General features: G+C 40.6%; 1 protein-coding gene across 1 annotated transcript; it reads right to left on the bottom strand.

Annotated features, from left to right (window-relative positions):
• Nucleotides 1-87,141: 87,141 nt before the first annotated feature.
• On the bottom strand, nucleotides 87,142-140,298 carry LOC124777503 (eukaryotic translation initiation factor 3 subunit D). The gene is made up of 10 exons (XM_047252946.1): nucleotides 140,072-140,298; nucleotides 139,923-139,968; nucleotides 139,418-139,640; nucleotides 138,200-138,382; nucleotides 135,004-135,284; nucleotides 131,938-132,068; nucleotides 120,840-121,052; nucleotides 118,695-118,837; nucleotides 116,280-116,548; nucleotides 87,142-87,279 (listed from the first exon to the last, which is right to left on the bottom strand). The coding sequence occupies exons 1-10, from the start codon at nucleotides 140,228-140,230 to the stop codon at nucleotides 87,251-87,253; spliced, it is 1,677 nt and encodes a 558-aa protein (XP_047108902.1). The 5' UTR covers nucleotides 140,231-140,298; the 3' UTR covers nucleotides 87,142-87,250.
• Between the last annotated feature and the right edge of the window lie 3,881 nt (nucleotides 140,299-144,179).

Genomic DNA, 144,179 nt, shown 5'->3' with positions numbered 1-144,179 from the left:
GACCGGCCTCATTTGAACTCTTCTGTTGGGAGAGTTAATTTGGAGTTGGAACGGCTGCTTGGGACGGGTGCGGGGGCTCGTATTGGTGTGGTTCCTGTTGATTATCTCAGTAGGTGGGACTATACCAGGCACGGCCTACATCTCAACAGGAAAGGGAAGGGGAAACTGGCTGGGGTAATAGCAGGAAATTTAAGGGGGGGAGGCACTGCCATGAATGGTAAAATACCAGTGGTTACAGGTGTTGGAGCAGCACCTTTTTTAGGATAGGTAAGACAGAAAGATGTCAAGTTCTACGAGAGGTCAGGATTGAAACAAATCTTCAGTTTAGGAAAGAAATTAAACAGCACAATTCTAGCACATTGGATCACCAATCACAGCTATCAATTATAAATTTTCACCAATCACCAGAAATTTTATCTCCACCAAGTTGTATCTCAGTCCTAGGTAATTGCATTGATGAATTAAAGTCACCCAACCCAACTGACATAATCTGCCTCTCTGAACACCATGTGACCACTGGTATAGGAACTAGGCCTAAGCACAATGAGAAACTCAGACAGGAGAGTACTGCAAATGTTAGAATAAGGAAAGGTTCTCAGAAAAGTATAATTAAAAATAATGTAAGTTTATTTCATCAAAATATTGGGAGTTTAAAGAATAAAGTAGATGAGCTTCTGGTTTGTTTAGAAGATTTAGAAGCTGAGAATGAAATAGATATACTATGCCTGTCTGAGCATCACATTGTTACTGATATGGATAAGGTAAATGTAAGTGGTTGTAAGCTCTCTGCACATGTAATGAGAGAAAATATGGAGAAAGGAGGAGTTGCCATATATGTCAAAAGTTATCATTGTGCAAAAAGTATAGAAACAAAAAAGTTTTGTGTAGAGAAACATATAGAAGCATGTGCCTGTGAGCTTAAATTAAATAAAGGCACATTTATAATTGTAACTGTATATAGGTCCCCATCAGGAAATTTTCATCTATTTCTGAAAAATTTGGACTCCTTGTTGTGCTATCTGTCAGAGAGGGGAAAGCAAATTATTATTTGTGGGGACTTCAATGTAGATTCTCTGAAAGAGGGTAATAGGAAAAATGACCTTGAAGTATTACTCGGTTCTTTCAATTTGACACCCGTTATTGATTTTCCTACTCGGGTGATAAAGGATAGCAGCTCACTGATAGATAACTTCTTTATAGACCAAGATAAGTTTAACCAGATAAATGCTCAGCCTGTTGAGAATGGTCTTTCTGATCATGGTGCACAGCTAGTTACAATATATGACATAGCTCCATTCAGCAATACTAAACAGTCCTCCAAAGCAGTACGTTCAGTCAACGATTTAACAATTGCGAATTTCAGGGAAAGCCTACAGCAGTTAGACTGGGATGAGGTGTACCGTGAACCTGATGCCAATTTAAAATATAATTTATTTCATGACATTTTTGTAAATGCATTTGAAAACTGCTTCCCCAAGAAAATAGTTAAATATACTCGTAAGAAACCTTGTAACAAACCATGGCTTACTAAGGGTATAAAAATATCTTGTAACCGGAAAAGGGAAATGTATCTGACAGCAAGAAGTAGTAGTGACCCAGAAACTATCAAAAATTATAAAAACTACTGTGTTATATTAAGAAAAGTTATTAAAAAATCCAGGAGTATGTGTATCATGTCTGAAATCAGCAACTCTGATAATAAAATTAAAACAATTTGGAATATTATTAAAAGAGAAACAGGTCAACCAAGAGCAGAGGAAGACAGTATTACCATCAAATTGAATGAAAACTTTACGAACAAAAAGCCAGAAGTTGAAAATATTTTTAATAATCATTTTCTAAATGTTGTGGATATAGTAGGATCCAGGTGTTCATTAGAAGATGCTAGGCTGTTAATGGAAGAGGCCATACCTATGCAATTTGATACAATTGAAATCTCACCCACTTCTCCCTCTGAAATTAGGAAAATAATAAACTTGCTTAAAAGCAAAAACTCACATGGAATTGATGGCATTTCCAGCAAAATACTAAAAGCTTGTTCTCAACAGATAACTAAGATTCTCAGCCACCTGTGTAATAGCTCTCTGGAACAGGGCATTTTCCCTGATAGACTGAAATATGCTATTGTTATACCTTTGCATAAAAAGGGGGATAGATCTGATGTCAACAATTACCGTCCAATCTCCCTTCTAACAGCTTTATCCAAAATTTTTGAGAAAGTAATGTATTCAAGAGTAGCTTCACATATCTGTAAAAATGAAGTACTAACAAAATGTCAGTTTGGTTTCCAGAAAGGTTTTTCAACAGAAAATGCCATATATGCTTTCACCAGTCAAATTTTGAATGATCTGAATAACCGAACACCACCCATTGGGATTTTTTGTGATCTCTCAAAGGCTTTTGATTGTATAAATCATGAAATTCTGCTAGACAAGCTCAAGTATTGTGGGACAGTGCACAAATGGTTTAATTCGTACCTAACTGGAAGAGTGCAGAAAGTTGAAATAAGTAGTTCTCGTAACATGCAAAGATCAGCACATTCCTCAAACTGGGGAACTATCAGGAATGGGGTTTCACAAGGGTCAGTCTTGGGTCCTTTGTTGTTCTTATTATATATTAATGACTTGCCATTCTATATTCATGAAGAGGCAAAGTTAGTTCTCTTCGCTGATGATACAAGTATAGTAATCACACCTGAGAAACAAGAATTAACTGATGAAATTGTCAATACTGTCTTTCAGAAAATTATTAAGTGGTTCCTTGTAAACGGACTCTCACTGAATTTTGATAAGACACAGTACATACAGTTCCGTACAGTGAATGGTATGACGCCATTAATAAATATAGACCTTAATCAGAAGCATATAGCTAAGGTAGAATATTCCAAATTTTTAGGTATGTCCATTGATGAGAGATTAAATTGGAAGAAACACATTGATGATCTGCTGAAAAGTTTGAGTTCAGCTACTTATGCAATAAGGGTCATTGCAAATTTTGGTGATAAACATCTTAGTAAATTAGCTTACTACGCCTATTTTCACTCATTGCTTTCATATGGCATCATATTTTGGGGTAATTCATCACTGAGGAATAAAGTATTTATTGCACAAAAGCGTGTAATCAGAATAATAGCTGGAGTCCACCCAAGATCATCCTGCAGACATTTATTTAAGGATCTAGGGATATTCACAGTAGCTTCTCAGTATATATACTCTCTTATGAAATTTGTTATTAACAACCAAACCCAATTCAAAAGTAATAGCAGTGTGCATAACTACAATACTAGGAGAAAGGACGATCTTCACTATTCAAGATTAAATCTAACTTTGGCACAGAAAGGGGTGAATTATACTGGCACTAAAGTCTTTGGTCACTTACCAAATAGTATCAAAAGACTGACAGATAACCAACAAGTATTTAAGAAGAAATTAAAAGAATTTCTGAATGACAACTCCTTCTACTCCATAGAGGAATTTTTAGATATAAATTAAGAAAAAAAAAGAAAAAAAAAATAAAATAAAATAAAAAATAAAGAAAAACAAAAAACACAAAAAAATAAAATTGTTATATTAACTTAAGTATGTTGTTAAATTAACCTAATTATGTCATGTATTGGAAAATTCGACTCATTCCACATCATTACGAAATATTGTATTCATGATCCATGGAACTAGTATTATTCTAATCTAATCTAACAATCTGTCTGTGGCAACTGATGATACACAATAAATGTCTTGAAGTTTAACAACACTTGAACGTTTTAGATATACTCTGAAGAGCAAAAGAAACTGGTACACCTGCCTAATATCATGTAGGACCCCCGTGAGCATGCAGAAGTGCCGCAACATGACATGGCATGGACTTGACTAATGTCTGAAGTAATGCTGGAGGGAACTGAGATCATGAATCCTGCAGGGCTGTCCATAAATCTGTAACAGTACAAGGGGGTGGAGATCCCTTCTGAACAGCACGTTGCAAGGCATTCCAGATATGCTCAATAATATTCATGTCTGGGGAGTTTGGTGGCCATCGGAAGTGCTTAAACTCGGAAAAGAGTTCCTGGAGCCACTCTGACGTGTGGGTTGTTGCTTTATCCTGCTCGAATTGCCGAAGTCTGTCGGAATGCACAATGGGCATGAATGGATGCAGGTGATCAGACAGGACACTTACAGGTGACGTGTAAAGCTTTGTGTTGTGCAGTGATCAGGAGTACACGAGTGGGCCTTTGGTTCCGAAAGCCCATACCAATGATGTTACACTGAATGGTTTGCACGCTGACTCTTGTTGATGGCCCAGCATTGAAATCTGCAGCAAATTGCAGAAGTGTTGCACTTCTGTCATGTTGAACGATTCTCTTCAGTCGTCGTTGGTCCAGCTCTTGGAGGATCTTTTTCTGGGTGCAGCGATGTCGGAGATTTGATGTTTTACCAGATTCCTGATATTCACAGTACACTTGTGAAATGGTCTTACGCGAAAAACCCCACTTCGTCGCTACCTTGGAGATGCTGTATCCCATTGCTCATGCATAGACTATAACACCACGTTGCAATTCACTTAAATCTTGATAACCTGCCATTGTAGCAGCAGTAACCGATCTAACAACTGCACCAGACACTGTCTTATATGGGCGTTGCCCACCGCTGCACTGTACTCTGGCTGCTTACATATCTCTGTATTTTAATATGCATGTCTATACCAGTTTCTTTGGCGGTTCAGTGTATATTCATGTCTAGTTAATTCCCGCATTGTCTCACCATATATATCTACTACAGTTACCTTATTGAAATGAAATGTCGTGTGGCTAGGGCCTCCCGTCGGGTAGACCGATCGCCTGGTGCAGGTCTTTTAAGTTGACGCCACTTCGGCGACCTGCGTGTCGATGGGGATGAAATGATGATGATTAGGACAACACAATACCCAGTCCCTGAGCAGAGAAAATCTCCGTCCCAGCCGGGAATCGAACCCGGGCCCTTAGGATTGACAGTCTGTCATGCTGACCACTCAGCTACTGGGGGCGGACTAGTTACCTTATTACCAAACATATATACGTCAATCAGGTATGAAATGTATCATAATTGTCCATCATTTTCTCTCTATATATTCCACCATACTATAAATATAATCCCACTTGTACCATGAAGATTGACCTTTATCTCTGATTCATCGTGCGTTTTCCACTTCTATCATCACGTCACAGACAAAGAACAGTGACAGACCTACATCAACACATAAAGATCAGCTTGGTGTCACATGAAAAGTTGGTGAATATCAGCACTCTTGGGTGGCTTCTCAGTAGCTCGGTAGGCTGTAATAATTCCAGATGCAACTGCTGCCGATGTGGAAGTACCGCTGAATAGCTGAACGACGCTAGGTCTGCTAAATCTGGAAGATCGCCAATGACCTGCTACTGCAGCTGTAGTAGCACAGACAAAAGTGTGCGTTCTTGTCCAGTGGTTTTGCTAGCATCGGACCAGAGGCATGTCGCGCTGCTGGAAAAAAAACGAATACTTTAACAGCAATAAGAATATTATTAGTAACAACAATGGCTGGGCAAATACTTACTTTCAAATCTTACAGTCCCATTCTTCTTATTCTATCTGGGGGCACCACCCAGTCTCTGCTGATGCTTCATGTGATCCTTTAGCTATGAAGTACAAACCTCGAATGAGCGGGCTCGGATAACTGGATTCTTATAATGAAAAGGGGAAGTGGAGAACGGTATCCATACTGGTCCAGATGTTCATCTTTTTTCTCTCTGTGTGCTGGTCCAGAGAGAAATGGGATGAGGAAGGGGGGAAGGGGCGTGAGTAGGATGTGTAACCTGTATGGTGAAACACGGCGATTCCGTGGAATAACAAGTTCTTCTTCTAACTACTCAAGCCGATGAGAATTTTTACGAATTTCGCTGAAAATGATGGAAATGTTGGTCAGAGCATCGCAAGTCAACAGCTGAAGAGATGTAAAGGGAAACATGTATTGGTGGTCCCTGAATTACTTTGAATGTTCAAGAAGAAAGGAAGTTTAATTTGGTTATGACAAATGAAGCAGTGATTCATTTCATTGAGAGGAGAATATTAGTTAACCACAGCAACGAAGTCAACAGCGAAAGATATTTGCACACTTAAATGACCTTTAGCGTATGGTTGAAGAAGAGTTTCAGCAATGACACAGAATAATTCCTTGCTTTGATTTCGAAACTAATGAAGTTGCCAGAAATATGGGGCTGCTGGGTGGAGTGGGGCACAGGGCAGCTCATGCCTGCCGAGAGACGTTGCTGTAATCTGTAACCATTTTATTTTATTTTCCTTTGTCTCAGGCAGTAAAGGTGCATGCCATCCCACTTGTGTTAAATTCCGTTCACTTGGCGGTTTAGTCATCTGCATTGGTGAGGACGCAGCCCTATTGCCTGTGGCCCAGTTGCGGCAGCCATGGTGAAGTGTGCTACTTCAGCAGCGAATTCTTAGATGATGGTCTCGTGCCAGCAGCTGGTGTCAAGTGGCACTCAAACCACGCCAACTCACTCCCCACGATGGTGGAAGGTGGATGTCCTCTGCAGCAACTGGGATGCAATTACCCTGCCTCTGAACAGTTGTCGACCATACTGCTGGAAGGCCTGGTATGACTCGCTGCTGGCTCGTTCTGAGTCCCTTGCAAACTCAGCGGATCAAACCGTGGACCCACCACAGGCTGGAACTGTGGTCCTCTTTTGGAACTGGAACTGTGGCCCTCTTTTGGAACTTCATGTGGCCGCCCATTTAGCACAGCACTGTCGTCCAAGAGAGCTGTGACACTAAAGACAATGGTATTACACGACTGCCCCCTATTTATACCCGGAAATGTTCATGTTTTGAAAAGTGCCTCTTCAAGTCATGTACTAACACACATTAGATTAGCATCAGTATATTGGTGCTGATGGCGGATTACAGCAAGAATCACTCACAATCCCGCTGAGCACGCCGTTTTGGTACCTCTTGCGCCCATGTCGGCCTGACATAATTTGCTACTTTATGTTGCACGAAGTTCTTATCAACAAGCCAGAGCCTGACTGACAGGAATGGCGGGAATCCACTTCCGCAAATGCACACCAAAACTACCCTATGCTGTGATACTGCTACATTATTTTCCCTCTGGGAAGACCCAGTTCCTGGGTCTACCTCTAATTGCCGTTATATATTCCTTAGTTATGTGGGTATCTCTTAAGCACAATCTAATCTTTTAAGTGTCTTCTACACGTGTTCATAATAACATATATTGTTTTCTGGTACTCCAGGTGTTTTGCAACGAGCATGAATCCTAATGTTCTTTGTTACTTTAGCACTAGGAACCAACTATCGAGAATTCTGGAGTTACATACTCCTCTCACGCCCTTTGTGTTCAGTCCACTGGGTTTTGGAACACTGATGGTTCCTTCTGTTTGCTGGCTTTCCACCTCATAAGAATGAAAGCGACACATAACAGGGCACGGCACTATGGCACTCGGTATGGTGTTGCTCAGGAGGACTGTTACCTGCTGCTATCCTCTGTCGTACATGACATGCTGCATCAGCTGCTCAACTGAGATGCACCCCTATTGCTCAGCATTGAATTGATCCACAGACTGTACTATGCCTGGCTCCAAAATCTGATTCACAAAAGTTATACATCGTTCAGGCAAAAATCCTAACATAATCTCTGGCCAGTACAATTGTGGCTGTTTGATTTTCAGTTGTGTGATCCCTGAAATTGGCGCTGGTAGATGAAAAGTTGGTCCTACTATCTTGCACACAGTCTCATCAATCAGTATTCAACTTCCTTCAAGTTCTATGTATGTCTTCCGTGAATCTGCCCTGCTCATAGCAGCTTGCTACTACCACCTGACTTTCGTAGGTGGAGTAAACCAAATGCAACCTGACTCGCTGTAGACTCAGCTTGGGTTTTTCTATATCTGTAAGGCAATTTCCTCCTACCTGGTTAGAAACAATTGCATTGCACATGCATTTGGATCGAAGTGTATCACTCTGGTTGAACACACAATTACCCTTCATCTTTAGTAATTTTGAAATTCTTCCTTTGAAATTTTTTCGTACCTGTCTCGTATCTGCTGAGATTATCAACATACCTTCAGTTCTCACTTCCACGAACTTCCTCAAAGCCCCCACTTGACTGTGTTCAGAGGATGGCATAGCACTGGAATTCCGCATTCTCCCTCACTACTGGAAATCAAACCAGAATACATACTCGTCCTTCGTCAGTCTTTACTTCCACTAATGCCCTGTGAAAGTAAAATGATAGGTTTTGCTTGCTAGGTTACATTACCAAACTTAACTGTGGTGGCAGTTCCTTCTGTTCTTTAGTTATCCCAGCAGGTATCAGCCTAGCGATAACAAATTAGTACTCAGCTGCTCGTGTAAGGCGTAATGCAAACCTTCCTGCAGGCTCATCACTACTCACTTTACATCCCACACACTGTTAGCTACTTCTTGCAAAAGTCTCGTCACCACAATCCTGGTATCCAGCACTTCCGAGCGTCTCTGTAAGGCTCCTAGATTTTGGTACACCTCGTCTTCCAATGTTTTAGCATACTCCACCTTCTTGGCCAGCTTATGAAGTAATTGCGTGTTGTTCAGGCTTCTTCTTCCAAACTCTCTGTATTGGGTGCAATACCTCCATTGCTTTACTCTCCTCTGCCAATTTCTTTATGGTCTCCACTGTGCTGTTCAGTTCCCTAACATCGCTTTTGTCTGCCATTCCGAACACTGTATGCAAAATTTTCCCAACTGCATTCAACCAACCCTCTTTCACCTTGCACATGGTATAGCTTCCACCATTTGTCCCGTATGTTCCTGTAGCATTCCATATGCCTCATGCAATTTACCATATTGCCCTACTACTTCCCCAAGTACTTCTTTGCTTTATGCACCCCATATAAGCTCATCAGATGTCTCCTCTAATCTCCTCATTCCATTTCACATCTCCCATGTGTTCAGTATTAGCCTTAATTCCTCCTGGTGACTCGTCATCACCACATTCTCCTGCCTCAAGTAGAGTACTTCTCTGTCCAAGTGCTGGACCTGCAAGGCTTCCACCCTGATGAGTATGACAAGATGTACAAAGCCAAGGCTCCCATTTTCGGTAACCTGAGGATAGGGATCGTCATCACTCTTCCTCTCTTTCAAAAGGCTGCTGCTCCTAGCAGGCTCTAATATACTCATAAAATCAAACAATATAACTAAATTACAACAAAACAGAATGGTCATTCGGTACTACTTCCTAGATCACAATGCATGTGGCCCAGTCATATCTTTATGTTTCTCCATTAGCTCTAACGTTTTCTTCTTCACACTCTGTGCTATGGCAAACTCGCCATTCCTCTCACTGCCTCCTCCTGCTTTTCCGAAGCTCTTTTATTTACCTTTTGCACTCGTTTCCATACCTCCCAAGCCATTCTCGTGAACTCACACAATGGTCTATGCTGGTGTAAGCTGTCACCAGCACACCAGTGGGCAAAGATGCAGCGCGAAGATGGATAGTTGGCGCTGGATCAAGTGCACCTATCACGAGAGAGGCCAGACACACTGACAACCAAACAAGCAACATGCAGCCAAAGCCCTCTCGACAGCATGTATTTAGGCCGCCGCCACTGACCGGAGGGCCCCACTGACTCATTCATTCCACTTTGGCGTGTGTCATCAATCACAGTGCGGGCTCAGTTCATGTCGCAGGCCACAACAGTACATAGTGACCAGGTGACTGACTGTAGCGGGACTGGCACCGAGAACTCAAGTTTGTAATAGCAAGATTACTGATATTGTGTGCAAGAGGACTGTTACTGATGAGCTGTACCACAACCCATGGACTCCATTCCAGTTAAGTAAATGTTCACTTAAATAAAGAACTGTATTAATCCACATGTGTATTTCTGTCGTAGAAAGAGGATACCAGGCACCCATAACAACATCCTCTCCCTTGCTTCCTTGGATTACAAGACTCTACAGATTCCCCATTTCTTCCCTTTCCTACCTTTATCAAGTCAAACGGAGATGGCATTTTCTTTTTGTGTACTGTCTTATATGGAGAAAACCCAGAATTCATATGAACTTTTCAATTTTAAGTGTAGATTACGTACCATAAACATTTGTTGCAGTCCTGATGATGTGAGTTTACATTGTAACCCAGCATCTTACCAATCGCTCTGTGCACATTTTCTGTCCTCCCATTCGCCTGCAGATGCAACGAACTCACATTCAGCTTCTTTACATTCAACAACCTTCAATAAATCTGACATAAAATTGGTATCCTATTCGGTAACTATCGTTAAGTATAAACCAGACTTCAGAATCCAGTTGTTCGCCAGCCGTTGTGCAATCATATCACGTGCTGATTTGGTATGGCTACCATTTCTACATACCTCGAAAAATGGTGTATTACCGTCAGAACGATTCTGTTACCCGCTGGTGTTGGACTGCACAGTCTCATGACGCCAATCCGCCGAAAAATGGGTTTGACGCTTCTGACAATCTCTGCAGTTTTATCTGTTTCCGACTCGAATCGGCCCTTTGTGTAAACCGTATATAACTCCTCTTTCAACTTTGATAGCACCACTACTCGTGGTTCTAACCTCGTTTCCCTGCACGGAAGACTGTTGTCGTTCTAAACTGCAGCATTTTCTGCCATACTGCAAGATCATTCACAGAATGGGCATATGATTAATAAAACGGTACAGCTCAAATTTCTAGGTGCTCAGATAGGTAGTAAACTGTAGTGGAAAGCCCACGTTCAGGATCTTGTTCAAAGACTTAATGCTGCCATTTTTACTATTCGAACGGTATCTGAAGTGCGTGATCGTTCGACACGAAAATTAGTCTACTTTGCTTTTTTCCATTATCTTATGTCGTATGCTATTATATTTTGGGGTAACTTTTCCCATTCTAAAAGGATATTTTTGGTTCCCACCTTCCTCCTGATGGATGATAATGCACGGCACCACCGAGCTGCCATCGTGGAGGAGTACCTTGAAACAAAAGATATCAGGTGAATGGAGTGGCCCGCCTGTTCTGCAGACCTAAACCCCATCTAGCACATTGGAAATGCTCTCGGTTGACGTATCGCTGCACGTCTTCAAACCCCTTCGACACTTCAGGAGCTCCGACAGGCACTGGTGCAAGAATGGGAGGCTGTATCTCAGCAGATGCTAGACCACCTGATCCAGAGTATGCCAACCCGTTCTGCAGCCTGTGGCGTGTGCATGGTGACCATATCCCACATTGGTGTAGGGGTACATGCGCAGGAAACAGTGGCGTTTTGTAGCTTGTGTTTCAGGACCGTTTTCTCAACTTATCACCGGTACAGTGGACTTACGGATCTGTGTTCTGTGTGTTCCCTTTGCGCCTATGCTATTAGCACCAGTTTGTGCAGTGCCACGTTGAGTGGCACCATCTTCTGCAATTAACCTTAATTTACGAGCATGAATGTATATTCCTTATTGTCATTTCTTTTTAACATTAGCTTATTCCCAAGAATAAGCAGCTTTCATACAGTTAATACTCAGGAGAAATCCAACCTGCATTTGGACTGGACTTCCTTAACTCTTGTGCAGAAAGGTGTGCAGTATACTGCTGCATCAATTTTCAGTAAGCTACCACTCGAATTCAAAAATCTTAGCAGTAATCCACGCGCTTTTAAATCGAAACTGAAGAGTTTCCTTGTGGGTCACTCCTATTCTGTTGAGGAGTTCCTTGAAAAATTAAGCTGATTCTTGCTGTATTGCTGATTGCATTTACTTAAACTTATGGATTGACTTATTCAGGTTCATGAACATTTTATTTTTACCTGTTATTACTTTTATTTTGTAATTTCATGTACTGACTCGTTCCATGACCTTGGAGATTTTCTCCTCAATTTGGTCCTACGGAACTCGACGAGTAAATAAAAAAAAATATTACCCAGGACTTGCCACTTTTCTATTCAGTGTGTCTGTATTACCAGGCTTTTTCCCTGTCTTATGTATAACTGCATAGTCGAACTCACTAAGTCCTGAAGTCCTCTTTGCGAATCTCTTAGAGGATCTGTTAGTCCCACTAACTGTTTCAAAGTGGCGTGGTCTGTTACAGCAAGAAATTTTTTCCTTTATAAAAAACATTTAAAATATACACATCAAAAAAAGTTTTGCATCACCCTGGTTCCCAGAACTCCTGAAGATAGACGTTGACTGTGGATGTTGTATCACAGACACAGTCCCTTTGACTGTTCAGAGATGTCACTAAACCCGCCCAAAGATGTAAACAGTCATTCATGAGCAGCGCCTATTAGACGGAGGGAGTCCGAGAGCCGATCAGTTCCAGTCATTCCAGCAGGAAGGAGGTACACAGCTGGTGTTTTCTGTAGTTCATTCATGTCTAGACGGTCAATACCGCGGTTCGATCGCGTCCGCATTGTTGCTTTGTGACAGGAAGGGCTCTCAGCAAGGGAAGTGTCCAGATGTCTCGGAGTGAACCAAAGCGATGTTGTTCAGACATGGAGGAGATACAGAGAGACAGGAACTGTCGATGAGATGCCTGGCTCAGGCCGCCCAAGGGCTACTACTACAGTGGATGACCGCTACCTACGGATTATGGCTCAGAGAAACCCTAACAGCAACGCTACCTTGTTGAATAATACTTTTAATGCAGCCACAGGACGTCGTGTTACGACTCAAACCGTGTGCAATAGGTTGGATGATGCAGAGCTTCACTTCCGACATCCATGACGAGGTCCACCTTTCCAACCACGACACCATGCAGCACGGTACAGATGGTCCCGACAACATGCCGAATGGATCACAAAGGATTGGAATTATGTTCTCTTCACCAATGAGTGTCGCATATGCCTTCAACCAGACAATCGTTGGAGACATGTCTGGAGGCAACCCGGTCAGGCTGAATGCCTTAGACACACTGTCCAGCAAGTGCAGAAAGGTGGCGGTTCTCTGCTGTTTTGGGGTGGCATTGTGTGGGGTCGACGTACGTCGCTGGTGGTCATGGAAGGCACTATAACAGCTGTACAATACGTGAATGCCATCCTTTGATCAATAGTGCACGGCTGCATATTCGTGAGGCATTCGTCTTCATGTATGACATTTCGCGCCACCATCGTGCACATCTTGTGAACGACTTCCTTCAGGATAACGACATCGCTCGACTACAATGGCCAGCATGTTCTCTAGATGTGAACCCTATCGAGCATGCCTGGGATAGATTGAAAAGGCTGTTCATGGACGACATGACTCACCAACCATTCTGAGGGATCTACGTCGATTCGCCATCGAGGAGTGGGACAATCTGGACCAACAGTGCCTTGATGAACTTGTGGATAGTATGCCACGACGAATATAGGCATGCATCAATGCAAGAGGACGTGGTACTGGGTATCAGAGGTACCAGTGTGTACAGCAATCTGGACCAACACCTCTGAAGGTCTCGCTGTAAGATGGTACAACAAGCAATGTGTGGTGTTCATGAGCAATAAAAAGGGTGGAAATGATTTTTATGTTGATCTCTATTCCAATTTTCTGTACAGGTTCCAGAACTCTTGAAAATGAGGTGATGCAAAACTTCTTTTGATGTGTGTATTTAGCCCCTTAAATTCCACTAAGCATTTCTCTCTCTGTTACTGAGTAATACCTTTCTGCTGCGTTCAGTGGTCTTGGTGCATATAGCACATGATGTTCCTTTCCATCAACTTCCTGGCCAAGAACACACCCTAGTGCCTGATTAGATGCACCAGATGGCAGTTTAAACTCCTTCCCAAAATCTTGGAAAACAAGAAGCAGATTCGAAGTCAACACTTCCTTTAATTTGCCAAATGCTTCCTGATACTCCCCCATTCACTCCAACTTCATTCCTTTTCTTAACAACCATATCAATGGCCATGCTATGTCAGCAAATCCCTTCACAAATTTTCCATAGATATTCGATATACCAAGAAAGGACTGAACTTCTTTAATTGTTTTTGGTTCTGGAACATCCACACTGCCTGTATCAACTTCAGATCAGTCTGCTTTCCATCCTTACTAATAATACAGCCTAAATATCTCATATCCTCTAACGCAAAATGACACTTCTCCAGGCACAAGGAAACTGTGTTGCTTATAACCTTTTAAGCACTTCCCTTGGACGCTGCCTATGCTGTTCCATGCTGCACAAAAATCCTATGATGTTATCTAGTGATACGAGACACTGCCATGGCTTCAAACCCCTCAACACACTGTCCAGCAATCTGTGAAAGGTTACCTCAGATCAGTCCGCTTTCCATCCTTTCTAATAATGCGGCCTAAATATCTCATATCTTCTAACGCAAAATGACACTTCTCCAGGCACAAGGAAACTGTGTTGCTTACAACCTCTTAAGCACTTCCCTTGGACGCTGCCTATGCTGTTCCATGCTACACAAAAATCCTATGTGTTATCTAGGGATATGAGACACTGCCATGGCTTCAAACCCCTCAACACACTGTCCAGCAATCTGTGAAAAGTTACAGGAGCTTTCTTTAGACCAAATGGTATCCTTCGATATTGGCAGTGGCCTTCAGGCACGGAAAATGCAGTTTTTGGACAATACTATGGAGCTGGTTCTAACTGATGATAACTGCTAATTAGATTCATCGTCAAAAAGTAATGACACTGACCCAAATCATTCATAGTTTGAGATATATATGGAACAGGGTACACATCCATTATTGTCTTCCTGTTGAGATAATGATAGTCACAGCAGAACCTGTATTTCCTTGTCCCAAACATAGACTTTTTTGGCACAACCACAACCATCCGCTAGTTGCTGGTTAGTAAAATCCTCCACTATTGGATGCAAATGTTTTGGTATACAATAAGGCTTACAGTAAATTGATGCATCGTTCCCTGCTGGTATTCCGTGATGAACCTCAAAGTTGCTGGCAATAGCCCTTTCAGAAAAACGCAAATCCTCAAATTCCCATAACAGTTCTTCCATCTGCTCCTTTTCCTCTCCTTTCAAAACCTCAATTTTCTTATGTAATGCAGTTCTATCAGCAGCTCATGGTTGTTCGCTATGGGCATCCCTCATGCACTAACCATCCTCATCTGGAACATCTAAATTCACCATCAACATCCCTTTCCTCAGAGTCACTTCCATGGCACTATAATTATCCACATTCATAGGTATTACTCGGCCACCATTCCCCTGCTGTGTGCATTCAATACTACATTTCATAAAACAGCCTAATGGACCACAGACATCATTTTCTTCTAATGATTTGACAATACACACCGTACTTATGGGTAGACTTGACTCCACATTCGCCCAAATGACTTCCCTGTGTTGCTACACACACAACCGTGCGAACTGAGAATTAATGCTAATGTATACATTCCAATTAATTTGTTCATTAGGCTGCATGCCCCTCATGACAGCTCAGCAATGACAGTGGTTTTCCCTAGCTGAAATAACATTCCACTAAGTTACACTGTTTGCTGACCAAGGTCAGGTTTGGCATGATGCTGAAACAAGAAATGTATCCTTGCGAGCACGTCATAGACTTGGCTCACAGGCGTTACAATGTCAATGCACTGATCAAATTGAACCTTCCCTATATGAAAATCCATGTGTACTGACCTCACAGTGCGCCCTCCCCGTCCTCTACTCCACATGACCTATAACTTCCTTTGACCTACAAGGCTCTTACTAGCCACAGACACATGCATCCCTATGTCCATCAAAAACTTCAATTTCTGCTTCCTAAAAATCCTACCACTGAACATTCCACCTCTGCACACGTAGTTGTAGCATTGTACCCTAGTTAAAAACACTGTCCACTTATCATGTATGCTATGTCTGTTTCCTCATACTGAATAGCCAGCTAAATAGCAGACTACAAATCCTTGACTTGCCTTCACACACTTTTCTGGAAACATTCATCAGCAAACCCCTCAAAAAGACATCCAGTGCCCTCTGCTTGGCCTCTTGTACCAGAACCTTATTTTCCTCATCACTTTGTCCCAATTCATAAGTGTGGTCGTTCATCTCTCTTATCCTGTCTGTGAATTTCTCCACTGTTTTCTCTTGCCACTTTACCATCGTACTCAATCTCTCCGGAAAGTACCATTCACTATTCTGTTTCTTATAGCTCTGCAACAACCCTTCCTTCAATTGGACGAACTCCGTTGCCTTTCACAAGGCCTCAGAACAACTGATATACATTTTAGTTTCTACTGCTAACTGCAACTCAGCCATGTGCAACAACTGATTATCACTCCAACCATTCATTACAGCCGACATCTCTATACTGTCTACGAAAGAATGCACATCCTCAGATGCTCTATCTGAAAATGGCACAATCAACTCTGTGGCAGCTGCATCTATCTCCTGATGTGCCACTTGAGGCAACAAAAACTGCTCACCACTGGCTGCTAACTGATTACTTAAATGTGTATTATCTGCTGTTAATCGAACTACCTCCTCCAATAGAATCTGCACCACATCATGTTCTGAGCCGGCCGAAGTGGCCGTGCGGTTAAAGGCGCTGCAGTCTGGAACCGCAAGACCGCTACGGTCGCAGGTTCGAATCCTGCCTCGGGCATGGATGTTTGTGATGTCCTTAGGTTAGTTAGGTTTAACTAGTTCTAAGTTCTAGGGGACTAATGACCTCAGCAGTTGAGTCCCATAGTGCTCAGAGCCATTTGAACCATTTGAACATCACGTTCTGACATGCCTTGCGCTTCTGACTGCCACTGTGCTGCTTTCACCCTTCAACATCACAAACTGCACAACCACAAAAGGAAAAACTCCTCTGTCTGGTTGCTCCATCACTTCTCACATTTACTATAGCAAACCACTCAGATACTATGCAGAACCAAACAACCTTAATTCCTACATCTTACCACTTAGACTCAAAATACTGATTCATATAATGGTCGAAACGACTACAAATATAATACTCTAGTGCCGCAAACTCAGTACGAGGCACAGAATGTCCCAACAAATTACACTGGCTGCATCCCACCGATATCAAAGAATCATGATGTGTACCCCCGTGAGACTATGAAACAACAACAGGTTCCTCATACTACAAATCTCACTAACATTCACAACAAAATAATACTTAAATGCTTCTTGGCACTATTTCTTAACAACCAATGTTCATCACTCACCATACCTTGTGACTATCATATCTGAATGACTCTTGCAAATTATGAAGGCAGTGGATCCGATGCATTGCGATCTCTGGCAGGCAAAGTATTCGTGGTCATATGTTGTTCAGAGCATTCGGCAACAGGGCAATCCTACAGTCAATCGGAGTGTATTGCGCCAAGTTTAAAAACTGCGCATTGTCACCCTACACAACATTAGTAATTTTGGTTCCTATTGGCACCAGATATCCACGGTTAAAATTCTTGACAATTTTTCCTCCAGCCTGTATAATACAGATAACCAAAGATACTTTCTCCCAGTGTGGATGCGCACCATGCCCGATCTCTTACAGGAATTAAGGGCTGCGAGTAAAGGGTTCATAGGTGTGTGTCATAAAGTCATTAGTGAATAACAGGCTGGGATTTGGATCGGAAAGGAAGCATCCTTGGATGACCAAGGCAGTTAAAGCAACCGCTTGTATGAAGTGGGAAATCCGTATTTTAGTCTTGGTTCAAATGGTTCTGAGCACTATGCGACTTAACTTCTCAGGTTATCAGTCGCCTAGAACTTAGAACTAATTAAACCTAACTAACCTAAGGACATCACACACATCCATGCCCGAGGCAGGATTCAATCCTGCGGCCGTAGCGGTCGCCCGGCTCCAGACTGCAGCGCATAGAACCACACGGCCACTCCGGGCGACTAGTCTTGGTCCAGCACAAATTTTCAACAGTTACAATTGATACATTTCATTTTCCACATTGGTCAACATCATTAAAACCTTTGATTAGTCAGGAATGACATTCAAGAGCAGTTTAAAGAAGCAAACTATAACATGAAACACGTAGAGGAATGTTCAGACCAGGAATATGAGAGAGTACCTAATCAAATATTAGATGTGTTAGGCTGAGTAGAAGCTATACAACACTGTAGTGAAATTGGTGAAGTAATTGGTGCCTCAAACGCTTCGACAATTTTGAAGAAATGTTTGCAAGAGCTGGTTGAAAAAATGTACAAGAAGTTAAATATACTAGCACTACCGCCACTTCTTTGGGCGATATTGCATATCACCACAAATAATTTCAAAAGTTGTGTGAAGAATTAAAATGGGATTCCAATATCAGAACCATCTTAAGATGTAGTGTCAGTTCAGTGGAGCCTATGGGAACAAATTTTGGAGTAGAAGTGAGCTCACTGAAGTGTACAATAACCGTAAACCTAAGCACGATAAATATTTAGCTTATAATGAATACTAGGAAGAAAAAATAAGCTTTGAATGCAGAGTGTGTCGAGGAAATTTGACTACTGGGGGAGATGCTATGATGGATATTAGTTTTACGTATTAGCTTATTATGGAAAGGCTAGATTGCTAATTGCCATATAGAGGAGATTTTGAGCTACAGACAGGCACAACAAGAAGACAGCTATAAAGGTGAACTTTCAGCCAGATGGCCTTCGTCTAACATAGAAAATACATACAGACACACACATTCATGCAAGCACAATTTACGCAAAATGATCACTCAGTTGTTATGTATGTGAGAGTTGTTTTTGTGTAAATGGGTGTCATGTTTTCTATGTTTGAAGAAAGCCTTTTGGCTGAAGCTTTTTTGTGCCTTTCTATGACTCAACATCACTTCTATACAGTGAGTTGTAACCTATCCTTTTCATAATATTGTCGTTATTCCATCCTGAATTTCGTATTGTTTTACACAGCTTGTTATGTCAGTTACGGTCTGTTGGAAAAGCAAAGTTTATTAGTTACAGACTGTGCTGTGTTAGGTGTTCTATATTAGCTATATGCACTGTATTTCCTAGGAAGAAGTGTACTATTAAACAGAAATGTGAAGACTTAAGATGTATCTATTCCCCCAACCTGCAAGGAGGCTGCACTAATTAATCAAGCGGACATCACTGGCCATTATGGAGGCAATGTCAGCCTGATGTACTGACGTGCATAATATTTTGTGAGTGATATAGAAATATTTTCTTTACATTTGTGTAGTTTCATTTATTTAACTGAGCCAACCCAGCCACCTTCTATGGGCAAATTTTTCATGTTAAGAGTTGGTAGTGGTGATGTTTCAGCTTATATCACAAAGTGAGTCACGCATTCAACTGTTGTGGATCAGCTGTTGCAATTTTCGAGCTAAACATTTTTTTAAATTTTTTTATTTGGCCTTTGAGTGTGTACTCAATTTAGTCATCGGCAACACATAGTGACAATGTACACATAATTGAATAAACAAATACAGAAATGCATATTTACAAGAACAAAAAGCTTAACTGTTACAGGTTTGTACATAATGTTTTAAAAACTGAATTGAATTGAATTGGAAAATAATTAAAAGTGCCTTGGCTTACAATTCACACCAATTCTGAAATATTTTCATCAGCAAGACATATTTATAATTTACGTACACCATTAAAACCTACAGATTGTGACCAGTACTCTTGATGAAGTTAACTATCACTTTATATAGACGAACGTCTTTAGTACACAAAAGCGAAGAAGCTGATTGAGGAAGATGGTAGCCCATACTCAGCAATGTCTTCAGAAAGACCAACCGTTCATGGTCAAATTTGGGGCACATAAATAAGATGTGGTTGACATCAGCTTCCAACTCAGGATCACACTCACATGCTGGTGAACTGTAAACGTTGATCCGATGTAGATGTTGTGGGATCGGTCCAGATGTGTCCTCATGAACCACGGCTGTGAAGGAATCTGAGGTTGTAGCACTGCGTAATAACCGCCTTTTGTCTGTTGAGAAACATTCCACATTTCCTGCCATTGTTGTCTTGCATGATCCTTGACTTCACGTAAGTAGTCTGTATAAGGAAGGTGCAGATCCAGGATGGTGCATAAGGTTGCCACTTGTTTGGCTAATGCATCAACTTCATCATTATAGAGGATACCAGAGTGGGAAGGTACCCACAACAAATGGATCATCTGGCCTGTGTGTGTGCTGCGAATATATTCAGATATCACATCCAAGATATAGCTGTTGGTTGTTTATCGTTGGATTAGTGCGGTAATAACCCCTGGAAATTGCCTTTGACTGTGTAACTCCAAATATCTTAGTCCATTCCAGCTTTTTTTTCCTCAAAAGAAACCAGTGATCATTGTGATTTCTGCATGTACTGGCAAATACAAGAAAAGTTTTAATCGAAATATGGAAAAATTTTCCGATGTGCCTAAAACTTCAAAGAGACTCAAACGATGTCATCCACCCATGATAACTTCTTGTTGCTTGCAAACTGAATGTACATCAACGCATTCTGTAAAGATACCACCTGACGATTATGGAATAAACTTCAAAATACTTGTGGTTCACTAATAGAAATGGTGACTGGCGCAGAAATTCTGTATTTTGGTTTGTATTTTAACAATAGTCACAGTTTCAAACACCAGTGCAGTATGGACGAGAATAATTGTAAAAAATTATTTGTTAAAAGTATTCATCACATGTACAGTAATTAAGTAACAATAATAACTTACAATACAATAAAATAATGTATTGGCATTTCGTTTTTACAGCATTCTCATTAACGCCTATTTCTGCAATGATTTCACTGACTTTCAATAAAGTAAGCTGGGTACCATCAACCGGGGCTACGTTGGCCCTTGCGAGGCTACTTTGGCCCACAATGAAAAAAAAAGTTTTTGATTTTCATTGTGTGCAAACACGTCAACAATTGCTCCTAGTACTTATACTACATCATAGGTGGCAGCACCGGCTACTTTTTGTGATGTCGCAAAAACTTCCCACAATGCCCATCAGAGTGCAGTGTCGTGATTTTCTGACTGCAACAAAGAAGTACGATTTTTGTTCTGTTCCTACTTTGTGTTCTAGACTGACCAGCACAAGCGAGAAAAATTTGGTAAGTAGACAGTTTATCCTCTAAGGTATTTACTCTTACGCTGAGAAGATAAGGTTGATTAATTCTTCGTACTTAATGGTTAATTTGGAAATGATGAAATTGTGAGCTACTTGGCACCATTTTTGGGGCTACTTTGTCCCGGGCCAAAGTAGCCCTAGGTAAATTAGCTTTAGGTTCTCAACTTGTCTTAGGTCTGTTTTTCAATGTTTTGTTTTTCTTTTTTTAAATTTCAGACTATAAATATGGTTCGTCTATATAAAAGGAAGATTGGGGCGAGAAATTACGGAAATTATATAAAAGAAGATCTTGAAAAGTGTTTGGAAGAAATTAGGTCAGGTCAAAAAAGTCAGAGAACTGCTGCAAATACGTATGGAATACCAAGAAGCACCTTAAAGAATAAACTGAAAGGGAAATTTAGTAATAAACATGGTCACCCAACAACATTCAGCCCTGAGGAATAGAAAATGTTTGTGGATCACATCAGTAAAATGGCTGAATTTGGCTTACCACTAGTTCAAACTGATCTTAGATTTGTTATTAAAAGCTATTTGGACAAAAAAGGCATTGTGACCAACTGCTTCAAAGACAATCTGCCTGATTACGAATTTATTAAATCCTTCCTTAGAAGGCATAAAGAATTGACCACACGATTTTGTAGCAATATCAAACATGTGAGAGCAGCAATTGACAAGACTGTCATTAATGAGTTTTTTGACCACCTTGAGGTTTCAGTTAAGGATGTCTCTCCAGAAAACATTTGGAATTATGATGAGACCAACCTTAGTGATAATCCTGGCACAGTCAAGGTAATTTGCAAGAAAGGGATTAAATATGTGGAGAAAATCATGAATAGCTCAAACACTTCAACGTCTGTTATGCTGTGTGGGAATGCTGTGGGAGAGCTGTTACCACCAAATGTTGTCTATCGAGTTGAGAATCTGTGGACAATATGGACTGAAAGTGGTCCAGTAGGATGCCATTACAATTGCACTAAGCATGGGTGGTTTGGTGGTGCAACATTTGAGGACTGGTTTAGGGTTCTTTTGCTAACAAGACTCAACAAACAGCAAGGCATGAAATCAGTGATTGGTGACAACTTGTCTACTCACATTAATCCAGAAATCCTACAACAGTGTGAGGAAAATAACATTAGATTTGTGTGTCTCCCTCCTAGCTCCACCCACCTCACACGCCCTCTGGATGTAGCATATTTTGCTCCAATGAAGAAAGCTTGGAGATATATTTTGAGATAGTGGAAGAACTCTCCAAGTGGAAAGAAACATGAAATGCTGCCAAAAGATGTGTTCCCACAACTTTTGAGGAAACTAATGTCAGAGATGGAACACAGTGGAAAGGTAAAAAATTTAATTTCTAGCTTCCATAAATGTGAAATACATCCCTTTGATAGAAATGCTGTTTTGAATTCTTTGCAAATGAATAAGAAGCAGTAGAGGGTGTGAGCAATACTTTCATACAGCATCTGATTCAGAAAAGGAATGAATGTAAGACACCAGTAGAAAAGAGGAGACGCAGGAAATTAAATGTTCCACCAGGAAAAAGTATCTGCCGACAAGACTGGAATGATTCACCCCTAACTTCAGGTACAATTGTCTCTGTTTCGAGTGACGACAGTTCTAATCTGAAGAAGAAGGGAAGACCAAGAAAAATAATAGAGGCCTTTGAACCTTCAGAGTCAGAGTCCGATAATTTCAGCATTCATGATTCATTACCAGAGTTGGAAATTTCTGAGGAAGAAATCTGTGAGCAGCAAGAATCTACACGTACGACTCACCCCATATTACCAAGAGAGGATTTGTTGACTATTGTGAAAGTGGGTGACTTTGTGACAGTTATTTATCATGAACAAGAATACCCTGGAGTGATCCTAAAAATAAACCATCTGGAAGGCCCTACAGTGGACTGCATGGAGAAAAGTAAGACATGCTGGAAGGGGCCCCACAAGAAAGACATAATGACACATCCATGGTCATCTGTTGAAAGAAAAATTCCCTCCCCCCCCCCCCCCCCCCCCTCCAAAACTGCTTTCCAAGAGGGGATTTTTTTCAAGTGCTTGAGTTAGACAGTTTATATCAGATATAGTGTAAAGCACCCCACAATTGTGTTTAAACATTAATTAATTTCGTAATGTGTAGCAACAATATTTGTTGTATGCATGTACAGGTAATGGATTTGTTCAGTTCAGAATTTCCTTGTAAACAAACAAAAATTCCTTGAAATATTGCTATGTTTTGTTGCTGTACTATCACAATTCCCTATGACCAGATGTACAATTGACCCAAAATGATGAAAAGGGTTATTAATTAGGAAAAAAATTTATTGGGACAAAGTAGCCCCACTTTGGTACAAAATTGGCCCACTTTTTGAAAACATAAAATCAGTTACCAAAAAGGACTGCAGAAGCCGTTAATGTGGTGTAATAGTTGAGTAAACATCTGTTAAATAAAACAAGTTTTCTGTGAAATTATTGTTACAGATTTATTCGAAATATTACAGAATTAAAATAGAAATTGCAAATAATTGGGCCAATGTAGCCCCCAGTTGACGGTATACAAGTTCTTACAACATTACCCATCTGCTCAAAAGATTTATATTTGCACAAACGAGGTAGATCGCAGATAAAATGCTGCTTGAACGTTTTAGGCCAATAAATCTCGCGTAATGCAGTTCTTCCCCAAATCTAGCTGCTGTAAAAGATTGTCACTGTTTATAAATAAGGTACTTTTCAGTAATTATAGTGTTCTTGGGAGAGATAATTTCACAAACTTCCGCAAGTAACTATATGGCTTAACAAAATAGTAATGTAGGGTGCAGGGGCACCGAACGAATTTATTCGTGATACTGCTTTACACTGTGAGCAAGACAATCGTACAGTACTTCCATACAGTTTTCGAACCCAGTACACCACACAAAACTGTTATTTACCCATTCTATTTAAATCAGTAGACTAGAGTTCTCTTTCAGATAGTATGTTGCAGTAAGGTGGGAAAAGTCGTGAGATAACTCCCGATACAGTGTTGGACCTCCTTTTGCACGTCATAGTGCATGGACTCAACAAGCTGTTGGAAGTCCTCAGTAGAAATATTGAGCCATGTTGCCGCCATAGCTGTCCATAACTACGAAAGTGTTGCTGGTGCAGGAGTTTGTGCACGAATTGACCTCTCGAATATGTCCCATAAATGTCCAATGGGATTCATGTCAGGCGAGCTGGGGGCCAAATCATTTGCTCAAACTGTCCAGAATCACCCTCAAATCAATCGTGAACAATTATGGCCCAGGGCACATTGGCATCTATAAAAATTCCGTCATTGTTTTGTATCGTCATATCCACGAATAGCTGCAAATTGTCTCCAAATAGCCGAACGTAACCATTTCCAGTCAATGATTTGATCAGTTGGGCAAGAGGACTCTTTTCATTACATGTAAACACCACCCACACCATTATGGAGCTACCACCAGCTTACACAGTGCCTTGGTAACAGTTTGAGTCCACGGCTTCATGGGGTCTGCACCACACACTAACCCTACTATCACCTCTTACCAATTGAAATTGGGACTCATCTGACCAGGCCACAGTTTTCCAGTCGTCTAGGGACCAACCAATATGGTCATGTGCCCAAGAGAGACACTGCAGGCGCTGTCATGCTGTTAGAAAAGCCACTCATGTCGTTCGTCTGCTGGCATAGCACATTAACGCCAAATTTTGCAGCACTGGCCTAATGGATACTTTTGTCGTATGTTCCATATTGATTTCTATGGTTATTTCACGCAGTGTTACTTGTCTGTTAGCACTGAAAACTCTAAGGAAATCCGTCTGCTGCCAGTCGTTAACACTTTCGCTGCGGCATCTGTGCATGCGCGCTACTCTACAGTGTGGCAGGGCAACGTGCGATTGCGGGCCGGTAACACACTGATACGGCAGGCACCGCTCGGAGCCGACGCTCCCAAGCACGCCTGAGCTACAGCCTAACGTCAAGATCTTGTAAGATCTGTAGGATCATGTTCTCTACTGACTTAATGATGACACCTTAGATGCATTACTTCAAATAAGCTTCGACTGTATTGTGGACGTGTTTTAAAGTCTGTCTGCTGACTGACACCTATAGGGGTCACAAGCGTCATTCAAATGTTCGTGATTTGTTGACAATGTAACAAAAAATTCAATTAAAACAAGCAACAAATCCACTGCATTCAGGAAAAATTTGGATTCCAGAACGCAAATTCTTAAGAAGAAAAAAAGGAAACTGGATTCATTTGAAATATTTACTTCAAATGCGCATTTTTAAGGTTGACTCTGATAGAGGTCGCCAATTTAGTAGCATGTTTGCTCCTGGTATGAGAGAATTAGCCGTCTACATTTATCATAGACCCCCAGGGGACGCCCGAATATGTAGAAATTTGTAAGCGAAACACACTCAACGTGGAGGCTTCTTTCGTGTCCCCCATCACTTCAATTGCGGTGCTATTAAAACAAATTCAGCACAACAAATTCTTTCATAAAAAACTGAAGTGGACGCTGTACAATGCAATAAGAAATAAGTCGACTTAACACAAAATAAAACCTCATTTTCTGAGTACTCGTGAAAGAAAGTTCTAATCTTTCACGTCATAAAAAGAAACCATGCAATGTCAAAAGAAATAAAAGAAGTTGTCTTTGATCCGAAATTCGCCGATATGTAAGACTCTAGAACTTACTGGTATACAAAAAAGTGATTTCTAAGGGACAGTATGGGTCTATCAAGAGGTCGTCCACAATTACAGCAGCATCCAACTTAATCGAAGGTGTCACTCAAACAATAGATAATAAAGAACATATATGTGGCATCTTTCTGGACTTACAAAAAGCATTTGACTGTTGATACGACCATATTGCTGGACAAACTGTGGAACTATAGCATTCGAGGCACAGCCCATAATCTGATGAGGTCCTACTTGACAAATAGGAAGCAGTTTGTGTCTATTAGCACTAAAGAGGGAGCATACAAATCAAACACCACTGACATAAATTTTGGGATTCCACAGGTGTCAATATTACGACCATTTCTTTTTATTATTTATGTTAATGATATTCAGTCCATGACAAACCATGCAACAGCTATCTTATATGTAGATGATACCACATTAATATGCTGCAATCCAAGCTATTCGCAGCTCGAAGTGGAATCCAATACTGCAGCAGGCTTAATGCTGCAGTATTTTAATGAAAACAAACTAAAATTAAACACAAATAAATCTGTCTATATTGAATTTGATCTTGGGAGGCAAAAAAACTCACGAAAACCAAATCTTAATGGGTGACGAATACATTAAAAAACAATACTTGACCAAATTTCTTGGCCTGACACTTGATGCGGAGTTAAACTGGTCTGATCATGTGAACGATATTTGCAAAAGGCTATGTACTACCATATATGTCCTAAGAAAACTGACACCTTTTTGTAACATCACCACTCTGAGGCAAATATATTTTGCACTATTTGAATCCCATCTAAGCTATGGGATAGAGGTATGGGGATCCAGCAGCAAAGGTAATATGAAAAGTGTACTTATCTTACAAAAGAAGGCACTTAGAATTATGGGAAAGAAATGTGCAAGGGAGTCCTGCAGAAAGTTGTTTCAAGAGTTTAAAATACCAACTGTTCATAACCTTTATGTGCTGAAGATAATCATTATGGCAGTAAACAGTAACAAAACACTTAATAAAGAAATACACAATCACAACACTAGAGGTAGAGAGAGACCCCACATTATCTCTCATAGAACAACACTTTATGGGAAAAGCCCTCATTATGCAGGCATAAAACTACTGAATTGCTTCCATCCTAATATCTCCAAATTGCCCATTACAAAACTGAAAACGAAATTAAAATTATGGCTCCTAAACAATCCTGTATATTCAATAGCTGAGTTTTTAGATTTAGTACACTCGTATGATGGAAGACATCTATCTAAAAATATATGTAATCTCAGATCTTAGACAGTGTCACAAACTGTAAATATTTGAATGTCAGATATGAATACTGTGTCACAAACTGTAGATTCCTTAATCTAAGTATGGCAATAACATTTTTTTTTATGTATAGTCCATATATGTAACTCTATTCTCTCAATTAAATTTAGAAAAAGTTGTGTAGATAAAAGTTCCAACCAATAATATGTAACCCTAGTAAGCAACGCTCTGACTTATCCAGAAGACTGGAACAAAAAAAAACCTTTTTTCTGTAATCAGTTGATGTTGGATCAAAATAAATAAAGCAGTTCCCAAGTTTGTCTGGGCAGGTTGTACACTGGTATGGTGTATCAGTGCGCTTGCCTCGTTCCGCGCTCTTCTTACATCGCTTCCTCATAACCTGCTGCTTCCTGCTTTTGCACAACGTGTGTTTGTTTGTGATGTTTCTTGCTCACATTTCGTGGACGTCCATTGGTGGAAGGAAACCCTTCATAATGTTCATTCTGTAATCGTACATCATTATATTTCCTGAGTATTTGTTGTACAGATAAAGAGAATTGAAAACTAGCATGTTCATGACATGAAAGAATAGTTTTTTTCGGCCAGCAGATAGTCTTTCGTTCACATAAATAATATAACCTCTGATATTGTTTATCAGTCCCAGACAAACACATTGTACCTAATAACAGGCAAAGGTTTCGTGACTACTTACTGGCGCGCATTCGTCACTTGCTCCATAACATTTAGATGTTCTGTGGAAATGTGGGAAACCTCTCGTCGATCCTTCCATTTTCCAATCATAACTCCATTAGAATACCGCACAATTGTCTATCCTCTCCCAAGTTTTGCCGATACAATGTCTTCGGGAGTATATTTCCTATTTAATTTCACAGTACCTGTGGAAAGTGTTTTTAGGTTCAACAGAGTTGTAGCTAAATGAAAACTGTTAAAAATAATTGTCCAAGTAAATGTGATGACCAACTTGCAGCTTTTCTTCCATCAAATGCAAAACGACCTTTTCAGCATTACCTTTTCCCCCATGTCTCCACTACTTCCCGTGTACACAGCGCACTTATTTATGAAACCGTCTGGATCGTTGAGCATGTACGTACGTACGTGTGTGTGTGTGTGTGTGTGTGTGTGTGTGTGTGTCCTCAGGATAATTTAGGTTAAGTAGCGTGTAAGCTTAGGGACTGATGACCTTAGCAGTTAGGTCCCATAAGATTTCACACACATTTGAAGAATTTTGATAAATATCTTCCCGGGTAATACACTTGAGACATTCTCATGTTAAAATAATCCAATAATATAGGTCATATCTTAAAATACTCCAATAATATAGGTCGTACCTTATATAAACGATCGTCTGGTTTCGGGTTCCTTGGAAGTGGATTTTTTGCAAAATGCAGAGAGCGTAATATGATCAAATACCGGCCTCTGCTTATACTCGTCGCTAATCCTCTATTCTCAAACAGCTGTTCTTTCTTCCAGTAGTCTTGTAATCACGGATATTTAACGTTACTCATATGTAACGAAACACCCAGGAAAACTTGTAATTCACCTATACTTTGTAACGTCCCCTTAGAAAAATTAATGAATGACTGTGCTGATAAACCCCTACGTTATATGATTTTCAAACAGCTGAGCAAAACTAAACGTACTCAGACATTCACTAAAGTGACACACAATATTTTTAGCGAAAAGCAATCTGACTTTCAGTAATCCCTACAAAAGAATGGCCCTGACTAACATTAACCTATACCTTTCATGAATTCTTACCTCACAAAAATTTCGTTACTCGAACTATTGCAATACAGCAAGCACCAATACTGCCAGCTAAATAAAAGATTCTAACTACTGAAGGCACTAACTACTGATAGGCATAGTTAGCAAACGAAAGATTTTGATTAGATTAGATTAGATTAATACTAGTTCCATGGGTCATGAATACGATATTTCGTAATGATGTGGAACGAGTCGAATTTTCCAATACATGACATAATTAGGTTAATTTAACAACATACTTAAGTTAATATAACAACTTTATTTTTTGTGTTTTTTTGTTTTTCTTTATTTTTTATTTTTATTTCTTTTTTATTTTTTAAATATTTTTGTTTTGTTTTTTTTTTTCTTTTTTTTCTTAATTTATATCTAAAAATTCCTCTATGGAGTAGAAGGAGTTGTCATTCAGAAATTCTTTTAATTTCTTCTTAAATACTTGTTGGTTATCTGTCAGACTTTTGATACTATTTGGTAAGTGACCAAAGACTTTAGTGCCAGTATAATTCACCCCTTTCTGTGCCAAAGTTAGATTTAATCTTGAATAGTGAAGATCGTCCTTTCTCCTAGTATTGTAGTTATGCACACTGCTACTACTTTTGAATTGGGTTTGGTTGTTAATAACAAATTTCATAAGAGAGTATATATACTGAGAAGCTACTGTGAATATCCCTAGATCCTTAAATAAATGTCTGCAGGATGATCTTGGATGGACTCCAGCTATTATTCTGATTACACGCTTTTGTGCAATAAATACTTTATTCCTCAGTGATGAATTACCCCAAAATATGATGCCATATGAAAGCAATGAGTGAAAATAGGCGTAGTAAGCTAATTTACTAAGATGTTTATCACCAAAATTTGCAATGACCCTTATTGCATAAGTAGCTGAACTCAAACTTTTCAGCAGATCATCAATGTGTTTCTTCCAATTTAATCTCTCATCAATGGACATACCTAAAAATTTGGAATATTCTACCTTAGCTATATGCTTCTGATTAAGGTCTATATTTATTAATGGCGCCATACCATTCACTGTACGGATCTGTATGTACTGTGTCTTATCAAAATTCAGTGAGAGTCCGTTTACAAGGAACCACTTAATAATTTTCTGAAAGACAGTATTGACAATTTCATCAGTTAATTCTTGTTTCTCAGGTGTGATTACTATACTTGTATCATCAGCGAAGAGAACTAACTTTGCCTCTTCATGAATATAGAATGGCAAGACATTAATATATAATAAGAACAACAAAGGACCCAAGACTGACCCTTGTGAAACCCCATTCTTGATAGTTCCCCAGTTTGAGGAATGTGCTGATCTTTGCATGTTACGAGAACTACTTATTTCAACTTTCTGCACTCTTCCAGTTAGGTACGAATTAAACCATTTGTGCACTGTCCCACAATACTTGAGCTTGTCTAGCAGAATTTCATGATTTACACAATCAAAAGCCTTTGAGAGATCACAAAAAATCCCAATGGGTGGTGTTCGGTTATTCAGATCATTCAAAATTTGACTGGTGAAAGCATATATGGCATTTTCTGTTGAAAAACCTTTCTGGAAACCAAACTGACATTTTGTTAGTACTTCATTTTTACAGATATGTGAAGCTACTCTTGAATACATTACTTTCTCAAAAATTTTGGATAAAGCTGTTAGAAGGGAGATTGGACGGTAATTGTTGACATCAGATCTATCCCCCTTTTTATGCAAAGGTATAACAATAGCATATTTCAGTCTATCAAGGAAAATGCCCTGATCCAGAGAGCTATTACACAGGTGGCTGAGAATCTTAGTTATCTGTTGAGAACAAGCTTTTAGTATTTTGCTGGAAATGCCATCAATTCCATGTGAGTTTTTGCTTTTAAGCAAGTTTATTATTTTCCTAATTTCAGAGGGAGAAGTGTATTTACCTTAATAGTGTTCAAAAGTCATTTTATATATATATATATATATATATATATATAAAAAAATCAGTTCATGACATCCAGTCTTACAAATTTACTGTCTGTCCAGATCATACGCTCTAAAAACTCCGCCATCTCACTCCCCACATCCACCACTGCTGATGGCTCACCTCCAACTGTGCAACGCTACGCGCTGTTAACATCCAGCTGCCCAACACTACAATAGCAAACAACAATTTTTGTTTTTTTTTTTTTTTTTTTTTTTGTGGTTTTAGGGCGCACAACTTCAACGGTCATTAGTGCCCAGACTACGTGAGGAATGCACCGCGAGTCACAAGTTTAAAACAGCAACAAAACGGAAAACACTATAAAAGACAGACTGACAGGCATACGATTAAAAAAGGAAAACAGCAGAATCAAATGTCCTTTGAGAGGGTTGTCAAATTGATAAAATGAAGAACGCGAGCAGCAGCTCGTGGGTCATCCGCTAAAATGGCTTCTACAGTACACGGCAGGCCAAGATCAAGACGCAGGGTGTTAAAATCTGGACAGACCGTTAAAATATGGCAGACTGTCAGCAATTGCCCACAGGGGCAGAATGGCGCCGGCGCAGCAGTCAGCAGATGGCGATGGCTGAACTGGCAGTGGCCAATTCGTAACCGGGCCAAAACGACCTCCTCCCGCCGAGAAGGGCGTGAGGAGGACGTCCAAGCCACGGGAAGAGGTTTCAGGGCCCGAAGTTTGTTGTCGGTAAGTGCAGCCCAATCGGCATGCCACTGCGATAAAATGCGCCGACAAATTACTCTGCTGCAATCTGACGAAGGGACACAACAAGATGCTGTCCGAGGCTGGAGGACCGCAGCATTGGCCGCGGCATCTGCAGCTTCGTTCCCAGGGATACCGACATGGCCAGGAACCCACATAAAGCTAACCGGAGAACCGACGTCCACCAGCTGCTGAAGAGAGTGTTGGATCCGGTGCACGAAAGGGTGAACCGGGTACGAATCACTGAGGCTCTGGATAGCACTCAGGGAATCGGAGCAGATGACATATGCAGAATGTCGGTGGCGGTAGATGTAAAGGACAGCCTGGTAGAGGGCAAAGAGCTCAGCTGTGAAGACCGAACAAAGGCCATGGAGCCGGTATTTGAAACTTTGTGCCCCGACAATAAAGGAACAACCAACCCCGTCATTGGTCTTAGAGCCATCTGTATAAATGAAGGTCATATTCATGAACTTCGAACGAAGTTCGATAAAACGGGAGTGGTAGACTGAACCGGGGGTAACCTCCTTCGGGAGGGAGCAGAGGTCAAGGTGGACGCGAACCTGAGCCTGGAGCCAAGGTGGCGTGTGGCTCTCGCCCACTCGAAAGGTTGCACGGAGTGAAAAATTAAGGTGTTGAAGGAGGTGACGAAAGCGAACTCCAGGGGGTAGCAGGGCAGAGACATACAACCCGTATTGACTGTCGAGAGTGTCATCAAAAAAGGAACGATAAGACGGGTGGTCGGGCATGGCCAGTAGCCGACAGGCATACCGACAAAGCAGTATATCACGCCGGTAGGTGAGTGGCAACTCACCAGCGTCAGCATGAAGACTCTCGACGGGACTAGTATAAAACGCTCCGATCGCAAGTCGTAAACCCCGATGTTGTATGGAGTTGAGACGGCGTAAGATGGATGGCCGTGCAGAGGAGTATACGAAGCTCCCATAATCCAGCTTGGAGCGGACGATCGACCGATATAGCAAACAACAATGCAAACCAGCCACGGACTGCACACAGCACAGCCAGTGATTTTCATACAGAGCGCTACATGGCGTTACCAATAAAAAACCTACACAGCCTACTTACATAGCCCCCACGCTCCCCACAAAAAATTTTACAAATTGTTCTGAGAAGTAGCCAATAATTATTTGATAAAATTTTTCATAATTGCAATAACAAAGATACCAAATGCACACAGTTATTGTTACAATTTTTGTCAAAAGCAAAGATTTTCTCACAGTCCATGAAGACAGTCCTGATCATTCATCACAGTAAAGTCTGAGCATGCAGTCTTGAAGAACTAGTGTTGTCCTTCCAAAGGAAAGACAGTGCTGACTCTTGACATGCAGACAGGTAATGGGCCACAACATAGCAAACCCACAGCAGAGTCAGTCGAAGTTTTGAAGAATATTGGTAGGTAGGTCATCACCGAGCAGACTCACTGTTGTCCTGGTAGAGATTACGGTAATGGTGGGCCACCAGAGGTGCAGACCCACTGCAGTCCTTGTAGAGACGACCAGCAGCCATCTGTTGCGACTGTGCAGGTGCACAATCACCATCGAAGACTCTTGCGGGCAATATAGCCATAAACCACCACTTCTGCACCCACAAAGTTTTTGGAATTGTGCTTAGAACCAGCAATGCTGTTAACCAGTCCCTTGCTGAATTATCAACACACGTGCAAACACTAAAACACTAACAGTCCCAACTTCTCATCTATTGTGCATATTCTATGACCAACAGAAACGTGTGCAGTGAAATGTAAATTATTGTCTATACAATTATAAATTTACAACATAAGAATAAAATTACAAAGGTACAAAATACATCATTAAAGAACATAACAATACAGATAATATTTCTAGTAATAGGGGCTTTACAAAAAATAGAAATAAACATATACATCAATGTTACAGGAATTATGACATAAGCAAATACATAAAAGGTTTGAATAACTCTCCAAACATCAAATCACACGTGAGCATTAGAACAAAACAGAATAAATAATGTCTAAACATCTCTACAAAGTAAATAACATATTATAAATGCAAATTATGTTTGAGGATAGCAGTATTCCTCATCATAGTGAATGGAGCTGAGTATTAGAAAAATTCTACAACATAAGTCTTATCAGATAAACACATAAAGACAGGAAGAACACAAATACACAAGGTACGTAGACACATAGTGGAATAACACAAAGGACAGGTCAGGGTTTGTTTTCAGTGTGACATTTGGTACTGCAGTCCAACTCAAAACTTCATTTCGTAGATGTTTCCTCGTATTTCATTTTTTTAAATACCTTGTGAATGCATTTCTTCCAATTCATCACAACTCACTCTCTTATATAGTCTACCCACTCTTAAGCTAACTTAAATCTACTGAGCTCAAATGCTAAACTAAGGGACGAGGCAATGCAGCACTACAGAACAATTATCACAAACAGCAATGACAAAAAATGCAAATTGGCACAGCAAGCAGCAGTATATCTAAATTAGCAAAGCAAATGCAACATTGCAACTAATATAAGGCAATGTGCAGCAAATAAGAAAAATAAATCAGTAGCAAAACTGGCTTAACAGAGTAATACAAAGTGAAATTCAGTAGCGCTATGCCTGGCAAACAGGCAGGTGGCACAGCTGGGCGCCCATGATGCATTACGTGAAGGCCACTTAACTTTCTTACCCAAATATTTACGACAACAGTGACAGTCTCATGTAAAAAAATTTCACAGGTTTAGAATTTGCGTTACAAATGTGTAGAAACAAATTCCTATAAATATATCGGTGCCCAAAAAATTTTCGCCGGCATTGTGATACATTCACGCATATAGACGCATTTAATAACTCTTAAACTACGATTCTTGGTTTCCAACATCGTTTTTCACAAATCAGAGTCGCTAAGCACTACTCATTATTCCTTACCTTATTACACATATAAACATTCGTCGTCACTTCTTCAATATTTCATCATAATAAATATGTAGCATAATCAAATTCCTCAAATAGCATCAGCTCATTCATCATAAACATACCTCAACAGCATAATATACATCGTCGTCGTAATAATAACATAATAACACCTCAGTCAAATCTCTAAAACGTCGTAGCTTTCTGCAATAATTTCAAAGCTTAAAAAAATTCTCTGCTCATTTCAATAATATCATCTACCTCAAACGTACTTTAAAAATCATGATCCCATACCAGATACATCATTCAAAGCTCTCATTGTATCACAATGGTTCTGAAAAATATATGAACAGTTCACAAAGCACAGACAAAATACAATTCCATAAGTGTGAAGTTATCCAACTGTGTAATTATGTAAACATCTGTCACCGATGTAGTAAAATAAATGTTTGTCTCTCTCAGTTAAATGATCAGATAGCTGTGTAATTTATGTGTTAGAGAAATATGGTACCGATGTGTGAAGTTGTATAAGAAAATGCCATATTAGCTAGGGCTCCTTGTGCTTGTCAGACACATGGTACACAAAGTAAGCGTGTACCCCCTGAGGATTAATGTAATTATAACCTCAGGTGTTACAGATTACAGCAATGGAATGAAATGTATCACGGAAAACCTTTTTATCATCGTAATTCAAAAATCTTTAAACATAAATGTTTTAAGTACAAAATCAATCACTCAAATACGTGTATTGTAGCGCTAAACTGTGCGTCTTGTTGTAAGATAATCTGTCATTACTTAAGGGTAAAAAATGTGCCAAGTGTAATTATCGTCGTCCGTAAGCAAAGTTCTGTGGAAGTCAATGTACTTACCTCGTAATAAACAAAGTGAATTGCTATGCGTATAGATATCGTAGTTGTTACGCTTATTGCCGTGCTGAAGTAAGTACTGTACTGTACCGTATTGTTGTGCTACAGAAAAGGCTGTGTCATTGTAGCTATACCACAAAATTACTACTAAAACATGTTTTCCTTTCCAGAAGAATTCAGAAAAACTGTGCAGATATAAAACAGATACACCGCAAAAGCAACAATGTAAATTGCGTCACATACTAGTAGCGTCGTGATATAGTCATACAGCTGTCAAACTAATCACTGTGTCGTCTGGTACCTCTCAGAAAGCACTTTAAATCCATAATGTATTTTCAAGTAAACCAAAATGTGGCAGTAAAATTTCATTAGCAGTACTGGTATATGTTCTAAGTATGTAAGCCTTATAGTCGTTACGTAATCGTGCAACTAACAAGCAAGAATGTACACACACAATAGCAGTGTCTCATCTGTTCACTATAACAATACATTCGTAATTACTGTCTAAATATGTTCCTTAGGTTCTAGACTGGATAGTTAATTTTGAAACATAGTTGCATGTTAACAGTTTCTATGTGTGACAAAGAGTACTAGTAACGTGAAGTGAAAAATTTTATAGCAAAGAATAAGTTAAAAAAGCAGATTATCTTTCAATAAACGGTTTGACATGTGAAATACGGTGTAAACCTTTACTCTTCCTAGTACGCAGAGTTTCAACTTCAACGCAGTTATCATGTGCTATACGTCGGATTCTGTAAGGTCCATTGTAAACTAGAAAGAATTTGTGACTCAAGTGTTTCTTCTTATGTGACAATGAATGAGCTTTAACGAGAACTTTCTGACCAATATACAGTTTCTTTGCATTTGCTTTACCATGCAGTTTTCATCTTTTGTCTGCAGAAGAATTTATATTTTTAATAGCCAAATCAATTATGTCTTTGTGTCGAAGTTTACGTGTATTCGGAAAAGGTACAAGCTTTCTGATTCTGTTCGGTGGTTCTTCATTCTTCAGTACAAGAATAGGTGGTAAAGCAGTGGAGTTATGAGGCATTTCACTCAGCACGTTTTGAAATAAGTGTAAATATCTGTCCTAATGCTGATGCTTTTTGTGACAAAGTCTGCAAAGCTTATTGATTTCTTTCATAATCCTTTCAGACGGGTTACAATGTGGTGAGTACAATGAAATAAAAACAGGTTTGATTTTATGATTCCGAAGCATGTGTGACCAAACAGCAGACCTGAATTGCGGTCCGTTATCTGAAATGATTTTAGCAACATGTCCAACTTCACGTAAGAAATTCTTAACAAAGGCGTTGGATATAGACCGTCCAGTGGCTTTACGTAACGGTGTAAAAAGAAACAAATTTTGAAGTAAGTTCAACAGCGACTAGAACGTACGAAAATCCATTCGATGTTCTGACAAGGGGTCCCAAGAGATCAATAGCAGCAAATTCTTTTAATTTAGAAGGAATGATAGGAAACAACGGAGCAGGATGTGAGATAGTAGATGGTTTAGCTTTTTGACAAAGTTTACGAATAGACAAGACTCTTCGAATTCTCTTTTCCATATTGTTAAAATAACAAGTCGTCCAAAGAATATGATAACATTTTCGTGGACCAAAATGTGCATAGCTGAAATGAGTGTACCAAATGAGCTTATTAACAAAATCGTCAGGAATGCAAAGTACCCATAACTTGTCATCAACAACGCAGCGTTTGAACAGTATGTTGTTTCTAACCAGATAATAATGCCGAATCTGTGTGTGTGTCTTTTCATGCCATTTGCCTTTCATGTCTTTCCAAATCGGATCTTCAGCTTGTTCATGAGCAATGTCCTTTAAAGATGTGGTAATGAAGTTTTTAAAGGCGACTTTCTGAATGTAAAGAATACTGAAACTTTTCTCGAGGTTGCCTTCTGTGTTACTTTTCTCAAGCCTAGCCGGTGCGCGTGAGAGTGCGTCCGCAACTATGTTCTCCTTGCCGGGAATATAGACTACTGTGAAGTGGAATTCTTGCAGAAACAATGCCCAACGTTTTAACCTGTCATGATTTAATTTTGAAGACATAAGAAATTGTAATGCACGATGATCACTGTATACTTTTACGTGCTTACCAGAAACAAAGAAACGGAATTTGTTAAATGCCCAAACGATAGCTAAAGCTTCTAATTTTTTTTTTTCAGATTTTGTTAGCACTCAGCTAGCAAAAGCAATGGTTTTCTGAACAGTAGTGTCATTTTCTATGGCTTCTTGAAATAAATGGGCACCAAGGCGGTGCTAAGGCAGAATTCTTGTGACAGATCTGGATGAGCTAGTACTGGCGCGTCAAGTAGCGCTTCTTTCAAAGAGTTGAATTCCAACTGTGCCTGTTCGTCCCAGTTCCAAATAGTATTTTTTTCCAGTGAGAGAACAAAGTTTCGATGTAACTAGAATTTGCATATTCAGAAAACGACGGCAAAAATTTACGAGACCTAGAAAACTGCGGACTTTTTTTTTGTTTTTTTTTTTTTTGGATGGAACTGGAATGGCTCTGATTGCTTCTAACTTTTCAGGATCCGGCTGAATGCCTTCAGAAGAAATAATATGTCCCAAAAACCTCACCTTTGACCTACCGAATTCAGACTTTTCCAAGTTAACTTTAATTCCAGATTCTGCAAAAATACGTAACAAACTGTTGAGGATGCGATTATGTTGTTCCCATGAAGCTTCTGCTATTAGAATATCGTCCACATATAAGGCGATGTGACGTTTTAAGAACTCAGGTAATTTGGAATTTAGCCCGCGAATGAATGCTGCCGAAGAAATGTTCAAACCAAAAGGAAGTTTCCGAAACTGATAACAAACGCTGGAACAAAGGAAAGCTGTGTATTTTCTACATTCTGGATGAAGTTCGATCTGATAAAAGCTGGATCTGAGATCAATGGAAGACAACACTTTTACACCATTAAAATTTTGAAGCAGTTCTTCCAACGTTTGCGGCCTGCCTGTTTCAGGAATGATGATAGTATTGATTCGTCTCGAATCTAAGACAAGCCTGATCGATCCATTTTTCTTCTCAACAACATGTAATGGATTGTTGTATGAGCTTACTGCAGGCTCAATAATGCCCTCGTCAAGCATAGATTGTATTTCTGTTCTAACATGGTCCCTATAATGTGCCGGAATTACGTAGGGTCGAACACAAAATTTAGTATGCTCACGAACACGAAACTGGTATTGAAATCCCTTGATTGTTTCTGTTTTGTGAGTAAAAACTGTGGAATGTGCTTGTAAAATCTCAAAAAGGTCCTGCCTATCAGTGCCATTACAATTCTCAATTGTTTGAATTTTATTCTGAATTAACTCATTAGTATCAAATACGCCATCGATATCATCCCTGTCAGCACTTGCAGAGTGATTGTTAGTGTCAAGTTCCGTCGAAAATTCCGAACTGTTGTCCAACATGAGGTAAAGCCGATTAATTTCCTCGTCATGGTTTGAGAGCCAATCTTCAAATTTCAAAGCTATTGACTTGCCCTTTTTCTCTAAACTTATTTCAGCATCATGAAAGTTTAAGATTGCTTTGTATTCATTCAAAAAGTCTACTCCCAATATAATTTCAATTGACAATAATGGAACGATAAGGAAGTTCACAGAGAAACTGTGGCTTTGACAAGACAATTCTAAGTTGGTTTGTTGGCGCACATCTACATTTTTTCCAACGATTGCACCTTGTAATTTAATCTTACATAACGGAAGTGCGGGGCAATCGTTCGATTTATTGCATTTGCTAAAGGCTCTTTCACTAATTACTGAAATGGGACTGCCAGAGTCAAGTACTGCCGTAAATTTTACGTCATTTACTGTAATGTGAATTACAGGATATGCAATGTTATGTTTTACGTCGCGTTCCTGGAGTAAGATGTCCCTAATGTCTTCCATTTTTACGTAATTACTAGCCATGGCAGCTACGTCGTCAGCTTCATAAGTACGTTTTGTGGCTGCGAGCGGTGTGAATCATTGCCTATTGTCTCTTTGTTGGCGCGTGTTATTATTGGGATTTGGGGATCTAACTTCTAAAAATTCACCTTGTCGAGAGGGCCCTGCCCTGTTTGAATCCAGCCAGTTCTGATGGAATTCAGGTCTGTCGTTTTGTCGGTAGTTTACATAGTTTGTTTGTCGGTCATGTGGTGGAGAATTTCTCCCGGAACCGTACTGCGCGGTGTACCATTGCGCCTGAAGTTATTCTGTCTCCCTTGATAATAATTATTTTGGTTCCCATATTGTTTGTTTCTCTCATTGTCTCTGTGATAGCCATTATCGCGGAGAGGCAATCTTTCCCTGTAATTATTACTACTCTGCCAACGGTTGTCATACGGATGGTGTCTGTTTTGGTCACGATTTACGTTGTAAGAATAGCCTTGTCGTGTCCAGTTATTATTTCATTCATCGTGGAATTGTAATGGATGTGACCTGTAATTGTTGTACTCCTGTTTTCGCGTTCCGCGATTGTCAGTGTCAAATTCCAGTTCTTGTAAGAGTCCCTGAAAACCTTCAATGTCGTCTTTGCAACGTCCTGCCAAAATAATATGTCGTAAATGTTCAGGCAATTTGATTAAGCAAATGCGGATGAGTTCTGAGGGGCTGCATGGGTTTGAAAGATACTGATTCTTTTGTAACATGTCTTCGAAATATTTGACAAGACTAGAAAATTCCGATTGTTCGAAATGTTTCATCATTATGATGCTATGTTTTACTCGGTCTTGTGTAGCTTGCGACCAATATACTGAGAGGAAGGCATGATAAAATTCTCCTTCACTGTGACAATCGTGAATCACCGATCGCATTCTTATAGCTGGTTCATTCTCTAAGTAGCCACACATAAATTCTAACCTGTGCTGCAATGACCAGTTGGGAGGAAAACAATGAGAGAATTGATGAAGCCATGCTTGTGGATGAATGTCGTTGCCAGAATTCTTAAATGTTTTGAATTTGTGTGTAGTAATGAACAAATTATAGTCAAAATCATCAGGTCGGCGAGTCGCATATCAGTCATTGTTAATTTCGTTTCGGCTGTTCAATCTCAAAATTCAGTGGACCTTGCCAATTTCTTTCATAATTTCCGAAATGCCCTGTGTTATTATTTTGTGACTTTTCCGTATTTCTAAGTCCCTCTTCCCGTGTTGGAGCGCGAGTCTCCTCTGAAATATGTAATTCTTGTATTACCTGTGTCAACTGATCTTGTACTTCCCGGATTTCTCTTTTGTACTGTGTATTGATCTGATTTTGATTTTGTTTGAATTTTCTAATTTGTTCATACTCTTCTGTGTTGGTGAAGGCTACGGGTCTTATGTCATTCATATCACCATCTACCTTTGTGGATAAGTTGGTGAACTGATCCGAAAGTTCGGATACTTTCTCCGATAGAGAACTCATTTCCTCAGTGTGTTTTTCTGAACCAAGTTTCAGAGTGTCCATTTGTGTTGAAATCGTATCTACTGTGTCCTTTAAGTTTTCATGAGTTTTTGCAAGTTGCATAACCGAATCGGTAGATGCAACTGAGCTAATTTTAGCTTGCTAGGTGTCGTGATTTTCATGACGCGAAAAAATATGTTGGAAATGCTCACAAATTTGTCTTTTTGACATTTCGATTCGATTTTAAGTAACTCAGCAGTTAAACCTTCACGTATTTGTTCAAGCATGGTGTCTAACTTTTGTTTGTCTCTGGTGTTGTTCCATTGTGTCTAACTGTTGCTTTTGTTTGTCTCTGGTGTTGTTCCATTGTGTCTAACTGTTGCTGTATTTCTCTCTGGTGTTGCTCCATTGTGTCTAACTTCTGAAGATTTTGTTCCATTGTGTCTAACTGTTGCTGTGTTTGTCTCTGATTTTGTTTCATTTGTTGCATTCATTGCAATAATAATGTATTAGTGTCTGGAATATGTTCCTCTATGCTTTTCGGCAGTGCATTTGCACCGGCAACATTCACATTTTGACGAGCAGAAAATGTGTCTTGACTTATTTGAGAAAACGGTGAGGACGCAAAACCTGAATCTAAAGATTGCAAGATTGTGTCCTGTCATTTCGAATTCCTGAGGCAAACTGTTGCCAACCGATCGATCGATAATGCTTCCCTGTTCACTAATTGTTTCACTGTCTACGCCATTATTTGCCGCCCGCTCCTTTTCCCTATGCACAGTTACCAAATTACTATGTTGACTATGTTGAACATTAGTTAATTCATTACACGGTGGTGCTGATACACTGCTATCGTCTTCTGTCATTTCTCTGTTTACTTTGGAGCCTAGTATTACGTTTTTCACACGCCGTAATTGTCACAATGTTTCACACGATAACACAGAAAAACACAATTGGAAGAGTAAAATAAGAAAACACATTAACATAGCACTGAAAATAATATCTAGTTAACTGCAAGCGCAGCTGCAAAATGCTTGGTGCAATTCTACATGCATGCCACAACTGTTTTACTGTACAACAATGAAAAACTACAACTACAAAGAAGATTCTCTCTACAATTAGGCGCTAGGAATAAACAATAGCTACACTAATTACACAAACTACAAGAAAAAATCAGATGATTCCAGTGAGGTATCCTTGGCGGGTCGACATATGTAACGTCCCCTTAGAAAAATTAATGAATGACTGTGCTGATAAACCCCTACGTTATATGATTTTCAAACAGCTGAGCAAAACTAAACGTACTCAGACATTCACTAAAGTGACACACAATATTTTTAGCGCAAAGCAATCTGACTTTCAGTAATCCCTACAAAAGAATGGCCCTGACTAACAATAACCTATACCTTTCATGAATTCTTACCTCATAAAAATCTTCGTTACTCGAACTACTGCAATACAGCGAGCGCCAATACTGCCAGCTAAATAAAAGATTCTAACTACTGAAGGCACTAACTACTGATAGGCATAGTTAGCAAATGAAAGATTTTGATAGAGAACAATGTATTTACCTTAATAGTGTTCAAAAGTCATAATATATATATCAGTTCATGACATCCAGTCTTACAAATTTACTGTCTCTGTCCAGATCATCCGCTCTCAAAACTCCGCCATCTCACTCCCCACATCCACCACTGCTGGCGGCTGACCTCCAACTGCGCAACGCTACACGCTCTTAACATCCAGCTGCCCAACACTACAAAAGCAAACAACAATGCAAACCACCCACAGACTGCACACAGCACCGCCAGTGATTTTCGTAGAGAGCGCTACGTGGCGTTACCAATAAAAAACCTAAACAGCATACTTACAACTTAGAGGTTTCCATTTACATATCCTAGACCGAGCTGTTCTACGCGCTACAGTTTGGTACTGCGCGACCGCTACTGTCGCAGGTTCGAATCCTGCCTCGGGCATGGATGTGTGTGATGTCCTTAGGATAGTTAGGTTTAAGTAGTTCTAAGTTCTAGGGAACTGATGACCAAAGAAGTTAAGTCCCATAGTGCTCAGAGCCATTTGAACCATTTTTTACAGATCCTAGATCCCTCTTTTGTATTTTCGCTCAGCAATATGGTAATTGCGTTATCGTTCATCAACTACAAGTTGCAATAATTCGTCTGTTACCAATAATCTGAAGAAATCCATAGGAGAATTGCCAGCAGGATGAATTTGCAAAGCTGCTTCTTTCGTAAATGGTGATACTTCATACTATGTGGTTCATTATGCCAGGACTCACCTGGATTATCTCCGTACGACAGGTCGGGCTCTTTTTCGTCGTCGATTTCCACACAATCGTCGTGATCCGTATCGTCAGATTCGGAACTGTCACGAAACAGATTCGAAAGCTGTGCTTCCACGCCATCATCATTCCACAATTCTTCTGCAGCCTCGAAAAGACGATCTCCGTGGTATGCCTCGTCCTCACTACGTAGAAAAACACTGTCGTCTAGTTAGATTAGTTTTTCGTTCCATAGATCCGTACTGAGGAGATCCTCGTGGATGTGGAACATGTCGCGTTCTTTTTTAAGCTGAAATAACAATACTAATAGTATGAGTATATACAATATATAATTTTTTTAAGCTGAAATAACAATACTAAATGTATGAGTATATACAATATATCATTTGTTTCTATTAAAAAATTCGTCAATCTTTTGGACTCTGAAAACTTCTGTTTGACTTGAAGAGTTACCCCAAAATATTATACCATATGACATTATGGAATGAAAGTAGGCAAAGTATGCAAGCTTTTTCATTTTTATGTCGCCTATGTCTGTTAACACTCGAATTGCAAATACAGATTTGTTAAGGCGTTTCTGCAGTTCTGTGGTGTGCTCCTCCCAACTGAGTTTATTATCAAGTTGTAATCCTAGGAATTTAAGACTGTCGAGCTCTTCTATCTGCTCTTCTTCATACTTTATGCATATGCTGCGTGGAAACCTCTTACAGGTTCTGAATTGAATACAGTGAGTCTTTTCGAAGTTTAATGTCAGTGAGTTGGCTTTACACCATGTATTAATATCCATGAAAATATCATTAGCAGATCTTTCTAGAACTACACTTGACGTCTAGTACACTAAGTAACTGTTCCTCTGTCAATTTAACACTTTTCCTGCTCCTATTCACATTGGAAGGTCCAGGTGTCGGTTCATTAGCCGCCATTACGACAATATACGTTCGATAACTGCCCACACAAAACAAAAGTTTACACGCTTTGATGCTAGCTTAGGCGCTGCAACTAGATTGAGTAATCCGCCAGTGAGCGTGGTCGCTTATAAGCGTCAGCAGCACTGGCTCATGGCTTCTCGTGACACTTAAAGTGTCAGCTGCAGCGCAAGTGTTAAGCTAAGTCTGTCGTCCACTGCATTGTCAGTGGTGAGAGGTGGTTGTTGTTGTTGTGGTCTTCAGTCCTGAGACTGGTTTGATGCAGCTCTCTATGCTACTCTATCCTGTGCAAGCCTCTTCATCTCGCAGTACCTACTGCAATCTACATCCTTTTGAATCTGTTTAGTGTATTCATCTCTTGGTCTCCCTCTACAATTTTTACCCTCCACGCTGCCCTCCAATACTAAATTGGTGATCCCTTGATGCCTCAAAACATGTCCTACCAACCGATCCCTTCTTCTGGTCAAGTTGTGCCACAAACTTCTCTTCTCCCCAATCCTATTCAATACTTCCTCATTAGTTATGTGATCTAATCATCTAATCTTCAGCATTCTTCTGTAGCACCACATTTCGAAAGCTTCTATTCTCTTCTTGTCCAAACTATTTATCGTCCATGTTTCACTTCCATACATGGCTACACTCTGTACAAATACTTTCAGAAATGACTTCCTGACACTTAAATCTATACTCGATGTTAACAAATTTCTCTTCTTCAGAAACGATTTCCTTGCCATTGCCAGTCTACATTTTATATCCTCTCTACTTCGACCATCATCAGTTATTTTGCTCCCCAAATGGCAAAACTTCTTTACTACTTTAACCGACTCATTTCCTAATCTAATACCCTCAACATCACCCGATTTAATTTGACTACATTCCATTATCCTCGTTTTGCTTTTGTTGATGTTCATCTTATAGCCTCTTTTAAGACACTGTCCATTCCGTTCAACTGCTCTTCCAAGTCCTTTGCTGTCTCTGACAGAATTACAATGTCATCGGCGAACCTCAAAGTTTTTATTTCTTCTCCATGGATTTTAATACCTACTCCGAAATTTTCTTTTGTTTCCTTTACTGCTTGCTCAATATACAGATTGAATAACATCGGGGAGAGGCTACAACCCTGTCTTACTCCCTTCCCAACCACTGCTTCCCTTTCATGTCCCTCGACTCTTATAACTGCCATCTGGTTTCTGTACAAATTGTAAAAAGCCTTTCGCTCCCTGTATTTTACCCCTGCCACCTTTATAGTTTGAAAGAGAGTATTCCAGTCAACATTGTCAAAAGCTTTCTCTAACAAATGCTAGAAACGTAGGTTTGCCTTTCCTTAATCTTTCTTCTAAGATAAGTCGTAAGGTCAGTATTGCCTCACGTGTTCCAGTGTTTCTACGGAATCCAAACTGATCTTCTCCGAGGTCGGCGTCTACTAGTTTTTCCATTCGTCTGTAAAGAATTCGTGTTAGTATTTTGCAGCTGTGGCTTATTACACTGTCAACACCTGCTTTCTTTGGGATAGGAATTATTATATTCTTCTTGAAGTCTGAGGGTATTTAGCCTGTTTCATACATCTTGCTCACCAGATAGTAGAGTTTTGTCAGGACTGGTTCTCCCAAGGCCGTCAGTAGTTCCAATGGAATGTTGTCTACTCCCAGGGCCTTGTTTTGACTCGTGTCTTTCAGAGCTCTGTCAAACTCTTCACGCATTATCGTATCTCCCATTTCATCTTCATCTGCATCCTCTTCCATTTCCATAATATTGTCCTCAAGTACATCGCCCATGTATAGACCCTCTATATACTCCTTCCACCTTTCTGCTTTCCCTTCTTTGCTTAGAACTGGGTTTCCATCTGAGCTCTTGATATTCACATAAGTCGTTCTCTTATCTCCAAAGGTCTCTTTAATTTTCCTGTAGGCAGTATCTATCTTACCCCTAGTGAGATAAGCCTCTACCTCCTTACATTTGTCCTCTAGCCATCCCTGCTTAGCCATTTTACACTTCCTGTCGATCTCATCTTTGAGACGTTTGTATTCATTTTTGCCTGCTTCATTTACTGCATTTTTATATTTTCTCCTTTCATCAATTAAATTCAATATTACTTCTATTACCCAAGGATTTCTACTAGTCCTCGTCTTTTTACCTACTTGATCCTCTGCTGCCTTCACTACTTCATCCCTCAAAGCAACTACCCATTCTTCTTCTACTGTATTTCTTTCCCCCATTCCTGTCAATTGTTCCCTTATGCTCTCCCTGAAACTCTGTACAATCTCTGGTTCTTTCAGTTTATCCAGGTCCCATCTCCTCAAATTCCCACCTTTTTGCAGTTTCTTCACTTTTAATCTACAGTTCATAACCAATAGATTGTGGTCAGAGTCCACATTTGCCCCTGGAAATGTCTTACAATTTAAAACCTGGTTCCTAAATCTCTGTCTTACCATTATATAATCTATCTGATACCTTTTAGTATCTCCAGGGTTCTTCTATGTATACAACCTTCTTTCATGGTTCTTAAACCAAGTGTTAGCTATGATTATGTTGTGCTCTGTGCAAAATCCTACCAGACGGCTTCCTCTTTCATTTCTTAGCCCCAATCCATATTCACCTACTATGTTTCCTTCTCTCCCTTTTCCTACACTCCAATTCCAGTCACCCATGACTATTAAATTTTCGTCACCCTTCACTACCTGAATAATTTCTTCTATTTCATCATACATTTCTTCAATTTCTTCGTCACCTGCAGAGCTAGTTGGCATATAAACTTGTGCTACTGTAGTAGGTGTGGGCTTCGTATCTATCTTGGCCACAATAATGCGTTCACTATGCTGTTTGTAGTAGCTTACCCGCATTCCTATTTTCCTATTCATTATTAAACCTACTCCTGCATTACCCCTATTTGATATTGTGTTTACAACCCTGTAGTCACCTGACCAGAAGTCTTGTTCCTCCTGCCACCGAACTTCACTAATTCCCACTATATCTAACTTTAACCTATCCATTTCCCTTTTTACATTTTCTAACCTTCCTTCCCGATTAAGGGATCTGACATTCCACGCACCGATCCGTAGAATGCCAGTTTGTTTCTCCTGATAACGACATCCTCTTGAGTAGTCCCCGCCCGGAGATCCGAATGGGGGACTATTTTACCTCCGGAATATTTTACCCAAGAGGACGCCATCATTTAATCATACAGTAAAGCTGCATGCCCTCAGGAAAAATTACGGCTGTAGTTTCCCCTTGCTTTTAGCCGTTCGCAGTACCAGCACAGCAAGGCCATTTTGGTTAGTGTTACAAGGCCAGATCAGTCAATCATCCAGACTGTTGCCCTTGCAACTACTGAAAAGGAACCACATGTTTGTCTGGCCTCTCAACAGATACCCCTCCGTTGTGGTTACACCTACGGTACGGCTATCTGTATCACCAACGGCAAGGTCCATGGTTCATGGGGGGGGGGGGGGGGGGGGGGGGGGGGGGGGGGGGGGGGGGGGGGGGTGTGAGAGGTAGTGAATGAAATTTTGTATTCTCAGCACACCATTGTCGCTGTGGATCTTGGAATACTGAATTCCCTGACAATTCCCAAAATGGAATGTCCCATACATCTAGCTCCAACTAGGATTCTACGTTTTTTTACATGCAGCCATAGTCACGTCAGAAACCTTTTTACATTATTACCTGAGTGCAAGTGACGGCTCTGCCAACGCACTGCCCTTCATACCTGGTGTATGTGATACTACTGCCATCTGTATATGTGGGGATCACTTTCCCATGACTTGTCACTTCAGTGTATTTTCAGACTCATCACAGAAGAATGTCTCTTGTGATGCTATCACAAGAGAGTTCCATCTGGAGACTTAAGACAAGAGGCTGCTTAAAGTATAATCCAACCTCAATGTTCTCTTGTGCAGCAGTGTTTGCTTGGGTTTAAGCAATCTTCTGTCTGATGTATTCCTTGGAGCTGTTGTTGGCATGAGGTCTTCCTTTACTCTTGGTCTGATGACACAAGATCGGCAGCTGCACCCCAATGCCACCAACAACACAACGAATATCTCAAACAGAATCCGCACGAAGCCAAACAGACGCAAATATCTCCAATACATAAGTAAAACATGAGATTGTAGCATTTCACAAATCATCATATAACACAAATCAATACCTGAAACAATACTATGAGTCTACACGTTAACTCATTCATATATGTAATAAGGAGGTGCAGAAATTTTAGAGTGATACATCCATGCGCTTTAGGATTTGAAGACTCAAAATTTTTGCACCCTTTTATCTGCTGCCCTCCGAGAGAATGAACCTAACTAATTTAACATTTATAAAACTACATAAACTATTACATTTATATACGTTTCTTTTTTTGTAACACTTCATTTGCTACATCCACAATCTATTTAAAGAATCAAATCAAAGAATCCTCTTCCTTTGTAGCCTTCACATAAAATTGTTCTTTTTTTTCATAACTATAATTAATGTTCAACTTAAAGTTTGTCATAAATCAAGCCCTGTAATTTCTTGCCTATTGAATTAATCAAGTTTATTGGATAAAACGATAATGACATCATCAAAAGGTCAGTTATTACAATTAACCATTAAGGAGATTGGCGGAACAAGGAGTTACTGCGTTGAACATCCAATGTGTTGCAAGAATCTGACAGCTATTTACTTTCTTAGACTGACAATTTGCCTGAAATAAACTTCAAGAAACCTTGTAGACATTATTCACTAACGATCAGTGGAAATACATCAGCTTGGTTGAAGAGTGTGATGAACTACTTTTCTTCTTCTCCTTTTACAAATACCAAGTAGTAATACTATATAAACATATTTGATATTCACCAAATAGACTACAAGTCATCTGGGTATATATGGAACCACACAAAACTTATGTAAACTATTCCTTGCCATAGAACAGATAGTCATTCAGAGAGAGAGAGAGAGAGAGAGAGAGAGAGAGAGAGAGAGAGAGAGAGAGAGAGAGAGCGTTCTTGTTACTCATTCCGAGCTGGAATGCCGCGAGGGAAGGACGTGCGCTCCAATGCGACGGGTGTGGTGGATCGCTGTCCGGTGGAGCTTGCTCCGTCGGGGCCCCATCCGGCCCCCCACTTACGACGACCACGCATTTGTCCACTGATACGATTTGCACTATGAAACGGACGAAGCCTGCTGCAACCGGCGACGTAATTGTGCTGCCGGTTTCCACCACCTGCACCTCCACCATCACCACCACAAACGCCGCCATCTGTCCGATCATTGCTACTCCCGGTCGCAGCTTTATTGATGCAGCCATTAATGAAGCTGCACCTAGGGCTAGATCTAGGGAATTATGCCCAGCATGGCTGCTGCGGCCGACGACAGCGGCGACAGGAGTTTGATGGATTATGACAACGACCATTGGCACCTGGTTGCTGACCATAGGAAGCGGCAGCTAGCCTCCTCCTCCGACTCGGAGGCCACCCAGCCTGCGGAACGTGGGCAAACAAAGAAGAAAAAGGCGCTAGTTGACACGGAGGATTTTCAAGTACCGCGTAAAACAGCACCTCGCCACCAACTCACTATGACTGCATTGGACGTGTCCGTCCGCAACGCGTTTGCAGCAATTGATGGCGCTGCAGACACCCCACCACCACCACCCCTCCCCCCCACCCTCAGCCACCCCCCCTGGCCCCTACTTGTCATCATTGAGTACAAGGAGCACTATAAAGGACTCCTTGACATCCTGAACTCTGTCACCACCTCCCCATACCATATAAAAACAAAAGGTGAGGAACTTCACCGCCAGTCTGTCCAGTCCCCAGAGGACCTCATTAAAATCCTCAACACCCTCCGCACCCTTAACATACGTTACAGCACCCACCCCACCAAGTCTCGCCACCTCCGGATCATCGTCAGAGGGCTTCCTATGAAGTACACTGATGGCGACCTGAGGGCGGCCCAAACTTCACTGAACATCACGCCCAAAGTCGTCTCTCGAATCATCTCCCCCCCGCACCCATTGACCCACCCCACTATTCTTCGTCTCTGCTCTGGACACGCCGGAGAACTGCCTCCTCCCCACCATCACCTCCATCGATTGCGTTAGTGTGATGATGGAGAAGCCCCGCTCCAGGAGGCTGACCCTGGTGTGCTATCGCTGTCAGGGCCTGGCATACTTTGCGGGTGACGGCACCCGTGAGGTGCGTGGTGTGAAGTGCGCTGGTGGTCATGCCTCCTCCGAGTGCTCCAAAGCCCGAGACGCCCCTCCCACCTGTACCCACTGTGGTGGGAACCATACGGGCAGCTACATGGGCTGCCCAAAAATCAAGCTGTTCAGGGCAAATCGGAAACGATTTTCGGGGCCCTCGGCGGCGGCCTGTCTGGGCGTCAGTTACTCTGGTGCCCTGGGGAGGAGAGTTGGCGCTGTGGACTTACCCCTACTACGCATCTCGCTCCCATCCCGCCCCTCTGGGCTCCTACCCATCCCCCTCCTCTCCATCCCTATCCCCCCCCCCCAACATAATTCCCTCTCCTCCCTTCCCAGCAAGTGTCAAGCTCTGCTTCCCCCTCCCCACAGTGGGCGTCATGCTCTGCTGCTCCTTCCCCATCCTGGCAGCAGGCATCAAGCTCTGCAGCCCCCTCTCCCACCCCAGTACAATCACAGCAACATCCTCTCCCCACCCCGTCCTCTATTCCCACCCCCTTTGGTGACCTCATCACTAATGTTGTCGAGGCTCTGACCTCGGCAATCACCACTGCCTTCAACTCCTTCGTCCAAACCATCCCCCTCCAACTTTCCTCTGCTCTCTCCCTATCCATGTCCCCCACCACCACCCCCGCTCCTACCAGTCATGGCTATTAGAAGTCATGGGTTGACAGTCATGATCTGGAACGCCAATGGTCTCCACAAACAACAGGGCGAATTCTGACAGTTCCTCCTTGATGACGGGGTCGACATTTGCCTTGTCGCTGAGACGCACCTCAAACCTGGTGTTTTTGTTCGTGTAGCAAACTACTACTGCTACAGGACTGACAGGCCCACTGCCTATGGTGGCACAGCAAGGTACGTGCATAGTTCCCTCTGCCACTACCCCATCCCCAACTCAACACCGTGGAAGCCACTGGCATTGTTGTCCACATGGTGAGGGGTCCCATCATGTTCGTGGCTCTTTACAGACCACCACAACGCCTTCTTGAAACACCAGACTATGAGGCATTGCTGTCACTCGGCAACGACGTCTTCGTTGGCGGTGACTTCAATGCCAAACATGCTGCCTGGAACAGCAGAGTAACCAACATATCTGGTCGTCGACTCCTCTGGGTCGCTGAGCGGCATCACGCCCACACCATCGGCCCATATGATCCCACCATATATCCTCCTGCAGGACACCCCCGAGATGTCTTAGACATCGCAGTGGTGAAAGGTCATCCCCACCCCATCACTGCAGCCATCCGCATCACTCTGGCCTCTGACCACTGGCCGGTCATCTGCTCCATCGATCTCAGACTTATGGTCGCGCTGACTGATGGCCTGAACATCCACGGTATTGACTGGCAGTCCTACCAGCAATGGGTCGAAGCAGCCCTACCCACCATCCCTGCTGCCGATCAAACGGATGCAGATCGCACCCTTATCCACCTCGCCACCACTGCCCTAGATGCTGCAGCTGCAGCAACCCCTCACCATCCACATCAACCCCCAGACCATCTGCGTCCACTCCCTCCCCACATGCGTGCTCTCATCACAGAGAGAAACCGGACCATCAGAGAATGGCAGCTCACTCGGAACTCGGCAACCAAGCGCCTAATCAATAGATTGCAGCGCCAAACCAAGGCTGCGGTGCAAGACCACCGCAATCAGGCATGGGAGAATAAAATCTCCACCATTGACCTGAGTGATCCGTCTGCTTGGCAGCTCACAAAAAGCCTTCTGAGACGAGGGCAATGAATCCCCCCCCTCTATGTCGGTAATGACCGTGTCCGAACCAGACACTAAGGCTAATGCCTTGGCTGACGTCTTCGCACACAACTTCACTCCGGTCAATGACCATATCCCCCTGGAAATGGCATGCCTCCCAAAACTCCTTGCTGTCCAGGACCCTGAGGATGAAATCACCCCCGTCAACAAAGAAGAGGTTGAACTGTTGAACTGCAACTGCGGTACCTCAAATCTAAGAAAGCTGGCAGCCCCAATAAGCTGACGAATGCCCTCCTCAAGCAGCTACCCCCCAGCTTCTATTCCCATCCTGATGGCCTCTTTCAACAACATCCTCACAACCACGCAATTTCCCACTGCCAGGAAACATGTCGAGGTGGTCTCCATCCCCAAGGCCGGGAAGGATCTTCGTTCCCCTGCCAGCTACCGCCCCATCAGCCTCTTGCCCACCATCTCCAAGGTGCTTGAGAGGCTGTACCTTAAACGACTGCTCATCCACACTGCTCGAGAACGAGTCCTCCCTGATGAGCAGTTTGGCTTTAGGTGGGGTCATGCAACCACTCACCAGCTCCTGCAGCTTGTAAAAGAGGCACTGGACGCCATAGAACATAGGGAATACTTCGGGGCCATACTCCTCGACATATCCATGGCGTTTGATTCGGTCTGGCATGAAGGGCTGCTCTACAAATTATTCTCACTTGGCTTATCAGTGTCCCATGTACGGCTATTAGCCACATACCTGGAAGGTCGCACCTTCCACATTAGGATCTCTAACGGGAAATCTACAAGATGACGTGTCAGGGCAGGAGTACCACAAGGTAGTGTGCTTGGACCGCTACTCCACTACTCTACTCCCTCTTCACGGCTGACCTGCCCTCTGCGCCGAGGGCACATTTAGCCCTCTACGCAGATGACACTGCACTCTTCTCCCATTCTCAGAGTGCAGCAGGTGTCCAACAGTGGCTCCAGGGGACAACAGATTCCCTAACCGAATGCACTAGGACCTGGTGTCTGACATTTAATCCCTCCAAAACCCAAGCCCTTATCATCTGCCGACGCCATATTCCCATTCGGCTCCTGCAGGTGTTAGTCCTTGGTACCCCATCTCCCTTGGACTCAAACTGCGAAGTACTTGGGCGTTACCCTGGACCAGTGCCTCACCCGGCGCCCCCACATCCATGACGTGCGTCGAAAGACGATAGGGCGGCTGTGCCTGCTCTACTTCCTCATCAATCCCACCTCTTCACTCCCTACACACCTTGCTATCAGATTGTACACCACCCTTGTTCATCCCATCCTTGAATACGCGGCAGTGGTGTGGGGCAATGCTGCCCCCACCCACCTCCGCCGACTCCAAACTGTCCAGAATCAGGCTCTCCAGTGTGCCCTCCGCCTCCCCTTCGACTTCCCTACCCAAGAACTCCACATCCTGGCTGAGGTGCCGCTCCTTCAATCCCACATCATCTCCACTACCCCTTCCTTTTACCAGCAAACCCACGACTCTCCCAATCCTTTAATCCTTTCCTGGGCACCCGTGTCCACCGTCTGGCCACCACTCGATGGTCTGACCTCTTCCGCCCCCATGATTCCCCATTCACTAGTCCCTTCATTTCATGCCAATTTTTCTTTCTCATATCATCGATCCATCTCCTCACCACGCCATGCCAATCAGCCCCCCCCCCCCCCCCCAATGTTGGCCTAGTCCTGACAGGCCCTTCCTCTTTTCACTTCTCCATCTGTCACTCTCTGACTTCTTTCTCTTCCCCCCCCCCCCCCCCCCCCCACTCCACCACCTCAAGATTGTCTGCCACTGCCATCACCGACACTGCCACGAAGATGAGGCCAGGATAATGGCATTTCGCTTTCATTTAACTCTTACTGTCCCTCCTCCTCCCCTTTAATCTGTCAGTTGGTTGTAATTACTGGCTAGCCAATGGGCCATTCATTTTCCTCACGCTCCTACTGTCCCTTCTACTGTCCTGTCAGCTTTCATTTTAAATATCACGCCATCCAGTCAATTGGGCTGTTCGTTTTCCTGCTTCTCCTGCTATCCCTCTGACTATTATTTCATCTTTAGGAAAAAAACACAGCAAAACATCACAAAGTCAAGTCACAACTATAACCACCATGTCATCTCCCCACCACCACACCATGCAAGAAGAAGAAGCGCCCCGGGGGCGCTAAGACTGCGCTCCCAACAAAGGGTCCAACCCTCTGTCATGTACGTCTGCGTGGCGAATTACTCAGTCTGGTTGCAGCGTCTAAGCTAGCATCAAAGCGTGTAAACTTTTGTTTTGTGTGGGCAGTTATCGAACGTATATTGTTTGTAATGGCGGCTAATGAACCATCACCTGGACCTTCCAATGTGAAAGGAGCAGGAAAAGTGTTAAATTGACAGAGGAACAGTTACTTAGTATACTAGACGACAGTGATTTTCTGCGTAGTGAGGACGAGGCATACCAAGGAGATTATCATTTAGAAGCTGTAGAAGAACTGCAGAGTGATGATAGCGTGGAAGCACAGCTTTCGAATCTGTTTCGTGACAGTTCCGAATCTGACGATACGGATCACGACGATTGTGTGGAAATCGACGACGAAAAAGAGCCCGACCTGTCATACGGAGATAATCCAAGTGAGTCCTGGCATAAAGAACCACATAGTATGAAATATCACCATTTATGAAAGAAGAAGCTTTGCAAATTCATCCTGCTGGCAATTCTCCTATGGGTTTCTTCAGATTATTGCTAACAGACGAATTATCGCAACTTGTAGTTGATGAACGATAATGCAGTTAACATATTGCTGAGCGAAAATACAAAAGAAGGATCTAGGATCCGTAAAAAATGGTTCAAATGGCTCTGAGCGCTATGGGACTTAACTTCTTTGGTCATCAGTCCCCTAGAACTTAGAACTACTTAAACCTAGCTATCCTAAGGACATCACACACATCCATGCCCGAGGCAGGATTTGAACCTGCGACAGTAGCGGTCGCGCAGTACCAAACTGTAGCGCGTAGAACAGCTCGGTCTAGGATATGTAAATGGAAACCTCTAAGTATAGGCGAATTACAAGTTTCCCTGGGTGTTTCGTTACATATGGGTAACGTTAAATATCCGTGATTACAAGACTACTGGAAGAAAGAACAGCTGTTTGAGAATAGAGGATTAGCGACGAGTATAAGCAGAGACCGGTATTTGATCATATTACGCTCTCTGCATTTTGCAAAAAATCCACTTCCAAGGAACCCGAAACCAGACGATCGTTTATGTAAGATACGACCTATATTGGATTACTTTAACATGAGAATGTCTCAAGTGTATTACCCGGGAAGATATTTATCAAAATTCTTCAAATGTGTGTGAAATCTTATGGGACCTAACTGCTAAGGTCATCAGTCCCTAAGCTTACACGCTACTTAACCTAATTTATCCTGAGGACACATGCGCACACACGCGCACACACACACACACGCGCACACACACACACACGCCCGAGGGAGGACTCGAATCTCCACCGGGACCAGCCCCACAGTCCATGACTGCAGCGCCTTAGACTGCTCGGCTAATCCCACATGGCTGAGAGATTTATCAATGGATGAATCAATGATTCTTTGGAGGGGAGATTGTCATTTAGACAATACATAGAAAAGCAAACGTAATAAATATGGCATTAAGATGTACATGCTCAACGATCCAGACGGTTTCATAAATAAGTGCGCTGTGTACACGGGAAGTAGTGGAGACATGGGGGGAAAAGGTAATGCTGAAAAGGTCGTTTTGCATTTGATGGAAGAAAAGCTGCAAGTTGGTCATCACATTTACTTGGACAATTATTATAACAGTTTTCATTTAGCTACACCTCTGTTGAACCTAAAAACACTTTCCACAGGTACTGTGAAATTAAATAGAAAATATACTCCCGAAGACATTGTATCGGCAAAACTTGGGAGAGGATAGACAATTGCGCGGTATTCTAATGGAGTTATGATTGGAAAATGGAAGGATCGACGAGAGGTTTCCCACATTTCCACAGAACATCTAAATGCTATGGAGCAAGTGACGAATGCGCGCCAGTAAATAGTCACGAAACCTTTGCCTGTTATTAGGTACAATGTGTTTATGTCTGGGACTGATAAACAATATCAGAGGTTATATTATTTATGTGAACGAAAGACTATCTGCTGGCCGAAAAAAACTATTCTTTCATGTCATTAACATGACAGTTTTCAATTCTCTTTATCTGTACAACAAATACTCAGGAAATATAATGATGATGTACGATTACAGAATGAACATTATGAAGGGTTTCCTTTCACCCATGGACGTCCACGAAATGTGAGCAAGAAACATCACAAACAAACACATCTTGTGCAAAAGCAGGAAGCAGCAGGTTATGAGGAAGCGATGTAAGAAGAGCGCGGAACAAGGCATGTGCACTGATACACCATACCAGTGTACAACCTGCCCAGACAAACTTGGGAACTGCTTTCTTTATTTTGATCCAACATCAACTGATTACAGAAAAAAGGTTTTTTTTTGTTCCAGTCTTCTGGATAAGTCAGAGCGTTGCTTACTAGGGTTACATATTATTGGTTGGAACTTTTATCTACACAACTTTTTCTAAATTTAATTGAGAGAATAGAGTTACATATATGGACTATACATAAAAAAAAATGTTATTGCCATACTTAGATTAAGGAATCTACAGTTTGTGACACAGTATTCATATCTGACATTCAAATATTTACAGTTTGTGACACGGCTAAGATCTGAGATTACATATATTTTTAGATAGATGTCTTCCATCATACGAGTGTACTAAATCTAAAAACTCAGCTATTGAATATACAGGATTGTTTAGGAGCCATAATTTTAATTTCGTTTTCAGTTTTGTAATGGGCAATTTGGAGATATTAGGATGGAAGCAATTCAGTAGTTTTATGCCTGCATAATGAAAGCTTTTCCCATAAAGTGTTGTTCTATGAGAGATGATGTGGGGTCTCTCTCTACCTCTAGTGTTGTGATTGTGTATTTCTTTATTAAGTGTTTTGTTACTGTTTACTGCCATAATGATTATCTTCAGCACATACAGGTTATGAACAGTTGGTATTTTAAACTCTTGAAACAACTTTCTGCAGGACTCCCTTGCACATTTCTTTCCCATAATTCTAAGTGCCTTCTTTTGTAAGATAAGTACACTTTTCATATTACCTTTGCTGCTGGATCCCCATACCTCTATCCCATAGCTTAGATGGGATTCAAATAGTGCAAAATATATTTGCCTCAGAGTGGTGATGTTACAAAACGGTGTCAGTTTTCTTAGGACATATATTGTCGTACATAGCCTTTTGCAAATATCGTTCACATGATCAGACCAGTTTAACTCCGCATCAAGTGTCAGGCCAAGAAATTTGGTCAAGTATTGTTTTTTAATGTATTCGTCACCCATTAAGATTTGGTTTTCGTGAGTTTTTTTGCCTCCCAAGATCAAATTCAATATAGACAGATTTATTTGTGTTTAATTTTAGTTTGTTTTCATTAAAATACTGCAGCACTAAGCCTGCTGCAGTATTGGATTCCACTTCGAGCTGCGAATAGCTTGGATTGCAGCATATTAATGTGGTATCATCTGCATATAAGATAGCTGTTGCATGGTTTGTCATGGACTGAATATCATTAACATAAATAATAAAAAGAAGTGGTCGTAATATTGACCCCTGTGGAATCCCAAAATTTATGTCAGTGGTGTTTGTGTCTATTAGCACTACAGAGGGAGCATACAAATCAAACTGCTTCCTATTTGTCAAGTAGGATCTCATCAGATTATGGGCTGTGCCTCGAATGCCATAGTTCCACAGTTTGTCCAGCAATATGGTCGTATCAACAGTCAAATGCTTTTTGTAAGTCCAGAAAGTTGCCACATACATGTTCTTTATTATCTATTGTTTGAGTGATACCTTCGATTAAGTTGGATGCTGCTGTAATTGTGGATGACCCCTTGACAGACCCATACTGTCCCTTAGAAATCACTTTTTTGCATACCAGTAAGTTCCAGAGTCTTACATATCGGGGAAATTCTGATCAAAGACAGCTTCTTTTATTTCTTTTGACATTGCGTGGTTTCTTTTTATGGCGTGAAAGATTAGAACTCTCTTTCATGAGTACTCAGAAAATGAGGTTTTATTTTGTGTTAAGTTGATTTATTTCTTATTGCATTGTACAGCGTTCACTTAAGTTTTTTACGAAAGAATTTGTTGTAATAGCACCGCAATTGAAGTGATGGGGGACACGAGGGAAGCCTCCACATAGGGTGTGTTTCGCCTCCAAATTTCTACACATTCGGGCTTCCCCTGGGGGTCTATGATAAATGTAGACGGCTAATTCTCTCATACCAGGAGCAAACATGCTACTAAATTGACGACCTCTATCAGAGTCAATCTTAAAAATGCGCATTTGAAGTAAATATTTCAAATGAATCCAGTTTCCTTTTTTTCTTCTTAAGAATTTGCGTTCTGGAATCCAAATTTTTCCTGAATGCAGTGAATTTGTTGCTTGTTTTAATTGGATTTTTTGTTGCATTGTCAACAAATCACGTTCATTTGAATGACGCTTGTGACCCCTATATTACTTTATTACTATACCTTTGTTGTCTACCAGTCATGGCTGGGCAGACTGCGTCACAAATACAATGTTTATCAACTGACATTTATACACCACCACATACAAAATTTATATTACAAATAAAAGAAAATATTTATGCAGTGCACAAAAACACATAGAACAGAGAAAATGAGGCAAAAAACTCATGAAAACCAAATATTAATGGGTGACGAATACATTAAAAAACAATACTCGACCAAATTTCTTGGCCTGACACTTGATGCGGAGTTAAACTGGTCTGATCATGTGAACGATATTTGCAAAAAGCTATGTACTACCATATATGTCCTAAGAAAACTGACACCTTTTTGTAACATCACCACTCTGAGACAAATATATTTTGCACTATTTGAATCCCATCTAAGCTATGGGATAGAGGTATGGGGATCCAGCAGTAAAGGTAATATGAAAAGTGTACTTATCTTACAAAAGAAGGCACTTAGAATTATGGGAAAGAAATGTGCCAGGGAGTTCTGCAGAAATTTGTTTAAAGAATTTAAAATACCATCTGTTCATAACCTGTATGTGCTGAAGATAATCATTATGGCACTGAACAGGTGTCAGACAGCAAACAGACTTTAAAATACGACCACAATACAGTCGAAGCTTATTTGAAGTAATGCATCTAAGGTGTCATCATTAAGTCAGTAGAGAACATGATCCTACAGATCTTACAAGGTCTTGACGTTAGCCTGTAGCTCAGGCGTGCTTAGGAGCGTTGGCTCTGAGCGGTGCCTGCCGTTTCAGAGTGTTACCAACCCGCACTCGCACGTTGCCCTGTCGCACTGGAGAGTAGCGCGCCTGCACAGATGCCACAGCGAAAGTGTTAACCAGGGCACATACACAACGATCTACCAACGACATACAATGGTATTAGAAATTAAGTGTAATACCCTCCCACTAAGCGTAAATGTGTATTAATGCTTGTCTTATATACTCCAAAAATGTCAAATATGCATAGTTCTTACAAAGATGCCTATGTCATCCCTACAAGTGTCCAATATGTCTTCTGAAGTTTGAAATAACATTTCATATGCTGTAAATTCTGAAGTCCATAAATCAACCATAACTTTCAGTCACTCTGGTATGAGCATATCCTCAATACTGTGCACTGCTTTTTCCTTCTGCACACTTTCATAAGCTAGCAAAGCTGCTTTAGGGTGAGGCATACTTTTGATAATGAATGGTGTATCATATAAAGGATGTAACTATTTTGTTATTTTATCACTTTTTAAGCTTTGTGACATTGTAACAATGCTATGTCTCCTACATTGAATTGTACTGGTGTTCCTAGTTTCCAGCTTTTTCTTTTCTCCCCTTCCTTCGTTAATAATTCCTTAATATTAGTTTCTATTTCCTGTTTTAACACTTTCCTTTGGCAATCAATCCATTTCAGTAACTGTTCTCCTTCCAATTTAGAGCCAATTACTTCAATAGGTGACATTTTCTTTGGGCACTAATGCCATAGTGTCACCTCACCTCTGATGGAGGGATACAGCATGTATTAAGCTGGATTTCCACAGGCATGAATTTCTTCCACGTCCATCCGCCACACTCCCAGGTTTGGAAGTGCTTCTTATGCAACTTTCAAAATGGTGGTAAGTAAAATTATTCATACGGGAGTTGTGTATGTTTTAGCTGGTGAGCTTATAGCTACATTAATGAAGAAGGAACGGACCCACACATGTTGGATATGGAAATGGGAAACTCGTAGGGATCGTTTAGGTTCTTCAAATACGCTAATAAGGTAGTTTTCCAAAGATGACGACATTCTGTTCAAAAATAATTTTTGAATGAGTAAAATAATTTTGCAAACGTTTTGAGCCATATTTCTGTCTCTGTACAAAAGTCTAATATAAGTAGGCCTATGCAAGACGCCATGGCAGCTTGCATTAAATTACAAGTTACACTGGCAATTGGAGTCATGGAAATATACATATCGTATTGGATTCCAAAGAGCACTATTTCTAAATTTCTATGTTTTCTACAGTACACTGAAGGTTTTTTCATAACAGTTCAACTTTGTTTTCTGACCTGGTCAAGGTCCTCACAGGTCACAAGTGCTATGAATATACATTTGTTTTACTAGTATGGTACTTAATTTCGTAACCATACACTGTACCACTATGCACAAGTCATTACTCAATGATAGTGCCAATATGAACACTTATGTCTACATAGGATTTTAATGAGTGTCAAGACTAGTTTTAAACCTCTAAAGCCACAAGTAAATTTCCATTTCACCTTTATATTTACAGTGCAAGACTAAATATCGCCATTATTATACTGAAACAAAAAATACCTGTGGCAAATTTTGTCCCTTAATCTTGGGATGGTGTAGTCAGAAATCACCAAAACTCAGCCATAGAACCTTTTTACTTGCGGGTAAAAATATTGACTGTGAGGCCGAACATTGACCATTTCTGCTAGGCAGGTGAGAGTCTCTTGAAAAAGAATCAGAGAGACAGTGGTGCCACCAACATGCTGTTACAGCATGGTGCCTATGCCTGTATCATCAGGTACATCAGTGGTGATCGAGAAGCAGGTATTGGGTGAGCTAATGTATGGTGCAAGTGAGGTTGTCAAAGGCTCGAAGCATCTGTCAGTCTATGGCACTTTCCTCACACCCGAGAGTCCTTGAGGGGAGTGTGTGCATGGGGACAGCAGGGGAGATGTCAATGGTAGAAGTTAATAATGCCAGGGTATCTCTGCAGCTCAAAGTAGTCCCTGGGTAGAGGGAGGTTATGAATAAAGTTGACACAGTCTGATGCTGGTCGAATACCTTGATCCAATATGGTACAACCAAGTAAAGTCACACTAGTACTACTTAACTAGGATTCATTGTGATTGATTTCGACACCATCACTATGAAACTGTCCTCGACTTCAGCCTGGTGCTGTTGATGTTCCTTAACAGTGGAAGGGAGGGGGGGGGGGGAAATCGGGAATTCATCCACATATGCACATGAAAATGGAAGGTTTTGAGGCCATATGGCATGAAACAGTACTCAAACACTCCTAAAGTGGTGAGTAGAGCAGTCTTAGGAGTATCATCTTGGAACACAGGTATTCGACGGTAGGCCTTGCGACAATCAAGTACGCTAAATGATTGTGCACCATTGAGTAGTTCAGCTAAGTCCGGAATATGAGGGACTGGTTAATTGTCAATGATCGTGTGGGAATTAAAGGCTGTAATCTGTGCAGTGAAGGAAAAAAACCCATCTTCTGTTTGAGGAAGGTTGATGGGGGAACACCAATTCCTGTCTGACTGATGAATGATGCCTGCAATTAACAGCTCATCAACAATTACCTTAGCATGGAGCAGTTTCTTTGGGTTGAGATGCTGATCCATGTCCCAAACAGAGGATCCCTCTTTACTATTTATCTTGTGACTAGCAGCAATAGTAATGCTTGTTACGAGGGCATCATTTGGGTCCACAGGAGGAGCAATACTCTGTTCACGAAGGGGGTTTGGACTGTACAGAAACACTGGGAGGCACAATGTCACTGACCTGAGACACTTGTGTAGAATGCAGCACCACAGGGTGTGGGGTGAGGAAGAAGGGGGCAGGGGAGTGAGGGAGTGGCTGTCTAAGCATCTTCTGCGCATGCTGAATGTGTCAGAGAGCTGACGTATCAGATGAGCCTGTGGAATCATTGTTGGCTGAGAGAGAGAGAGAGAGAGAGAGAGCACACGCACACACACAGATATATAAGCCATGCAGTTGTGAGTTTAGCTGTTAGGGAGCACCACTTGGAAAGAGAGCTAAGGAGGGAGCTGTTTAGGAGGGAAAAGGTAAAGGAAGGGCCAAATGAGCCTGGGATCAGAGCCAGAAGCATGGGGCAGTAAAGTTGCATCTTAAATGTTTGGGAAAAATCCAAAGCTTTTAAGAAAACCAATACCTAACATAGATTTGCAAATACCCACAACACAGTAGGTCCATGTAAAATTGAAACTAGGTACGAGATGCACTTGGATCTATAACTCCTGAACACTGATAATGGAGTTATTCGCAGTACATGAAGTCAGTCTGGTGGCACATGTGTGAGTAGGGGCCAAGGTGATAGGGATGACACTGTCCACCACATCGGTATCAATTGGATATTTAAGGCTCTAGGTGCTGTTCACTTCATACTGGCGACAGTGGCATGGATGTTGCATATGCTGAGTGTTGCTTGGTGTGGTGTGATGAGGCAGCACAGGCTAGTGGGCCTGAACTGCTCCACACGCAGTTTGGTAAAGTGCAGGGAGGTTGGCAATTCCATGCTGCATTGCCAAACGTAGTGTAAAACCATCACTGTGGATACCCAGGTTCAAGTGTAATCTGTGTTGCCTGAGTACCATCCTTGGAGTCTGAGTGGAGTCTGCTGTGCAGCCTGAAGAAACTTCAGCAATGGTCAGTGGGGCTCAGCTGCTCAGTATAGGTAGTGTGCGGAGGACGTGTGTCGTATTGAAGTTAAGCACGTTTTCACACGCCCTCTGTCTGGAGTGGGCAGTCATGATATCAGCTCTCTCTTCATTCCTGGTGCCCATACTGGTGACGAGACACTGATGCTGAACAATGCTGTAAGCTTGGACAGCAAAGGTTCTGTGGCACGAGATAGTTATTGCAGTTGTAATTCATATGAAAGTGACAACCATAAGGTCCACAGCACAATGTCTGGCATGAATTCTACATTGACCGGTGTACAAAGGTGCCACCAGAGCTGGGACAGGGCCCATAATCCCAAATTCTCTTCAGAGGGAGGGTGCAAAAAATGCTCTATGGTGGCTTTTGCAATACAGTACTTGTGGAGAGTGAATGGGTATAGAAATAAACCACAGATCAAGTCTGTATGTTTGTGCAGGTGGCTGATGAGAAAGACAAAGTGTGAGTCGTGGTCCATAATACTATGAGGGTTGAGAAGGTTGTCAGCCAGGGTGAACCAGGTGTGAGGGTTTTCTTTCAACAGACGAACTAATTTAGGAAACCTGCCTGTCAGCACCTGTTGTGTGGGAGAAAGCTGGTTGGAAAGCCTTGAGGATGCGTATGTGACAACCCACGATGAGTGGGAGAAAGCTGGTTGGAAAGCCTTGAGGATGCGTATGTGACAACCCACGATGAGTGGCAAAAGCTTCATTGAGCCATGAAGGGTGACACACGGTGCCATAACTCACAGTCACCATGGAGGGGAGGGGGGGGGGGAGTTGACCACACGGAGGACACAAGACATGATGTGATGGACGTGAGACTGCGGTTAATTGGCACAGCAGAGATCACCAATGTTGCTGCATGTGGCTGTGATGTATGTAAGAGCAATGTGTCTTCCAAGGCCCCCGTGAGATGGTGGGATATCACAATGCAGAAGGCATGGGAGTGCAGTCGTTCACCACAGATAAAACAGGTGAGGCTGTTTTAGTTGGTAATGGAAGTTGCATAGAATAAGTGATTGGAGGAAGTACAGTCTCTTGAGTATTACACTGAGTGAAATAATTCACGGATTTGTGGCCACTGAAAGTCGACAGCAAAGTATGATATGCACTGGTCCCACACTGAGCAGTTGGACCCAGTCCAAACCAAGTGTTAGCAGTGTCCGGTAAGCACAGAACACAATGCACTGGGTTCACACCATTATGAGCTCCAAGAGGTTAGAGCAGTGGCTGTCAAACTTTTTTACTCAAGAGCAGATACCAACATTGTGGTGTGGCATCTCAGGCCACATATGAACCGATTTTATTATTAACTGGTAACCTACATAAATTAGTATGCTATGACCCCTTCCCCCCTCTACCATACACTAGCCATAGTTAGCATGCAGTAAGATGGCTGGCAGCCCATAAGAACTTATAGTTAAGTCAGCACCATTCAGAACACCTCATGTTGACTGCTATCTTTTTCAAATTGCTGTCAACCTCCACAATCCCAAAGTTGCACAGTAATTGCCTGATGAAATAGTGCTATGTTGTCTGAGTGAGCAGATCATCAGATCGTTGATTAAAGTAACTGTACTCATATTTAAATGAATTATATAATACAAGACACGATCATAAATATTTCACATTCCTTGCTAAAGTTATGTACTGCATTTGACTATGACTAGAGTTCTAATGCGTATTCATGAATCAATGTTACTTCTGCTTGGAATTTTGACCACAACAGCTGAATGGTAAGAGTTACGCATGCCTGTAGGTTGACAGTACTAGAACACAAAAAAGCAAATGTTTTCCCTATGACATCCTCTAAATCTGCAATGGTCATGCTTCCTCTGTCCTCAAGCTGAGAACCCAACTTTACTTAGCTCATGGCCAAATTCACCAACATCAATTAAAATGAAGCAATTCTTGAACTATTACTGTCTCTAAGTGTTTTTGCTTGTTACTGAGCAGGAAAACTACACTCTTAAAAAACTCTTAACATCAACTTTCATTTTTGGATTCAGCTGTTAGTGGCTAGATGCTAATTATTATAAAATACGTCTGAGAACCATTGACCACATGTCTACATGATTCGGTTCACAGTTTGACGACCACGAGGTTAGAGAGCTCAGTTGTGTTGCACGACGAGATAAGTGTTCCTGTCCATTTCAACAGCAGCTTGTAGAGGGTAACATGTGAGCTCCATAGTGCAAAGGGGAAATGTGATGCGACAACATCAGATGTGACAAAATAAATGGCAGCAGGTCGATTGTTCATAAGGTGCAGCACGTCACAGTAAACAGTCACCGAAATAACAAGTGGAGGGATGAAATGAGTCCGAGGTCACCAATGTGTCACATTCTGTCCTTTAGACGTGTGACAAGGGAATCAGTCATAACCAGTAGTCCATTACTCTTAGACCATTTTTGCTCACTAGAGACAATAACATGATGAATAAGCACGTGAAACTGGCAAACAAGTGAAGCATAGAACATTGGTCAAACAGAATGTCAGTTCAAAGACAGAGGTAATGTTCCTGTGGTCAGTAGTCAATAAATACTCTTACAGTACTGACTGTTATGAAGCAAAATGAACCTTAGCAAGTACACACTTTCAGTACCAACACTTTTTATCCATTTCATCACTTCAAACAATGGTGTGTTACTATCTTACAAATAAGTGATTATGAAGAGTTACTGAATGCTAGAATGATATTTCAGTCACACTGTTTAAGAACATTTTCCAACTTTAGCAAGTACAAAAATATTTACTTATAAGGGAACCTCCCCATCACACCCTCCTCAGATTTAGTTATAAGTTGACACAGTGGATAGGCCTTGAAAAACTGAACGCAGATCAATCGAGAAAACAGGAAGAAGTTGTGTGGAACTATGAAAAAAATAAGCAAAATATACAAAATGAGTAATCCATGCGCAAGATAGGGAACATCAAGGAGAGTCTGAGCTCAGGAGCGCCGTGGTCCCGTGGTTAGCGTGAGCAGTTGCGGACTGAGAGGTCCTTGGTTCAAGTCTTCCCTCGAGTGAAAAGTTTACTTTCTTTATTTTTGCAAAGTTATGATCTATCCATTCGTTCACTGACGTCTCTGTTCACTATAATAAGTTTAGTGTCTGTTTTGCGACCACACCGCAAAACCGTGCGATTAGTAGACGAAAGGACGTGCCTCTCCAATGGAAACCGAAAACATTTGATCACAAGGTCATAGGTCAACCGATCCCTCCACAGGAAAACACGTCTGATATATTATATACGACATCGGTGACGGCATGTGCGTCACATGACAGGAATATATTGTCGACCCACCTAACTTGTACACTTGGCAAATGGGTAAAAAGATGCCTCTACCTTGCCCGATTTAGGTTTTCTTAAGGTTGTGATAATCACTCCCAAAAAAGTGATGAAAACATAAGAGTGTCACATAAACTGCAACAAACGAATGCAACAGTTTCACAGTCGCACAGTTTTCCCTGTGCTCTGTCAAAACATATTTTTTTAACGTTTTCAAATTTTTCTGTGTGTAGACCGTCAAATCCTGCATATCTCCAAGCAAATCTGAACATGTCATGGAATTTTGGAGAGCGAAGTTGATTGTGTGTGAGTGCCTGAATTTTGATAACTGTCTGAAAATAAAAAAATTAAACTTTTTACTCAAGGGAAGACTTGAACCAAGGACCTCTCATTCCGGAGCTGCTCACGATAACCACGGCGCACCTGAGCTCACATTGTCATTGATGTTGCATATCCTGCGCATGGACTACTCAGTTTGTATATTTTGCTTATTTTTTTCATAGTTCCACACAACTTCCTTTTTCCTCGATTGATCTGTGTTCAGTTTTTCAAGGCCTATCCACTGTGCCAACTTATAACTAAATCTGAGGGGGGTGCGATGGGGGGGGGGGGGGGGGTTCCCTTGTTAGTTTAAGAATAAGCCCATTATTTTGACAAAGCCAACTTTCCCTGTACCTAAATAAACTATTCTAGATCTGTGCTGATGAACGAACCACAGTAGAATGAGAGCAGTTGCACCTATCAGCAGTTGCTGAAGTCTTAGGCAATGGTGGGGGTTAGTGACATTGTGAAAGAAAGTAGGATCCCTTTCAACTTTCACGTAAGTTGGCATGACAGTGTACAACTAGGGTGTTTCCACGAGTGAGTGGACTTACACGAGTGGTGATGGGGGGGATGGCTGTGCCTCTATATTACACTATTTCCCATTCTTTCTATCCTAAATCTGTCTTCCATTGTGCTGTGCTGTGCTGTCCTATCCTATCCTAGTTTTAGTGGTAGACTGACACATGGATTGCCAATGTCTTATTATAGAGGTACTTACATAATTCCCTTGTAAATATATGGATACTCTGTACGGTATGTCAACCACTCTTCATCCTCATCTCAGTGAAGAACCCATTTGGGTGGAGATCCTGTGGTGGTGGATGGTATGGGATCCTGTCTTTGGGGCTCTATCATCTTTCTTTCTTCAATTCTAGCAAACCCATTCTTAATTTTCTTTTCTTAGTTCTCCGACAGGAGTAACTATTCTATTGTCCCTCTTTCCATATTTGTTGTCTCTTAAGTTGAAACCCTTCTCTCTTGCAGACCACTTAATGGAATTTACCACCTACTAACATAGGACAACAGGGAGGCAATAACACATACCACAAAAAAACACACATGCAATTAACTGACAGATGGTATGTTAGAGGGTTAAATGCATATTAGGCACGTCACATGAAAAGTGTGAAGTGGATGGGAAAGGAAACCACTCCCTAACTAGACGATGACATGCTAACAAAAAAGAAATGGTTTGTCAAGTCAATTGTTTGGCCACTGTAACTAAGACTACGGTTTATCACTGGTGAAAGTACACTAATGAATCGTTAACAGATGATGTGAGAAAATAATGAGAGAGAGTGAAGCTATCTCTGATGACACAACACTAGTGAATAAATGATTTTAGTAAGGGCAATAAAAATATTATAGTTATTATTAATATATTACACCTCAATATAAAATTAAAGGATTGATAAGCTACTAAGTAGATACGAGTATGTCTTATATAGCGAACATTCATCTAAAGAAATGAAGGGCAAAGTATGTTTCGAATAGGTACTCTTAATACTAGACTGTTGCTTTTGGTTCTGGTGTGAATCAAATAAGACCACTTTAATAATAATGAGCAACTATAATCTAGTAGCAATGAATAAATTCCCGATGGGCAGTTATTACCACAAAGTGATCTTGGGAAGGTAAATACTACTCTGAGAAGCATGCAGGAATGTTATTAGTAACAAGTGATTGAATGTAGGAGGAATAACGAGAGCAAAAGATCGTTTTTAGATAATTTAATATATACAAGCAACGGCATTGCAAGAAGCATACATAAAACGATATAAAAGGAAGAGACAGGAAACATGTCTGGAATAACTGGTTAAAGTTGATACATTACAGGGAAACTTCGTCACTAGGATATATGAAAATAAGTCAGATGCTGTGCATACTGTTAAAGATTTATGATTGGGGAACCAATCTGGTACTTATTGGAAAGCAGGATATGTTGACCCAGGGAAGGGACGGTCTACGCCTTTGTCAAGTGAGTCCATAGACGGTATGACCTGAACAGTTGTGTGTGGAGGGACTCAAAAAGGGATGTTCTCACCCTGGAAAGAAGAAAAGGTATGTACACAACATCTGACACTGGAGAAGGCACAAATACAGCTCGTGCCAAGGGAGGAAGCTGTACAGTGATTGTTGGTCACACAGTTGAAATGTTTTCCGAAGTGTTACAGGACACTAGATTTACCTGGGCACTAATGATTCTTTGCAACTACATTTACTCACTCATTTGATTTACCACGGAATTGGGATTAGAAATTTTGGAGTGTGTTTCAGATTACAATGTCAACATATAACACCTTGTGATAAGAATAATTTAAATATTTCTATCTGAATAAATTTAAGAAACTGTTACTGTTTTGATCAATGACTTCAAAGAAAAGTAAATTCAGTTACATTTCAGTAAGAGTAAGATTATGATGATATAGCCTGATCAAATAGTGCAAGTATTTATCATTTTCTTATCTACAAAAGAAGAAACAACGTACATATAAAGTGGTTGGAAGATAGTATAAAAGGAAATCCCACACAAAGAGAATAATAAAATGTGAAAGTAATTTACTAACTTATGGGGTGTAGGCATACACCAATATTTTAAACAAAGCGTGACAGTGAATGCACGTCTCCACCTGCTGTGGAGGCCCACTTCGCTTTTGGCGTCACTGCTTGACAGTGCTTGGAAGTCATGGAGAAAAGGACACTAATGATAATGTAAATGCCAGAACAAGTGAACGAATGAGAACTGTTATTCTCTCTTGGTCTTTCTCAAATGTCAAAGCCATATGGCAATAAACCTTATGATCTATGGTGAACTACCAATTTACGAGAGATCTGTATCACCAGTAGTTGTAAAAATGATTGTACAGTGGAAACAATGTGACTACAATAAAAAAGTAAACTGTTTACATTATTTAGCAGCATGGTGTGCCATTGGGCGAGGTATCTGTAGTTATCGCAAATCTATCTGATCTCCTGCCTGCCGGCCAGCTGCACACAGTTGTAGCTCCTGCAATGTTGGAACATGCAGAGACACTCATTCAAGGTAATAACATTTAAACACCTCGCAGCTCAAGTGGACGATCCTGTTGACATACTCATCCACCAGTTAGGGTACCCTAAGGTATGTGTCTGCCTGCTAGGTTCCACACTGCCTAGTGGAAGGCCCAGAGCCATCTGTGAAACAAAGGATGCACTCTGCATGAAGTAGTATGTGGCTGATGGGGAGGTTATTGGTGCAGCATGAAGTTGGCTCCGATATCTACCAGTAGATGGTACCGTCGGGCATAAGGGCCCTTTCAGTAAATCTGTGTAAGGCTGTCAAATGGAATCCTGAATAAAATCAACCTGCTTGCAGAAAAAAATGGTTTCCATTGCTTATTGAAAGCCCCCATAAGTGGAACACATTGCAACACAAAACCATCCACCTGTAACACTCCACTTAATACTCAAGGTTATTTGCATCTAGAACCAGCAGTGCCCCAGGTATGCGAGGAAGCCTGGGTTAGGATGAGGGTTCTTCTTTATGACCTTGAATATAACTCACCTAGTTGTATAATTTGATAGGCCCATAGGTATCAGTGACCTTCAGATATGATCATTTTCTTCACCAGAACCAGCACTGTATAACTACAACTGACAATGGAGCAAAATCAAGAAAAAAGATGACTACCCATTGCTGCCCATTTGATGACACCTCACATTACTTGAAAGGAACAAAGTTTTTATGGAAATGCAGACAACCTGACAGCAAAATCGAGACTGACCAGGAAATAACTGCCTTCATAACAACTGGCAGCCCATATATGTGCAGTTTTGCCATGATGGACAACTTGCCACACCTTACATGGACCATGCATCTCTGCTACCTGTGTAGCATTGTGTTTTTTTTCAGAAACAGCTGAAGAACATCTAAGCTGTGTGACAACTCTGCTGAAATGTGTTAAAATCACAGACTGAACCCAGAAACTGTCACTTTGGCACCTAAGAAACAAACGTCTTTGGACACCTAGTTAATAGCAATGAAGTTTGTCCTGATTCAGAGAAAATAAGAGCAGTCACAGATTTTCCAACTCCTTGGCACATTTGTGATATGAGAAGTTCTATCAAAATGTGCTCATACTACCAGCGATTCAGAAAAGATTTGTGTCCAAGACACATCTCTTGCAAGAACTAAAGTAGGGAGGTGCCAGATTTTTCTGGAACATGGTACAAGGATGATCCTTCCCTGACCGTGAGGTGGTGCTAACTTCTTTTCAAGTCTTAACAATTGTATGACGAGGATGCCAAGACAGAATTTCTCACCTACGGTAGTAATTATAAGATAAGTGCAGTTATAGCACAAACCCAGAAGGCATTGAAAAGGTGATGGCTTGTGCTTCTAGAGCACTCTCCAAGCCTGAGATGAACTACTCTACCACTGAAATGGTGCCTTACAGCTATCTGGACCATCAAATTCAGCTGTATTTATTTGCACACAATTCATTTTATGACAGACCAACATTCTCTATGCTGGCTAACTAGACTGAAGGATCCACTGAGTTGATTGGTGAGACGGGCACTGAATTTTCAGGAGTATGATGTCACAATGTATATACAAGGGCAATTCAAAAAGTAACAGCAAAATATCAGTATTAAATGCAATTAATACGTCGGGCATTTGAAATTCCCGGGAAGTGAAGATGCATGCTTTGAGAAAGTTCCTGCTTATGCTGACAGATGGCATGACAAGCTGAATAGGAAAGGCAGTTGAAATAAAATGGCCACATCCCTAGACATGCGCATTGCAGAATAACAGTGAGCAGTAATACAATTTTTGTGGTCTGAGGGCGTAAAACCTCAACAAATCCACAGAAGGATCTTGGACAGGTATGGAAATTGCTGCATTAGTGAGAAAAGAATGTACGAGTGGATAGAGGTCTTCAAAATTGGACTACGTAAGTCACAGCACAAACGTTACTGATAATGTGGGATGCATTAATGCCATGATTCATGAGAATCAACATATTTCTGTAGAAGTTTAAGCCAGGGAACTGAGAATCACTGTCAGATCTGCTCATATCATTATTAGTGAGGTTCTCAAGTGCCATTTTCGTGTGCACAGTGGGTGCCTAGGATGCTAACTGGCGAACACAACTTTCTGACATGTATCATCACAGGAAACGAAACCTGGTTGCATCACTATGAACCAGAAAGCGAAAGATAGTCTTCAGAATGGCGACAAATTTTCTCCAGCCAACAATAAATTCAAGCCTCAGTCCTCTGCCAAAAATGTCCTTTCTACTCTCTTCCAGAATATGAATGGGCTGATTTTGGAGCACAGTCGGCAAAGGGGTGAAACAATGAACAGTGCCCAGTATAGTGCCATGTTGGAGAATGACCTGAAGTCAATAATATTGAGCTGTTGCAGAGGACTTCTGTCTAGAGGCATTCTTCTCCATCATGACAATGTGCACCCCCACACCGTTGCTGCAACTCTTGCCATTATTCGGAAACAGATTTCAGGTCATACAGCATCCCCCTATACGCCTTAATCACATTACTTCGGATTAACCTGTTGCTGCGCTACTGAAGGATGCTCTCAGAGAAAAACACTTTGAAAGTTACATTCTGAATAACCCTCATAAAATTGGACACATACGCAAGGACCAACTGCTTTTCTAGAAACCCTTTGGTGGAACACAACAGCCTGGATGAAAATTTAGTCACTGCTGTGTTAAATGACTTTGCTGCTGATCAGAAGGAAGATCCAGCACTGCTGAAAGCCACAATGTTGAAAGTGGGGAAACCAACAAAAGAATTGCAATTAATAAATTAAACACTGCCTAAAATGAATGATTATCCAACAGGACGAAAATAGTTGCTCATCATCCTATGTCATCTACATGCAGCTATCCTGAAGTATTTATGATCCACCAACTTCTCGTCACCTGGGATTAAGAAAGACTTCACTCATAGGCAGGTATCAAAGGCCAGGTATCTATTGTTTAGAAGTTATGTGAACCACTCTAAGGAATGGCAGCTATGGAAGCACTTGCCACTGAGACATCTGATATTCAGATATCCATTTATTCTGCCTACAGCAGCACCATCCGACCGAAACGGAATCTCTCTCTTTGGGAGGTTTGCAAAGTCGACAAATAGCAATCTATGGATAACAGCCTGCTGGCTACCTCACTCACTATGCTGTCACCAAAGCAGTACAGACTGTTAAAGCTCTGGAAATTCTGAGGTTATTTGAAAACACCATTTTTTGAGCAGAGCACCCCGTATCATGATCACTGATTGCTGGAAACTTTCCAGTAGAGAGTAGTATCAGAGATAACTGCATGTTGTAACAGCACCTGCAGAATAACAACTGCCTACTACCCACAGATGAATGGCCTCACAGAACACTTTAATATGATGCTGGTAGATACGCTCTATCTACAGTGACATCCAGCAGAGTGGGATACAATACTGACTGCTGTTAAATCTGCATTAACACAGTGAAGCAAGACTCATTAAGGTGTCGTGCCATTTCTTCTGCTCCACAGCTGAGGCTGAAAAATCAGTGGATACACTGTTCCCATTTCAACCGGACGAGATGAAACATACCATCACCAGGACCAAAGAAGCAAGTCCGCCAACTTGCTTAAGTGCTTGGTATGAATACATTTTCAAATAATCACATGCCTCACTATTTACACCCAAGCGGCGATTTGACATTCCGCAAATTGGATAACTTTTCTGTGAAAAAATGGCTACTTGTTGGCCACATACTGACTTTTTCAAATCTTAATCAGCAAGAATAATATGATACACGTAAACCAACTATGTACCAATAAAATCTCTCATGGAATAGGATTTGCTACACACAAACGATTTCAGTTCATTTTTAAAACTTCCATTGTCTGCCATACCCATAATTCACAATGTGGCTCAAATATTTTTATGGCTGCATACTTACTCCTTTCTGTGGATGAAAACAATTAATTTTTGCATAGTGCATGTTGTTTTTGTTACTAGTGCTGTATTTATGACTGTTGGTATTCTCAAATTTTATTGGGAGAAAACAGGTTAAACCAAAGATCTGTGGATGGTTTAAAGTAACCTTTCAGTACACTCCCTCACTGATAGTAGAAGATAAGAAGTTCAGGAAGGTGAACATTTGTACCTTAAGATTGGCGAAATAATTTTAGTTTGTGCAGCAGTGTCAAAATCTTTCACTTCAATGAGTGGCACAGAAAACTGTTTTAACTTTCACTGACACTCTCCACTGGAAGCAAATGAAATTTTAAAACACTACCATTAATTCATTCTTATGACTCACAATGGGATCTTTTAATGGGAGTAATGCAACAGAAGATGTTACATCAAAACACTCATGTTAATATTCTCCTTGCCAGCAATTCTTCATGATGATAATCAATAATATATTTCTTAATTCCTGCCAACCAAATGTGGTGTAATGTAGTAAGTTTCCAAGATTAACAATTGTTGTTGTTGTGGTCTTCAGTCCAGAGACTGGTTTGATGCAGCTCTCCATGCTACTCTATCCTGTGCAAGCTGCTTCATCTCCCAGTACCTACTGCAATCTACATCCTTCTGAATCTGCTTAAAGTATTCATCTCTTGGTCTTCCTCTACGATTTTTATCCTCCACGCTGCCCTCCAATACTAAATTGGTGATCCCTTGATGCCTCAGAACATGTCCTACCAACCGATCCCGTCTGCTGGTCAAGTTGTGCCACAAACTTCTCTTCTCCCCAATCCTATTCAATACTTCATTAGTTATGTGATCTACCCACCTAATCTTCAGCATTCTTCTGTAGCACCACATTTCGAAAGCTTCGATTCTCTTCTTGTCCAAGCTATTTATCGTCCATGTTTCACTTCCATACATAGCTACACTCCATACAAATACTTTAGAAATGACTTCCTGACACTTAAATATGTACTCGATGTTAACAAATTTCTCTTCTTCAGAAACGCTTTCCTTGCCATTGCCAGTCTACATTTTATATCCTCTCTACTTTGACCATCATCAGTTATTTTGCTCCCCAAATAGCAAAACTACTTTAAGTGTCTCATTTCCTAATCTACACTCCTGGAAATTGAAATAAGAACACCGTGAATTCATTGTCCCAGGAAGGGGAAACTTTATTGACACATTCCTGGGGTCAGATACATCACATGATCACACTGACAGAATCACAGGCACATAGACACAGGCAACAGAGCATGCACAATGTCGGCACTAGTACAGTGTATATCCACCTTTCGCAGCAATGCAGGCTGCTATTCTCCCATGGAGACGATCGTAGAGATGCTGGATGTAGTCCTGTGGAACGGCTTGCCATGCCATTTCCACCTGGCGCCTCAGTTGGACCAGCGTTCGTGCTGGACGTGCAGACCGCGTGAGACGACGCTTCATCCAGTCCCAAACATGCTCAATGGGGGACAGATCCGGAGATCTTGCTGGCCAGGGTAGTTGACTTACACCTTCTAGAGCACGTTGGGTGGCACGGGATACATGCGGATGTGCATTGTCCTGTTGGAACAGCAAGTTCCCTTGCCGGTCAAGGAATGGTAGAACGATGGGTTTGATGACGGTTTGGATGTACCGTGCACTATTCAGTGTCCCCTCGACGATCACCAGTGGTGTACGGCCAGTGTAGGAGATCGCTCCCCACACCATGATGCCGGGTGTTGGCCCTGTGTGCCTCGGTCGTATGCAGTCCTGATTGTGGCGCTCACCTGCACGGCGCCAAACACGCATACGACCATCATTGGCACCAAGGCAGAAGCGACTCTCATCGCTGAAGACGACACGTCTCCATTCGTCCCTCCATTCACGCCTGTCGCGACACCACTGGAGGCGGGCTGCACGATGTTGGGGCGTGAGCGGAAGACGGCCTAACGGTGTGCGGGACCGTAGCCCAGCTTCATGGAGACGGTTGCGAATGGTCCTCGCCGATACCCCAGGAGCAACAGTGTCCCTAATTTGCTGGGAAGTGGCGGTGCGGTCCCCTACGGCACTGCGTAGGATCCTACGGTCTTGGCGTGCATCCGTGCGTCGCTGCGGTCCGGTCCCAGGTCGACGGGCACGTGCACCTTCCGCCGACCACTGGCGACAACATCGATGTACTGTGGAGACCTCACGCCCCACGTGTTGAGCAATTCGGCGGTACGTCCACCCGGCCTCCCGCATGCCCACTATACGCCCTCGCTCAAAGTCCGTCAACTGCACATACGGTTCACGTCCACGCTGTCGCGGCATGCTACCAGTGTTAAAGTCTGCGATGGAGCTCCGTATGCCACGGCAAACTGGCTGACACTGACGGCGGCGGTGCACAAATGCTGCGCAGCTAGCGCCATTCGACGGCCAACACCGCAGTTCCTGGTGTGTCCGCTGTGCCGTGCGTGTGATCATTGCTTGTACAGCCCTCTCGCAGTGTCCGGAGCAAGTATGGTGGGTCTGACACACCGGTGTCAATGTGTTCTTTTTTCCATTTCCAGGAGTGTAATTCCCTCAGCATCACCCGACTTAATTCGACTACATTCCATTATCCTCGTTTTGCTTTTGTTGATGTTCATCTTATATCCTCCTTTCAAGACACTGTCCATTCCATTCAACTGCTCTTCCAAGTCCTTTGCTGTCTCTGACAGAATTACAATGTCATCGGCGAACCTCAAAGTTTTTATTTCTTCTCCATGGATTTTAATACCTACTCCGAATTTTTCTTTTGTTTCCTTTACTGCTTGCTCAATATACAGAATGAACAACATCGGGGAGAGGCTACAAACCTGTCTTACTCTCTTCCCAACCACTGCTTCCCTTTCATGTCCCTCGACTCTTATAACCGCCATCTGGTTTCTGTACAGATTATAAATAGCGTTTCGCTCTCTGTATTTTACCCCTGCCACCTTTAGAATTTGAAAGAGAGTATTCCAGTCAACATTGTCAAAAGCTTTCTCTAAGTCTACAAATGCTAGAAATGTAGGTTTGCCTTTCCTTAATCTTTCTTCTAAGATAAGTCGTAAGGTCAGTATTGCCTCACGTGTTCCAGTGTTTCTACGGAATCCAAACTGATCTTCCCCGAGGTTGGTTTCCACTAGTTTTTCCATTTGTCTTTAAAGAATTCGTGTTAGTATTTTGCAGCTGTGACTTATTAAACTGATAGTTCGGTAATTTTCACATCTGTCAACACCTGCTTTTTTTGGGATTGGAATTATTATATTCTTCTTGAAGTCTGAGGGTATTTCGGCTGTTTCATACATCTTGCTCACCAGATGGTCGAGTTTCGTCAGGATTGGCTCTCCCAAGGCCGGCAGTAGTTCCAATGGAATGTTGTCTACTCCGGGGGCCTTGTTTCGACTCAGGTCTTTCAGTGCTCTGTCAAGCTCTTCACGCAGTATCGTATCTCCCATTCCATCTTCATCTACATCCTCTTCCATTTCCATAATATTGTCCTCAAGTACATCACCCTTGTATAGACCCTCTATATACTCCTTCCACCTTTCTGCTTTCCCTTCTTTGCTTAGAACTGGGTTTCCATCTGAGCTCTTGATATTCATATAAGTCGTTCTCTTATCTCCAAAGGTCTCTTTAATTTTCCTGTAGGCAGTATCTATCTTACCCCTAGTGAGATAAGCCTCTACATCCTTACATTTGTCCTCTAGCCATCCCTGCTTAGCCATTTTGCACTTCCTGTCGATCTCATTTTTGAGACGTTTGTATTCCTTTTTGCCTGCTTCATTTACATTTTCTCCTTTCATCAATTAAATTCAATATTTCTTCTGTTACCCAAGGATTACTATTAGCCCTCGTCTTTTTACCTACTTGATCCTCTGCTGCCTTCACTACTTCATCCCTCAAAGCAACCCATTCTTCTTCTACTGTATTTCCTTCCCCCATTCCTGTCAATTGTTCCCTTATGCTCTCCCTGAAACTCTGTACAACCTCTGGTTCTTTCAGTTTATCCAGGTCCCATCTCCTTAAATTCCCACCTTTTATCAGTTTCTTCAGTTTTAAGCTACAGGTCATAACCAATAGATTGTGGTCAGAGTCCACATCTGCCCCTGGAAATGTCTTACAATTTAAAACCTGGTACCTAAATCTCTGTCTTACCATTATATAATCTATCTGATACCTTTTAGTATCTCCAGGGTTCTTCCATGTATACTACCTTCTTTCATGATTCATATACCAAGTGTTAGCTATGATTATGTTGTGCTCAGTGCAAAATTCTACCAGGCGGCTTCCTCTTTCATTTCTTAGCCCCAATCCATATTCACCGTCTATGTTTCCTTCTCTCCCTTTTCCTACACTCGAATTCCAGTCACCAATGACTATTACATTTTCGTCTCCCTTCACTATCTGAATAATTTCTTTTATTTCATCATACATTTCTTCAATTTCTTCATCATCTGCAGAGCTAGTTGGCATATAAACTTATACTACTGTAGTAGGTGTGGGTTTCGTATCTATCTTGGCCACAATAATGCATTCACTATGCTGTTTGTAGTAGCTTACCCGCATTCCTATTCATTATTAAGCCTACTCCTGCATTACCCCTATTTGATTTTGTGTTTATAACCCTGTAGTCACCTGACCAGAAGTCTTGTTCCTCCTGCCACCGAACTTCACTAATTCCCACTATATCTAACTTCAACCTATCCATTTCCCTTTTTAAATTTTCTAACCTACCTGCCCGATTAAGGGCTCTGACATTCCACGCTCCGATCCGTAGAACGCCAGTTTTGTTTCTCCTGATAACGACAGCCTCTTGAGTAGTCCCCGCCCGGAGATTAACAATTATAAATGGAATATTTAGCCTACCAGAAGTTTCAGGAAAGTACAGTGGAAATGGTCTCTGGGGGGTTTAGTTCAGACAATAATTCCAACAACATTCTGAAGAAAATACACCAGAAAGGGTGAATCATGTTAGAGGAAAAAGGTGTGCAAACATGAAAACCTTTATATACCAGAATTTTTAAAAAGAGAAGTACATTTACCAAAGCATTAAGAGAAAATAACGGTACTAAGAATATCATGAAATTCTATAGTTGTGTGGCAGTAGAGACCAGATTGTGAAGTGAAAAAAACAACTATACATTACTTTAGAAGTGGTGGTGTTTTCAGTGCAGAGACTGGTTTGATGAAGCTCTCCATGCTACTCTATCCTGTGCCAGCTTCTTCATTTCCAACTAACTACTGCACCTTACATCCTTCTGAATCTGCTTAGTGTATTCAGCACTTGGTCTCCTACGATTTTTACCTTCCACGCTACCCTCCAATACTAAATTGGTGAACCCTTCATGCCACAGAACATAACCTATCAACCAATACCTTCTTCTAGTCAAGTTGTGCCACAAATTCCTCTTCTCCCCAATTCTGTTCAATACCTGCTCATTAGTTAAACGATCCACCCAGCTAATTTTCAACATTCTTCTGTAGCACCACATTTCAAAAGCTTCTATTCTCTTTTTGTCTAAACTATTTACTATCCACGTATCACATCCATACATGGCTACACTCCATGCAAATACTTTCATAAAAGACTTCGTGACACTTAAATCTATACTCTATGTTCACAAATTTCTCTTCTTCAGAAACACTTTTTCTTGCCATTGTCAGTCTACATTTTATATCCTCCCTACTTAAACCATCATTAGTTGTTTTGCTCCCCAAATAGCAAAACTCATCTACTACTTTAAGTGTCTCATTTCCTAATCTAATTCCCTCAGCATCACCGGATTTAGTTGGACTACATTCCATTATCCTCATTCTGCTTTTGTTGATGTTCATCTTATAGCCTCCTTTCAAGATACTGTCCATTCCATTCAACTGCTCTTCCAGGTACTTTGCTATCTCTGACAGAATTACAATGTCATCGGCAAACCTCAAAGTTTTTCTTTGTTCTCCATAGATTTTAGTTACTACTCCGAATTTCTCTTTTGTTTCCTTTACTGCTTGCTCAATATATAGTTTGAATAACATTAGTGATAGGCTACAACCCTGTCTCACTCCCTTCCCAACCATTGCTTCCCTTTCATGCCCCCTCAACTCTCATAACCGCCTTCTGGTATCTATACAAACTGTAAATAGCCTTTCGCTCCCTTCAAAATTTGAAAGAGTATGCCAATCAACATTTTCGAAAGCCTTCCCTAAGTCTACAAATGCTAGAAACATAGGTTTACCTTTCCTTAATCTATCTTTTAAGATAAGTCATAGGGTCAGTATTGCCTCACGTGTTCCAACATTTCTACAGAATCCAAACTGATCTTCCCCAAAGTTGGCTTCCACCAGTTTTTCCATTCGTCTGTAAAGAATTCGCGTTACTATTTTGCAGCTGTGACTTATTAAACTGATAGTTCAGTAATTTTCACACCTGTCAATACTTGCTTTCTTTGGGATTGGAGTTTTATTCTTCTTGAAGTCTGAGGGCATTTCAACTGTCTCATACACCTTGCTCATCAGACGGTAGAGTTTTGTCAGGGCTGGCTCTCCCAAGGCTATCAGTAGTTCTAATAGAATGTTGTCTACTCCTGCAGCCTTGTTTTGACTTAGATCTTCCAGTTCTATGTCAAATTCTTCACGCAGTATCATATCTCCCATTTCCTGATGCAGCCCTGGAGAATGGCATATTGTATCACAGCCGTCCACAACACGAGCACGAAGAGTCTCTACATTTGGTACCGGGATTGTGTAGACGAGAGCTTTCAAATGCCCCCATAAATGAAAGTCAAGAGGGTTGAGGTCAGTAGAACGTGGAGGCCATGGAATTGGTCTGCCTCTACCAATCCATCGTTCACCGAATCTGTTGTTGAGAAGCGTACAAACACTTTGACTGAAATCATGCATGAACCACATGTTGTGTCGTACTTGTAAAGGCGCATGTTCTAGCAGCACAGGTAGAGTATCCCGTATGAAACCATGATAATTTGCTCCATTGAGCATAGGTGGATGAAACTAAAATGAGCTCCAACATGGAAATTAAGTGTTTCCGGATACATGTCCACATAACATCTTTTCTTTATTTGTCTGTGAGGAATGTTTCCTGAAAGTTTGGCCGTACCTTTTTGTAACACCGTGTATACTCCTTCCACTTTTCTGCTTTCCCTTCTTTGCTTAGAACCGGTTTTCCATCTGAGCTCCATACAAGTGGTTCTCTTTTCTCCAAAGGTCTCTCTGATTTTTGTGTAGGCAGATCTATCTCATCCCCAGTGATATATGCCTCTACATCCTTACATTTGTCCTCTAGCCATTCCAGCTTAGTCATTTTGCACTTCTTGTCGATCTCATTTTTGAGACGTTTGTATTCCTTTTTGCCTGCCTCATTTACTGCATTTTCTCCTTTCTTCAATTAATTCAATATCTCTTCTCTACTAGCCCTCATCTTTTTACCTACTTTATCCTCTGCTGCCTTCACTATTTCATCTCTCAAATCCATCCATTCTCCTACTCTATTTCTTTCTCCAGTTCTTGTCAATCATTCCCTAATGCTCTCTCTACATCTGGTTCTTCCAGTTTATCCAGGTCCCATCTTCTTAAATGCCCACCTTTTTTGCAGTTTCTTCAGTTTTAATCGACAGTTCATAACCAATAGACTGTGGTCGAAATCCACATCCACCCCTGGAAATGTCTTACAATTTAAAACCTGGTTCCTAAATCTCTGCCTTACCATTATATAATCTATCTGAAACCTTCCAGTGTCTCCAGGCCTCTTCCACATATATAACCACCTTTCATGATTCTTAACCCAAGTGTTAGCTATGATTAAGATTTGCTCTGTGCAAAATTCTACCACGCAGCTTCCTCTTTCATTCATTCATTACACCCATCCCATATTCACCTACAACTATTCCTTCTCTTCCTTTTCCTACTATCGAATTCCAGTCCCCTCCCCCCCCCCCCCCCCCCCCCATGACTATTAAATTTTTGTCTCCCTTCACCATCTGAATAATTCCTTTTATTTCATTATACATGTCTTCAATCTCGTCGTCGTCTGCGGAGCTACTTGGCATATCAACGTGTACTACTGTGGTACGTGTGGCTTCATGTGTCTGGGCTAGAATAATGTCTTCACTATCCTGTTCGTAAGAGCTTACCTGTGCTATTTTTTTTATTCATTACTAAACCTACTCCTGCATTACCCCTAATTGATTTTGTATTTATAACCCTGTATTAACCTGAGAAGAAGTCTTGTTCCTCCTGCCACCGAACTTCACTAATTCTCACTATATCTAGCTTCAACCTATCATTTCCCTTTTTAAATTTTCTAACCTACCTGCCCGATTAAGGGACCTGACATTAAACGCTCCGATCCGTATAACACCAGTTTTGCTTCTCCTGATGACGTCGTCTTCCTGAGTAGTCCCTACCTAGAGATCCTAATGGAGGACTATTTTACTTCCAGAATATTTTACCCAAGAGGACACCATCATTTAACCATGCACTACAGCTGCATGCCCTCAGGAAAAATTAAGGCTGTAGTTTCCCTTGCTTTCAGCTGTTCGCAGTACCAGAACAGCAAGGCCATTTTGGTTTATGTTACAAGGCCAGATCAGTCAATCATCCAGGCTGTTGCCCCTGCAACTACTGAAAAGGCTCCTGCCCCTCATCAGGAACCACACGTTTGTCTGGTTTCTCAACAGATACTCTACCGTTGTGGTTGCACCTATGATACAGCTATCTGTACTGGTGAGATGCACAAGTCTCCCCACCAAAGGCAAGGTCCATGGTGCATGGTTCATGGTTCATGCAGGTGGGGGGGGGGGGGGGCGGTTATAAACGTTATCACCCAACAATTCTGCCTTAGTTTCCTTAATAAGTGATCTTTAGAATCAACAGAAAGTTTAGTCTCACTTTATTGAATCCTTTTTACTAAATATGTCCCACTGAATTAAAGTTTAAAGTCTGTGAGCTTATAAAGAAGCAATAGCTTTCTATTGTTAACAGTACATTTAGGGTCATACTGCATTAAAAATCGAGCAATGGTTCCAGTCTTCCACATATAAAGAGGTATTCTGCGTAACCCTTCACAGCTGATAACCGAGAACATCATATTGTTCAAAATCTTCATTTCTGCAAATAGTCTTCACGGGTGTGCCACCGCACGACGTTGTGCAAATCCCACAATACTTCTTTGGAGCAACTGTCCGACATCATCAGGTGGTTGAAGCTCACTGGTGGCTAGGTGTGACTGACAAGATCCGCATGTCAACGCCGCTGTATATAGAGCATGCGTGTGGAGATTGCGCAGGCGCGGAAACCACGCATGCGCAAAAATTTGCAGATACATGGCGCCAGACTCAATCGCCCTCTGCCAGGAGACACAGAGCGGCCGTTCTGCGCATGCACTGACACTGTGTTTACTAACATGCTGCCAAAGTTACGACGGGTCTATTGTCGAAAGCTCTTTGCTTTCTCGTCGTGATTTAACAGCGGCCACTGCAGGGTTCCAGTCTGTACTCAGTTGAAATCCCGCATCCCTGTTGATAAGGTTATCAGCTGTACGGATATGTATTGCCCCCTTGATGACGCAATCCCAGAAAGAGGATGCTGGGGATAAAACTTCCGTCTTTTCATAAATCATGTGATGTCCTGTGTTCAGTGTTCTGCAATTGCCGACTTCTCCGGTTGGCATAGGCGTGTATGACGCTGATGTTCATCGCAACATTCTTGTACTGTGCGACATGTCTGACAAGGCGCAGAGGCACCCCACTCTTATGGATCTTGGGTAGCCATAGAGTCTAGGAGGAACTACAGCATGTTGACGTAAAATTAAAAAGTGATCCAACGGGTAGGATCCAGAGGAAGACTTTGGAACTCATCAGGAAGAGCTCGATCCCAGCACAAGTCGCTAAGGGTTTACATCAACAAGCTGTAGTTCCTCCTAGACTCTATGGCCTACCCAAGATCCCTAAGAATGGGGTGCCTCTGCACCCTATCGTGAGCAACACTGAAGCACCTACTTATTTTGTTGCCAAATATCTGACATCACTGTTGGGACCTCTCTTAGGCAAGTGCGATCATCGTATTTGTTACTCTGAGGATTTCATAGGTCACTTGAAAACTCTTAGACTGGAATCATTGGATCTCTTAGTAAGTTTCGATGTTTTGTCTTTATTTACAAAGGTGCCCTTGCAGGACTCTTTAGAGCTCATTACTAACAAGTTTGAGGAGGACATAGTGGCACTATTTAAACATGTGCATACTTCAACATACTTCTTATTTTAAGACCTATATTTTGAGCAAGTGGACGGTGTCGCCATGGGGAGCCCTCTTTCTCCTGTGGTGGCCAATTATTTTATGGAGGACTTTGAAGATAAAGCACTACAGTCAGCCACTCTCAAACCCTGTTGTTTTCTGCGGTATGTTGACGATATGTTTGTGGTGTGGCCACATGGACTGGATACTCTACCTACGTTTCTTCAACATTTAAATTTACTCCATCTGAATATTAACTTCACTATGAAAGTGGAAAAAGATGGCACTCTACCTTTTCTTGATGTTTTAGTACGAAGGAAAGCAGATTGCACCTTGGGACACAGCATATACCGCAAGCCAAAGCATACAGATCTATATTTGCAGGCCACAAGCTGCCATCATCCAGCACAATGCGGTAGTGCATTACGTACGCTAGTTCATAGAGCGCGTGTGGTATCAGACTCAAAGCCTGCCGAGTGAGAAGCAACATTTGAAGACAGTCTTTCGTCAAAACAGTTATTCTGGGAGAAAAATAAGTAATGCATTTAGGCTCAAGTGAGTTCAATCTATGGAGCACAATGAAGATACGAAGACACCCACCGCCTTGGCCTTCTTGCCGTACTTTGGTGCCATGTTGTCAAGAATCGGAAGAGTCCTCGAAAGATATGACATCAAGTGCGTTTTCCGACCATCTGCAAAACTGAGGAACCTGTTAGGTTCTGTTAAGGATGATCTCGGTCTGAGGAAACGTGGTGTGTACAAGATTCCTTGTCAGTGTGGGGCGGCATATATAGGTCAGACATGTTGCACAGTACAAGAATGTTGCAATGAACATCAGCGTCATACACGCCTACGCCAACCAGAGAAGTCGGCAATTGCAGAACACTGAACACAGGACATCACATGATTTATGAAAAGACAGAAGTTTTATCCCCAGCATCCTCTTTCTGGGATTGTGTCATTAAAGGGGCAATACATATCCGTACAGCAGATAACCTTATCAACAGGGATGCGGGACTTCAACTGAGTACAGCCTGGAACCCTGCAGTGGCCGCTGTTAAATCACGACGAGAAAGCAAAGAGCTTTCGATAATAGACCCGTCATAACTTTGGCAGCATGTTAGTAAACACAGGTCAGTGCATGCGCAGAACGGCCGCTCTGCGTCTCCTGGCAGAGGGCGTTTGAATCTGGTGCCATCTATCTGCAAATTTTTGTGCATGTGTGGTTTCCGCGCCTGCGCAAACTCCACGCGCGTGCTCTATATACAGCGGCGTCGACATGCGGATCTTGTCAGTCACACCTAGCCACCAGCGAGGTTCAACCACCTGATGATGTCTGACAGTTGCTCCGAAGAAGTATTGTGGGATTTGCACAACGTCATCCGGTGGCACACCTGTGAAGACTATTTGCAACATATCCGCTGGGAAAGCCTGAAGAGTCACATCTTCATTTTTATTTGGAAGAGCAGTTTTTCTGGATAATCTGTAATTTCTAGTCTGCACTGACTTCCCCTCCCTGTTTTTTCCATGTCAACATTTTCTGAAGACTTGATCCATCTACTAAAGAATGTTGCCCCAGACCAGTGATGACATCAGAAGTGAATCGATGAGAACCTCCTTCCTCATACTGAGTTGCCACAAGTTTTCTGAAGTGAAATATCTCTGATTTCCAGACAAGTTTTATCATTTTTCCCTGACAAATTTTAAGATCTCAAAAATATGTAAGTATTTCTGTATTTCTCCCTCATGTGAGCAAAAGCCTTAGGTAATAACATCAACATCTTTTGTGATTAACTGTTTTTAGATGGAGAAAGCAATTCAAATGGTTTGTGTGTTTCATTAAGACCACTATTTTATTTTAATAAAATAGAACATCTCTTGACAAAAATACACTTTTCCTTGGTGTTGCAAGACAGTTTTAAAATACCTTCACTGTTTTCAGAAATAACCTCAGAAAACAGTAGGCCTCACACTCTAAGTGTAGAATGCAGGGAAGAGTTGTGTAAACATACACTATAGATGACCAGCAATATGTTGATTCCACTATGATCATTATTGTCAGTTATTACCCACTTGATATCTATTATTTTACAGGTACTGAGTGATTTTTGTTTGGGAAACATATGAGCACATAGTGTACAAACTGCCAGCCAACTGCCACAATTTTCTTCATATTATCGTCCATATTTTCTAATATATGAACTACTTTCGAAGTGCCAAAATGTACTACAATAAATAAAATCTGCACTGTACAATGCATTTGTGGTGAGACAGTCGCAATTCCTTAAAATCCATTCCCCTTGGCCCTTTGACCTGCCAAGGAGCACCACAGTCCTGAGTCCATGGATAAACCACAAAAATCCGCCTCATTATGCCACACACACACACACACACACACACACACACACACACACACACACAGACAGACACACAGCCTGCGGGCAGATTGGTGAGACTAGATTCAATTGGTAGGGCCCGCATGTTAGTGGTAAACGACGGGCTTCACATCAGAAGGCCCCATCCGTTATAGATACCCAGAGAAATGGCCTGCGGTTTTGGCCTGTCGCGGAAATCCACTCATGTGTCACTGACACCATGTTGAAGAAATGAGACTGCAGTGAGCAACCCATCCAACAGGTAACATGTGATAATAGTCTGAGAATCAAGCGATGAGTTGCAGACAGGCACGTAGAGAAGACAATCACACTCTCAGAACTAAATTTTCGGCTATAGCTTTTGTCAGAAAACAAGAGCACACACACATTCATTCACACAATCACTCAGACAACTCATGGACATGACTGCCACCTCCAGCCGCTGTGTCAACAATCCGAGAATCAGGTCCAAACAAACTACATCTCATGCCTGCCTGTCTCTCGACAGCAGCTGCTAGGCTAGCAACAAATAGCGGTGCAGCACTGACTGCAAGCTGAGGGGAGCTGTAGGAAGGGGTGCAGCAGTAGGAATGAGGGAGTAGGGAAGCGGCGCACGTACTCAACTGCGCCCAGCAAGTGATGATGCATGATATCTAGGTAAACAAATCACTTCTTCTACTGTGACAAAGAAAGATTTTTCCAGTTTTTTTTTTTTCCCTTCCAAGTTTCCCTGACACATTCGAAATTCCCTGATTTCCCTGAGTTCCAGGACTTGGGGCAACCCTGTCATACTAATAGAGTTTGTATTCAACAGCAAGCACTAGAACTATGAGTGTAATGGGTAGGCCCATCTGTCTTCCAGTTCTGCATAGCCAGACAGCAAGCACTATTTTGGGACACTTCCGCATGTATCTGTTTGCTTGAAAACTGGAAAATGGACATAATTCACAAAAATTTTAAACATTGTTTTTATGAATATTTTCATGAAATTAAATTAATACTGCAAAAATGTTTATACAAACTTTGAACAAATAGAAAATATAATACTGTACTGCTCAACTACCACATTTTTATGTACGAATTTTGTATTAGTAGAACATTGTTTGTTTGAAAGAGAACAAACTATTAAGAATTTTTGTTTCAGATAAGAATGGCCAACTAAAGGAATAGTTATTTATAAAGTCTTTATTGTATTCAATATCTAGTCATAATCAAGCAGCACACTGAAATAAGGTGCTTCAGTTTGTTGGAAGTTTCAATGAAAGCCAATTTTCATTCATGGGCCACTCACAATTTGTTCAATATCTGCAACAAATAAAAAAAAAGAAAGAAATTAAAGTTTTTAAAGGTGAGGAATTGACTGGAAAAATTCTTTTCATTTTTTAACAACTATAGCATAAATAGCACTATCTCAGACACACGACAAAATAACATACGTCTTTATTTCCAGCTCTAGTTGGTCTGGAGATTATTGATTTTATATTTTTGATTTACTAGACTGGTATCAAGCACATGCTTACTGTCAGTGGTCCTATAGAATATAATAATATATATTACACACCATGGGAAATATGGTTGGGAGTTACTATGTGTTTATTATTTTGTGTTAGACTGTTTCACAAGATACTATAATTTTATTTTTGAGTCTTCATGAGGTTTTTGTAAATTTTCTATTAATTTTATTCGGTTTCTGGAACTTTCTCCTATTAATATAAATGAGGTTAATAGTGCTTTATAAGACCAGTGGTATATTTTGTTGTTCAAGATACTGATCCCTGTGTAACGTTTTCTTCTGTTTACGTAATGCATGCAATTTCATTGTTCATTTACAAAGTAGTGTGTGTAGAATACTACTAAGATCATTCACCATGGGAGTAAAACTTTCTAGTTCATCAAGAATATCTAGATATTTGCCTGTATCAGCTATGCGTAGAGTTGACTTGCACTCTGTTACATAGTTTTGTGATTTTGCTCTTTCAAACATGAATTCAATGCTGATGGCTTCTTTTCAATGCTGTTCACATGTTCTCAAACTCTTCTTTTAAAATTTCTCCATTAGACTAATGTACAATTTTTCGTTCTTTACATTTTAATTTATACAGTAACAAAATATGTCACTGGTCTTTTAAAGCATGATAGCCTCATTTATCAGAACAGGACAATGTGCTAGAAAATTCATTAAATTAATAGAACATGTGTAGAAACTTTTACGAAGGCTTAAAAATAAAATTCACGTAAGTACTAAACAAGTCTAACATTAAATATACACATACTTACTGTCTCCCACAGCATATACTGTATAACATGTATAATATATTTTATTCTGTAACAACAAAAATAATCAATTTTTGACAACATAATGTAATTGGATAGATAAAAAAGCTACTCACCGGGATCAGCACGAGAACAAGACTGGTTGCAAGGGAAGGAAGAGGGGTGATGGGGAAGAAACTAGAGAGCTCTCCAGTTCTTTTCCCTTCACCCCTTCTGCCGGAAGGGGCCACTGCTTCCAAAGTTTGCATAAGTAAAAATTTTTTTATATGCATGTTCTCCTGCTGGCACTTGGTGAGTAGATTTTTAATCTATCCACTTACATCATACTATATTCTATATATCTTTTATACAACCACTGACAAAGAGCATATTTCTTGATACTCCGTCACATTACAAAATATAAAAAGCTAGCAGCCTTCTCTTTATAGACAAATAAGAAGTGTCATTTATCAACTACATAAATGCTGCAAGACACCTTCAATAATAAACATTTATAGACTGTACACACTTCCAAATAAATGCAACTTCTGACATTACTTTGGTTGTGTAAAGTACCTGGTTCAAAGTACCACTTTAGACTAAGTTTTTTTGTAGCCCGAGAACTATGTATGTTCTCAAGGAAATAATTTACAATCCAATACATCTCTCACAAGGCAGCCCAGTATCTGAACCAACCAAGTCAACCACACAAAACAAACAAACAGGCCACCTGGTTGGTAACTGCTTGCATTTTATGTTGCACAAGGAAAGCCTATTTCTTTGTACACCACAGGACGGGCTGTGCTCAAAGGTTTTTTTAGCAACAGCTTGGTTAGACAGTGACATACTCAAATCTGATAGATAAATAAAAACAAAGTCCCATAACTGCTACTGCATCCTCCACCTCTCTTAACATGATTATTACTGAATGTTCTCCTGAAATAATGAGCATGTGAAAGAACCATAACTTACATATCTCTCTTATTGATTTCACACAAAACAAGTACATAATCCAAGCCTTTGACAAAAGAGCACATAGTTATACAGATACAATGATTAATATTATGAAATATTTTCATGATTTATCAGTTACATTTGTTTCCTGCAGGTCTGATCAACTTTTATTACCAGCAAGTATACGCGGACAAGAAGGAAGTTCCCAGATTTCCCGGTTAAAAATGCACTTTTTCCACATGAAAAAACACTTCCTCCAAGGTGAGAAATACATTTTTCCATAAGTTACAGTATACTTTCCCTTGGAGCAACAAAAATATCAATCCTTTGAATGGTAAAGGTTTTACACACCAGTGTGGAACTTCAGAGAACAAATAACCCACCAAAAAGATTTTGTTGAAAAGATCTGTGATGTGCAGGAACATCTACACTATGTATTTTTATATTACAGTAAGCTGCAAATTTTTGTATTTATGGTACGAAAGTATAGATTCGAAACAGCACGTTACTTTACAAAGCATTGAAATCAAGATTAAAATGCACTTTTGTAAGCCAGTTGTAGCTCATGTCATGTATCTCACCAAGCCAATGACAGCAGATATTCAAAGTATAGGACATATGACGTAGTCAGCCAATAACATCACAGTTAAATCGTGTGAACACACAAGTACGAAAAGAATGGATTAAATTAATGTATGTACTGCAGCTACAAGAAAAGTTAAGCTTTCACATATAATATTGGTCTTTAAGATTAATAAAGCTACAAGAAAAGCTAAGCTTTCACATAATTGTGTGTGCCAGTAAAATTTTAAATAATGACATTAATCTCAAGTCTTTCTGGGCTCGACATTCTAAGTGGCTAGTCCTCAATGTGTTAAGTTGTGAAAGAGTCAAAAGCTCTGCGATTTAAGAAATTCATTGCAGATTCATCCATGCAACATAATTCATCTTGCGTAAAAGGAAATTTACTTTTAAACTAACGCTTTTGAGAGAACCATTCACAATTTTTTCCCACAACCTGTTAAAAATAGCTTCGTTTCAGTATTTGCCAGAGAGCACCAGAAAAAGAGGCATTACTGCACGTGGGCAGGTACAATGACGTAGGAAGCCCATTTATTTGGACATATATAGTATTAAGGAATGTTACATGACATCATAAAAGAACTAGGATACTCCAAGAGCGTTGGAATTTCGTACACCATACTAAAATTCATAATTGAGCTTAAAGCATGCACTCTGATTTCAGTGCGGTTTTCGGGATGCAAATTTTCTTGGAGTACCAATACTGTATTATCTCACGTTTGGTTCTTTACTATGGCGTAATGCCATACATGCCAGAAAATGAAAAGGTGCACTTTAAATTCAGTGAACAGTTGAAACTAGGCAATAGTGCGGAATGAAACACTTCACTTCTAAGGAATTTATTGTCTCTGGGGAAAAGATTAATGAAAGCCACATTTATTTACCAAACCAACAAAAATAACTTCACTGTTCTGCAAGATGATCAACTGCGAAAAACACAGAAATAAAATAATATCAGAAAACAAACTAATAACATATGTTAGCCTTCCATATTATGTAAATGTATTTTAATTGACTTGATAGCACCAAACCACAGAAATCCATTTTGTTTCCATTTGATGTGAGAAGTGTAAATGAAGAGGAAACAGCAAAATCACTAAATGGGAACACGGCTTATGTGGACACTAAGCCCCTCCCCACTACAACCAAGACTGCTACGCACATGCTCCAACCTTGAGTGTGCCAGAAAAATTTTACCAGGTAGCATCCGACTGCTTACTGCTACTGCTGATACAGCTAACAGCCACTCTTCAAGAAGCCGGAAGCAGGAGAAGGTACTGACCACACGCAACTCCAATTCGCATGCTCCTGAGCCCACAGGCAACTGCTCAAACAAAGTTAAAGTAAACAGTTGTGACATCACGCTCGTCAGCAGCAGTTTATTGTTATGAAGTATTCCATACTCTTCGCCCTAAAGTCTTTGACACATTTTGCTGTTTATCAGTTCTTACCAGTCAAAATTAAAAAATTTAACTAAGCCTAAAATAATGAAAAATTCCCAGAATTATAAAAAATTCATCGGTTTTCTCCTGGCTGAAAAAATTCCCGGGTTTTTCCCAGAGCGTATAAACCCTGATTAAGCAAAAGCTCCCTGAACACAAATGGTAATACAGGGAGGGCTTTCGCAACACACTGCTGAGAAGGTTTAGAGAACTTAAATTTGTGACAGACTACAGAACAATTCTAGTGACACCAACATGTTTCTCATGCAAGGACCGTGAAGACAAGACGAGAAATTGGGGCTTGTACAGAATCATACAAACATTTGCTTTCCCCTCCCTCCGTTTGTGAGTGGAAGATGAAAGGAAGTGACTAACAGTTGTGTAAAGTGTCCTCCACTATCCACCGTATAGTGGCTTGTGAATGATGTATGTAAATGCAGATGTAGATAATCACAGGAGCTAAAAAACATCCACACAAGAACAACTGTTAAGAGATCATTAAAAATTATTACTGCGTATCACAAAAATGGCCACTGTAATGAAAGTTAACCACACAGGAATACAAGCTTACTACACAGAAAGTTTCACACCTAATAACCATAATTTTAAGTCACTTCCACTTACTAAACAACATTCGAAATAGTTCAATTGTAGAGGTGTACCTACACTAACACACTCTACTTTATAATGAAAAGGCTTGGAGATCTACTCTAAACAATGTTAACAAGTAAGTTTAGAATCATGACACGGATAGAAAATTTCTAAGCACCTCTCACACATATTCCAGTAGAAAGTTCGATAATCACAAGTTATCCATATAGTGCAGACTGAAATCAAGGCGGTGTCTAAACATTTCAAATGTAATCAGTCAACTCTGACACATGGAGTTTCTTTCCTTTACAAATGAATGGGAAGCACCCCCTTCAGTGTCTGCAGTTTCAGTATCAACTACATATTTAATCATTTGTTAAATATTATTTGCCAATTTTACTAAAAACATTGTTGTTTTGTTGTGGTCTTCAGTCTTGAGACTGGTTTGATGCAGCTCTCAATTGCTACCCTATCCTGTGCAAGTTTCTTCATCTCCCAGTACCTACTGCAACCTACATCCTTCTGAATCTGCTTGGTGTATTCATCTCTTGGTCTCCCTCTACGATTTTTACCCTCCACGCTGCCCTGCAATCCTAAATTTGTGATCCCTTGATGCCTCAGAACATGTCCTACCAACCGGTCCCTTCTTCTCGTCAAGTTGCGCACCAACTCCTCTTCTCCCCAATTCTATTCAATACCTCCTCATTAGTTATGTGATCTACCCATCTAATCTTCAGCATTCTTCTGTAGCACCACATTTCGAAAGCTTCTATTCTCTTCTTGTACAAACTATTTATCGTCCACGTTTCACTTCCATACATGGCTACACTCCAAACAAATATTTTCAGAAACGACTTCCTCACATTTAAATCTATACTCGATGTTAACAAATTTATCTTCTTCAGAAACGCTTTCCTTGCCATTGCCAGTCTACATTTTATATCCTCTCTACTTCGACCATCATCAGTTATTTTGCTCCCCAAATGGCAAAACTCCTTTACTACTTTAACTGACTCATTTCCTAATCTAATACCCTCAACATCACCCGACTTAATTCGACTACATTCCATTATCCTCGTTTTGCTTTTGTTGATGTTCATCTTATATCCTCCTTTCAAGACAATGTCCATTCCGTTCAACTGCTCTTCCAAGCCCTTCGCTGTCTCTGACAGAATTACAATGTCATCGGCGAACCTCAAAGTTTTTATTTCTTCTCCATGGCTTTTAATACCTACTCCGAATTTTTCTTTTGTTTCCTTTACTACTTGCTCAATATACAGATTGAATAACATGGGGGAGAGGCTACAATCCTGTCTCACTCCCTTCCCAACCACTGCTTCCCTTTCATGTCCCTCGACTCTTATAACTGCCATCTGGTTTCTGTATAAATTGTAAATAGCCTTTCGCTCCCTGTATTTTACCCCTGCCACCTTTAGAATTTGGAAGAGAGTATTCCAGTCAACATTGTCAAAAGCTTTCTCTAAGTCCACAAATGCTAGAAACGTAGGTTTGCCTTTCCTTAAACTTTCTTCTAAGATAAGTCGTAAGGTCAGTATTGCCTCACGTGTTCCAATATTTCTACAGAATCCAAACTGATCTTCCCCAAGGTCGGCTTCTACCAGTTTTTCCATTCGTCTGTAAAGAATTCGCGTTAGTATTTTGCAGCCGTGGCTTATTAAACTGATAGTTCGGTAATTTTCACATCTGTCAACACCTGGTTTCTTTGGGATTGGAATTATTATATTCTTCTTGAAGTCTGAGGGTACTTCGCCTGCCTCATACATCTTCCTCACCAGAGTCAAACTCTTCACGCAGTATCGCACCTCCCATTTCATCTTCATCTACATTCTCTTCCATTTCTATAATATTGTCCTCAAGTACATCACCCTTGTGTAGACCCTCTATATACACCTTCCATCTTTCTGCTTTCCCTTCTTTGCTTAGAACTGAGTTTCCATCTGAGCTCTTGATATTCATACAAGTGGTTCTCTTTTCTCCAAAGGTCTCTTTAATTTTCCTGTAGGCTGTATCTATCTTACCCCTAGTGAGATAAGCCTCTACATCCTTACATTTGTCCTCTAGCCATCCCTGCTTAGCAATTTTGCACTTCCTGTCAATCTCATTTTTCAGACGTTTGTATTCCTTTTTGCCTGCTTCATTTACTGCATTTTTATATTTTCTCCTTTCATCAATTAAATTCAATATTTCTTCTGTTACCCAAGGATTTCTACTAGACCTCGTCTTTTTACTTACTTGATCCTCTGCTACCTTCACTACTTCATCCCTCAGAGCTACCCATTCTTCTTCTACTGTACTTCTTTCCCCCACTGCTATCAATTGTTCCCTTATGATCTCCCTGAAACTCTGTACAACATCTGGTTTAGTCAGCTTATCCAGGTCCCATCTCCTTAAATTCCCATCTTTTTGCAGTTTCTTCAATTTTAATCTGCAGTTCATAACCAATAGATTGTGGTCAGAGTCCACATCTGCCCCTGGAAATGTCTTACAATTTAAAACCTGGTTCCTAAATCTCTGTCTTACCATTATATAATCTATCTGATACCTTTTAGTATCTCCGGGATTCTTCCATGTATACAACCTTCTTTTATGATTCTTGAACCAAGTGTTAGCTATGATTAAGTTATGCTCTGTGCAAAATCCTACCAGACGGCTTCCTCTTTCATTTCTTAGCCCCAATCCATATTCACCTACTATGTTTCCTTCTCTCCCTTTTCCTACACTCGAATTCCAGTCGCCCATGACTATTAAATTTTCGTCTCCCTTCACTATCTGAATAATTTCTTTTATCTCATCATACATTTAATCAATTTCTTCATCTGCAGAGCTAGTTGGCATATAAACTTTTACTGCTGTAGTAGGTGTGGGCTTAGTGTCTATCTTGGCCACAATAATGCGTTCACTGTGTTGTTTGTAGCAGCTTACCCACACGCCTATTTTTTTGGTTCATTATTATACCTACTCCTGCATTACCTTTATTTGATTTTGTATTTATAACCCTGTATTCACCTGACCAGAAGTCTTGTTCCTCCTGCCACCGAACTTCACTAATTCCCACTATATCTAACTTCAACCTATCCATTTCCCTTTTTAAATTTTCTAACCGACCTGCTCGAATAAGGGATCTGACATTCCACGCTCCGATCCGTAGAACGCCAGTTTTCTTTCTCCTGATAACGACGTCCTCTTGAGTAGTCCCCGCCCGGAGATCCGAATGGGGGACTATTTTACCTCCGGAATATTTTAGCCAAGAGGACACCATCATCATTTAACCATACAATAAAGCTGCATGCCCTCGGGAAAAATTACGGCTGTAGGTTCCCCTTGCTTTCAGCCGTTCGCAGTACCAGCACAGCAAGGCTGTTTTGGTTATTGTTACAAGGCCAGATCAGTCAATCATCCAGACTGTTTCCCCTGCAACTACTGAAAAGGCTGCTGCCCCTCTTCAGGAACCATACGTTTGTCTGGCCTCTCAACAGATACCCCTCCATTGTGGTTACACCTACGGTACGGCTATCTGTATCGCTGAGGCACACAAGCCTCCTCACCAACGGCAAGGTCCATGGTTCATGGGGGTGGACTAAAAACATAATAAAACTTAAATTTTTAAGATTACAAATCCAACACTAAATGGTACCCCAATCCTCTCTCCTCTCTGCAGCAATAATGCAATGAGGGCAGCTAATACCCTCTGCTTCTACTATTTGTCTGACAGGTCTAAAATCAGCTTTTTCTGGTTTCTTTCACAGACGTAGGATCAGTCAGTTTTCAGCCAAGAATGAAAGAGCTTTGATAATGAGTGAGGGTGAAAAAATTTATGCTAACAATGTCATAATAAAATTGCTCATGATGTCATAATATAAAATTGCATGCGATAAACTACTTCACAAATGCAAGAACTATGACAAGAGTCCTCTATAACTGAGTGAGGCAGAAAATAAAAAAGATGGCTTGTACGGTTTGTATGTGATCCCGGGCACTGGGGAGGCGACTTCAAGCAATCAAGTACAAAATTTAAGTTCACTGTTTATTGCCACACCATGGTTTTGGGCCAATGAAAATCAGTGTCACGAAAGCTGCTATTAATCAACAATGAGAAAATGTCAGACATTTATTGTAAGCAAAAATTACGAACTTTATCGTGTAATAGTTCAGTCTGTCTGAAGATCACAATTCACCAGCACACAATTTATACAGATAACGAATGAATGAAAATCTTGATGAAGGTTAATGTGGATGTTATTTAAGGAAGTGTGATTTATCATATGTTCTGTAATACATTCCATTCATCTGAGTGAAAGAAAGACATCTTGAAAAAATTACAGTTTACAATTCTGATGGCATCTGGTGATTCAGCCTGAATTAATTATAAAAGATTAAAAGTTGACATCAACATAAAGTTCTTTCGTAAACCATACTAAAACATATAATTCAGCTTTAACTGCACATTCATATGTCCAGATTCACAATGAAGTACGCCCTAACCTGACATTACACTTTCCAGTGTGGTTTCCATGATGCCTATTTTCTCAGAGTACCAGTACTGTACTATCTCATGTTTGGTTCTTCATTATAGCAAAATGTCATCTGTGCTAAAAGATGAAAACGTGCACTTGAAATTCAGTGAACAGTTGGAACTACCCTATACTGTGGAATGAAATATTTCGTTTCAAATAAATTCACTGCTTCAGTGGAAAACATTAATAAAAGCAAAATTTCTCTAGCAAACCAACAGATGTAACTTCATTGGTTGTCTGCCAAAAACGTAGAAACGGAATAAAATCAGAAAACAAACTAATAACATATTTCAGCCTTTCATAATTATGTGATTGTATTTTAATTCACTTTATAGTTCCCAGCCACAAAAATCCGTTTTGTTTTCGTTCGATGTGGCGGCTGTGCACAAAGAGGAAACAGCAAAACCACTAAACGTAAACATGGGTTGCATGGAGACTACCCATGTCCCCTGTACAAGTCAGAGTGCTATGCGTATGTGAGGATCTGGCAGCTTGGGTGCATCAGAAAAAAATTTCTAGTTAGTATCTAGCTTCAAGCAGCCAGAGTAGCGGGAGAACTGAACAGCGCTTGCGCATGAGCCCACTGGCATCTACATCTACATCTGCATTTATACTCTGCAAGCCACCAAATGGTGTGTGGCAGAGGGCACTTTATGTGCCACTGTCATTATCTCTCTTTCCTGTTCCAGTCGTGTTTGGTTCGCGGGAAAAACGACTGCCGGAAAGCCTCCGTGCGCGCTCGAATCTCTCTACTTTCACATTCGTGATCTCCTCGGGAGATATAAGTAGGGGGAAGCAATATATTCAATACCTCATCCAGAAATGCACCCTCTCGAAACCTGGACAGCAAGCTAAACCGCGATGCAGAGCACCTTTCTTGAAGAGTCTGCCAATTGAGTTTGCTAAACATCTCCGTAACTCTATCACGCCGGTCTTCTTTGGATCTGCTCTATCTCCTCTGTCAACCTGACTTGGTACGGATCCCACACTGATAAGCAATACTCAAGTATAGGTCGAACGAGTGTTTTGTAAGCCACCTCCTTTGTTGATGGACTACATTTTCTAAGGACTCTTCCAATGAATCTCAACCTGGTACCCGCCTTACCAACAATTAATTTTATATGATCATTCCACTTCAAATCGTTCCGCATGCATACTCCCAGATATTTTACAGAAGTAACTGCTACCAGTGTGTTCCGCTATCATATAATCATACAATACTATCTTAAGGGTCAGTTGCCACGCCCTGCACCAAGTGCCTATCTGCTGCAGCTCTTCCTACATTTCGCTGCAATTTTCTAATGCTGCAACTTCTCTGTATACTAAAGCAAAATCCGCGAAAAGCCGCATAGAACTTCCGACACTATCTACTAGGTCATTTATATATATTGTGAAAAGCAATGGTCCCATAACACTCCCCTGTGGCACGCCAGAAGTTACTTTAACGTTTGTAGACGTCTCTCCATTGAGAACAACATGCTGTGTTCTGTTTGCTAAAAACTCTTCAATCCAGCCACACAGCTGGTCTGATATTCCATAGGCTCTTACTTTGTTTATCAGGCGACAGTGTGGAACTGTATCAAACGCCTTCCGGAAGTCAAGGAAAATGGCATCTACCTGGGAGCCTGCATCTAATATTTTCTGGGTCTCATAAACAAATAAAGTGATTTGGGTCTCTCATGATCACTGTTTCCGGAATCCATGTTGATTCCTACAGAGTAGATTCTGGGTTTCCAGAAAATGACATGACATGCAAGCAAAAAACATGTTCTAAAATTCTACAACAGATCGATGTCAGAGATAGTTTTGCGCATCTGCTTGACAACCCTTCTTGAAAACTGGGACTACCTGTGCTCTTTTCCAATCATTTGGAACCTTCTGTTCCTCTAGAGACTTGCGGTACACGGCTGTTATAAGGGGGGCCTGTGTAGAATCTAATTGGTATCTCGTCAGGTCCAGTGAACTTTCCTCTGTTGAATGATTCCAGTTGCTTTTCTATTCCTTGGACACTTATTTCGATGTCAGCCATTTTTTCGTTTGTGCGAGGATTTAGAGAAGGAACTGCAGTGCGGTCTTCCTCTGTGAAACAGCTTTGGAGAAAGGTGTTTAGTATCTCAGCTTTACACGTGTCATCCTGTGTTTCAATGTCATCAACCCAGAGTGTCTGTATATGCTGTTTTGCGCCACTTACTGATTTAACATAACACCAGAACATCCTAGGATTTTCTGTCAAGTCGGTACATAGAATTTTACTTTTTAATTCACTGAACACTTCACGCATAGCCCTCCTTATGCTAACTTTGACATCGTTTAGCTTCTATTTGTCTGAGGGGTTTTGGCTGCATTTAAACTTGCAGTGAAGCTCTCTGCTTTTGCAGTAGTTTCCTAACTTTGTTCTTGAATCACGGCGGGTTTTTCCCGTTCCTCACAGTTTTACTCGGCACGTACCTGACAAACGCATTTTATGAGTGCCTTTAACTTTTTCCATAAACACTCAACATTGTCAGTGTCAGAACAGAAATTTTCGATTTGATCTGTTAGGTAGTCTGAAATCTGCCTCCTATTACTCTTGCTGAACAGATAAACCTTCCTCCCTTTTTTTATATTCCTATTAACTTCCATATTCAGGAATGCTGCAACGGCCTTATGATCACTGATTCCCTGTTCTGCACTTACAGAATCGAAAAGTTCTGGTCTGTTTGTAATCAGTAGGTCCAAGACGTTATCTCCACGAGTCGGTTCTCTGTTTAATTGCTTGAAGTAATTTTCGGATAGTGCACTCAGTATAATGTCACTCGATGCTCTGTCCCTACCACCCGTCCTAAACATCTGAGTGTCCGAGTCTATATCTGGTAAATTGAAATCTCCACCTAAGACTATAACATGCTGAGGAAATTTATGTGTAATGTGTTCCAGATTTTCTCTCAGTTGTTCTGCCATGAAAGCTGCCGAGTCAGGAGGTCGGTAAAAGGAGCCAATTATTAACCTAGCTCGGTTGTTGAGTATAACGTCCACCCATAATAATTTACAGTAGCTATCCACTTCTATTTCACTACAGGATAAACTACTACCAACAGCGACAAACATGCCACCCCGATTGCATGCAATCTATCCTTTCTAAACACCGTCTGTGCCTTTGTAAAAATTTTGGCAGAATTTATCTCTGCCTTCAGCCAGCTTTCCGTACCTGTAACGATTTCAGCTTCGGTGCTTTTTATCAGCGCTTGAAGTTCCGGTACTTTACCAATGCAGCTTCGACAATTTACAATTACAATACGATTGCTGCTTGGTCACTGCATGTCCTGACTTTGCCCCGCACCGTTTGAGGCTGTTGCCCTTTCTGTACTTGCCCGAGGCCATCTATCCTAAAAAACCGCCTAGTCCACACCACACAGCCCCTGCTACCCGTGTAGCCGACTGCTGGGTGTAGTGGACTCCTGACCCATCCAACGGAACCCGAAACCCCACCAGCCTATGGCGCAAGTCGAGGGATCTGCAGCCCATACGGTCACAGAACTGTCTCAGCCTCTGATTCAGACCCTCCACTCGGCTCTGTACCAAAGGTCTGTAGTCAGTCCTGTAGACGATGCTGCAGATGGCAAGCTCTGCTTTCATCCCGCTAGCAAGACTGGCAGTCTTCACAAAATCAGATAGCTGCCGGAAGCCAGAGACGATTTCCTCCCATCCATAGCGACACACACATTGGTGCCTACATGAGCAATCACCTGCAGATGGGTGCACCCTGTACCCTTCATGGCATCCAGAAGGACCCTTTCCACATCTGGAATGACACCCTCCCCCCCGGTATGCACATGGAGTGCACATTGGTTTTCTTCCCCTGCCTTGCAGCTATATCCCTAAGGGGCCCCATTACGCACCTGACGTTGGCGCTCACAACTACCAGTAAGCCCACCCTCTGCGACCGCCCGGATCTTGCATACTGAGGGGCAACCTCTGGAACAGGACAAGCAGCCATATCCAGCCGAAGATCAGTATCAGCCGGAGACAGAGTGTGAAACCGGTTCATCAGACAAACTGGAGAGCCCTTTCGTTCAGCCTTCCGGAATGTCTTTTGCCCCCTGCCACACCTCGAGACGACCTCCAACTCTACCACGGGTGAGGGGTCAGCCTCAATAAGGGCAGTGTCCCGGGCAGCCACAGCCTTAGTCCGATCGGGGGATACATGGGACGAGCTGGCCGTCACCAACAAACCCCTGTCCGGACCCCCACAGTGATGCCCATTGGCAACAGCCTCAAGCTGTGTGACCGAAGCCAACAATGCCCGAAGCTGGGAGCAAAGGGATGCCAACTCAGCCTGCATCCGAACACAGCAGTTGCAGTCCCTATCCATGCTAAATACTGTTGTGCAAAGAACTTCTGAACTAATCTACAGAGAGCACAAATAATTCTATACAAAATTTAAATGGTTATTAAAATACAAGATTGCCTAGTAAATGCAGTAATGCTGCTACTTGCACACTGCTCGGCGGCAGAAGGAGACTACGCGATTTTACACTATTCAGGTACTAAAACACGATGCTACAACTTTCAAATACTATAATACACCTGGAATTTATGAATTAAACAACGCAAGTACCCAAAAACATGCAAAGAAATTAAGAATTAAACTATGTAACAAATAAGTGAGCTAACAGTATACAACTTGCTGCTGGCAGCCGCTTATCCAACAGTGGCATGGAGCAACTGTTCAAATAAACCTAATGTAAACAGTTGTGACGTCACACTCATTGGAAGCAGTTTGCTGTTATGAAGTATTGTACAGTCTTCGTCCTAAGGTCTTCAACACATTTTGCTATTTGTAGATGTGTGTGTGTGCATGGTATTTTGTTGCTGTAAATGGTGCACTTACTTTGCAATTAAGGTTTTGTTTTGGTATTTTTCTCTCGTTTATGTTTTATTGCTGAATTATTATTTTGCAGTGGCAAGGTGCAGTAATATTCTTTGTTAGGCTATCAATTCTTACCAGTCAAAATTACAAAAATTTAACTGAAAATTGAAACATGAAAAATTCCCTGTATTCCAAATTCCTGGATTTTTTCCAGTTTTCTCCCAGATGAAAAAGTTCCTGGGTTTTTTCAAGATTTCCCGGGGCATATACATCCCGTATAATGATGGTTAATTCTCACAACTACTCTATTAGCAGCCTAAAGGCAGCCACTTCAAATGGGAACTGCGAACATTTGTGACAAGGCAATGAGTCAACCGAATCATCGGGAAAAAAAGCTGGTTTATGATACACAGCATTAGTGACAGTACATGTGTCATACAATAGGAATCTCTTTCTGATGCACCTAATTTGTACGACTGGTAGTGAGAGAGTTTTGCCTCCTTGCCTGATATAGGTGTTCGTATGAAAGTGCATGATTACTCCCAAGGAAATGATGAAAACATAGTAGTTTCTCACGTAAGCTGCAACAAATGAACGCAACAGTTTCACATTCATACAGTTTCACTGCACTCTATCAAAACATATGTTTTTAATGTTTTGGAGTTGGATTCATTTTGGAAGTCATGACTCAAATTTCTTTGGGTAACAACCACAAAAGTTCACACCCATTTATTTTCATTTCTGTGATATGTCTATGTGGTATCTTGCCTGCTCTCACTATTCATCACATTTACTTGTGACAGTAACATACTTTTACCCCATGACTCATATTCTATAACCAATGTATAGTATAACAACTGCCAAGACTACAGAACAAAAGCAAACATCTCATAACGTCATGGGAAAAAAAAAAAAAAGCATGAGCGAGTTACGAACATGGCTCTCCCGCTTTGCAGTTCAACAACTTTACCACTTCCTCATGACACCGTTGCTGTTTTGGGCTGCTCTTTATTGTCCTTGGACTGTTCACTGTTTCTATTTTGCTTTTTTCACAGTTCAGTACACGTTCTTCCTATTTTCATGCTTATCTGTATTCACTTTTTGACAGGCTATCCACAGGGCCATCTTACCACAAAATCTGATTTTTTTTTTTTTTGGGGGGGGGGGGGGGGGTGATGTGGAGTTTCCCTTATAAATAAAACATTGTGTAAAATTTTGAAGACTTCTTCACAGAGGTAAAAATGTATTGTGAAAACTGTGTACAGTTTATTTCAGCTCATCCATTGCAGTGAATGCCACATAGACACAACATTGAAATTTTATTTAAAACTGAGAGCAGAACGACATCTCATTTCATTTCCAAGTTACTGGGTTTTATATCCAAAGGATGGTTGCATGCAACATGCTACTCACGTCCCTGTACATTGCAAATCATGTTGTCATAACAATCGTCACATCTATTAAACGATTCAAGATATTGAAGTGAGGCTTTTACAAATGATAGCACATAATGAGCATGCCATGTTATATGAAAAATACTCTAAAATGCTTTATTCACTGAGCAAGCAGCGTGTGTATACACATCAACAGCAACTGGGGAACAGTGCAGTAGGATGAGTATGAACATCCACAGCACCAGACTTTAACAAAACAGTCACCTACGAGACTCTGCCTACGTTAATATGAATCAGAGATGAGCGTGTTGTCCATTACACCAGCCACACACTGCAACTGATCACTCTGTAACATGTAAGAACAGCTGTGACTACTGCCGCGATTGACACATGAACTAAAATGAATATCAGTGATGTGTTGGTAAAAAAATGATGAAGAAAACTGCTGGGGAGTGAACTCAGGATGAAATTGTGCATTTAATTAGTTTATATGAGGACAGTTAGTTGGTTGGTTGATTGAGGGAGGACCAAATAGCGAGGTCATTCGTCCCATGATTAAGTTGGCAGAAACCGAGGGAGGAACACAAACATCACAGTCCAATCAAAGGGAAAGAGAAAACAGGCAAACAAAAGAGTAAAAGGAATGTTGGGATAGAAGGAAGAGGAAAGAACAGGCACGCCAGAAATTCTAGGCATGTTTGGAGCACCAGCCCTGCCATTGACCCTCCCAAGTCCCCACACCACATCATGCCATCACGACAACAAGGCAACAATAAGGGAAGAAGACACCAGGAAAGGGGAAGGCATAATCCGTATCACTTCAGGCAGGGGGGGTTACCTTCATAGTCACTGATGTTATTGAATTTAGCATATGTTAAAATTCAGGAGTAAGAAAAAACATTTTTTGTTTTCTCCAAAACAATTCCTGCCCCAAGATACAGGCCTCCAAAGACACTGCGAACACCATTTTGAAGATGGAAATTTTGGAACATTTTTTAAAATGCTATATCTCTGTAACAGTTCTAGATATTCTGTTAGTTTTTTTTATCTGAAAGATAATGCTATATCTCTGTAACAGTTCTAGATATTCTGTTAGTTTTTTTTATCTGAAAGATAATTGCTTTACGATTACAATGGTATCTCTGAACATATCTGTCGAAGTTCTTTTACTGTCGCCTTTTGAATTCTTTTATTATTTACAGAAAAATTTGTTTTCAAAACTGCCAATCCAGAAACAGGATGTTTTTTCTGTTCATCAGTAAAGGAGAGCTTCCACTTTTAAGTTGAACAGGCTTTATTTTTAAAAAATCATTTTTTTATATATTTCTAGGGTAATGTATGTCTTCACGGAAGTTGTTTCTCACTAATATCTTTGTTACAATGTTTATTTCTATTGTCTTTGTTGCAGTTACTTTTCACTTTCACTGTTGCAGATATTTCTTACACTGTTTTAGTTTCTTTTCAGTTTCTTTGTTGTGGTTCTTCATTGCAAGTTTCTGTATTATAGTTGTTCAGTACTAGTTTGTTTACTGAAAAGGCTTCTAAGAAATCAGACCATCCAATGAGCTCTGTGTGTTCGTGAGGAATTCGCCAGTTGACACAGTTGCAGTGTGTTCTGTGAAAAGGACTGTTTGAAATGTCTTCTGACTGGGCCACAGGAGAGTGAAGTGTGCTGACTATTCGCATATCCATAAAAGAGTGATATACAAGACAAACAAAAGAGACTTTTCAGGTCGGGAATAAATGTTCGCATTTGAAGACCGTTTCAAAATGACGATGTTCCCAGTGATGATGACAGTGTTCTAAATGTTTCAACAGAAAAACAACAATGATAGTATCTGAACAAGGTGAAGCCTTGCAAGGTGCAGATTTTGCATAAATAGAGGAAGAATTAAATACCCTGAATCAGTCAACTACAGAGGTAGGTGTTAGTCCTCTTAAGAAACTGTGGTCAGTGAAGTCATGTCATAAGTTCTATGCATCAAGAAAGCTCAGAGAAATTACTAAAGCTATGCATGAACACACTACAGTACAGCTGACCACACTCTTCAAAGTAGAAATTCCATCTTCAGAAGAAAATAAACCAAAGCACTCTTGCACCTCTCACCAGGAATGTTTCACAAATATCAGTTCAGCTGTTGAATACTGTGCATCATACATTGAAAAAGAGCAAGTTTTAACTATTATTCCACAGACATTTTCAAAGAAAACAATTTTGAACCACGTTTCACCAGTAACAAAGTACATGGTAGACAAATCAAGAAATGAGAGGTCTGAAAAAGGGGCCTTTGGAAGACCAGATCACTATTATGGTCATCCTGTAGAAGCAGCTCAAGTTCAAATAGTGCAGTCGTTTAATCTGGAAGGTAAATGGGACTGTTCTCACCAGTGTGCCTACAAAGAAGACATTATAACTGTAACAGTTTAAAGTCAAAAAGTTGTGAAAGTGAAGAGGTAAGTGACTCGCAGAATTAAAGAAACTTTTGCAATTTATAAGAGCAACTATACAACTTCACATATTGGAAGATCAAAATATTATGCACTATGACTAAGTAGGTAGTTCCACACCCACCTAGAGATGTTTGTTTACGTGTGTACTGCGCGAAGCTTGAAGTTGGTGTGGTAACTTTGAAGAACTTACTGGAGCACATGACACCTTGGTTGGGCGTGTGAAGTCATTAGTAGTCTGACATAAAGCAAGAGACTTGTTTGTTTCAAGAATGTGGTGACTGCCTTGGAAAGGGAGGACTGTCTTTACAGACACTTGGCCTGGAAGATGTAGCAGATGACTGCAGAAATTACATATGCAACATGGGAAGAGAATAAACTAATTAAGAAAACTGTTGCCTTCGACAGTTTCATTGATGAACTTTGTAAATGGTCAGTGAAAGCGGTGATACATCAGCATCTGAAAAAAACTGCAACAACAACACATTGCAGAAGTTAAAGGGTGTGTGCAAGCTGAAGAACTATGTTTACTGCTCCACTGCAATTTTGCTGAGAACTGGTCTGTAATTCTACCACAAGAAGTACAAGGGTATAATTCGAGTAATGACCAGGTTTCAATTTTTACAGGAGTACATTTTCAAAACAAGACCACAAGTGCTGCAGTTATATGTGATATCACAGGACGTTACTTAGCACATGCTTTGCTAGCAATGCACACAATTCTTCAACTGCAAACAGGGGCAGAGAAAATCTGTCACTATTTCTGTTGGTGCTCCTAGTCATTTTAAAAATCTTTACCAGCTGTTTGAATTAAGTCACTCGTGCCAACTAACTGGGTATAAAGTGCTACTGGTCACGGGAAGGGGTCTTGTGATGGCTTAGGCAGCCTGCTGAAGCACCATGCTACAAAACAATCTTTCCAGACCAAATACAGCTGCGATTCTGAATGCTAACAGATAAGCCCAAATGGAGGATGTCATTGTAATCAAAAAGCAATTATGTTTCAAATAAAAAAAAAAAAAAAGACAAATTATCCAGAAATAATTTTAAAATTTTTTCCAAAATTCGCATCTTCAAAATGGTATGTGTAGTGGTATCTTTGAAGTGCTCTATCTCCCACCAGAAATTTTTTAGGAGAAAACAAAAATGTGTCCCTTACTTAGTCCTTCATTTTAACATATGCTAAATTCAATAACATCCGAGACTATGAAGGTAAGATTTTTTCCTAGCCTGGCTGAATTGTATGGACTATGCTGGAAACAAAATGGTGCAAACGAGCAGACAAAATGTAGAGAAAAAGGGGGAAGAGGCCAGCAGGTGTAGAGGCAAGTCCAAGGCCTCCATAACAAAGGGAGATTCAAGGACTTAAACCTGGGAGGACACAACAGGTTTGTGAAAATAACCGAGGATAGACATATTACCATGTAATGGTCATCCACTAACACCTGGGAATTTGGAAGGTGTGAGGGTGTTTTTAGTGCGAAGGGCCACTAGTTGGGGCAGTCCAGCAAAACCGCCGGAATCACTGTGAGTAGGTGTCACGCAACTACAAAGGGGGGGGGGGGGGGGGGGGGGGAGACTTTGCTCATTGCAGAATCAACTTAGTAGGGTTGAAAAGATACCAGGAAAGTTAGATTCCCACCAGGAGAGGCAAACGGAAGCAAGCTATGAGATTGTAGTATTCTTGATTGCATAAAGCTTGTTAGACATGGGGGTACAAAGGGGAATAAATGTGCTAAGAACGTCCATATAGATCAACATGCAAATTCCACTGGAAGCCCTCTAAGGGCCAACTCACTTCCAATATGAAGCATGAAACCCATGAAGGGTCAGTGAGTATCAGCAAAATGAGATTCCTGGAGAATGATACAAGCTGCCAAGTAAAAGCAAATAAAGGATTGCAAGTCTGGGAAGTGACAGTGTTACACATTGCATTTACAGAGTGACATCCATAAATAAGAGGTCACAGGTTGCAAGGGGGAGATGGTACCTCTGGGGACACCTTGGCCTGGGACTTGCCGTATTTACTCAAATCTAAGCCGCACTCGAATCTAAGCCGCACCTGAAAAATGAGACTCGAAATCAAGGAAAAAAAAATTTTCCCTAATCTAAACCGCACCTGAAATTTGAGACTCTAAATTCAAGGGGAGAGAGAAGTTTTAGGCCGCACCTCCAAATTGAAACAAAGTTGGTCCATTGTAATATGAGACACAATTTAGGTCGAATGAATGACGATACAGCTACAGCAATTTGGTTCGAGTCATAGGCTTAGCAGTTAAGCTTTACCAGGTAGCCATTGCTATGCGTCCGGCACTCCGTCCGTATTTATACGGGTACCCTTCCTTTTTCACGTGCTTCGTCTGGTTTGAATTGATACCGTATTTACTCGAATCTAAGCCGCACCTGAAAAATGAGACTCGAAATAAAGGAAAAAAAAAAATTCCCGAATCTAAGCCGCACCTGAAATTTGCGACTCGAAATTCAAGGGGAGAGAAAAGTTTTAGGCCGCACCTCCAAATCGAAACAAAGTTGGTCCATTGTAATATGAGACACAATTTACGTCGAATGAATGACGATACAGCGACAGTAGTTTGGTTCGAGTCTTAAGCTTAGCATTTAAGCTTTACCAGGTAGCCATTGCTATGCATCAGGCGCTCCGTCCGTATTTATGTGAGTACCATTCCTTTTTCACGTGCTCTGTCTGGTTTGAATCGATTGCTTATTTTGCTTTGATCTGATAAGTGCCGTTTTCTTTGTTATAGGTGTTCACGTCATCCTAAGCTGAAAATGCATTACTGTACTGTCATGCATTGTTTGTCGCATTCTGACAGTGCGTGTTTACGGCCTGTCGCCGCTCGCGGCACGGCTTGCTTTTGTGCGCGCTACCGCCGCTTACAATTAAAAAAGAGAGGGGAATCGTCTCATTAGCAAAACAATGGCAAGAGACTGCTATTTGTTGTTACTTACACTGCTGCTTTCTTTGATAATGATCAACAAGAACCAAATAATAGACTGCATATTTCAGAACATGTTCTGAACGAGAGTTCGGCGAAAATTTTTCTCCGTTTGAAAATCTTTGCAGCCGCTTCTGTAGTACATCAAATTCTGCACAGAAATTAGAGTCATCTTAGATTTAAAAATCTGGTCAGTTGCCATATATTCATTTCTGACTATCACATTAGGCATAAGAATAATATGAATATAAACATGACACGATACGTATATTCTTCCGCGTTTGCTGTTGTCTCACTCTAGTTTCGTAGTTTATTAGGCAGGATTTAAATGAGATAGCAGCAAACGCGAAAGAATACATGGCAAAATGTTTATATTCGATTATTCTTATGGTGAAGAGAATACTGCATGTGATTCACATTTCATCAGGTTCCTATTAGCAACCAACTCTTCTCACTGGTAGGAAAAAATTCAGAACGTAGAGTTGGCCATATTGACAAACATCCCAAACAGTCTTGCCAGTCGGATTTTCGTAGTACATTGAAATTCTGCTACATTCGAAGATGAACAATATGGAATTTGTATTTACTTCGTTGGATAATGTATGAAAATGCAGTGGTCGAAACTCGGGGTGGAGAAAAAAAAGCTCGTCTTCCACCTTTTTTTTTTAAAAATTTATTTACTGACGCAGAGGTTTTGGCGAAAGTATTTATCTTTGTGCCTACAAAGCATACCTGTGTAGCGCTACATATATTCGACAGCAGAAGTTATAGTTGTAGCGGCACCTACCAACATTTTTCAGAAATTCCGCTTGCTTTGCACTCGATTCTAAGCCGCAGGCGGTTTTTTGGATTACAAAAATCGGAAAAAAAGTGCGGCTTAGATTCGAGTAAATACGGTAGCTTATTTTCTTTGATCTGATAAGTGCCACACTCTGTTATAGGTGTTTATGTCACTAAGCTGAAAATGCATTACTGTACTGTGTCATGCAGTGTTTGATGCATTCTGATAATGAGTGTTTACAGCCTGTCGCCGCTCGCGGCATGACTATTTTGTGCGTGCTGCCGCCGTTTACAATTAAAAAAAAAAAAGAGGAATTGTCTCATTAGCGAAACAATGGTAAGAGACTGCTGTTTGTTGTTACTTGCACTGCTGCTTTATTTGACAATGACCAACAAGAACCGAATAATAGACTGCGTATGATAGAAAATGTTCTGAACGAGAGTTTAGCGAAAATTTTTCTCCGTTCGAAAATTTTTGCAGACGCCTCTTTAGTACATTACATTCTGCTAAGAAATTAGAGTCATTTTAGATTTAAAAATTTAGTCAATTGCCATGCTTCATTTCTGACTGTATAACTATCAGACATAAGAATAATACAAATATAAACGTGACATGATATGTATATTCTTCCACGTTTGCTGTTGTCTCACTCTAGTTTCGTGGTTTATTAGGCAGACAGGATTTAAATGAGATAGCAGCAAACACAGAAGAATACATGGCAAAATGTTTATATTCGTATTATTCTTATGGTGAAGAGAATACTGCATGTGATTCACAGTTCATAAAAGTTGCTATTGGCAACCATCTCTTCTCACAGGTAGGAAAAAATTCAGTTGGCCATATTGACAAACATCCCAAACAGTCTTGCCAGTCGGATTTTCGTAGTACAGTGAAATGCTGCTACATTCGATGACGAACAAAACGGAATTTGTATTTACTTCGTTGGGTAATGTATGAAAATGCAGTGGTCTAAAATTAGGGCGGAGAAAAAAAAGCTCGTCTTCCACCTTTTTTTTAAATTTATTTACTGACGCAGAGGTTTTGGCACCAGTATTTATCATTGTGCCTGCAATGCATGCCTGCATAGTGCTACATATATATTCGACGGCAGAAGTTAGTTGTGGCGGCACCTACCAACGTTTTTCAGAACCTCCGCTTACTTTGCACTCGATTCTAAGCTGCAGGCGGTTTTGTGGATTGCAAAAACTGGAAAAAAGTGCGGCTTAGATTCAAGTAAATACAGTATGTTGCTTCGTCTCTTTCCTATGTCAACAAGGGCAGGTCTCAGATGGAGAGCAGGCTTCAACAAGATCCAGGATGGAATTAAAGCGGGCGAACTTGGGGTGCAACGACTACGGGTCCCACAGTGAAGTGACTGCAGTAGGCCTCCAGCCGGAGAAACACCGGAAGAAGGGACCCCGTGAGGGAGCCTCATCACTAATGGCCACTGAAGAAAAGATACATTTTTCTGGCCAGGAAGGGGGAGAAGCACAAAGAGGGGAGGGCATCAGAACCACAGAGGAGTGGGAGAGGGAGTTGGGAATGCAGTAAGGAGGAGGGAGGAGGGGAAAAGACATAACAGAGGCAAAGTTAGAAGTCATCAACACAGGATGAAGTCTGTAGTATTTCCGATGAGCCTCAGTGTAGGATAAACGATAAAGGGACTTATACTCCTGTATCTTCTTTTCTTTCCTATAGCCTAGGTGATCTGGTGAGAATGTACAGCGACGATCATGACAACACATGTGGGTGGCATAATAGAGGAGCTCCCTTCATGGAGTCTGTGTCCACATTCACCAGAGAGTGTCTGCCAAATATTGGGAAGATGGGTGACGTGAGGCCGTACGTCCTGCCACCCATGAGATACTTTCGGTGCTTGCAAAAACATCTTATGGGTGACAGGACATATTGCTTCACGTCGCACTGATAACACATACCTTGTCCTCCTCTGGCTGACCAAAATGTTCCAAACTGGCCTGGAGTTCCTCATCAGTTTAAAGAATGAGATCCCTATGAAAGCTGACTCCCTGACCCATATTCAAAGAATGGTGAGGTGCAATGGACACCGAGACTTCCCGAAGATAATCACAAGCATGAAGAGCTGCCAACTGGGTGGCAGAAGTAGTTTTAATTAACAGGAAACCTGACTGCATCTTACCACGAGACTCCACTTCGCCAAACTTGTCTTCAGCGTTAACTACAAAGAATAACGGCTTTGTGGCAGCGAACATGTCCCCATCTGTCCTAGTACAGACTAGGTAGCAGGGAAATGTTTCACCCCAAGCTGGCAAGCCTTGGTTGGGGAAAGGACTGTCACAGTCATAAGAAGCAGCATTAAATGATCCATTACCAACACAAGAGATGACCACAGAAGAACAGCCAGTTATTTGGAGCTTGGTATGTTTCACATACAAAGCATCCACCCTGATACCACCCACTCTGATCAGAGGTTCTCCCCATGGGCACCACCCAGCCACAGCAAGGGCTGTCTGGCGCAGTGGCCACTGCCAGGTGTTGTACCCTTGAATACAAGCAACTACTCCTATCCAATCATGGGGAGACAACAGCTCAGGTATCAGTAGGATAACCCCTGTGTTGTCAGGGGGCTCAGCCACATGGATACATAGCAGCCCCACCACATGGACTGGCTACACATGCTGGAGACTTGGTGGGACTGGGGGCACTATGGTAGGGAAGTGAGAGGGGAAGGAGGAGGTAAGGAGAGGGAAAGGAGGAGGTAAGGAGAGGGAAAGGAGGAGGTAAGGAGAGGGAAAGGAGGAGGTAAGGAGAGGGAAAGGAGGAGGTAAGGAGAGGGAAAGGAGGAGGTAAGGAGAGGGAAAGGAGGAGGTAAGGAGAGGGAAAGGAGGAGGTAAGGAGAGGGAAAGGAGGAGGTAAGGAGAGGGAAAGGAGGAGGTAAGGAGAGGGAAAGGAGGAGGTAAGGAGAGGGAAAGGAGGAGGTAAGGAGAGGGAAAGGAGGAGGTAAGGAGAGGGAAAGGAGGAGGTAAGGAGAGGGAAAGGAGGAGGTAAGGAGAGGGAAAGGAGGAGGTAAGGAGAGGGAAAGGAGGAGGTAAGGAGAGGGAAAGGAGGAGGTAAGGAGAGGGAAAGGAGGAGGTAAGGAGAGGGAAAGGAGGAGGTAAGGTGAGGGAAAGGAGGAGGTAAGGAGAGGGAAAGGAGGAGGTAAGGAGAGGGAAAGGAGGAGGTAAGGAGAGGGAAAGGAGGAGGTAAGGAGAGGGAAAGGAGGAGGTAAGGAGAGGGAAAGGAGGAGGTAAGGAGAGGGAAAGGAGGAGGTAAGGAGAGGGAAAGGAGGAGGTAAGGAGAGGGAAAGGAGGAGGTAAGGAGAGGGAAAGGAGGAGGTAAGGAGACTACAGCACTGAAATGAGAAACTAGGTTTGTGTGCCTAAACGACTACAGTTCTTTTGCATTCCCGCAAAATAAATTTGTCCACAATTGAAGAAATCAGGCAACAAAGTTTCGCAACATGTAAAACAGAGAAACAAAGTTATGTTTAAAAGTAATCTTTTTGGAATGCACAAAACTGTCGTTTAACTTCAAGAAATACAGCTGAATCAATAATTTTTTTAACATAGTATATATTGATTACATCATCAAATTGGATATTTAATGACAGACCTTAAGGAATTTACAAGTGATTTCTCAAGTCAATACCCACAGGAACTTTGAAAAAATATATGTCCGGAAATGCTTCATTTACCCAATATCTGCCCTAATTGGCATTTGAACAAGAAACGGTATCAAGAGGGAATGTGATGTAACGTTGCTCCATTGTAATTGTTACTTTACAAAATATTAAAGTGACTAAATGTACCTGATACTAGAATAAGGAGTCTAACACCAATGAGTTCATCACTTGGCAATTTTGGGGCAAATTATAAGGAGCATTTCTTCCACCTCTATTATTAAATTTTTATATTGTTGTGGATCTTCCATCACAAGCTCTATAATGGGACACTAGAATGCTCCAAAAGCATTCTACCACCTAATCCACTCTCATACCCAATACAGACACTGAAAGTGGTCTTCCATCACAACCTCTTCCTCCATACATAGAAATGTGACAAAAATCAAATGTAAAGTGATCTCTCAGCTCTCACAGACACACTCATTCCACTGTATGTAAATGCTTCTGACATCTGCTCTCTCAAGACTCTCAGATAGTTACAGAAAATACTTGCAAGTAAGAGTAACTATCAGTGAAAAGTCTCCCTCATTGTAAACGATTCCGCGAGTACTATCAAAAAGTACCAAACAGTCTTATAGCAAGAAATTCTCACATTTGTACTAACCCTTATAGTGAAGTCACACTTCGTCCCACATTCTTTCTCCCAGGGATGCTAGTCACCCAGTACGGTGTGAAGTATAGTGGGGGAGGGGGCGAGAGAAAGGACCCAAAGGACAATGTATGCTTTGACCACACAGTTTTATCTCAAAGTGGATTCACTGCAATAATGGAAGTGATGAACATGATAAAACCCAAACACTATGAATGGGAGTGAGGACAATGGGATCTATGATGGCACAGTCTACATCACTGATTGCTGCTGTGGCACCAGTAAGTGCCAACAAACATTACATGCAGACTGTACTACACCATTACAGAAAAGAAGGAAAAAGCCACCACTCACCTATATCATATTGATTTGTGGCACATAGACAACACATAAGAGAGAACAGTGTTTACACACACAGGAATCCATACAACTGCAGCTGTATGACAATTATAACACTGTGTACAATTTATATATTGCATTATCAATTAAGACTGTATGAGGTTAAATTAAATATTTATCAGTATTATGAAAAGAATAGTTGCTAATCACCATATAGCGGAGATGCTGAGTTGCATATAAGCACAACAAAATGACTAACAAAATAAGCTTTCGGCCAACAAGACTTCCATCAAAAATTGATTACTGACAGAGAGAGTACGTGCGCCAACACACAGGCACACACATACCCACCCACCCACACATACATACATACCCGAACAGATGCGCGCACACACGACTGTAATAACTGGCAGCTGAAGCCACACTGCGAGCAGCAGCAGCACCAGTGCATGATGGGAGAGGCAACTGAGTGAGGGTAGGGAGGAGGATGGGGCAGGGAGGGGGTAGGGATAGCATAGCAGAGATAGGGGAGGGTGAAGTGCTGCTGGGGAGCATGCAGGGATGAGGTGGCGAGAGAGGGTAGGACAGATGTAGTTGGGAGGCTAGATGGTGGGCAGGGGAGAGGTGGGAGGGGGGGGGAGGGGTAGTGGAAAAGGAGAGAAGTATGAAGACTGGGTATGTTGGTGGAATAGCAAGCTGTGTAGTGCTGGAATAGGAACAGAGAAAGGGATGATGGGTGAGTACAACGACTAACTAAGGCTGAGGCTAGGAGGGTTACGGGAACGTAGGATATATTGCAAAGAGATTTCCCACCTGTGCAATTCAGAAAAGCTGGTGTTGGTGGGGGGAGGATCCATATGGAATATTCATTGAAATTAAGAATGTCATGTTGGGGGTGTGTGCTCAGCAACAGGGTGGTCCTGTTTGTTGGTGCCCATTCATGTGGACAGACAGCTTGTTGGTTGTCATACCCACATAGAATGCAGCACTGTGTTTGCAGCTTAGCTTGTAGATCACAAGAACTGATTTCACATGTAGCCCTGCCTTTAATAGGATAGGTGATGTTAGCGACTGGACTGAAATAGGTGGTGACAGGAGGATGTATGGGACAGGTCTTGTGTCTAGGTCTATTACAGGGATATGAGCCGTGAGGTAAGGGGTTGAGAGCAGGGCTTGTGTAGGGACGGACGAGTATATTGTGTAGGCTCAGTAGGCAGCAGAATATCACTGCGGGAGAGATGGAAAGGATAGTGGGCACGACATTTCCTCATTTCAGTGCACGGCGAGAGGTAGTCGGAACTCTGGCGGAGACTGTAATGCAGTTGCTCCAGTCCTGGGTGGTACTGAGTTACAAGGGGAAAGCTCTTCTGTGGCCGGATGGTGAGACTTTGGGAGGAGGGGAGACTGGAAAGATAAGACATAGAAGTTCTGTTCTTGTACACAGTGGGGCGATAATTACAGTCTGTGGGCCTCAGTAAGAGCCCCGAATATTTTGAATGCAACCGCTTGTCACTGCAGATGCGACAACCATGGGTGGCTAGGCTGTATGGAAGGGACTACTTGGTATGGAACGGATGGCAGTTGTCAAAGTGGAGGTATTAGTGGTGGTTAGTAGGTTTGATGTGGGCAGAGGTACTGATGCAACCACCACTGAGGTGGAGGTCAACATCTAGGAAGGTGGCTTGTTGCGTCGACTAGAAGCAGGTGAAGCAAATGGGGGAGGTGGTTTAGGTTTTGGAGAAATGTGGATAGGGTGTCCTCACCCTCAATCTAGATTGCAAAGATAGTATCAATGAATCACGATTCTGGGTATTTAGGAAGGTTTCCTCTAGCTGGGCCATGAATAGGTTGGCATAGGATGGTGCCATGCGGGTGCCCCCACCTCTTCCCTGCTCTCCATCTAACCTCCCAAAAGCACCTACCTGCCCTACTCTCTCTCCACCTGGTCCCTGCTTGCTCCCCAGCACCACCACCACAGTCCTCCACTCCCATCCCGCTATCCCTTCCCTCCCCACTTCAGCCACCTCCTTACCCCCACCTAGGTGCCTCTTCGATCATGCACTGCTGCTGCTTGCAGTGTGGCTTCAGCTGCCAGTTACTGCTGTTTGTGTGGATTGCGTTTGAGTGAGTGAGTGAATTTTTGACAAAGGCATTGTTGGGCGAAAGCTTATTTTGTGACAGTCTTTGTTGTGCCTATCTGCGACTCAGCATCTCTGCTAAATGGTTAGTACCAACTACCCTTTTCATAATATTGTTACATTCCATCCTGGATTTTCGATTGTTAAATTAATATTTATGTAGACCATATTTCTGACTAACGTATATCACTTTACCTACTGTAGGAATATATATGGTATCCCACAAGGAATGGTCAAAATTCAGTATATGACAGGATCAATTATTTAAAGTAACACGTCTAGTAAATGTGGGATCTAAAATGCATGCTTTAAGAGCTGTAAGTACTTGTTTATAGTAGAAAAGATTGTTTCACAGGAGTGAAGATTAACAAATGCTCACAGCTCTTTAAGTATGCATTTCAGAGCCCTTGTTTGCTACGCTTTTTGCGTTAAAAAACCATTCCTGTTGTATGCCTGAATAGTGACCATATTCCCTGGGACATCCTGTATTTGTTCAACTAAGCTATGCCATACTACAGTGTGTGTTCATTTTAGCTTTTGCTTTTTTCTTTGTTTTGGAAGAATATATGAGGGGCAGTTTTACAGACTGCTACTTTTCTTCTTTTCATGCAACAAATAATTAGAGCTGTTTCCATTTGGTCTTGTTTAATTGCTCGAATTTTCCTTTTACAACACAATTATTTTGTGGTTTATTTTGAAGACGTGTTATATTCCAGTACATATTTTATGTAAAACAGTTACAGTACTGAAACATACCTGTTTCCTCCTCATCCGCATCTTCATTCTCGGACTCAAATGTGTTGTCAGGAATGTCGTACAAGCGAATCATTGGCTTGTTCGGATCTTTCATAATTAAGTACTTTCCATCCTTTTGTTTCATACAAATATCAATTATGCACCTTAATATTCCCCATGCGTTATCCATATTAAGTGTTATCTGTGTTGCAAACTCATTAGGTTTATACTGTTGAGTGCCCAGGATTACATGCTTTGACGAATCACGGACGTGCACACGAGAAACATACCTGAAACAATTATCAAAAATTTGGTGGTTGCAAAAAAATGTTTGATTACATATTTTTAAGAGCAAAAGTTTTTACAAAAACGAAAAATGAATAAAAACTGATTTTAGTTTATCATCAAATGTTGTCTATAAACTGTTCAGTTACTGCTTCAATCACAAAAAGTATGTGTCATAATTTTAACATCCAAGCATTTAAGAGTTTTAGTTTTGAACTAGTCTTTCTCATGAGCTGTTTTGGATACCAACACTTACAAGATTATAGTCCGATTAAAATAACTTGGTAGTTAACGTCTATCATTTGCCACAACAGTGTTGCCACAACCACCCCCCACTCCGTTATAGGTGTCACACAAACATGCCAAGTCACTCCATAAATACTGTTGATGTGTAACACAGCAACGATGGAAGAGGCCACTGCGAGGTATGACGAAAATGGGAGATGCTCTGTTGACAGCTGGTTTTTAAATTACCAAGTGACTGAACTATGTACGGCAGAAAACGTGTTTTGTAGCCCTGAATTTAAACTTCTGTCCAGACTTAACCACAACCTAGACAACACAAGCAGATTCCAAATGAAAAAAGAATGATAGAAATAAAAATAAGAGCAAAGAAAGTCAATATGATGATGAGAATGATGCGGCAAACTATTACAAATAAAAAATTACATTTCAACCAATTGTCTGAATAAAAACAAGTCAAAGGCTTGATTAGATTTAGAAAAATACAAAATTCTGCTGCTTTAAATGAGATTTGAACCTTCGACCTTCTATATCAAGTTTATAAGCTAACCACTAAGAGTACGGGATTTCATTGTATGATGGTATTTTATTTATGACTTTGGTGTTTCAGTTGCAACGATCAATTTAAATCCTTCAGAAAATTTCTGATTTACCCAATGTTGTGCCAAACTTATCTAATGTAAGCCAATCTCTGTGATTGAAGTGACTACATAAATGGTGCTGAATTGCGACTTGGGTGGAAGAATCTAGTAGTGTGGTTAGCGTTGTGCATGAAACGTGTATTTAGTTTGTGTGTGTGTGTGTGTGTGTGTGTGTGTGTGTGTGTGTGTGTGTGTGTGAGAGAGAGAGAGAGAGAGAGAGAGAGAGAGAGAGAGAGAGAGATGAAATACAAAATAAGAGACCCAGAATTTGGGATCCAAACACATCAAGAAAGCTAGACAAGGAATTGGAAGTGAACCGATTGTTATGGCAGTTTGACAGTGGTGAATGGTTCAGGGATGAAGTGTCTACTGTCAAGGTGGATGGAGTGAGCAGCAATCTGCAGTTGTTTGCTGATGATGCTGTGGTGTACAGTAAGGTATCTACGTTTGATGACTTAAGATGGTATTTCTACTCTATGTGGTGAATGGCAGCTAGCCCTAAATGTGGGAAAAAGGTAAACTAATACACACGAACAAGAAATCAAATCTGTAATGTTCAGATACAGCATTAGTAGTGTACTGCTTGACAGACATGTCGTTTAAATATCTGGGCATAACATAGCAAAGCGATAGGAATTAGAAGGAGCATGCAAGGACAGTGGTAGAGAAGTTGAATGGTCGACTTCAGTTTTTTGGGAGAATTTAATGAAAGTGTGGTTCGTCTGAAGGAGAAAGTATACTTGTGCAACTTAATCTTGAATACTGCCTGAGTCTTTGGGATCCTTACCAAGTCAGATTGAAGGACGACATCAAAGCAATTCAGAGGCGGGCTACTAGATTTGTTGCCGGTAGGTCCTAATAATACATAAGTGTTACGGAGATGCTTCAGGAACTCAAATGGGAACTCCTGGAGAGAAGGCAATGTTTTTTTGAGGAACAAATTTTGAGAAGCGGCATTTGAAGCCGACTGCCAAATGATTCTACTGTTGCTAACATACATTGCACGTAAGGACCATGAAGATAAGAAATGAGAAATTAGGGCTCATACAGAGGCATATAGACAGCTGTTTTTCACTCACTCAATCTGCAAGTGGAATAGAAATGGCTAGTAGCGATACAGAGCACCCTCTGCCACGCACCGAATGGTGGCTTGCAGAGTACTTATGTACATGTAGATGTATTTCTTCTGCATAACAAGTCTTACACTGTTCCAACAGTAAAACGTCTTCCACTTTATAAATTTCAGTGTAAAACATTAACAACTCACCCAAATTTAATCTGGTCAGAGCCCGCAAGCAATGCCTGCACTGTCCATTTGGCAAGTTTACAAGCATTGTTTCTTAACTCATTGGCAAGCACAGCACCTCTCTGTGTGTCCAACTTTTGGCGCCACTCTACACCACCTGATAACTGAAAATGTACATATTATAAACACACGAGAGGTATAAGACAATATTTCCAAAGATGGACAAAAAGAGATTAAAGTGGTCACTTTTTGACACATGAATAACACATAGTAAATGTGACACATATTCAAGTAGTTGGAACTGATTAGTCTCCATCAAGGCTTGAAATCAGTGATAAATTTATGCAAGCAATTGAAGCTGTTTTCACAAAATACAACAGTTTATGGACTGCTGTAGTGTCAGAAAGTGATCAGGGACAGAACATTAACACAAAGACACAATGGTGGTTACAATAGTAGGCATTTGCAGCTTGACTAATATAATGAAAAAGGTACATTGTCATGAGAACAGCAACTCTCTTAAATAGTGAAAATAAACCCTGCATAATCAGTGCTTCAATAAGATAATCATTGGTTCAATAGAACTTATAATTAAGCTGTCATATAATCATATTGACAAAACATTACGATAAATAGCATTTTTCAAGAACACTATTAGTAGGAAATTAAATGATTCAATAGGAATTGTTGCTTACTCTGGTCAGAATTAACTCTCTGTTCTTAGTTAACATTTTCACTCTTTGTAAATATATTGAATGCTTGCTGCTCATCTACACTAATAGTACAACATATAGTGGAATCTCAGTGTCAATCATTAGCACATTTTCGCATATATGTCCATTTTGCATAAAATGCACGTTAAAATGACTCATTTATACATTCTCCCTCGTCACTTAGTAAGCTAAGATTTGGCAGTATTGATACTGTTCGGCCACTGCAACTTCTGCCACAGAGTTCTGGAAGTGGTGAGAGTAAGATATTATATGGCTGCTGTGTGGTGAGGAAATGTGTGGAAGACAGTGTTGCTCAGTGTTGGCAACTTCGCACATCAACAGGTTATTTGCTAGGGTAGAAATGACACTCAAAATTGGTTCGTATAGATCGGCAGTCGCTCCGACAACTTCTGACTTTGGCAGCCAAACTATAAACTATTAATTAGCGTGTAACTCTGTCACTGGTGTTCTTTGTTCATGTTTAGTATCTGACTTTCAGTCCATGAATTTTTGTGCAGCTGAATGATGTACCGATATGCCATGTTCGAGATGAACGGACAATGGCCAGTTTCCAGAACTGGAAAATGTGCTACTGAATTGGAGAAAACAAGCTCATACTTTGAATATTGCAATTGATAGTACTGCAGTTTATGCTAAAGCAATACATTTGGTACAAAAGTTGACACACACATATTTCAAAGCGCCCAACAATTGGATTGAAATGCTCAAGAACTGACTTAATTTGATGTATAAATGTGTTCAAGGAGAGGTTGGAAGTGGGCACAATGCTGTTTTTAATGCAGATGAAACTGGCTTATTTTTTCACTTTCTGCCTGACAAAACGCGAGTTCAAGAGAACTGCCATGGTGGAAAATGTGGTGAAGAGGGGCTAACTGTCTTACATCTTGTAATGAAAGTGGAACAGAAAAGTTGGTGCAACTAACAATGGGAAAGGCAAAGAATCCGCAATGCCTTAAAAATGTGCAGATATTTCCACATAATTACACAGTTAAGTGAAAGCATGTGTAACAACAACTACATTCGAACAATTCCAACATTCCTGGGATACCCGGTAGGGTAATAGAAATAATAAAATCCTTTTGTTTATTGACCAGTGTGCAGCACATCCCAAAAAAAGACCTCTATGTAATATACATGTAGTGCTTTTTCCTCCCAGTTGTACAAGCCCACTTCATCTTTCAACCGAGGCATTATAAAACTCCTGCAACAAAAATACAGAAGAGGTTGGCCTCTCTTCACGCTGCAACGAGAAAGGTAATACAGTGAAACCTCTTTATAACGTTCCTCCATATAATGTTTTCCTCTATATTACGCCCATTTTTTTCGGTCCCGACCAAAAGCCCATATAAACAATGTTAAATTTTCCTCTTTACTATGTTAATGAGATCCCACTGTATTAGTAGTTACAATATTTTATGAAAACAATCTTCACCTTTGAATCCCATTCATTTAGAGCCTTTATTGTCAGAAACTGAAGTTCTCCGTTAGGGCCATGCATTACAGCATCATGCTCACACCGAGCAACCAGCACAATTCCATTGTCCAGATCCCATTTGCGATAGCGGTAGCCTACTGATGCCACTTCTCCAGCCTCCTCCTCCGAGATGAATGGGTTTGTCTCTTCAAATTTATACCGCGGTTCACCCTGCAAAACAAAAATATTAATACTACTGCTACTAGCATTAAAATGTCTCAATTTTAGCACTATTCTGTAACAATAACAGATGCATTTCCTATTATTCACAAACCTGCCTTTCATTATTTAAAATGCACAGCGAGACAAGAGATGTCCAGAATAAAAGAATAAAGAAATAATCGAAACAAACAACGAGAACATATCCACTCTGCAGCAAACATTGCTCCACACGTCATTATGAGATATGGAAGCACACATTCGAAGTCACAGGACAAACAGTCAAATAAAACTGATATTTGTCAATATGACTGTGTTGGAAACCTCACCAAATAAATAAAAGCAGTGCACCATGAGAGAATGAAATTTAAATAAAAAACAAGTAATATTGCTGGACACTGTGTGTGTATTTTCAATGAAGATAAGGACATCCAGTGTCGGTGGCAATTTCAACAGAAATAACAATAGTAATACAGATGAATAAAGCAATGTTGGAACATTCCCCATACAACATGCTGCTGGGGCGATACCATGTTTTCCTGCCTACACTACTAAGGAAAACATGCTCCAACAATGGTAGTTCATGACATTAACAACACAAAAATGTTAAACCCACCCCATGTTATTCATTAAATGTTCTTGCGGCGTCATTCCGAATAGCTGGAACACACACACACACACACACACACACACACACACACACACACACACACACACACACACCGCACGCACGGCTACAGCTTGGGCAGATAATGATGTAAAGTACAGTAGTGGAAATCAGAATAAAGAAAGGGTTTCTACAAAAGTAATAATACAGTGTCTGTAGCACACTATAAGTAATTTATTATGAAAGTAGTAGCTACATATAGTGCCTTGAAAGGAGGATATAAGATGAACAACAACAAAAGCAAAATGAAGATAATGGAATGTAGTCGAATTAAGTCGGGTGACGCTGAGGGAATTAGATTAGGAAATAAGACACTTAAAATAGTAAAGGAGTTTTCTATTTGGGGAGCAAAATAACTGATGATGGTCGAAGTAGAGAGGATATAAAGTGTAGACTGGCAATGGCAAGGAAAGCGTTTCTGAAGAAGGGAAATTTGTTAACATCGAGTATAGATTTGTGTGTCAGGAAGTCTTTTCTGAAAGTATTTGTATGGAGTGTAGCCATGTATGGAAGTGAAACATGGACGATAACTAGTTTGGACAAGAAGAGAATAGAAGCTTTCGAAATGTGGTGCTACAGAAGAATGCTGAAGATTAGATGGATAGATCACATAACTAATGAGGTGGTACTGAATAGAATTGGGGAGAAGAGGAGTTTGTGGCACAACTTGACTAGAAGAAGGGATCGGTTGGTAGGACATGTTCTGAGGCATCAAGGGATCACAAATTTAGCATTGGAGGGCAGTGTGGAGGGTAAAAATCATAGAGGGAGACCAAGAGATGAATACACTAAGCAGATTCAGAAGGATGTAGGTTGCAGTAAGTACTGGGAGATGAAGAAGCTTGCACAGGATAGCGTAGCACGGAGAGCTGCACCAAACCAGTCTCAGGACTGAAGGCCACCACCACCACCACCACCACCACCACCACCACAACAGATACATATAAAACAAACAATCATGATGGAATTACGCAGTTTCTTTCATAACGCAAATAAAATTAAGCGTTTGCTTCTGTTGGGTGGAAATTGGTATAATGGCGCTCACTGTCCTGTTGTGTTGTTGTGATGTTAGCACTTTGTCCAACCTCTGTTCTTCCTACTTACCTCAAAAATTCTCTTTGACATTGATTTTGTTACAGTTTGGGGTTCTTGCAGTAAAATTGTCACCTCTTCTTATATTGCACTTTTCAGTTCACGTAAGGCCTCATATTGCCTTCCACTGTGGTGAAAATGCCTTGCAAGTATTCCCCAAAGGTTTTCCATGGGGTTGATATGCAGGCTATGTGCAAGCCAGGGTAAGACATTGATATTTTTATCTGTAAACCACTTATTGGTTGTAGCAGAAACATACACAGATGCATTACCGTGAAACATTACACTTGTGTTCCCTCGGTCCTCATACATTCTAATCAATTCTGTCTCTAGCATCTCAGTGTATATGTTAGAGTTCATTGTAGTGTTCAACCAAGCAATGCATGTTCACCTTCAGTGCAGAAGGCTGCCGAAATCTTACCTCTTCCACCACCAAAATTTCTGCTCATTCTTACCTGCTGCTCTATTCTCACACCCAAACCTCCAGAGGTCAGACACTCAGATCAGTACCAAACACTGTATGTCGATAGAGTATCAACCAAAATTCCAATTTAGTTTGTACTGTGTGCTGCTGACAGGAGCACTGAATTATAAAAAATATTGGTGGGGGGGGGGGGGGGGGGGGCATACTGGGGGTCCTGTCCCAGGAAATTTTCTAAATTTTAGAAGAAAAATAGTTAGTTTAAAGTTCTTTACAGCATTTTAGAGTCATATGATCAACATTAGAACCCTGGAAACTGGACCCTTTATAACTCGACAAGCCCAACACATTTTTTTGGCTTTGAAAAAAGAAACAAAACAAACACGCACGGTATTTTCATAAGAAGCTAATTTAATTTACAGTAATAATCATGCTTATAGACTATTACAGAGCAGTGAATATATAGCTCTGTAAAGACTGAAATTATATTTAAATAAATCCTAAACTATCATTAAAAGAATAAAATATAAAATATTGCTGTCACACAGTAATAGCATTTTGATTAATAAGTGAAACAGATAATTTAAGCTTACTTTGAATAAGGCTTAAGGTTCATTAAATAAATGTCCAAGTTAATGCTTTAATACAGTTAATAAACTTAATACAGTATGCCTAATTCTTTCACTCAAAAAGTATGTAAATAGTAGGTTTTAATTGGGTATTACGCCCTAAAAATATTTAGGTATTTGAGAATAACTAATACAGTACTATAGTAGTAGAGTAATACAGTACTAAACTAGTACTAATATTTTGAAACTGAAAATTTAACGTTATGTATGTATTTAATTCTCTATTTTATAAAGATTTTTATTATTCCTCTAAATGCCATTATTAGGGCTAGAGTGTGTTTAGAAAGGTGCAAACAGACTGTGGACTACTGAATATGAAGTCACTGATGACTAGTTGGGATATCCAATTCATCCAAAACATCTCGGTGAGCATGAAGAACAGCCAAGTTGTTCAATCACTTCTGTCCCATTGTTGATCGGAGATATGACTTCAGACACTTAAGGGTGCTACATGACCGTTCTGCTGTTGCTATCATGACTGGAACTACCTGCAGAAGCTTAATGCACTTCACTACTCCACATAACATTTCTCCAACGGCAGGCTATTGTGTAATTTACTTTCTTATATGACACATGTTTTTTAAGACCAGTTTTTTTTATTAGCATATTGGCTAACATATTCAAGTGTGTGTGCAGTCTCTCAATGTCTAGGTCATTTTTGAAAAACTCAATTGATTTTTCCAAATTTGTTTCACCTATGTTTACTAAAAGCAAGCACTCTCGTTCATCTGCAACGACCTGTGTTAGTCCAGCTGAAGCAAACCACTCAGTACTGTAAGATTGCACCGTTTCACAAACTTCAATGTAAATAGTTTTGTAGTATTCCTTTGGGGGTTTTGAAAGTGTGCGGTGAGCTGGCTTCATTGTTTTCATACTTCTTTGGTATACTTCGATTCAGAGAAAGTGAAGGATCATCAACTTGTGAAGGTCTCTCTTTTAAATACAATTCCCGATAGTGTTCAAAACTATCACGCCTTCCATTCAATATACAATCAAGCCCTCATATATTTTTTCCAGATCAGCAACACTTAGATGAGGGCATTGAATTTTTTCATTGACATCCTCTACTGGGTTCACTGCATGGCAATAAAGATGTAAAAAGAAATAAGTCTTGACTCAACGTAGGCTGCACATTTGTAACCTGTGTTTTGTCCTCTGCAGAAAATGTTTCAAAAGTCTAGAAGTTCTTAAAAGTTTTTCAATATTCACAAGATACTAGAAGCTTGCATAATCCATCTAGTCAGGCAAAGGGGTCATCGACCAGCTTGGTCGTTGGCACTCTCACAGCGTATGCTTCTGAAAAGTCCCATCCTTTTGTTGGATCCCCTTACGGTGTTTATTAAGTCCTTGGCTAAAGCCATAATATCCCTCAGACTTAAGATGGGGAAGACTGCCTACAACTGCTAAGTTTAAACTGTGAGCAGTGCAGTGCACATAAGGTGCTTTTGGTTGTATATCCAAAACTAACTTTAGTCCTTTGAACTTATCTCTCATATTCGAGGCACCATCGTAGCACTGTCCTCTTAAATTATTCATTGACAAACCAAGACGAGCAAAAACATCTTAAAATACTAAACAAAGTTTGTGATTCAGTTTTGGGGGTCTCGTATAAGCCAACGAAGTCTTCATTGATGATTAAGGAATCATCGACAGTACGAATACAAAATGACACTTGTTCATGACAAAGAGTCACTGTTTCGTCAACCATAATAGAAAAATGTTCAGTGTTCTTGATTGAAGCCAATACCTTTCTCAACACACACTTTCCTAGAAGATCAATAATCTCGTTTTGAATATCGTGGGATGTCCACTTATACCCCGAATGCCCTAACCGATCTTTAAACTCAGGTACGTAATTCTTTCGGAGTTCCAACAATTAAAAAAAAAATTTGAGTTTACATCTTCATGCCCTCTAATTGCTAGTCCTTGTCGGCATAGAAATTGCACGGTAGTCAAAATTGTCTCAAGAGCTAAATGGCCTTTCTTCGTATCACTACCTAACTTCATTCAATTGGGAGACCACACTTTGGTTAGTGATACAATTTAGTTTCAGAACACCTTTACGTGTAAACATATTTTCATGAAGATGGAATTTTTCGAAAGCCTTTTTCAAGTTAGAAAACCCTACAGAAGTAAATGCATCATCTTTTTAAAACAAAATTGCAATTGATTTTTAGCATCAGCCTCTTTGCAGGTTTTGGAAAAAACTTTTACAGTAGATGCTTCATACTCTAGCCATGTATAATTGATCAACCAAGACTTCTGAAATAATCTTCCCTTACCAGACTGTCCAGGTTTCGGCTGTGAACGGTTCTCGCCTGAGGAAGACTAAGCAATTGATGACAGTAATTGTTGGAGGTTGACTTGCAGTATCATCAACTTCCAAGCACGCCTTTTTGGTAACAAATTTATCCATTGCAAACTTAATTTACAATACACTAAGAGACTAAAGTAAATGAATAAAATATGGTCATATAGACTAGTCCACTAGATACTTAAGTCAGAACATTAAACAAGTCTGCACCAAGCAATGAACGAAACTGTCCACACTGAATAACTGCGACAGCATGGTGGACTTTATATAGCCATGGTGTCGTAATGTCTAAGCATCAAGGTGATTCAAGGCGGAGGGTTCCAGGCGCTTCTGCTCACGTCCTTTTGATGTCGCAATGGCTGCAGGGCTGGCCCGCCAGCACCAGACTTTACCCGAAGGTTCGTGCACCACGACAAATTCTAAATGTGCCCGCAGCACCGTAACACTATCATGACGCACACCACTTTTTCAGTTAACCTGCTTACTACCATAATTATTTGTTTTAACTCCTTACTGAATGTATTTTGGAACGTAACTATCATCAAACAAGAAAAATAAAAAATTCCAACATAATTTTGTGATTTTACAAATCATATTATAACTAATAATTTTCTTAAATTATTGCCCCCCCCCCCCCCCAAATGAATTTCTGAGGGGGCTCGGGCCCCCTCAGGCCACACAAAGTCTGCACCTGTGGCTGCTGACCAACAGAACAGGTGTAAACATTAATACAAAGCTACACCAGAACTACGGAGTACCTGAAAAACATAACTGAATAACTAATACGAATAGCTTCTGTGGGGAAGTTGGTAGACTGTTGTACCAAGGGTTCTGGGTTCAAACCCCAATGATAATTTTTTTATTGTGCGAAAGTGTTATATGGGACAACATGTTTATGATATGTAAAAGGGCTGTTTTGAGTTTACAGTAACGTTCTCTTGGCAGTCTGCTTTCACTTCGTTTATTTGAAAGTAGTAAACCTATAGAATACATTTGTAGTTTCACAGGATATACAATCAAAACAGCACACACACACACACACACACACACACACACACACACACACACACACACAGCGTCATTCATTCATTCAGGAACAATGGCTTCAAAACAGAAGTGTGTCAAGCAAATTACTTTTGCACAACAAGCACATTTGATGAATCCCACATTTGCTTATGCAACTTTTAGATTGCAAAATGAAAGCTAGTGGCTGAAACAGAACTTCGTCAAAGTTTCAAAGTTTCTGCATTCGTCAGCGACTTTAGCCATTACCCACCCACAACAGTGAGAATTATAGAAACATGGAAAATGAAACTGATTTTATGTGAGGGACTGCAGCTTAAGAAAGTTATTCTGTTGTTGCAGACTAATCTCTTCCGAAGAAACTCTAGCGACATCGCACACTTTATGAATCGTATGCTTGTACATTCTGAAGAAATGAAGATGAAGTGGTTGACAAAAGGAGGTTGTGTTTGCTGGAATTATGTGAACTGTGATATCTTTTAGTAGCTTATGTTGTATGTGCATGTCACTAAGAAGAATAGCATCTTTGTGGGGGCTGTAAGAATCCCATATTATCAGACATTTCTCTCAATTGATTTGTTCCACTACTGCTGCTTGTAGAAACATCTTGAACAGTTCTTTGGTCATTTTGCTGGAGGAGTGAAAGAGGATGATTAAATTTGGTGCTGGGAAAATGGACTGAAGTGTACAAGTACTCAACGAATGTGGCTCTTGAAGGACAACAGACAGCTTTGGCACCAATTTGCCATCTGTGAAAGCAACTGAATAATTGTGAATGTATGGGTTGTCTTGTGAAAGGACCGTACAACCCCTACAAAAATTTTTAGAACCTCTAGTTGCAAGTGTGCGGCCCATAGTCATCTCCTTATTAAATCCACTTTTGTCGGTGTTTAGATATTTGCATCTCTGTAGGCTGTCATGAGTGCACAGGCTGCTTGTTGCCAGTCTTCTACCATTTTCTGGATGTAATTTCTGTTTTGGTACATTTTCACGGTAACAAAAGATTTGAATTTACAGATTACAATATTGTTTTTACACTTTCAGCATAAGACCCAACTGTTACTGGCATCAAATTTTGGGAAATTTGATTGTCTTGCTTTTGTTTTCATCCACAATTTGATGTCTACATCATGAATACAGCAACCTTTCTGGTGACAGTATTTGAAGGGCTCCATCACATGCATTGTAATATGTTTGTACTTTTCCTTCACTGGTATTAACCCCCCTATTTTCCCACTGACACTTCCATTCATAAAAAATACACTGTGCAGACCATCTAGTGCATTGTGTGATGGACAAATGTTTGGGTTGGCTTTGGCTGTTTTTTGACTAACCCAATATTTGAGCATTCTGATTTTGTCATTTCTTGAGTAGAACACCACCCTTTTCACCATCTGTGGTATTTCCCTATTTCATCATTTCCATCACCTAGGACCCTTCTGGCAATGATATCAAAGACATCAACTCTAGCCATTCACTTTGTCATAAACAAACAATTTCGCTCCACCCGGTGTGCGTTTGTCAATATCTAATGTTTCCTCTTTGGCGACATTCGACACAGTCCATTGATCAATTATGTCTAGCAGGAATGCTGTACACTTTCTTCCATCTTCAGTTATTTCTGGTGTTGCATGTACACAACAGTCACTATGCAACAGTTCGAAGAGAATGTCGATAATGTTCCACAGATTCATGTTGCACAACAGCAGCACTAGTAGTGCGCAGAGTGGACAGCAACTGCAAACCTGTGACTAGCCACAACACGCACATCTGATGTACAGTGGCACTGCCATTTGCAGTCAATTATTATTTACTACCCCCCCCCCCCCCAAGTGATGCAATTGTTTCTGTATTCTACTATTCCGATTGCTTAAGTTTATTCTACAAAACTACAAGTACTTCATCACAAGTGGTGTTTGTTCAGTTGTACATGTCTGACAGAACACCATACCTATCTATACCAATGTACTCTATAGGTCTGCTACTTTCAATTAACGAAGCAAAAGCAGATTGCCAAAAGAACATTGCTACAAACTCTGAAGATTCCTTTAGCATACCTGGGAAATGTTCTCCCATATAATAGTTTCACACATAAAAGTTTAAAAATTGTTATCAGTGAGGTCCGAATGCGGGATCTTTGGCACAATGACCTCACCCTCTACCAACTGACTTTCGCATGATCCATGAAACAATCATTCACAGATGTTCTTTTCCTGTGCTCTGTAGTACTGGTGTTATTTTTAATTATTGTTTATGCATGTTCTACTGGACAATGGCACAAAGCACGAACTAAATTGGTGTTCCTGGTGATACTCTGAAGACAAACATCATTTGGCACCCATCCGAGTGTGACAGCTTGAGGTTCGGGTGTCAGATCATGGCAACAACACTGAAGTCCATCCAGCCTATTTCATAAACTTCTTTTCATCAATGAAGATCACTTTATCCAATTCTGAAATCTGTGACATGTTTTCAGCAAACTCCAATCTAGCCTGTTTACATTTGGATGTTGGAGCAGGTTTCGCAGTCATCTCTTGAATTTAAGATGTTTGTCATTTGACAAAATTTGTCTTACACATCTGGCAGTTGTCAGTAACTGAAAACTGTAAATAACCAGTAATTGTACTTTAACAGTGAAACTTCTAGGGAATTTGACAATTAGACAGTCCTATTTCCTTGAATGCACCTATTTTTGCTTTTTCCATCACAACTTTTTTCCACTAACATTGTCAATCAATGTTTATGTACACAACAAACACTGTCACTAACGGTGCCTTTTCCCACCTGCAGGAAAGGCACATATGCACACAATAACCCCACACAAAGCTGACTGGCTTTATACAGAGTTCCACCCTCTTCCACCTGAATCAATGACTTTTTGAACAATGTACTAATGGCATGAAGTGCAATAGTATACAACTGCATTTGTCATTGTGCTGTCTCATTCTATTGCTTATACACTGTGCAAAAATATTCCGGTCGACAAAGTTAATTTTCCTAAACATAGCCATGCCTTTATGCATAATTCCACTACTGTAGCAACAGGAATGTATCCTATCCTGAAACCAATGAAGGAATTCTGCCATTTCTGACATTACTTTTCAACAATGGCTTTCAGTAACCTGCACACCTGGTGATATGTATCTTTGCATCTTAACAACAGTTATAGTTGATATAAAGTAAACATGCCAACTGACTTGCAAGTGAGCAATAGTATCCCATGTACATAAACTATTCAAGAGAGAAATGTGCAGATATTTACTATCTATATAATGCCTCAGCATTGCCAATGGTCAAGAGAGCTGTGGAAGTATGAACTGTGGGAAGATACAGAGAACAATACATGGAGCAAACATCTGGTCTCACTGCCTAAATCTCTTTCTGTGCAGAATGAATCTAGTATTGCCATCATTTGTGAGTTCTAGGGGTTCAAATTTGATACATAAATAACTCACTATCTGGAGAGGATATTTATAACCACGAACATCTTTTCCATGAGAATGCATCTTGATTCTAAATCTAATTCTGATTATGAGATTCTAGTATATCATTCTCATGCTGTGAATCTGTGTTGCTAAAATATTCTGTGTGATCAACAGTGATTTTAGGGATGTCAGTGAACATTTTGACGGGCCTAGCATACACAGAACATTTCAGATACTTCCTGGGCATTTCCTTAACTTAAAACTGACTCTGTAGGACAAGCCTAAGTATTAACTTCTACCTGTGCTGCACCATCATAGAACCTTCCACGTGCTTGAAAGCATACTTAACACCTAATGCTTCACTACCATAAAGAGTAAATGCATACACATAGGAACACAGACCACATTAGTATTTTTTTTTTCTTTTTAATAGATTATGTATGCAGTCAACAATAGATTGAACACCTTTATGCTGCCAAGAAAAAGATTGTAAAACAGGCATTACCATATCACTCTGGACAAGTATACAACACAGGTTGTATGTGCTGATATTACTATTACTTCTGATGACTTTACAAATCTTTTAATTGCTTACATCATCAATTTTGGGCTTATTTATTTCTGTAAGAAATGCCTGAAGCTGAGAAGAGAGATATATCCTCCAGGTAAATTTCCTGCACTTGACAGGTGTCAATTCAAAACAAAACCAACATGCTAACTACTGTGACAGTACACTGGTTTTCAGAATTTGATAATTCCAAGTGCAATATCTTTGTACACAGCTTGTCATTAGACTGTTTTAGCCTGGTGGTTACTGTTGCTGGCTACTGAGAGGTTCTGGGTGTGATTACCAGCAATCCTCTGAGATTTTTCTGTGAGTGAAAGACTGTAAAAAGCTGTACTAGCTTCATGCGGCCAAATAAAACCTGAATTAAATAAGAAGCAAAACTTACTGCAAGTTGCTAAAGTGTCACCAAACTGCAAGACTTACAACAGCTTGTTAGAAAATATATTTTTAATTACTGAACTCTTACTCATTATATTAATAATTCCAAGACTGTTGTCCTAGGTGTCTAGCTGTCCTAGACCGAAATGATAAATAATAAGAACAGCACACCTGAACTCTATGACAAATGCATTGAACTGTATCTTCTTAACTCAAGACTTACTGGTGCAGATGCAGAAGCACCTATATAATCTCCAATATAAGAATATACTACGAACTTTGGCCACACTGGTTTCTGGCTTTTGCTTCCAATCACTGAAAAAACAGACTAAAATATCATTAGAAACTACAATAAAAATTAATCTTGACAAAATTCTTACTGTTTTCAGCACTTGTTGCGAAAAGTTGTGGTTAATGAAGGTTGCTTCCAAAGCAAGGTTTCTTGGAGAATTTAGACTATTTCCATCATCTTGAGGTGGTTCTACGGAAGTCTCATTCACTGTCAGCAGATCTGTCGGTAGAAAAGTATTATTCATGTACATGTCAATGCATAAAGGGTTGTCTTCTGCATAGAAACTATTTCTTCTCAAGTGGCAATATCACTACGAAAGCAAACATTTCAAACAGATTATTGTTTAGAGTTTTTTCCAAAAACACCCCCACTTTTCAAAAGGGAATACACACCGGAATATTTTGTAAAAGTATTTTCACAGGACAAGCACAAAAGTACCCAAAAATTGGAAACATATTGTTTCTGTGAATGAGGTTCACAAATACTCTTAACTGTTTACATCAGGAGCCCAACTACAAACAAAACGAACTCTGTCGATCAACTGGTATAAGTTAAGTGCTACACTCTGGTACGAAAGAAATATTTAGAATTAAACATGCCATCAATGATATCCTTGGAAATGGAGCATGAGCACAAAGCATGGACAGAAATTTACAAAGTCCTTCTCAAAGGAACACCCACAGATAAGCCTTCTGCAATTTAAGAAAACCATGAAATACCCAAATCTCCGATATATTCCCTCTCTAGAGTAAAACTACTGTATACTTTTGGGCAACTTATGTTACTATTTAAATAGTTTGAATAACTTAAATCATTCACAGATAATATCTTTGTTTGCAATATATTTTCAATAGTACCAATCATTACCAAATAGTTTGTGGTAGTGTTCTCAAATACAAATTTATTCCACATATATATAATAATTGCAAGGTGCATGTTATTGGTAGTGCTAGTTACGTTAGTGAACAAGAAGCAAGGAGCAATCAGAGAAAAATAATGTCAAATTATACATACTGGAGAAGTAAACACACCGAATATTTATGTACTTCAAGGTCACTGTGTGTGCGTGTTCACACAAGTAGCCCAAGTAACCACCCCATATACTAGCTGCAAAGAGGCAAACCCTCTCATTGCCCAATAGTCACAAAACTGCAACTACTTAACCTCTTCCTCTGAAAGGGCTCTGACTACCTTTACTTGCACTGAAGTGAGAAAGCTCCTGCCACCCATATGGAAGTTATTTCAAGTTCCCAGGCAAGCAACACAAGCTTAAGTAAGTGAGCAGCTTGGACACCTATGCAAGAAGCACTCTGCAACACAGAGAATTAAAACAAGTGCTAAAGGTGAACATTCAACTGGGGAAGAAAAGAAAAAGTTTTCTATATGGAAATTTTAATGGAAGCAAATGAACCATATTGAGGATACTGAAAGACATGGGTTTCAGGCATCATAAAAGGAAAGATAGGAAGGCTTTCCTTATTGCATTGCACTGTTGAAGCTTATGTACAGCAAAAGAATACAATGAAAATGTGGTGTAAAATGAGTTATGGGTTAGTAGTCTGAATGTTATGGATGGAAAAAGGAGCAGAAATACTGTGCTCCATGTGTGACCAACAAAGACTGCCTTTATTCCTGATGGTATGTTTATTTTGGAAACACCAGACTAACAATTCTGAAATTATGTACAGTGTCTAAAATGGTTCAATGATGAATTATTTCTGTATCATCCTGCATGTATGTCATTATTACGGACAATACAAACATCCACATTCAGTGCAACGAACAAAACAACTATGAACACTGACATGGCTACATAGTTGCCTCTTAACAGATTACTCCATACTGACAACAGCAGAACTGCTTACCGGCAACACTAAAGAAACTTTCTCCTGAATTTAAGAGATGAAACTGAAGCAGCATAGACACAGTTATACTATCTTCACCAAATCTTTGCTACTGCTAACTGCTAGCATAGGATATACTGGCAGGCAATCAACAGTGTCAGGACATCTACAGGAGACAGTTTACACATGACATACAGTAAAAACTGCAGGAGGAGAATTACCAAAGACAAATTTGCAGTAACAAAGTTATGGAGTATTTCATAATCTCCAAAAGTGTCATTGTGTGTCAGATGAGGATGACAGGAGGGTTTACTTACAGTGAACTATGGGAGTATTAATGAGTTACTTAGGTCTTTGAGAACATAATACAGCTGCATTATCATTAAGGAATCATCCTTAGATTCATAATAATGCATTTTTCTTTGCAGGCACAATCTAGCCTGTGTACATACTGCACGCAAGTACGTAAATCATAATGCAGTACATATTATAAGTTGATTTCAGAACAAAAGAAAATTCCCTTTTTGTAGTTCATTAATGAAACGGTTCCTGATAAAGTTACCCATTTCTTCAGCTTGAAAGGTCAATAAGCACAGAGGATGCCTACAGAGACTGGTACTGTCCAAGAATTTTTCTTGTTTATAGCAGCAACAATTGCTTACAATATCGAGGTTTGTGCAATTTCTGCACGGCACTGCTGAGAATATAGTTTACACCTGGAAACAGCATCATATTCTCTCCTTCCTCCCCCCCCCCCCCTCTCTCTACCCAGAATGAGATGCTCACCTACCTGCCTAAGTAAATGGATTTTAAAAAACAGAGATGTTTTTATGACTATAGATAATAAACTGACAATAGATACCCTGAAACTGCATACACTTAATAACTTTCCTTTCAGTAACAGTTAATTTAGGAGTGGACGGTTCCTTAACAGATAGGTTATTTCTATGAAAAGTGGTCTAAAACAAGATAGCTAAATTAAACTATAGCCTACATTTGCAAATTAAGTTAGAAAGAAGTGGTGTTGTGGTTATGAAGAAAACAGTAGGAAACTTTTTCTTCTTGCTAAGTTGAACTATGAGGTCACTTATGTAACAAAAATCTAGGAAGTGTTACAAGAAAGTTTGGAAAATTCAGAACTGCCTACGGCACATGGAGTACGAAGTACTAGTCTCCTTTAAAGTAGTTTGTATACACAATTCACTCAAAACTAAGCAATGTCATTTTATTAAAAATTATTCTTCTTGCAACACAAAAAGAGATGGCTTGGAAATAAAACAGTACATGCCTGTCATGAGCGATATACAAACCAAATTCTGTGTTGTCTCTGCGGTCAAAGAACAGCTTGTCTCCAATCTTCTCGATAACAATATCCCATGAGTAATTGGACCTAGTACAACACATTATGGTTGCCAAGATAGCATCGGTGGCGTAAACATTCCCAACAGTCTTCGACAATTTTCGTATGATGGGATCATCTGTTGTTGTTACAGTGTGAGCAATTCTGTCAATTCGCTGCAATGGCTTTTCATTCTTCACATTCACTCTGTCATATGCCTTATCATAATATTCCAGAGAACCGCAACAAATTCTGTAAACATGCAATTTTATTAGTTCCGTTGGAATTAATATAATGCTACATAATTCAAGACATGTTTATACAAAGAGCTGTATCAAATAAAAATAATATATAGGAATGATGACAAAGAATAACTTGGGAAAATACCTATTGCACCTTGAAGTATGAGAGATTACAAGAGGAATGAGTGATGATTTATTTATAAATAAATGACACAGCTCACTGAAATGCAGAAGTGCTGCATTGTCAACAGGTACACAAACAAAAGGTACAGAGCATTGAAACAAAATTTCAGTTCATAGTGCTGTGGAATGTGGGGAAAAAAAGCTGCAAACTAGCATTTATAAGAAGAACAACACCAAAAATGCAAAAGGTGCTTAATATGTAAGAAATTGTCCATGCAACTTGCCACTGATGATGCCTTGCAGAAAATAAAGGCGAAACGCGTATGGCACTAAAATGGTGTTTTATTCAGTTGCTGTCAGACGGTCCATAAGTAAAAATTATCAATATACCGCAATATTACATGCAGCTGAGGAAGACAGGACTACAAAAGTTGAAGATGTCAAAAGGTACAGAGCTTTGCTTTGCTAGCTTTCCGTATGAAATTCCTTTCTCAATCTGTAGGAGAAAAACACCCTCCCCCGCCCCTCACCCCCACACAAACACCTGTCTCCCTACACTGTGCTCAGTCAACTGCCAGCTCTTTCCTGGCCCACAGTGAGTGTACTGAGGTGGGATGAGGTACAGGGCAGGGTGGGAATGTGGGGGTACAAGGTGGGGTGGGGGATGGAGAGGCAGGGAGTGGGATTCTTTTTTTTGTGGTGGGGGGGGGGGGGAGGGGGCGGACATGACGTCTAGTGTCTCGTGGGAAAGTGGGGAACTGTTTGGAACCATCCCAGCATTCACTTGAAGTCATTTTTACGGAAATCATGGAAAGCCTAAATCAGAACAGCTGGACGCGGGTTTGAACCAAACCTAAATCAGGACAGCTGGATGCGAGTTTGAACTGTTGTCCTCCCAAATGCGAGTCTCGTGTGCTAATGACTGCGCCACCTCGCTCCGTGATGGTGGGGGGAAGATCCAGATGACACAGGTTCTGAAGCAGCTTTTGCAACATGTAGCAGAGCACAACATGTGAGATTTCAATGGATGCTTCACATCTGTGCCATCTGGCTTCTCCCAACCACAACCAGCTTTTCTGAGCTTCACAGATGGGAGCTATCCTTCCAGCACATCCCTCACTCCCTGGCGTAAACCTAAGGTAAATCACTGTCCCCCCTGACAATAATGTGGGCGTGTGCCTTCGGGTGCATGCATGTGTGTGCGGGTGCACAATCCATTCCCCATCACATTACCCCCACCCAATGTGTGTCAGCTAGTTGTGTGCTGCCATCTAGTGCACTAGTCTGTGAAATTGCATGCCCAGCCATCTGCCACCTGCCTCCTCTACCTGCACCCCCAGCTAGCCCATAGATAGCTCCCCACTTTCCCATGAGCCACTGCCTACCTACCCCCTCCCTGGCTTCTGCCTCTCTCCATCCCTTAGCCCACCCCAGCTGGCTGGAATGAAGGGAAACTGATACCAGATATTTATCATGTTTAAGTGTTTGTCAATGTACTTAGGCTGCACGTTGTGTGTGTTTCAAACCACAGATGAGCCACATGTCAGTGGGATATAAAGGAATAGCTAAACAGAAATAATATAATCATTGAGAACTGAGAACAAATACTGTACTCAAACTGTCCACTGTTGGGCAGCAGGCCAATACAAATGCCAACCACGACAGGAGAGCCACACTGGAAATTCATGCCTGACAGCTAGTTGTTTACTCAAAGATAAATATCTTGAATGAACAACTAGCTGTCAAACTTTATTTTCTACAACTGTCAGATATTAAAAAATGTAATATACGTGTGACAAATTATCGACAACAATAATGGGTTACTCAAAGTTGACATATGTCAATCTACAATGTCAGGAAATTTACTGATGAAGGCAATAAAGCCAAAATAAGCATATATACTGAAATAAAATATTAAGTAGCACACACTTCCAACTCTCTGCATAATGTCCTACCCTCTAAATTAATTATCATTAACAATAATTTATCATGCCCCATTTTCACTAATTTGTTTGCAAATAATATAGGTGCCCTACAGGTAAAGTAGCAGACTAGGGATGCATAACTGATCAACATGAAGGTAGTTTTACAGCACTATCCGAGTGACTACAAAACAAGAAGATAGGATTTCAACAGAAGAAAATATTAGGAAAGGATTAATGTGACAATGGTATTGTAAATATCACTATCCCATTTTAACATGCAACTTTAGATGTAAGTGGTGTGACTTAATAATACATACTAGATACTAATACATTGTTAACTGAACGACCACATGTATGACAAATATCTGAACATATTAATGTGTGTGTGTTGATTGGGGGGGGGGGGGGGGGGGGGGGTTATTGGTACAAGAAATAATTTACCTCAAAGTAGTGGGTTTTCTTACATTTTTGTATGTGTTTGAATGACCCAATGCTTCAGTTTTTCAGAGTGAGGTCCCCTTTCCTCTTAAAGTAAAAGCACTAAATCCTACTAATTAATTTCAACCCTCTAAACCACAAGCACCCAATAAAAACCACCCACACTGCATCTTCAAGACACCAAAGAAAAATACAAAAAACACAATCATACAGACCTTCAACATAAATATAAAATAAACAAAATCCAAAACAACAAAGAATACAGTACCAAAACTTCCAGACCACAAAAGAAAGCGCTGACTGCTATCTGCTTTCAATTGCAATCAGTCACGTACAGTAACACAGACTTTGAAGCACTGAAATTTATCACTGACCAAATTTGAGGAATTACATAGCAATTACCATGCAAGGATAAGGTAACTAAGTAGTTAGTACTCACATGTCTTCACCATCCTTTACACTGGGCAATGAAAGCTTTGCTAATCGTGGAAAATCCATCTCTTCAATTGTTATCCAGTCAGGACGTACTGTCACAGACGCATCACGACTCTTTATGGGTGGCTGATTCTTACTGTTCCGCATACCTTGTCGTAATGGCCATTTGCGCTGTGCCCGTTGATTCCTGTTACAGCAAAAGTCCACATTTTGCATTAACAAACATTAATTCATCTCAGATTTTTCGTAAAATACCAATTTCAAGAAAAGTTCTCATTTGAATCTGTTTCTGTCTTCGACTGCACTAGACATAAAAATTTACAAAAACTAATATTCCTACAATGTAACAATCAAACCCTAACAAAATTTAAGTATTCCGACAAAAGAGACCTGCAGCCAGATAAATGGAAATAATTCAATACCAGTCTTCATCTCGGAGCAGCGACTTAAGAAACACGTGACAAATATCGTAATCATCATGAGCATTACATAATATCAGCGGTGACTGACATGCCGGTCTGTCGCAACAACCAGGATTTTTTTCCTTGTTCACAAAAGACAACAAAACTGTGAATATACGCATCAAAAGATGACATCACAGCTGCCACCGGTCAATGACTAGTATCAAATATGTCAGTCTACATGATACACAGCAGTATTGACGGGCTGATAATCTCATGCGTGGGATTTACGGAATGCAGGTCACTATGCTGACTAGTTCCTGCAGACACAGCAATCACATAAAAATACTTGTGTGTCAGAGTTGGTGCATTAACTGTTTTGTGTTTTTAAAAGTGCATATTACAGGCTTTTCATGTTGTAATTGTATTTTCATAGAAACAAAGCCAACTGGGTAACAAACAATATAGACCCTTCAGCATAAATAAGCTTTGATGAGCCACAGCACCTAATAAGGCACTTATACCAAAATACTCTAAAGGGAGGGGAGGGAGGAAAAAAATCCCTAAACATTATATTTTATCAGTTCCAGTTCACCTTGTACACTCCTCTCAACACGGACCATATTTCTACAACTTCTTCCTTCCTTTAGTAAATACAGCATTTGCTAAGTCATGAATGTAGTTTGATGAACAGTCTCCCTACTTACTATTGTAAGCTCCATATTCATATCATACTTAATCATAGCTTCTCTGTGTCAAGAACAAACTATACCTGTCAGAAATCAGTACCCAGAAAGAGTTCACACAGATCTTAAAATTACCTATCTCGCATTTTCAAGCCTTTGCCAAGCAGCTGCAGCTGGCCTTGCATAACTCCTCTAGCACCACCACGACCCCGGAGATTGCGCTGGTTTTGCCGGAATCTGCCACGCTGATATGGTGGCTTCTGCACACGAGTTGTATCCACCAGATGAAATGTGCTTTCATCTTCCTCATGGTAATACGCATACTGACTGCCACCTCCAAACTGAGACTGGTACTTGTCTGCAATAAAAAGTGATTACAGCAACATCGCAAAGACTTTTTTTTCTTAACTCTTATGTACTGAACATAAATTGTAAAGACAGAGGGAGACACTACATATTGCAAACTTTACATCTTTAATCGCTGCATACGCTGGAAAGAAAAATGACGCTATACAATCACATGGGCGGCAAACTAATGCCGACAAATAAAGACGAAAATTAAAATAAACTTTTAGCACGATCACGAGAATAACGGGCATCTTCGCACTAATGAGTGAAACCAGATAGTATATGTACTTACTAGTGTATTTTTTGTCTTGGAAAGCCGCACCAGTCCAATCAGATATCTATGAACGCAAATAAAAACTAAATTAACACTACATTAAAGAAAAACAAATCATTTTAACACAGCTAACTTAGACATATGTCAGTAATTTTCACGTGTCATACCTTGCCTAGGCGATCCCCTTTCGAAAATGGTTGATACGGCATATCTTTGAACTGATCGGGAAGATCGCAAGGACCCCATCCCTTTGGATTATCCTGTATAACAGGGGGTACAAAATGAGGGAGTTCTTCCCCGTTTGATGATATATCTTCAGTTATCATAATTGTGTCCGCCACAAACTTGTACCCATGGACTCCACACACACAGCATAGAGCATACAATCGCGTTGCGACTATCGATGCACTATTCGATATAGGAGCATCTCTATCGATAAACCTAATCATATATATCGATACGTCCGAATATCGCAGTGTCAGAAGCGTCTCGCGGGCCCCGAGGAATCATGACGTCATATCATGGCATAACGTCGTCTCTCATGCAAGCCAATATCGCTGGTAGTTTTCGAAACGCGGATATTCTTTGTACATGGCATGCTGATGCCTTGTGGATTTGTGTATGATTGCGGAATTTGTGTGCGTTAAAGCTTTTCAATCACGGAAAAAAATTGATATATCATGTCACCATAATCCAGATTATTCGAATTTAAACCTTCTTTCTACATCTTATTCTGTTAACGGATTGCTTTGACATTCCAAAACAACAGCTGAAGGCAGGTCTGTATAAACGCTGTAGCCAACATGTGACGTCACTTACGTCAACAGAGTTGTTTACAGGTCTAGTCACCAGGCAGCACTGTCACGCTTTCAGCCTTTCTGATGACGTCATGAAGCGATTCCTCGGGGCCCGCGAGGCACACGTTACTGTATTGTATTGTATTTGTATTGTATTTATTTATTTATCCTGTGGATCACATATTGTACAAAGTATACACGATATAGGACAACTCATTTTTTTAAACAAATATGTAGTTTGGAGAAAAAAACATAGGCAATGGACTGCCATTTAAATAAATGTACACAAAATTGTTCATTGATGAATATAGTAACTTCACATACAGAGAATACAAGCAATTTACATGGGGAACTAAAAAACATGTAGGCAATGTAGTGCTACTTTAAATTTACACAAATAATCACTGAGATTACAGAATAGTGAAAATGTCACCTGGAAACACAACAGAAGGACAATGTCATTTAAAAACTACATTAAACATGAAATTAACATTGAGATTTCACAGACAATTAAGTTTTAATACTAATAGAATGTGTACTTGTACATTCAAAAAGCGAGTTAAAAAATTTTGGGAAGTGAAACTGAAACATAGTTGTGTATAGTAGAAATTAGGTTATTATTTTGCCTACAGAATGTTTTACTCTAATCACAGCATTTTACAAAGGAACTTTATGATTTTCCTTTCCAGGAATTCTTGTACTGAATAGAAACAGTGCTTTGTCAGAAATGCCTTTAGTTTATTTTAATATATTGGATCTGGAGCAGTTTTTATTTGTTCTGGAATTTTATTGTGTAATACGATACCTAGGTGAGTTATATATTTTTGGTATGATGATGTCCTTGAAAAAATTTGATGGATATTAGATTGCCCTCTGGTATAATGAGTGTGTATATCATTGTTTTGGATTAATTTGCCTGTTCTTGAGAGGTATTCTCTGGTGAATAGGATTGTTTCTTGAATGAATAGGGATGGGATGCTTAGAACATTAAGTTTTATAAATTGACATTTACAGGATTCCAGCTTTTTGAGGCCACAGATTATCCTCAGTGCTCTTTTTGGTAGTTTAAATATATTTGTGCTGTGAGTTGAATTTCCCCAAAAGATGATTCCATAGCGGAGCAATGAGTGGAACTGCGCATGGTATGCTTGCATTAGTGTGGATTTACTTGTAGTAGATTTTAGTATTCTTAGTCCATAGCACAATGATGAGAGTTTCTTTGATAAGTTGTTTATATGTGTGCCCCATTTTAAATTTTGTTGAACCCATAGACCCAAAAATTTTGTTGCATTTACATTTTCAATTTTATCATTATTTAACTTTACTTGGATAGTTTTTTGATTGGATGTGGGAATTAGATGGAAGTTGATACATACAGTTTTCCCACTATTAACAACTAGGCCATTTTTGTTAAACCACTCAGAAAGTTTTTTCATAGAGTTATCGGATATTGTCTGAAGGGATTCAGGACTAGATCCAGTCAACAATATGCTTGTATCATCAGCAAACAGGATAGTTTTTTGTGGGCTCATACGTTCAACAAGATCATCTATGTAAATGAGGAAAAGTAATGGCCCTAGAACAGAACCCTGGGGAACATCGTATCTTATTGTTCTTTCCTCCGAGAGGAAAACTGTGTTATTTATTTTATTCTGTACTTTAATATCGTATTGAAGTGATACCTTCTGTCTGCGGTTTTGTAGGTAAGAGCATAGCCAGTTGTGAGCCACACCTCTTATTCCTCTTCTTTCCAATTTAGCAAGCAGTATTTTATGATCTAGTACGTCAAAGGCTTTAGAGAGATCTAAGAAGATACCTGCAGCTATATTATGTTGGTCAATTGATTTCAGTATGTGGTCCAACAGTTCAAAAATTGCTGTCTGGTTGGATAAAGATTTACTAAAACCATATTGTTGAATGCTGATTGGTGCGTGGTTTTTTATGAAATTTATAAGCCTGTCATAAAAAGTTTTTCCAGGATTTTTAAAAAGGTGCTTAACATGGATAATGGTCTATAACTGGATACTAAATCAGGGGAACCTTTCTTTAGTAATGGTGAGACTTTAGCTATTTTGAGAGCATCTGGAAAAATGCCAGTTTTTAATGATCGGTTGTAGATGGTTGATAATGGCTTTACTATATGGGGAGCACACACCTTTAATATGAGGTCAGGTACTTCATCATAGCCACTAGAGATTTTATTGGGTAACAATTTTATTATGTTCCTAACTTCATCAGGGTTTGTTTCATAAACAAACATTGTAGCATTAGTGCTGTTTGACGTATTGGTGGAACTGAAGAACGATGCCTTGCAGTTTGCCTGAATGAGATCTTCTGCTAGTGAGGTGAAATATTCATTGAACTTGTTTACAACTGTGTATGGATCTGTGACCTTAGAGTCATTAAGTGTTAGAGAAATGTTTTCCTTTTTAGGTGTTGAACTACAAGTTCTTTTTTTAATAACTTTCCACATAGCTTTCATTTTGTTTGAAGAGTTTCTTATGAAATTGTCATTCCATAAAAGTTTTGCCTGTCTAATCACTCTAAGATAAGTTTTTTTGTAGGCTTTACAATAGTCAGAAAATTCTTCAGTGACTATGTATTTTTTGGAGCAATATTGCAGAAATCTGTTTCTCTCACTAGAAATTTTGATTCCTTTTGTTACCCACGACTTTCTATTTTGATTGCTTGAAGTTTTTGTTTCAAAAGGAAATGCTGTATTAAAGTAATAAAGGAAGGTGTTATGGAAGCTTAAGAACATATTATCAACAGTTGTTCGCATGTAAACACTGTCCCAATTTTCCTTAGCTAATTGGAAGTTAAAAATCCTAATATTGTCATCTGAAAAGTTTCTTCTTTGAAATACTTTTTTGGGGCTGATTTTACTATTTTCCATGGCGCCACATAACGGTTATTTTGGAGTAACCATTATCACTGTTACAGTTATTTTTTATAACCTCTATTTTTAACAATTATAAATAACTATTAGTTACTTATCACTACCGATTACTCCAGACAGGGTTACCACAGTCTGACATAACTGTTGCAACACTCACTGCTGTAAAAGTTGTTGCCGTTTGACAGCTGGAGCGACAGTAGTGCTCCAAGCGGCGAGGAAAGAGAACGCCAGATGCGTCGTAAGTATTTTTTTTTCCCACCGCTTGGCTCGCTGCTGGCACATTAGGCAACAAAATTGAGGCGAGGCGAAGTGTCGCGACTGTTATATTAGACCAGGGGTGGGCACGAGAGCTGCCCACATGGTTGCCCACGAGCAGTCGCTTGGTGACAGTGGTACTGTACGGATCACGTGCAGAGCTGCGGAAGTACATACGAAACTGCATCAAGCCATAGGGATCTGCTTGCAGATTACGTCTCGAGGGTGTGCGAAGCTCTGAAACTTTGGCATATTGAGGATGCAGGAGCGACCAACCGCATTTTATTAAAATACAGTTTGGCGCTCAGGAAGACCATCTGAGGG

This window comes from Schistocerca piceifrons, chromosome 2, assembly GCF_021461385.2.
Source record: "Schistocerca piceifrons isolate TAMUIC-IGC-003096 chromosome 2, iqSchPice1.1, whole genome shotgun sequence".
NCBI lineage: Eukaryota > Metazoa > Arthropoda > Insecta > Orthoptera > Acrididae > Schistocerca > Schistocerca piceifrons.
This window is presented reverse-complemented; position numbering and strand designations above follow the sequence as displayed.

Excerpts from the sequence above, each read along its gene's own strand:
- LOC124777503 (XM_047252946.1), bottom strand. The coding sequence starts at position 140,230 with ATGATAACTGAAGATATATCATCAAACGGGGAAGAACTCCCTCATTTT. Across the intron at positions 139,969-140,071 it reads AAGGGGATCGCCTAGGCAAG|ATATCTGATTGGACTGGTGC; the intron begins GTATGACACGTG and ends TTGCGTTCATAG. Across the intron at positions 118,838-120,839 it reads TAAATGAATGGGATTCAAAG|TTATCAGGTGGTGTAGAGTG; the intron begins GTGAAGATTGTT and ends GTACATTTTCAG.